The sequence below is a fragment of the Amia ocellicauda genome, chromosome 2 (assembly GCF_036373705.1).
Source record: "Amia ocellicauda isolate fAmiCal2 chromosome 2, fAmiCal2.hap1, whole genome shotgun sequence".
In the NCBI taxonomy this organism is placed as follows: Eukaryota; Metazoa; Chordata; class Actinopteri; order Amiiformes; family Amiidae; genus Amia; species Amia ocellicauda.
The window spans coordinates 23,465,555-23,609,733 of record NC_089851.1 but is presented as its reverse complement, the minus strand read 5'-3'; the positions used below and the strand labels follow the sequence as shown (position 1 = coordinate 23,609,733).

General features: G+C 39.4%; 8 protein-coding genes and 1 non-coding gene across 13 annotated transcripts in view; 4 read left to right on the top strand and 5 right to left on the bottom strand.

Annotated features, from left to right (window-relative positions):
• Positions 1-19,742, bottom strand: part of ankrd33ba (ankyrin repeat domain 33ba) — a 34,671-nt gene extending 14,929 nt beyond the window's left edge. The window contains exon 1 of the mRNA XM_066721508.1: positions 18,721-19,742. Within this exon, the coding sequence (XP_066577605.1) occupies positions 18,721-19,131 (411 nt within the window). The 5' untranslated portion in view covers positions 19,132-19,742. The remainder of the gene's footprint in view (positions 1-18,720) is intronic.
• A 12,828-nt stretch (positions 19,743-32,570) lies between these two features.
• Positions 32,571-44,015, bottom strand: ropn1l (rhophilin associated tail protein 1-like). Of its 2 annotated transcripts, none has more exons than XM_066721496.1 (6): positions 43,886-44,015; positions 42,931-43,070; positions 42,175-42,298; positions 41,665-41,826; positions 39,893-40,068; positions 32,571-33,083 (listed from the first exon to the last, which is right to left on the bottom strand). In XM_066721496.1, the coding sequence occupies exons 2-6, from the start codon at positions 43,059-43,061 to the stop codon at positions 33,014-33,016; spliced, it is 663 nt and encodes a 220-aa protein (XP_066577593.1). In that variant the 5' UTR covers positions 43,062-43,070; positions 43,886-44,015; the 3' UTR covers positions 32,571-33,013. The 2 variants fall into 2 exon arrangements, with proteins under 2 accessions (XP_066577593.1, XP_066577586.1); XM_066721489.1 differs by lacking the exon at positions 32,571-33,083 and adding an exon at positions 38,705-38,928.
• Positions 44,016-44,230: 215 nt separating this feature from the next.
• LOC136767590 (arylamine N-acetyltransferase, pineal gland isozyme NAT-3) lies at positions 44,231-45,933 on the top strand. Its single transcript, XM_066721477.1, has 2 exons — positions 44,231-44,509; positions 44,716-45,933. Exon 2 carries the CDS (start codon positions 44,743-44,745, stop codon positions 45,643-45,645), a length of 903 nt encoding a protein of 300 aa, XP_066577574.1. The 5' UTR covers positions 44,231-44,509; positions 44,716-44,742; the 3' UTR covers positions 45,646-45,933.
• A 619-nt stretch (positions 45,934-46,552) lies between these two features.
• Positions 46,553-72,538, bottom strand: marchf6 (membrane-associated ring finger (C3HC4) 6). Its single transcript, XM_066721465.1, has 26 exons — positions 72,209-72,538; positions 68,824-68,923; positions 64,147-64,220; positions 63,016-63,159; positions 61,762-61,834; positions 61,435-61,603; positions 60,860-61,052; positions 59,707-59,768; positions 58,650-58,682; positions 58,382-58,433; positions 58,063-58,121; positions 57,603-57,683; positions 55,095-55,163; positions 54,783-54,857; positions 54,477-54,611; positions 53,903-54,022; positions 53,694-53,794; positions 53,154-53,291; positions 52,755-52,959; positions 52,285-52,354; positions 51,511-51,692; positions 50,959-51,093; positions 50,677-50,766; positions 50,295-50,427; positions 49,971-50,106; positions 46,553-49,537 (listed from the first exon to the last, which is right to left on the bottom strand). The coding sequence occupies exons 1-26, from the start codon at positions 72,225-72,227 to the stop codon at positions 49,447-49,449; spliced, it is 2,739 nt and encodes a 912-aa protein (XP_066577562.1). The 5' UTR covers positions 72,228-72,538; the 3' UTR covers positions 46,553-49,446.
• Positions 72,539-80,255: 7,717 nt separating this feature from the next.
• On the bottom strand, positions 80,256-87,235 carry LOC136712636 (maestro heat-like repeat-containing protein family member 1). 2 transcript variants are annotated; one of them, XR_010804868.1, is made up of 20 exons: positions 87,193-87,235; positions 86,780-86,928; positions 86,240-86,371; positions 85,914-86,070; positions 85,608-85,712; positions 85,320-85,477; positions 84,849-84,989; positions 84,528-84,620; positions 84,365-84,431; positions 84,107-84,220; positions 83,864-83,997; positions 83,233-83,372; positions 82,929-83,073; positions 82,481-82,662; positions 82,215-82,352; positions 81,785-82,082; positions 81,476-81,685; positions 81,206-81,322; positions 80,602-80,666; positions 80,256-80,475 (listed from the first exon to the last, which is right to left on the bottom strand). XR_010804868.1 is itself a non-coding variant. In XM_066689324.1 (19 exons), exons 1-19 carry the CDS (start codon positions 87,209-87,211, stop codon positions 80,470-80,472), a joined length of 2,505 nt encoding a protein of 834 aa, XP_066545421.1. In that variant the 5' UTR covers positions 87,212-87,235; the 3' UTR covers positions 80,256-80,469. The 2 variants fall into 2 exon arrangements, 1 of the variants encoding a protein (XP_066545421.1); XM_066689324.1 differs by lacking the exon at positions 80,602-80,666.
• Positions 87,236-106,943: 19,708 nt separating this feature from the next.
• On the top strand, positions 106,944-107,017 carry trnat-agu (transfer RNA threonine (anticodon AGU)). Its single transcript has one exon. It is a non-coding gene; the product is annotated as a tRNA-Thr (tRNA).
• A 300-nt stretch (positions 107,018-107,317) lies between these two features.
• cmbl (carboxymethylenebutenolidase homolog (Pseudomonas)) lies at positions 107,318-110,193 on the top strand. Its single transcript, XM_066721453.1, has 6 exons — positions 107,318-107,455; positions 108,052-108,266; positions 108,611-108,718; positions 109,241-109,383; positions 109,466-109,557; positions 109,995-110,193. Exons 1-6 carry the CDS (start codon positions 107,333-107,335, stop codon positions 110,172-110,174), a joined length of 861 nt encoding a protein of 286 aa, XP_066577550.1. The 5' UTR covers positions 107,318-107,332; the 3' UTR covers positions 110,175-110,193.
• A 216-nt stretch (positions 110,194-110,409) lies between these two features.
• Positions 110,410-115,105, bottom strand: cct5 (chaperonin containing TCP1, subunit 5 (epsilon)). The gene is made up of 11 exons (XM_066721441.1): positions 114,872-115,105; positions 114,036-114,096; positions 113,782-113,946; positions 113,379-113,577; positions 113,019-113,211; positions 112,787-112,936; positions 112,308-112,427; positions 111,889-112,074; positions 111,495-111,632; positions 110,980-111,160; positions 110,410-110,704 (listed from the first exon to the last, which is right to left on the bottom strand). Exons 1-11 carry the CDS (start codon positions 114,974-114,976, stop codon positions 110,577-110,579), a joined length of 1,626 nt encoding a protein of 541 aa, XP_066577538.1. The 5' UTR covers positions 114,977-115,105; the 3' UTR covers positions 110,410-110,576.
• On the top strand, positions 114,970-143,946 carry mtrr (5-methyltetrahydrofolate-homocysteine methyltransferase reductase). 3 transcript variants are annotated; one of them, XM_066721410.1, is made up of 16 exons: positions 115,335-115,427; positions 116,194-116,447; positions 117,582-117,735; positions 117,923-118,076; positions 118,296-118,413; positions 120,634-121,009; positions 121,878-121,994; positions 122,411-122,564; positions 122,821-122,909; positions 123,120-123,300; positions 127,359-127,401; positions 128,891-129,074; positions 129,770-129,888; positions 140,266-140,358; positions 141,805-141,984; positions 142,678-143,946. In XM_066721410.1, exons 3-16 carry the CDS (start codon positions 117,592-117,594, stop codon positions 142,820-142,822), a joined length of 2,097 nt encoding a protein of 698 aa, XP_066577507.1. In that variant the 5' UTR covers positions 115,335-115,427; positions 116,194-116,447; positions 117,582-117,591; the 3' UTR covers positions 142,823-143,946. The 3 variants fall into 3 exon arrangements, with proteins under 3 accessions (XP_066577517.1, XP_066577507.1, XP_066577525.1); XM_066721420.1 differs by lacking the exons at positions 115,335-115,427; positions 116,194-116,447 and adding an exon at positions 114,970-115,085; XM_066721428.1 differs by lacking the exon at positions 116,194-116,447 and having other exon boundaries at positions 115,350-115,427.
• Positions 143,947-144,179: the final 233 nt, after the last annotated feature.

The following is a 144,179-nucleotide window of genomic DNA, read 5'->3' as shown; positions in this document are numbered from 1 at the left end:
TACAGAAAATTGCAATCAGGTTTTCCAGCAGTGTGTTTTACCACTTTTCAAATTGATTACATCATCCAGGTTAGAGTGGCACCAGATAAAATCACATTAGCCGTAACTAATCGAAAACCGTATAACTACAGAGACTGAAAAACATCGGCACTTTTCCAGTCAATGCTCTTAGCATTCTATTACACGACTGTTCCAGAGACTTTTTGCTGATTATGTCACAGAAAGTGGGTAAAAAGGACAAAACCCACTTGGCTGGGGGAATCTCTTGACAAATGTCCGTGTCCGTGCTGCTTGGTGAACCATGCTGGCATGCTCCACCTAGTTTGGCCATCGTGATTTCGAGCTGCTCATTTAGTGCTATCACAAGAAACGGGATTTTTGTCTGCAGATTACTACTCATCCGCAATGTGAACAAAAAATCCAGCTAGACCAGCAGATCTTATGCTGGTGTTTATTGACTGCCATGAATCTTTATAAATAGTCAAGGGTGTCAGTAGATCCTGCAGATTTTGTCTGTAAATCATCACTATATTAAAATGGTGTTTACTTTAGCGTTCAACTGCCATTGACCTTTTCTGGGGGTACAAAGCTCAAATAATTATTATACAAAATAGTTGAAGCATTTATTTAATTTGAAAAGTGATCTGGTTTGCAGTTTATGTGCCATGGGATGGTCTATCTCTGCATTGCAGTAGCTAGTGGACATTAAGTGTTTCTCCAGTAAACATTTGTACACAAGTAGCTTTATTTAAAGAGCCTGATAAAGGAATATGTGTAATCATTTTCCATCCACTCCTTAAAGTCCTATTTTCAGTGTCTTCTGACAGTTTGGCAGGTGGACAATTTCTCACTGGAGCAACTGTGCAACAAAAAGGAAAAACAAACGAGAAATATTGAATGATTACACCTTCTTTAATACTGAATTACTATTGCTTTTGTAAAGTTTTAATATAATTAACCAGTCTGCTTAAAACACATATTTTTGTCTTCTGGTATATTGAGAAATGTAAACTGATTGTAAACACTTATCTTAACATTTATATTTTTATGAAACTAAGCAGTTCCCTATGAAAACCATATTTGAATATTCACTCACAAAAAGATAAGTTAAAAATGTGGAGGATAACTGTGAAAGTATGTCTGCAGCAGAGATATTGTTGAGCTGCTCTTGGTCTAACCAATTTCAATTTAAAGATAACGTGAGCCTGTTAATTACCAAAACTGGCTTTCGTATTTTTGTAATCTCATATAATGGTCAGAGACTCCTTACAAATATCAAAATGGCTGCAACTAAAGTACTTATCTGAGTGCACTTTATCTTTGCAAAGCAGACTTGTAAATGTATACAGATTTTAGCAGGTGTAAATGTTCAAGCCAGATGGCTGAGATATGCCAGCTCATTTTGTTCTGCATCATAAAAGACTTCCAGTGAACTTGTCCTCAAAAGTCATGAGCCTGAAATACAAAATAAATATGTAAATCCTACATAAAAGAGTTTAAACGTAAAGGAGATTCTATAAGGCAGTGGAAAATACATGAAAATCCCCATGGCTACCCAAACAACGTTTGCTGACTGTCTACAGTTACTTACCACCTTAAAACTGACCTAACCCAGAAAAAACTAATTACATTCACAACTATTATGGCAGATTTCAGGTTTCATTAGTATTGATGGCATTACTTTATTTATATATTTGTTAATTACATTGAAAACTTGATTAATCCACTGCTATTCCCCACCCCCAATATTGCTACGTGGGCAGGATTGGATTGAGACTATCAAGACAGAACTCTCCAGTAGAATTAAGCAAATTAAGCAATTTTATTCACAAATTAAACAAATACAATCTTGCTCAGTAAGCAAAAATGAAAACAGTCACTTCCAAAATATAAATAATGGCTGTAGCAAAACTCTACATCTCCACTAGCCCAGGTATTACTGCTGCTTCCATCAACTGCTGCCTTCACAGCTCCTAATTCCCTTCATACACTGCAGTTCTGGCCTTCAATGTCCTTTTCAACTGCTCCACAATAACAACTCTACACAGTGCTGAATATCTACGTGTATAGCCTTTTGAACTAGCTTCAGAACACTCCACTCAACTAAGATAATTCTAGCTTTTCCCATACAAGTCAACAGAGCTAAAGCCAAACCCACTTAGAGGACTATGTATGAGTTTGAAAGTAATAGAATACAATCCAGATACAATGCAGAGAACACAACTAAAGAACAATCTAGAACATTGTATTATCAGAAAACAGCTTTTTATCCTAATACAAATGTCTAGAACTTTCTAATATAGCTGTAATAATGCAACCAACTGCACTTTTCCATATTTTGATTGTTAACAATGGAAAGGTTTTAAAGCAAATCTGGTATTATTTAATTCCAAAAACAAATCTGAAAATGCATCTCTCTATCTGTAAATCTACAGTGAGGGAAAAAAGTATTTGATCCCCTGCTGATTTTGTACGTTTGCCCACTGACAAAGAAATGATCAGTCTATAATTTCAATGGTAGGTGTATTTTAACAGTGAGAGACAGAATAACAACAAAAAAATCCAGAAAAACGCATTTCAGAAAAGTTATAAATTGATTTGCGTGTTAATGAGGGAAATAAGTATTTGATCCCCTATCAATCAGCCAGATTTCTGGCTCCCAGGTGTCTTTTATACAGGTAACGAGCTGAGACTCTCTTAAAGGGAGTGCTCCTAATCTCAGCTCGTTACCTGTATAAAAGACACCTGTCCACAGAAGCAATCAATCAATCAGATTCCAAACTCTCCACCATGACCAAGACCAAAGAGCTGTCCAAGGATGTCAGGGACAAGATTGTAGACCTACACAAGGCTGGAATGGGCTACAAGACCATCGCCAAGCAGCTTGGTGAGAAGGTGACAACAGTTGGTGCGATTATTCGCAAATGGAAGAAACACAAAATAACTGTCAGTCTCCCTCGGTCTGGGGCTCCATCCAAGATCTCACCTCGTGGAGTTTCCATGATCATGAGAGCGGTGAGGAATCAGCCCAGAACTACACGGGAGGATCTTGTTAATGATCTCAAGGCAGCTGGGACCATAGTCACCAAGAAAACAATTGGTAACACACTACGCCGTGAAGGACTGAAATCCTGCAGCGCCCAAAAGGTCCCCCTGCTCAAGAAAGCACATGTACAGGCCCGTCTGAAGTTTGCCAACATCTGAATGATTCAGAGGAGAACTGGGTGAAAGTGTTGTGGTCAGATGAGACCAAAATCGAGCTCTTTGGCATCAACTCAACTCGCCGTGTTTGGAGGAGGAGGAATGACCCCAAGAACACCATCCCCACCGTCAAACATGGAGGTGGAAACATTATGCTTTGGGGGTGTTTTTCTGCTAAGGGGACAGGACAACTGCACCGCATCAAAGGGACGATGGACGGGGCCATGTACCGTCAAATCTTGGGTGAGAACCTCCTTCCCTCAGCCAGGGCATTGAAAATGGGTCGTGGATGGGTATTCCAGCATGACAGTGACCCAAAACACACAGCCAAGGCAACAAAGGAGTGGCTCAAGAAGAAGCACATTAAGGTCCTGGAGTGGCCTAGCCAGTCTCCAGACCTTAATCCCATAGAAAATCTGTGGAGGGAGCTGAAGGTTCGAGTTGCCAAACGTCAGCCTCGAAACCTTAATGACTTGGAGAGGATCTGCAAAGAGGAGTGGGACAAAATCCCTCCTGAGATGTGTGCAAACCTGGTGGCCGACTACAAGAAACGTCTGACCTCTGTGATTGCCAACAAGGGTTTTGCCACCAAGTACTAAGTCGAAGGGGTCAAATACTTATTTCCCTCATTAACATGCAAATCAATTTATAACTTTTTTGAAATGCATTTTTCTGGATTTTTTTGTTGTTATTCTGTCTCTCACTGTTAAAATACACCTACCATTAAAATTATAGACTGATAATTTCTTTGCCAGTGGGCAAATGTACAAAATCAGCAGGGGATCAAATACTTTTTTTCCCCACTGTACATATCTGTATATCTACCTGTCTACCCTTATGAAATAGAAGCACTGTAAATCATTTTAGATCCCCCCCAAGGTTTCAGGAGTTTTCATGACACCTTTGTTTAACAGCTTACACATTTTGTAAGTGTTTTCCAGGGTTGCTGTTTCAGTGTTTTTTCCAGCAATTGCAACGTTTTTATCACTACAGTGTGTTAAGAAAATAAAGTCAACGAGTGTGTGTTGTGTGAAAGAAAGAAATGTGTGCACGCAGACAAATGTTTCTGAGAATCGATGATCTAGAGAGTGTGGAACAGCACACAAGGAAAAAGATAAGTATTTCTGACACAAAAGACACTTTTTGTCCAATTGGATTTTTTAATGTACGTTAAATGTACATTTCTTTTAAGATGAACATTGTTAAAAGAAACGGACAACAAAGAAAACAAAAACCTACAAATGAAATGGTTAGGCATGTGGCATCTGAGCAGTAATGTCACTCCCTTAGACTTTCAAGAGTGTACTAATCCCATTTAAATTGCTGTCCAGTCTTTTGGTGTAGTGAGTTTCACACTCATTTGCGGCTTGAATGCTCCGTTTCAATCTGAGGTCCAACTGAATATTATAGCAAACAGATAAATCATTAACATGTCAGCAACCTCTCTAAACCAGTGACACAGTTAATCATATAAAGTATAAAGTAAGTCAATCCAAAATTCTTAATGGACACTTTCAAAGTCATGGCCCTGGAGCTAAGCCAGCTTTGTATTTGTGCTTCTACCAAGACATTTAACAGTTCACACGGCAAAGTAAACCCTTAGCATGAGAAGAGACAATTTCATTCCAAGAAGCCTTTGCCATTTAAAAAAAGTAATTTCTCAGTTCAAGAGCTATTTAGCCTGTGTAACAAAACAAACAGATAATTGCAGTCTGTTGTGATTACAAATAAACTCATTTAGGACACTCTTTTAAGCTTAATTCTTAATTGTTCAGCAGAGAAACAGATCGATTTTTCTCTTGATTGATGTTTTTAACTCCCCACACATCTGAAGACGCTGAGAGAAGGAGCATAGGAACCATGATGAGTATGAATTGGCATAGTTGAAATAATAACGACTACAACAATTTTTTTGTTTGAAAAATAACAGCTCGTATGTTTTTAATTTTCTGGATAGAGTTAGCAGAAACTTAAATGCTATATTTTAGCGGTTAAATATGATTGAATACAAATGCTATTCAGCTCAACTCTAGAACTTTATTATATGCAATTAGCTGTAGGTAACTTCACATATTTCCATTTAACCAAACATTTGGCTAGATCAAGTGAAAATACTTGTATCACTTGTTCCTATTCACAACTTCCAATTTCCCCAACCAAAACAAAGCCTTTTCAGTGAAAGCGGGTGAAGCAACACATCACTTGAAGGAGGCAGGAAAAAGTTTTCACAAATAAACAAATTTTGAAATGTGGTTCTGTTTGTTTGAAGCTGTGTGTGAAACCTCTGATAGTAACGAATCACACCAGGATGTGGATCAAACTAAACAGACCGAGACCACTAGTAATCAGGAAGGGGGTGGGGGGTGTTCGCTTGAAAGCAAACTCAGTATGTTTGTGACACCTGTCCGCCAATTTGTTTGCAAGGTGAAAGTAAACACATTCTGGTTCACTTGGAAACAAACCACTCCACATAGAGAACCAACCTGTGGCAGTGACGTACTCAAAGGCAAGCCCAGCCTTGTCACTTGTCAGCCCTACAAACTACTACAAAAATGTAAAGATTTTCATAATCACCTGGTTGTCTGAGGCTGAAATACAATCCTAAGGTATGGTAAGGCACAACTCTACTAGGCCTAACTATTAATTTCACAAATAATTTGCTTGTTAAATATCTTAAGGATATATAACATGTCTGTTTCTGCCATGTCTTTTTCCCATACTTGTCACTGCTTTTAATACACCCATTTCTGGTATTTCCACTCAAAAAAAACTCTTCAGCAGAAGTTTTCTGGTTGGTGCATAATGGCCCTTGCTCTTGTTCCCTTGGGAAATGGGACAGCTCTTAAGAAGGAGACCAAAAAAGGGAAGATAATGTGGGAGTGGTGGAGCTGCTGCCTTTGTGCGATACAACGTTGTATTAGTGAGATAATGCTGGCAGAGCAAAGACTGCAGAGATTAATTTATTTTATTAACCATTCAAATTAAAACCCAGAACGCGATATAAGAAACACATGTTCGGAACCAAAAATGTAATTTAAATCATTTCCACATTCAGTCATCATTTTTTGGGTCCACCATTATAAAGAATATCCCATACAGTATATTCCAGTTAAATAGCATTAATCATCTCTCTCATTTTCTATTGCCCTCTTTCTCTCTGTATGCATCCCTCTCTCTCTCTGACCCACTAACCTGTAAAGAAAAGTTCTGTTTTCCATTAAAAAGTCAATATTCATTGCTTTTGTACACATCCCTCTTACACAGAAAAGCTCAATGAGCCGAGATTATTTCATTTCAATGTGAGCACTGTGCTATCTTTCACAGGCTTACTCACATTCATGGAAAAGCACAAAGCAGATTTGTGATTACAACAAACCATTTCCATGTAATGGCTTCATGGGACTAGAGTTCTATTCATACTTCTCATTCACACATATTGGTCATATGCCAAATTGAATACAGATTGTTGCCCACAAAATAACATTATAAAATAAGCATACAATATAGGCTCAGGGACACTGTAAATCAGGCACAGATAGTTTCACATTAAATGCCTTCCACTTTTCAGAGGCTTAATGTGTTTGTGCACATCAAAATAAATACTCGTCAGCTCCCCACGGTCGCAGCCTATGGGAATATTCAGTGTATGCTAAACACACTAAAGTAAAGGTGACAGAATCTACCTGCAGCTCTAATCCTGCTAACTTATTCTACACCCATCTTCCTAAAACTCTGTAAAGTAGGCTGCATATTTATAGCTCACATATTTACATTCCACTGAAGCAGAAGCATGCTGATGGAAACCTATTGTCAATTCCCCAGCAGATAGTCTAACATAAACTTTCTGTTAACAATCTGTAGCTCATCAAATAAACAGTCAGGTCTAATTTAGAAAGGAAAATCCATCCAGAATTGATTAATTCTGTAATGATTTCCAAAACAAACCAGCCCCAACAAGACTATTCAAGGCCAGCTCTGTCTGTCTTCACTGTTTTGGAAATTGGACATTTCGACAGCTGCTGGACATAACATGACATTAGAAGAGTGAATGTTATAAGCTTAAAGTATTGTATACAGTATGAGTCATACAAACAACTTAAATAAAAGTAAACAAGTTCAAGTTTACAGAGCTTTTTTTTTACAGTATTATTATTTTAATGATAATGCCATTGCACAGGAGAAAAGGTATTTTGGTTAAAAAAATATATTTTTTATGTCTCAGCATCCATTTCATTTTTCCTATTTTTAGTTCACAATATTGTTTCTATTTTTTGGGAAAATGTATCAGCTGTATACATTATATGTACCTTAAATTATCCCACAGAGAAAAGCATGCAGAAGTATTTCTATCATTTCTAAAAAAAGGAATATAAATAAACCCTGTCTGTTTTACACAGCTTTAGTAGCAGACACATAAAAACATGCACTACATTATTAATTTAATATTCACTGATGCCAATTGTCCTTGTTCCACTTCTGAGACGCTCATTCGCCACATTTGCCACTTTACACGTACTGTGCCTCTAGACACACAGTCTCGATGGGAGGGTTCACCATTCTCCATCCCAATTCAAACCAGGCAATATTCCCTTTTTTTTATATATCTTTTTCTAGCAGAGCCCAAAACATCATAACATCCCTTATCCCTCACTACAAACATTTCTATCTCCTCCCCGCTAATATCACCATGTTTCTTTATCCGTCTTTAAAGCTTAATTTGTCTTCAGAACTAAAAAGGCATATTTTTAAGCTTTGTATGCCCTCTATTTGAACTCATACTAAGAGGAATGCTTATATCTCTACATGATCTGTACATAAAGCGATTATGAAAACAATCTGCATATGACACAAATAATCAACATTTAATCATTTTGCAAAACTGGCATTTATTGATCAATTATCATTGTCAGCAGCTTAGTTTTATTATGTGTTATATATTCACCCTCGGCATCTAGCTGGAGCCAAATAAAAACTAACTCTGTATGACAGCGGGCTACCAGTTATTAAATTACTGTTTTTGGGTTACCATAAAACTGTGTCATGTGAACACCTTATTCCTCATAGTTTATTGCTACGTTTTATTGCAGCTGTTCAAAGCAATATGCGATACTAATCTATTCCCCATTAGACATGGATTCAAGTCTAGTCAAATAAAGTGGTAATGACATCAAAGAATTACCCAGAACATCTGGAATAGGTTAGGAAACAATTAAGAAATATCAAGAAATTATAGGTAATTTCTGTAATCATGTTTGAGGCTTTGTCCCAAGAGGAGCGTGGCATGAATTTCCCTGACATAAGTACTTTATATTTTGAAACCCAAAGCTGAATTTTATTAATGTCTTACGTTAAATGTTGATCATTACAAGTTAACAGGCTCATCTTTCACTAGACAAACGCAAAAGGTTTAAACATTTCCATAACCTAAAAAAAAAACTGTACCTTTGCAGTCTTGTACAAGCAATGAACACAAAATGTTAAAATATTTAAAAGAACACACATGAAAAACAGCAGTACATCCAGATATGTAAGTATGACCATATTTAGTGAGATGATTGCAGCCTTTTCCTGAGGGATTTACTTTACTTTGTTTACTTCGTTTTCTAAAACATCTGCCACATTCCTAGATTCATCCATTCAACAAGTCAGAAAAACAGACTAAATATAGCAAAGCAGTGTGCTATCTGTGTTAGTATTGAAATCATATGCTTTAGTTGAAACTCACACTTCAATCATATTATGTCTCTATAAAAACTAATGCTAATCAAAGACTTTACATGTTGTATGCTGTATATGTATGTAGTCCCAGTACAGTATCTTATTTATTATCTTTCCAAACGTATCAGGTGTGTCTACAATCTGCAGATTACACATAATCTTGTTAGTAAACTACCCACAGTGTTAGTGTTACTCAATATAACCCCTACCTGGAAACTTAGTCACTCACCCAGACAGTTTATAACTTCAACTGTAAAGGCTAAGCAGTCTGACCCTAATAACAATGTATTCTCTCAGGTGGGGGGAGTAATTTAGAAGACGCCACAATTAATGTGGTGTCTGTGAAGCTATGGAGATGTATGATTATTTTGGCATGTGTTTCATAACCCTGACACACTTTGTCAGATACATTTCTGGTTGATGGATTTTAAGTGCACCCTGTTTAGGGAGGAAGGTAGCATGTTTTTGTGAAGGAAAATACAAACTGGAGCACAAAATAAATGTGGAGGTGTTCTTATACTGACATTGGTTTAAAATGAATGGCCACTTTTTCCTGCATTTGCATTTCACACATCAACAAAACACTTAAATGGATCACATATTTGGCTTCAAATAGGTGTTAATAAAATACTTTAAATACAAATTTCTAATTCTTGAAAGGTGGTGTTTTTTGGGTTTGTAATGTTGTCTGTCACTTCAACATTTGAACAGAAACCAATAAATTAAATACCTGCTATTTTCCTACCACATATGGCTTCTATCTTATCTCTTTTTTTTTAACTGAATGATAGGTGCATAAAATAAAATAAACACATGAATATAAAAAAAACAATACAGAACTTACTACTGCAACAGATGGTGTGTTCATTTCCTTCATGTTCATGTTCCTAATACGTGTTTGTCGTATAATTTTTGGAGCATAGCTTACTCTAGCAGATTCAGTAAAGAAATATGTGTGTCCTTATTTCATTGTTGTTCTGTTCGCATTCCCTTTTACAATATACCTCCTGGATCTAAAGACCCTGAATTGTATATTGATATAGTGACCCTGCTGCCCTCATTGTGGTTATATTCATATCCATGAGGCATGTGACGGCTAAACCAGGTAAGTAGGTAACCTGCAAAGCCCTTGCTCTAAAACAGAAGATTATGTCATAGATTCAGAGCACCACGTATCTGTTGGCAAATCCCAAAGCAAAGTTTTTGTTTTTGTTACACTACAGAAAACTGCCTCCTTAAATTCAGCACAATGCTCTTTTGTTCTACTCATCAGAGAGCTGGAATTGATTCTATAATTAATCCCATAAGCAGCAATAAAGATGAAATGTTATACCCTTCAGTGCACAGAGCTATTTGCCTGTAGATAATTGTGTTTTTGTGTGTAAGTGTATAATTCTATTCTTTACACTATTTTTACAGGTATTCCCCCACTAGCTATTTTGGCAGTAATTGTGTTGTACTTAACCTTGATCGAAGTTTATCTTCAATTCACATCTTCCAGAAGATCTCTGACTGGGGGAGGTGGGGCAAGGGACTTATTTGTTTGTTTCTTTTGCATTCATTTTCTCAAATTAAAATATAATGAACACAAAGGAATACTTCAATTCATTTAATTGCTTATTGTGAATTGTGAATCCTCTTCAACTTTGCATCTCATTTTCTATGTTCAACTTGTTTTCTTGGAGAAAGAGGAAGCATGATAATTGTCTCTTCTAGTCTCTTCATTTCCAATCAGAACACATTCTAGTGTTAACTAACATTTTCTATTGAAATACAAATCATACTCTGCTTACTAGACAACATGGGCTACAGATACATGTTTATGCTTTCTGGTGAAAAACAAAACACTCTACACTTTAAAAGTTTGCAACTATTAATCATTTAGAAACATGTGCATAAAGATAAATAAACCTGACTTTCTAGGGGCCAGATTAAATCTAAGAAATGACACCACTGATAACGAAGTACAGCCATTGTGGTGTAATAACTCTGTTTTTAATCTTGGTTTTCAGCATTCAGACTTCAGAACTAATATCTGAATCTATGATACATTATAATTGATTTTATCTTTTAATATTATTTGATCCAACCATCTATTTTTTATGTTGTTTTCACTTGTCAATGTGTTACACAGTAAAGGAATAAGAGAGTGCTGCAAGTTTATTTAGTAAATGTCAACAGACAAAATATAAAGCAATTATATGGGATATTAGCAAGGGCAGAAAGTAATGTAGTAAATAACTGAATATGGTTCTGTCTACAACAGATGGCTCTAAAACCACAATAGCTTTCATTTAAAACAATAAAGTATCTCTCAATATCTCCTGAAAAAGGTATTTTATTGCTTGTTTACAGCACACTGATGAATCTGTCTGTGATTTTATCATTTTCAAATTCAGACATGCTGATTCAGATATCATTACTTGCACAACCATGGTTTTATATTCCATCTTAATACCTCTCATTGATTGCCCTTTGCTTCTCATTAAAAAGCAGATAGGTGGATCTGACCCATGATCTCGGCTCAATGAGTAACAACCTGGACTCTTATTATTAAATTATTAACAATATGATTAATTGCAATCCCTTTTCTTCCACGTGAAAAGTAAAACATACGAAGATCTGTCTGACGTGTCATATTTGATTCTGTATCTAGAACCTTATTTTCACTGTAAGGAATCTCACAGTGCCCCTGGATTTAAAGACACTACACAATGGATATACACTTATTGCTTTTGCTAGATTAGGGAGGCCTCATTCTCCCACATGATCCCAGCACAATGAAACGTTCAGCCCCCTGGGGACCTTGTCCAGCCACATGCAATATTAAACTGAAACAAACACAGGTATGAACACCAAAAGGCATTCTTGTTCACTTCAGTTTCTGAAACACATATACTGACAACTATAAACGTAACAATATAATTGTGAAGACATTTCAGTAGCATGGTGGCGCATCAAATATTCACGAGACTGAGTAAGTGTAGCCACAACCCTGGGCATTTCTCAATCGGTCACCAGCAATAATTCAGATTCACCCTTCATTTCGATACCAGGCTGGGTTTACTGCCAAATCATATCCCTTATCAATAGGTTTTCTGCCACCCAAAAAAATAAAAAATGTTGGTAAATAGTTTGGTAGAGAAGTGAATAAATGAAACATTTTGGGGGGTAATTTTTTCAAATTTTCCAGAGTTGCAACAATATTTAATTCCCTCAAAATTCATTAGCACGCACGAACCAGCAGCAGTAAAATAGCTCAGGTATACCATGTGTGTATTAATTTAATTTAATTTTTCCTTCGGAACAACATTCCGACTACTTGTAGCCAAATGATCTAGTGGGCTTGTAAAGAGACCCCACTGGATCAGCACTCGATGTGCAAATGATAGTCTGTCCTTAATGTATTTACAAAGAAATTGAAAGAATGCTCTCAGCTCATTTTCCTTGCTTAGTCCCAGACTTGACTTTACTTGAGCCCTTTCTCAAAGGGTTCTTCAGCACCTCACAGCTCGTGTTCAATGTGGCTTCTGCATGGGTCTCATGGCACCTTTCTGATATTAGTGGCTTAAAAATAATAAATGCAGCCATTAGGTGTGAGCAGAGTGTTATGATACTTCAGCATCATGCCCCACTTGTGATGTACTGACTGTCTTTTACTTCATTTAAGCTCACTTTCCACTTGTTCCTTGATGTATTTAGTTGCTTTTATCCTGTGAGTGAAATGCATCACTTTTCTTTCAAAATACATTGGATATGGCTAGGGGTTATGCTACTTGAATTCCCTTTGGACTTCCTGAGTTACCATGAATGTGATATTAAAAGCATGTAGAAAGTAGTCTAGTATAAAGTACTAAGCATTAATAATGAAGGTATAAAGAAAGCACATTAGACCACAATCACATATTCAAAATGATTTCCCTTAGTTCAGAGGAAACGGATGAAGCATAACCCTTGCCCTAATGGGATATTTCTTATCAGACATTAAGGGATAAGAAAATTCTATAAACTGCAAACAAGGCCATCTATTATCTGCAATACACAATCAATATACACTCAGAAGTAATTTCAAATCTGATCTTGAGAGAAATGCTCACTTTTCCTTTATGATGTTCTTATAGTCACTTGGTTAAAATGCATATCAATGTTTTATTAACATTTAAATCCATGTGGAATAATTAGGATCTAAATATCTCCTAATGAAAAAGCTAAATTAAGTATGTACGTTTGGAAAATTATACGTTAATTAGACTAATGGGAGTGAAAGAGCAGTTGGATATCAAAACACAAAAACATGAGAAAAAACAACAGAGAGAGAGAGAATACAGAAAGCTACAAAATTAAGCAGGATTAACAACATATTCTCTGTTAAAAATACAGAGTTTAGGTGTTCATTTTTAATATAATTTATACTAAATGCTGATACCATAATTGAGAGGATGTCATCAGTGAAAAATGCCCTAGACTATGACCACAAGAGTTACGGTGAAAGGCCATAGACCAGTATTAAAAAAAAAAAAAATGTAGAAAAAATCATGTAGTATTACTTGACTGTCAGCAGAAAATGAAGAACTGATGTATTTCACCATTAGTACTAATCTGAGAAATGCTGTAATTTTCTTTTGGCATATTTACTGCTGAGTAACACAATATGATTTATTGCCTGTTTTCATAATTAGATATCTTCCAAAAAACACATTCCTATTCTAATGAAATACCATAATACTTAATAAATAAATGCTGCTCTCAATTTTGCTTTATGTTTTTCCCACCCCAAACTTCCTACCCCGAACCCATTCCTTATGGTAACTGGATTAGCATAAATTACACCCCAGGAAAAAAAATTATAATCATTCTCATTAAAATGCAAAGGTGATTTATCACATATTCTAGATTTTTCCAGTGGAAAAAATGTGATGTAATCTTAAGTGCACATTACCTTCATAGTTTTGTTGTTTTGAAAAATATTGTACCTTCTAATTTTGATCACACAGATGTGTTATATTACTGTCCACATGTATTATTAAATGTTTTAATTTCAGCTCGACTGGTGTCACAGTGGCATACAGACATAACTGCACGAATAGTGAGTGCTGTTGTATGAATTAATAGCTAATCCACCTTTGTTTTAACTCCTCTCAGATAGCATAAAAGTTGACATAAGAAGGGTTCCTTTTAAAACCAGTAGTACTTCTAATAGAAGCCAACTTTGAATAAGCACTTACCCTGTGTTTAAAATTATAAAATAAACGCTACGGCATTTATATAAGATGATATGGTAAATTGAACAATGCAGGTCGCCTCTTGAGAAGATTGTTGTAGAATTACAGAGAGGTAGGAGGCTATCTAGGGCAATTCACTTTATTGGACAGGGGATCTATCAAATACACTGATTACAGGTGGGGTAGATCCTTGCATGTATTAATCAAAAGTGTCTTTATTAGGAAAAACACTTACAAGCCAAAACCAACTGATAGAAAAGTCTGGATCTCTTATACACACCAAAATGTAGTGATTTCATGGACCCCAAATTAAATTACTTTCACCAATAGTCGGTCTTTGAAATAAAATAAGCAGGACTAAGTCAGATCTGTGTGTAGATCAATTAATTGGCTTTTACAGTGTTATTGACCCATCAGCTTTAGCTTCCTTGGAAGTAAACTGAAAGGGTGAAAGCAATTGTTCTGTTCATTGGTTCTGTATAGCTCACAAAGCTTTAAGGGACCTGTTTTTTATTGTCCAATACAACACTAATAGGCACCCATTCTAGTATTTTACAAGTATTCAATATTCTATATATTCAACAATGAGACTAATAGTGATGGAAAAAGCAGGTGTCCAACTAATTCTTAAAGTGCAAAAGGACAAATTTATATATAATGTATAGACTGGACAAAGAAAGTTCTGCAATGCAATGTTGTTGACAAATGGCAAGACATAAAATATGCATTAAATAGTCATCCTTGGCCTTTAATTGTACTACTGTCACTGCATCCACCTTCCTAATGAATTGAGGAAAGGAGTTCCACAGACATCTAAGACAGCTGAAAAACAAGACAGCTAACATCTAATAGAACCAATAACAAGGTACAACCAAGAGAGCAGACTTAACGAAGACCCAAACAATTGAATTAAGACAGATATAAACAATCAAGTAAATATCAGGAGGCTAGTGTGAATTCCAACTTCACAAAACTGTCCCTTGTCCCCAAACTTTTTAAATGTCATTGTTTTCAGGTATGGGTCTGCTTTATGGGGGAATTTGCATGTCAGGTTAATCTGAAAAGTGCTTTACAGTGAGGGAAAAAAGTATTTGATCCCCTGCTGATTTTGTACATTTGCCAACTGACAAAGAAATGATCAGTCTATAATTTTAATGGTAGGTGTATTTTAACAGTGAGAGACAGAATAACAACAGAAAAACACCCCCAAAGCATAATGTTTCCACCTCCATGTTTGACGGTGGGGATGGTATTCTTGGGGTCATTCCTCCTCCTCCAGACACGGCGAGTTGAGTTGATGCCAAAGAGCTCGATTTTGGTCTCATCTGACCACAACACTTTCACCCAGTTCTCCTCTGAATCATTCAGATGTTGGCAAACTTCAGACGGGCCTGTACATGTGCTTTCTTGAGCAGGGGGACCTTGCGGGCGCTGCAGGATTTCAGTCCTTCACGGCGTAGTGTGTTACCAATTGTTTTCTTGGTGACTATGGTCCCAGCTGCCTTGCGATCATTAACAAGATCCTCCCGTGTAGTTCTGGTCTGATTCCTCACCGTTCTCATGATCATTGAAGCTCCACGAGGTGAGATCTTGCATGGAGCCCCAGACCGAGGGAGACTGACAGTTATTTTGTGTTTCTTCAATTTGCGAATAATCACACCAACTGTTGTCACCTTCTCACCAAGCTGCTTGGCGATGGTCCTGTAGCCCAATCCAGCCTTGTGTAGGTCTACAATCTTGTCCCTGACATCCTTGGACAGCTCTTTGGTCTTGGCCATGGTGGAGAGTTTGAAATCTGATTGATTGATTGCTTCTGTGGACAGGTGTCTTTTATACAGGTAACGAGCTGAGATTAGGAGCACTCCCTTTAAGAGAGTGCTCCTAATCTCAGTTTGTTACCTGTATAAAAGACACCTGGGAGCCAGAAATCTTGCTGATTGATAGGGGGTCAAATACTTATTTCCCTCATTAACATGCAAATCAATTTATAACTTTTTTGAAATGCGTTTTTCTGGATTTTTTTGTTGTTATTCTGTCTCTCACTGTTAAAATACACCTACCATTAAAATTATAGACTGATCATTTCTTTATCAGTGGGCAAATGTACAAAATCAGCAGGGGATCAAATACTTTTTTCCCTCAATGTACATCGAGTCACCAGAGTATATATGTTGGAAGTTTCAAATCTTACAATCAATAGGTTCTGCCAGCTCTGTATCAACCTAAAGGCTGATCCGTGTTTTCGTTTTCTCACTCAGGAATGTTCTGCAGTATTCTGCTTTTTTCATTAAAATGAGCAACTGGCAGGATACGGTTTTGGCCTTCTCAATATAACATTACACTTCATAATTAGCTGTCAACAATAGCTGCTTGTCAAAAATATCCCATAATTAGTCTCCTTGGATATTTCTTAAGCACTCTGCATTCAGCATTACTCTCTTAAAGCCTGACATTGCCTCGTTTTTTAAAAGGTTGCCTTTGTTGGAAAATCACACAGCTGTCTGTACTGGCATTAATCGGTAAATACTGCAATTCACGGGAAAGTTAAGGACTTCACAGGTAATAACTTTTTTTTGGTAAAGAGAGTGCAATGTTTTCAAATGTTTAATTTTAAACAGGACCACTGTAGAGACCGTAGCATATTATTACTGACTATCCACTAGTGTATCCGATGTACAGCATCTGAGGTTCGATGATACACTCAGGATATGGAGCCCAAAACTCAACTTAAAACTTAAACAGTAGCTTATCAATGGTTGGATGAAAACTGTTTAGATGTAGAATAGTATGGCTTTTCTTAAATCTCATTTTATGTGTAGAGAAAATATGTATATGTACTGTTTATTTTAAAACCTTTGAACAGCAATTGGATTATGTCTCTGATGTCTGCATCTGTGAATGTACTATTTAGTCATACAGAAGGATAGGGATAATAGTTTCAATAGAAAAAGGTCAACCTTTGAAGATTCTGTTCTTTCATGGAGAAAATCAACTCTTCTTACATATTTTAAATCCCAGGGTTATCTATCATGAACACTCTTAAAGGGAAGATAGAGCACTCAATAGAATGATTGGTTTATATATACTACGTATATACGTATCTGTGACTTTTCTGTTCTATTCCATCATTTTAATAACTTTTAAAATGTAAAATAATTACATCTACTACTACTACTGCAACTGTAAATAGCCCAAAGAAGAGCTCTTTTGTTCTTCATGTAGTGACTTTTCAACACTTACAAGATGGCGGAAGGACTGCATCTAAAGAACACAGGATTTGTCTTCCCAAATGTATTGTATTATTAGCATTAAAGAAATAAAGACGACAAATACCACTGATATTAGCCTTTATTAGAGTTATTGAAATGAAACAGGACTCAATATGGCAACACTGTAAATAATTCCTGATAGTCTTTTCCGCTTAAAGTCTACTATAAAATCCCATCCCGTCTCAGTGTCTCAGTGAACAGAGCGCCATACTTTCACACTACCACTGAACACAGCCGCTGCGGGGAAGACAAATCCGGTGCTCTATAGATGTACCCTTTTCTGACATCCAATAAGTGTTGAAACGTCACATCCTGAAAAACAGAAGAGCTCTCCTTTGAGATATTTACAGCAGCTATGATTGTGATGAAAGTAACTCTTTAAAGTTAATAAAATGATGGAATGGAGCAGAAGCATCACGGATACTTTACTTATACACTCCTACTAACACATATAAAACAATTATTTTGGAGGATGTGCTAATTACACATTAAGTGCTAAATAATCTCAATTGATTTACTTTTTTTAGAAGATACTCCAGAGGCTTACAGTGTAACCCTTGCTTAACCCTTAAGTGTGATGTAGGCCCATATGTCAAAAACATTTAACAGGTTTCCATAAAAAAACAAAAAAACAGATCCCAATTTACCAAGCATGTGTGTGTGACATATCAACCTATGTGACTCTGTGTCCCTAAGTGATAAGATAAGAGGTTTATCTGGAGTGGCACGATGACACAGAAAAGACATCTGTGGGCCCAGACTGATGTCACTGAAGTTGACAACTCTGGACAGAAGTCAAAGCCTTCTTATGAAATAACAACAGTGAGAATTTTACAAGATGTCACTTGCTCTTTGCTTTAGCCAACAAACCATCAATGTAATAATGCTACTACTAATAAACCAACTATTATAACAACATCAGCAAAGGGTGATTATTACCTTGAAATACATTTAAATTACAATTGCATACATACATACCTATAAGTTATTCCTACACAAACTTTTTTTGCAATGCAGTGAACTGATTTAATGTGGATTCTGCTAATTCAAATACTCTATATTCTATCTCAATAGCTCCACATGGAATTGGTTCCAAATAATTAAATACAATTCAAAGAAAAAGTGTTGCAAAAACAGTGTGAAAACAAGCCTAGTCATATGACTGAGACGGATTTCAACCAACTTCAAAGTTCAAAGAAGAAAGGCCATGGGCTGGGCTAGGGACCCCTGCCTATACTATGAATATTATTACGCTTATTAGACTGTTATATTGAAGTCTACAGCTGTATGGTCTGTGCACAGTAACTTACCCTGTTGTTCTTATCGGTCTTCCTCACCTCCTCCTCCGTCACCCCCTGTCGGATCATGATCTTCACTATCATGGGGTTGTTGGTGCAGCACGCCTGGAAGAAGGACAGCGGCTCCGGGCTGTCCGGGGTCGGTCCCCGCTCCTCCTCCGACTGGCACAGGTCCCCGGGCGGGTAGAAGGAGTCGTCCGAGGCGATGCTGCGGGTGTCGGGCAGCTGGGAGAAATCATCATACTCCTCATACTCCTCTTCCTCCTCGTCCAGATCCGCCGAGCCCAGGTACTGGTCGCTGTCCGAGTCCGAGGAGGCAGCGGCTGCATCCAGCCCTGCGCCTGCACTTTTACTTTGCTGAACTTGCTTTAGTTTGACAGGAGAGGGTCCTCCTCCATCCCTGTCGTCCGCGATCAGCACCATTTAACCCCTAGTGAAAAGCCCCTGGATAATGAAGTCCGCACTCTGGGGACCTGGAGGCGCACATCCAGGGACGGGGCTTCAAACCGGCGCGCCACTCAAAGCGCTCATCAGCAGCACTACTGCAATAGCTCAGGTCTGCTACTACAGCTCTCCGGCAAAAGTCATGTGTATCCAAAGTATTAATCCTTTCATTATTTAGAATTTGGAAAGCAAAGGATCGAGCACTTTATAATATATTTTTGCTTACAAAGTTTTGGGAGCCAACTTATTCCCAGTTGCCGAGCATCCACGGGGGTCCGTGTTTCAGCAGATTCATTGTAGCTACTAGACTGGCATCGCAAATGCAAGTGTCTTCCTTCTCTGGCAGGAATGAAACATTGCTGGGCTAGACTGAAAACACCTCATTTGAAAAAAAAAAAAAAGCACCTCCTGACAAAACGAAAACCAAACAAAACACGCTTGTTTTCGGCGACATCTTCAGCAAGGAAATCCCTCAGAAGTTTTGTCTCCAGCTGGAGTTTCTCGCAGTTGTCATTTTGGGAAATCAGGCAGCCCTGAAGAGAAAGTAAAACTGCGGCCACGGCACACAGAGAGACATGTACAAAACTGCAGCTCCATAATCCGATTAACCTCTCCCTCCCTCCCTCCCTCCCTCCCTCTGAGAAGATTGAATCTCCAGCTTAAAATGTTGACATCAGGAATGATTTTATAATGGCCTGCTTTAACTGGAGCAACCCGTGGTGTCCATAGGTTTTACAGTAAGTCTTACTGTACTTTGAAAAGCCCCGGAATAAAAAACTGAAACTTGTAAAATAATCATCACAGTGATGGTAATAATACCCGCTGCAGAGGTGGGAGTAGTAAAAACCAGTAGGATGATTTTTATAATCCAGAGGCACAGATCAGATAGGCTGCTCACACTATTTGGCATCTCTTAGCTGTTGCACACATGATGCTGTAGTTGAGTCCAGGCACACACGCCCCTGGGAAAGTCCAAAACTTGATCACACATTCAAAGCCAATGATGAGACCATTTCTCAGAAACTCAGTAAACAAAAACAGACTTTTCTGTTTCTTTTCCATTTGCTCAATACATGATCACCTATTTTCTCTTTCTATGTGCATCTTGTATGGTAAAGGGTACAGTAGCAATTCAATATTATGTCACAGCTATTTTCTTTCTTTCCATTTGTTTGTTTTTGCTTTTCTATATTTTGTCTTCTTTCTCTTTGAGGAATATTTGCTGGAAAAGGTCATTACTGGACCCCAGAACCTTTTCAAAGTCACCTATAACACAGGGGTCCATGGTCAGGGTGATAGACGTCTTAAGGATTGCCGTAATATCCTTCTAAAGTATGCTTTAATTGACCTCAGCCTGCCAGGGAGGGCCGATGATCATTTTGACCTTCTCTGATGTGCTGGTGCTTTAAGAGGTTAGCCTGACTTCCCTGGAAGCCTATTTCCATCATTTCTAATAAATTAATCTTACTGTAACATGAGCAGGATCTGCCACGGCAACCAACCAAAGTTATCTTTCAAGTAAGAAGCCCTGCCCACTTCCACTTCCTGTTTGTATAAAAGGTGGCGTCTGCACAAAGACTTCCTCTTTTTGTCCTTTGCCTTGGTTCGTCAAGACAGGTGAGAGCTTCTGTGTTTGTGAATAAAAAACAGAAATTGCGTTTTTCAGCTGGCTGGTGGTACAAATAGTCTCATCCATCCACCGATTTGCTACAGTTGTGTGTTGCTGTGGTATTTTAATTTAATTTTAATTAGCCACTCTGTTTTGTTCCAATTGCGCCACGGTTCATCTTGGCTTTCACATGACTACTGGTCGTTTAATATTATTATTATTATTATTATTATTATTATTATTATTATTATTATTATTATTATTATTATTATTCAGGCTAGTTCGCTGTGTTGGTTTTTGTCCACAGGGCTTTTTCCTCCACAGCGAGAGTACACGCAGCGGCAGTAATACCCTAGGCTGACTACCCAGCCTAAGCCTTGGTCTGTCGTAAGAGACCTCACCCGCAAGAGGGGCTCCTCCGCCGGCATGTGCTCCTCTTCCTCACCGTCGATCTCATCGCCGCTGAGATGCCAGCACAGGGGTCCGAGCTCCGCAGACAGGGGGAGGGATGTTGCCATCCTGGCTCTCAACACCAGGATGGATCAGATCTGCACACTACTTGCTGCGCAGGCGGCCTACTTTAACATCCCTATTGCGCAGGCACACAGGAAGTTTCTCCGCTTCGCCTTCGAAGGCCAAGTGTTTGAGTTCGCTGCCCTCCCATTCTCCAAGTGCATGGATGCAGTGCTGGTCCCCTTGCGTTGCCAGGGGGTCCGCATCCTCAATTATCTAGATGACTGGCTGGTCTGTTCAAACTCCAGGTAGCAGGTTCAGAGCCACATGAGCCTGATCCTCGACCGCCTCTCCGAGTTGGATCTTCGGGTCAACAGAGAGAAGAGCTGTCTTGTGCCAACTCAGCAGGCATAGTTCCTGTGGTGTCGGAATGGCACCTCCACCTGCTGCTGAATCAGCAGCTTTGGAGCAGCTACGACAGGGCAGAGGTGGACCTCTTCGCTTCGGCAGAGTCCACACATTGTCCCCTTTGGTTCTCCGTTCGGGATCAATCAGGGACCCTGGGGATCGACGCGCTAGCCCACACGTGGCCGTGCTGTATCCTCTACGCATTCCCACCGTTCCCTCTTCTCCCAGTGGTTCTGGAGAAGATCAGGCAAGAACGAGTGACAGGTCAAAGAGCCTTGGCAATTTCCACTGCTGGCGGACTTGCTGTCTCAGGTGCAGGGCACACTGTGGCATCCAAACCCGGGCCTGCTCCAGCTCTGGGCCTGGCCCCTGAGCAGGATTGCCTGATGGCTTGGGGTCTGTCAGAAGCGGGAGTGGCTACTATTCAGTCAGCGAGAGCTCCCTCTACAACGTCGCCGTACTCCTACCGCTGGCGGACTTTTCAAACTTGGTGTCAGCAGAAGTGTCATGACCCAGTTAATTGCCATATAGGTGTCATTCTGCAATTCCTGCAGGAGCTGTTGGATCAGGGCAAGTCCCCATCCACACTCAAGGTTTATTTGGCTGCTATCTCCTCATGTAATGTCAGGATTGATGGCGAGCCTCCGGGCTTTCATTTTTTGGTGGTGCAGTTTCTGAAAGGTGCGCACAGGCTGAGGCCTACCTGCGCTCCTTCTTTGCCCACGTGGCACCTTGATGTGCTGGACACGCTTTCCAAGGCCCTGTTTGAGCCCATGCAGTCAGTTGACCTCAGATAGCGTCACTGAAGATGACATTTTTGTTGGCAATCACGTCGGCAAAACACGTGAGCGAGTTACGCGCCCTGTCCGTTCACCCTGCATGTGTCCGTTTTGCGGGAGATGGTTCCAGGGTTACGCTTCGGCCTAATCCTGCGTTCCTCCCGAAAGTGCTATGTCTTCCATATCAACAAGGCTATTGAGTTGATGGCTTCCATCCTCCTCCCTTCTCTTCGGAGGAGGAGAGTAGGCTACACCTGTTGTGCCCGCTGCGGGCTCTCAGGTGCTATTTGGAGCGCACTAAGAACATTCGGCGCTCGGACCAATTGTTTGTGTCCTATGGAGCGCAGTCGCGGGGCCAGACGCTTTCAAAGCAGCGCCTCTCGCATTGAATTGTGGACACCATTACCACGGCCTACAAATCGGCTGGAGCCCTGGTCCCTGAACACCTGTTGGTGTTGGTTCGACTCGAGGTGTAACCACGTCGTGGGCCCTTTTTCAAGGCGTCCCACTGGCAGACATCTGTGCGGCAGCGAGTTGGGTCTCAGTAGCCTATCAGGCACTGGCTCCTGGCTTTTCTTCCCTGTCTGCCCCTGTTGAGCGGTCTAATTAACCAGCTCGCTGCCTCATCCATTGCGATGGTTTGGTTATACTGTAACCCCTCCCCCTTGGGCAGTGCTTCTAACTCGAAAGATAATGATAGGTTGTGTATGCAACCCCGGATATCTGAGAAAAGAAGCACTGCCCAAGGGTTGCAAGGTCGTGCGGGAGTTCTAGCTCCCAGCAAAAAGAGGAAGTCTTTGTGCAGACGTCACCTTTTATACAAACAGGAAGCGGAAGGGTCCTGTTTGAGTGACGGGCACAAGGGCCAATGGCAGCTTTGATAGACAAATGTCTTCAATATGTTCCAGGGATGCACGCTGAAAACCCCTCACCCTTGGGCAGTGCTTCTTTTCTCAGATAACCACAAGATAGTGACCAAATTAAAATGCAGCACACAGACCTGCCAGATTGTAATCATTTGTATGACCGTCATTGATTCAATTACTTTGACCAGAACAATTTTTTATGATGTTCTGTGATCCTTGTAATGTCTGTTTTAGTAATCTTTTCAGGCTGTCTTTTTAAAAAGTTATTGATTGTCCCTTATTCAAAAGTTGGAGAGTAAATATTTTCACTTTTGATTAAGTCCTTATTAAATCATATGTGATCGGTCATTCAATCAGAAAAAATTAAGGTAGAAAGGCCACAAGTATTCTAAATTCATCTTTACAATTATTAATCTACTGAGAAAATTTGTTATGGCTGACATTTGAACCCTGCAGCATTCCATTTCACCAACCCTATATATTGATTTCACAAAACGTATTTGGCTCCTGACATATGCACATGATGACAACACAGTGCCACCCTACTGATAATTTTGCATTTGGTACAAAGAACTTAAATTGAAAAAGCATGGGATATCGGGATAGGATAAAAGTCCCTATATACACTCACCTAAAGGATTATTAGGAACACCTGTTCAATTTCTCATTAATGCAATAATCTAACCAACCAATCACATGGCAGTTGCTTCAATGCATTTAGGGGTGTGGTCCTGGTCAAGACAATCTCCTGAACTCCAAACTGAATGTCTGAATGGGAAAGAAAGGTGATTTAAGCAATTTTGAGCGTGGCATGGTTGTTGGTGCCAGACGGGCCGGTCTGAGTATTTCACAATCTGCTCAGTTACTGGGATTTTCACGCACAACCATTTCTAGGGTTTACAAAGAATGGTGTGAAAAGGGAAAAACATCCAGTATGGGGCAGTCCTGTGGGCGAAAATGCCTTGTTGATGCTAGAGGTCAGAGGAGAATGGGCCGACTGATTCAAGCTGATAGAAGAGCAACTTTGACTGAAATAACCACTCGTTACAACCGAGGTATGCAGCAAAGCATTTGTGAAGCCACAACACGTACAACCTTGAGGCGGATGGGCTACAACAGCAGAAGACCTCACCGGGTACCACTCATCTCCACTACAAATAGGAAAAAGAGGCTACAATTTGCACAAGCTCACCAAAATTGGACAGTTGAAGACTGGAAAAATGTTGCCTGGTCTGATGAGTCTCGATTTCTGTTGAGACATTCAGATGGTAGAGTCAGAATTTGGCGTAAACAGAATGAGAACATGGATCCATCATGCCTTGTTACCACTGTGCAGGCTGGTGGTGGTGGTGTAATGGTGTGGGGGATGTTTTCTTGGCACACTTTAGGCCCCTTAGTGCCAATTGGGCATCGTTTAAATGCCACGGCCTACCTGAGCATTGTTTCTGACCATGTCCATCCCTTTATGACCACCATGTACCCATCCTCTGATGGCTACTTCCAGCAGGATAATGCACCATGTCACAAAGGTCGAATCATTTCAAATTGGTTTCTTGAACATGACAATGAGTTCACTGTACTAAATTGGCCCCCACAGTCACCAGATCTCAACCCAATAGAGCATCTTTGGGATGTGGTGGAACGGGAGCTTCGTGCCCTGGATGTGCATCCCACAAATCTCCATCAACTGCAAGATGCTATCCTATCAATATGGGCCAACATTTCTAAAGAATGCTTTCAGCACCTTGTTGAATCAATGCCACGTAGAATTAAGGCAGTTCTGAAGGCGAAAGGGGGTCAAACACAGTATTAGTATGGTGTTCCTAATAATCCTTTAGGTGAGTGTATATATATATATATATATATATATATACACACACACATATGAACATATTTTGAAGCTGAAATATATGGAGAGTATGCTACCACACTTACTTGTGGGAATGACCTTAATCTGTCCATGGCACAGCTTGCAGCCTGAACTGTATTAGCAAATGGATAATCGGATCCAACAGAAATTACCTGTACTGTTAAGTAGGTTATTTTCTCATTTTCCTTCTCTTGAAACCGTAAATAACACAGACTATAGTTCACAACATATTTAATTTATTCATGTTCTTTAATCAGATAGATTGTGCTATATGTGACGTGTACAAGGAGGCTTTACTGCCCAGATTGTGATTGTCTGCTGTAAAAGTGAAAGGGCTTGTTCTGTATCTCTAGCTGTAGCAGCACTGAGAACATGCAGGCTAGGCTTAACTGGTTTCCACCTGAACACAGCTAGTGTGACAATGCCACTCGATTCATACTTTTTAATGTTCAATGTACAATAACGGTGGCCACTATTCGATAGAAACTTTGCTCAAGAAGGAATGTTTGTGTTAACTTTAGGAAGATGATTAAAATTAGAGAACTTATTAATGTATGGTCAGAATGTGCCATATAGATCAAAAGCTTGGAGCAGTAAGATATTTAAAAGTGTTTGAAAAGATCACCAAAATCCTGCTGGAGAAAGGACTGCATCGGAGTGCCATGACAAAATAGAGAAACTAAAAATACAGTACAGAAAGGCTAAAGATGCTAACCACAAAAGTGTTAACTGTAGAAGCAGTTTTAGATATTTTGAGGCTACTCTCGCCACTATATCCCAGAATGCCGAATGTCCCAAGCCAAGCAGGGTGTTTTTTGACAAAGCTGAAACTTGCCCTCCTATATATGTATTTCCAGGCAGAAACAGTAAGAAACAGTAAGTACTGAGTAGCTCAGTGATATTAGCTGTGGATTGCTGAACCCTTAAGCTGTTTTCACTCATACTATGATTAACTTACACCTGGGTGGCAGAAAAGAGGTTAAAGTGGACATGTCATCTAGATGTAAGAAATACATGTTTTCAACTAAAAATAGCAGCTCAGTATTGAGACTTGCCTTTAAAAACAGTTCTATCTGTGTTGAAGTCAGTAATCAAAGATAACCCTTTGGAGCAGATAACCAACCTTGGAGATGACAAAACCGTTCCCTGGCTTACACTGGGGTAATATCAGTCATGTGCCCGAATTCATAGGCTCTTAGATATTGCTCAATAACCAAACCTGTCCTCTGCACCCCTTCAAACACCATCACTCTCCCATCACCCAGGCACTCTCAGTCTGTAGGGGCACTGAAAAGGTGTAACAAATGGGTGAAGAGAAAAGCGTTAAGGTCATCATTACCTAATATTTCTTCTCAAATATAGCTTGTGAATGAAGCGTTTTGGATCTATCGCAGGTAATGCTGCCAGTTTAAGAGATTTGGAATTGGGATTTTACCCTGTATGTGCAAGGTAGTATTTTTCTGAAGGCACCTTTTTCACCTATAATGCATTGTCTTTCTATTTCATTTTTGTGCTGTGGAGCTTCGACATTATTAGTTAACACATTTAAGAGAACCAAAGCTTTTCAATTTGAAACATGAAATCCTTCTTTTCCTTTTCTGAGAGGGCGTTTATTCTGTCATACGCCATTGTAGCTTTCCCTTGCTCGTGTCTGAAACAGTTACAGCATACAAATCCTGAGCCAAAAGGAGCTTTAAGGTTTGGGTCAGAAACCAGTTATGGTCATGAATGAAGAAGTGGGACAATCTGTGGGAGAGGCAGCCATTGCTTTGACCAATCCCCTAGAATGGTACAGGAATAGCTTGTGGAGGCAGCGGCTTGGAAGACTACTTCACCTCAGAGCAGTGAACCAGCCAGGCTGTAAAATCCTCTGATTGCGAACCTGGTGACCGGGACAGCAAATCACAAAGAAGTAATCTGGGAACCATCAGAGTCCCGGAGGCCATGGAAAATGAGGGTCTCGTGGCGCAGGGAAATCAATAAGGCAGATGAGTGATTGTAGCTACTGTCAGACAGACACGAGCACTGAATGTTAACCCTGCAGAGAGCTGAAACTGTTAAACATTTAGACCATTTTGATTTTGCCAAGTGTTATTCTTTCCATGGATTTCTAGGGATTATCTATGCAGCTATTGGCCTTTAAAATTTGAATTTATAAAGGTCCGGGGCCTTATGGGTGAAGATGCAGCTGCTTGGAACATTTAGGGAGAAGAAAACCCCCAAATTAGGTCGCACCTCACCAATGGGGTTGCAGCTGTGCTAACTTAAGCTAGTTTTTCTTGATGTTTGAGAACATTGACTGTGAATAGTCACAGAAAAAAACAATGAATACATTCAGTTGAAAACAGGAATTTAGGGCACTTTCACACCTAGTTCAACTTTTGTTTTCTTCTTCAGTTTGGGCTCTGTTCATTTCACACCAGGAAAATTGAATTGAACTTGAAGTTGTTTTAAAGTGAATTCAAATTTCACATGCAGCTTCTTGCGAACCACCATTCTAATGGTTTCATATTGAGCTTTTCCCACACATGCTCTCTTGCAGTTTACTTGAGTGGAAAGTCTGTCTATAATAATAATAATAATAACACATTGAGAATATTTTACATGCTTTGATATTACTCTGCCTTTCCTTTCTTTGGTACTTTTATTGTATAACCGACAGAAGAAACCACACATAGAGAGATTATTGCATAGGCTATTTCAGCAAAGACATTTTGGAAGTACTACATTGTGGGGTAGTAGTTTGTAGCACTTCAATGAAGTGAAAAGGCTGGGCAGACCGTCAGTGTTTGAGTATATATTTTCCACATTTTGATTAGCGGATTGGAGCAGTTAATTTTAAATGTGTTTGCTTTCACATTGCAAAACAATTGGCGGAGCAATGTCACAAATGTACCAAATGTGTGCACTCAAACAAAAAGGTTATAATTTGGGTTGGGGGCTGAACACTAATTAAATGTTGTCAGTTTCACACCAATGTAAAAGTGTAGTACTATACAAGCCTTAATGTAAAATGGTTTTACTTTTACCATTATTAGAATCCATTTTAAAATCTTCACGCATACATTATTGAAAACAAAATGCATATTATCTGTTTTTTGACTGTGCTAGACCATTCATTAGCAACCCAACCCACAGTGACATGAAGTGAGAGATATCAACAACTTTATGATTCATTCGGAGAGCTGCTGGGTCTTCTGTTTCATAGTCAACAAATTAACTAGTCAAAAGTATAATTTATCCCAAGGATTTTTAAAACTCGTAATGCCACAAAACCTTAACGGCTCCCCTGAACCAGGGTTGCAAGGTTTGACAGTCCTGGGATATTGCAACCATGTCAACTGCACATTTAAATAACAACTAATTACTTTCTTATTCATTACCTTTTTAGAATGATGACATTAGCAATTGCTGGCTGACTCATAAAATGCCTATGAGATGGTATATTTCATGCAGATCTTATGCAGAAAATTTTAGTATAATTCTAATGCTACAGTCTTCTGTTTCAAATGGGACTGTATTCAGTCTGTGTACCCATTATAGCGATGCTTTAATTTATTGTGGGATCGTGCAGTTTTCTTATTTCAGTCTTTGTATATCTGTTGACACGATTGGCAGAGCAATTGTCATAATTAGCAGTGCACCCTATTCCAAAGTGCAGACAAACAATAATTCCTGTCTTCTCAAGGCTGCCTCATGTCTTATGAATCTTGTATCCAGTATTAACACAAACAAAATTCCCCTTCTATACAGGATGCTATGAAAATGCAGAAGGAAGGAGGCATTGACCTTTAGAGGTGAGTCAATGGAAACCCAGAGTACAACATATCGAATAGGAAGGGTTCAATAGCTTTTATTCATTTTATTTATTTATTACATGTAATGATCTTAGCATTTTCTCTAGCACCCATTCTTAATCAAAGAATAACATCGGCAAGTGGGTGAAAACTTGAGAGTAATTCATTTAAGAGGGGCCTTGCGTGTTTTTTGCAGTTTTAAACACAAATTTAGCAAAATACCAAATTAAGCAGTCCTATACAGTGTTTATTGTTTAAAATGACTATGATTTTATAAAATATAAAATTGTATGATTATGGGTCCACATTTAAATAAAAGGCCAAATCCATATTTTGTTTTGAAAGTAAGATTGATTTATTTCAGGAATTGTGCTGTTGCAGTTGTAGATAGCACTAGCGGCTGGCAGGACAGAGAGAGCAGAAACAGTAGCTGATCCAAATGTCCATTCGAAGCTCTGGAAACGTGGCTGGTGCCAGTTGGGTAGTTAAATGGGTACAGTTACAGAATTCAATGAAAGGATATGGCTGTTGTTATATTTTATACAAAACCCAAACCCGGAGTCAATACCCACCACCCTTTTAATTTATAGTCCTAGGTTACTCTTTCAATCTAGTTTGTATGGAGCTGCACATTAGAAATCAATAATTAGAAATCAAAACAAACCAATCAGAGAGATAGCAAAAACATTAGGTGTGGCCAAATTAACTATTTGGTACATGGTTTGGTTTTTGGTTTTTCTTCACCAGGGAAAGAGTTATTCTGTCATCCACCACAGTTGTTTCCCGTGGTCTTCTAGGCCTTTTGGTGTTCCTGAGCTCACCAGTGCATTCTTTCTTTTTAAGAATGTACCAAATACTTGATTTGGCCACACCTAATGTTTTTACTATCTCTCTGATTGGTTTGTTTTGATTTCTAATGCAAAACTGAAAGCAAAACGCCCCAAGAACAAGCAGGAACTAAAGACAGCTGCAGTGCAGGCCTGGCAGAGCATCACCAGGGAAGAAACCCAGCATCTGGTGATGTCTATGGGTCCCAGACTTCAGGCAGTCATTGACTGCAAAGGATTTGCAACCAAGTATTGAAACTCACAATTGAATTCATGATTATGTTAGTTTGTTCAATTACTTTTGAACCCCTAAAATTGGGGGGACCACATATAAAAATAGGTGTAATGCCTACACTGTTCACCTAATTTGGATGTAACTACCCTCAAATTAAAGATGAAAGTCTACACTTAAAGCACATCTTGATTGTTTCCTTTCAAATCCATTTTGGTGGTGTACAGAGCCAAAATGAAGACAATTGTGTCACTGTCCAAATATTTATGGATCTAACTGTATATGATGCTTGGGAATACTGGAAGTAATCCAACTGCTAATTTGCCAATTACTTTTCATAATGCATAATGCAATTCAAAAAAAATCATCAAAAAATGTATTATGTATTACAGAAATACCCGTCTTGCTTAATTTTGGTAGACGGTGCAGAGAGCAGGAGGAATGAGAAATACCAGGATACCATTACTTCATCAATGGAATCTGTGACCCATGACTTCCTAATGACTGTCCACTGGCTCCAGAATCTGAGGAACATAGCAATATGTGACCCCTATATATGACATTATTTAGAGAAATATGTTGTATGTGGCAGGGGAATGGACCTGTTGAGTAATTATTCCATTCAGACTAGAGTCTATTTATACACAGTACATCCTAATTATTGTTTGGTAGAAAATGCCAGGATGCCTAAAAGCTTTTGACAATATCCACAGATATAATTAGTAATTTAGTGAGATAGTATTTCAGTTTTTGTTTCATTTGATTTTTTAAACAAAGCATGTGAGAATAGATCACTTACTGCCCTTGGTACAACATAGCCGTGGATTCTCTTTTCAGAAGAAGGGAAGATATTTGAAAGCCCTCATTAGAGGATGCACTATCTGCCCATTTCAAAATATATTTGTGATACATAGCCTTATCACCATATGGTGGAGGCAGCTTGAAGCTGTGATGTTAACCATGGACATTGAGCTTTTGAAGTATTATAAAAGGATTAGATCCAACTGATTTTCTGAAGGATAAACCCAGGGACCCATTACAAATCATACTGCAGTGGGATGGGAATGCAGCTCCATTGTAATGCTCACAAGTACCAAGATACAATGGCCCACAGGGATAGACTAATAATGACACAGAGAAGTGTGGCAGCAGGTATGAGTGGCACTTAAATCATTACTACTTAATTGTACAAGAAGTCACACAATGAACTGTATAAACTCAGGTTCCTTTTACTCAAGCATGGCTGAATTAGATCTAAAGCTACCTGCTATTTCATGTGTGCTGTAATAGACAGGACATGCACATTTTGTTTTCTAACTTAGTAGACGATAGATCACCTAAAACATTCAACAACTTGTGTCTTCTTGGAGATCGCTGAGCCATTTGGCATTAAAGCAAAACTATCTTAATAATAAAAACACAAAACACTCAGCTTGTTTTGAAGAACAGGAACAACATATATGTTTTTTGTTTGTTTTTAGATATTAATGTTGTTATTGGTCATTTCATGCAGAAAAATGCACGTAAGTTCCTTGAGGCTGAACCACTTTAATATGATTTATATTTACCTTGCAAATGCACAATAGGATTGGAATACAAGGGATTCTTGTCAAACAAAGGAGAACTTGATTTGCACTTCAAGGTCACTTTGCTTACACTACAAACCTGAGGGGATGTGTTGGGAATTGGCAGTGGTCAACATTGTGCTTGCTATTACAGCCCTACCTACAGAAGAATTACAGACGTTGAGTATTTTCTGCACATTATTTATGATGACTGCACATTGTAAATGACATACTTTTCTGTAATACATTTGGCAGTCATCTGTTCTATACAGGAAGCCACAAAAAAGATTGAATAGCATTCAAATAAATGGCATTCATCAAAGGCTTTGGGGGAAATAAATGGGGAAGTCATAAAAAAGTTAATTTACTGTATATTAAATCCTCGTAACCCACTATAACTTACATATCACTAATATTTAACAGGCTTCACAAGAAAATATTATCCCAATTTACCAAAGCCTCTGTATGGGATATATGTCATGGTGAGTTCGTAAGGGTTGAAAAATATTTCACAAAATATAATGGAAAATATAATATTCCCAAAGACATTGTCATTGATTTTTGATTGCTTGGTAGGTTAACCTTGCCAAGTCTAAAACACTGAAATCTTTCGATGTTGCTAAAATAAGCATTCCTTCAGTCTTCTCTGTGCCAGTACTGTTCAGTTGGGAGGTGAAGGCAGTTATCTAAGCGGCTTCTAATGCATTGTATGGCATCAGCAGCACAGAATGATGGGATTCAGAAAGCTCATGCTTTACACCAAACATACACTTTTTCATAGCAGGAGCTTTGATATAGAACATCTAATTCTGGTCTTCAAGTTCATTTTTACAATTTAAAATCCTTTATCAAAACTGTCAGTGTTCCAATCATTCGTTCTTTGCATGCTTATTGTATATTATTTTTAAGGAATTACCATTTTATCTATCGGTCTTGTGCAAAGTCTCTCTGCCTGTCGTATTTGTAAAGATCAAAAAGCCTCGCACAAATAAAAAAACTTCCACTCTCAAACTAAATAGAAGTCTTTTATTTGAAATTATAAGTTCAGTTTCATTTAAAAATATATACGTTATATAAATATACATGATAAACATACTTCATGTTTGCTTTTGGATTTTTTTTTTTTCCCTTTACCCATTTTTACCAAAGACCGTTCTTGTTTTTTTATTTATTTTAAATGGCGTTAGTTTTGTACTGTATTCCTGATCCAAAATGCAGTTGTGCATTTCCAAACACTGCTGTTTATCGATACACTTCTGAAGCCTATTATGTGACAAATAATGTCCTCCCGCACAGCTTGTTTCCATTATTCTATGTTGTCACTTATATAATTGTCCACATCAATATCCTCAGCAAAGATCCATATTTGTTTCAGTTTGGTTCACGGGATGTCACATGGAAATGAGAAGCCACAAAACTGGTCGCAACATTGTATCATGTGAAACTGTATTTGCTTCAGTCACTCGTTTCAAGACCGTCCAGATTGGCAAAGTTAGATGGCTGCACCATCCCTTCTTGACGATTCCTGAAAGAAAGAGCAGACAAATAAGGGCGTTTGCACATCCAACTGTGCCCTTTAAAACTGAACAGGGAGATTATAACTACAATTCAAACCCTTTTAAGGATTTATATAAAATTGTTCTGCATACTTTTACAAGAGGCAGATAACGTCACCTCACATTTAACAGGCATGCCTTTACAATAAGTGAAGAATGTTGCTTTTCTGAGCTCACATGGAAAAAAAAATAATCTCAAAGCAGTGATTTTATTACTGTAGAGTTCCATAAGGTTTCCAATTCAGAATCATCAGGGAACTCTGACTGGGGATTTAGTCTGTCAGTTGGTCAACTATTGCACACATGGAACTCATATTTAGAAAAAGGTCAAACATAGGATACTTGTTATTACTGAAATATGAGCTTCAGTGCTAAAAGGTTCAGTGCCTTTATATCGATACGATATTGCTCACTACAAAAATCTTGGTCCCTCCTCCCCACCAAGCTGTACTTCTAAACTTCTACACTCTCCTCTCAATCCCAGGGTGTCTGACCCTCCCCAAACTGGCTTTACTCCGAGGCTTCCTTCTGCAAACGATGGGAATAAATCAAACTCAAGTAACTTCTGATTACAACAGTCTGATTGTATATCATTTGAATGAATTATAGTGTGATAAAATGAGACAGGATTTGTTGTATGGAAATGATCTCATTAACATTTGTAATACAGTACATTTCTGGAAGAGATTTGGAACACACATCTGTACAAAATTGAAAAAAATAAAAATAAAAAAGATAAAATATGTATCTTATTTTGTCAACTTATCCACCAATTTACACTGGAGTGAGTAACAAATATAAAGTGACATATAAACCTCCAGGGTAATTTTTTTATCTTTTAATTTTTCACCTCCATTCTGAAAGCTTTAAAGCTGTCTGAATTACTGTTGGAAAGACAGGGTGGACAGATTGGCAGTTGCTATAATAAATCCATCAAGAAGATGTGTTAACTGAATTCCTAGGCTAGATGTGTCCATTTTAATCAGAATGTTATATTATTGGGTAAGTGGTTGTTTTTCAAATAAAGGTGTGTTTTTGTCACTGAATGAGAACGGGTATACTGATGCTATTGATCCAAAAAACATATGTGAAATGTCACAAACGTTCATAAAATAAAACCGAAAAATATAAAAATAATTTCCGCTCCAATATAATATAGGCCTACAGCAGCAGCTATACCTTTTCAATACATACATGAAAATAACACACTTTGGATTAATAGAATACTAAGTAAGTATTTTCTTGTAATGATTTAAATGTTAATTAAACAAACAGATCCAACCATTTAAAATACATATTGGTTAGTAGCTATATTACAGAAATAAGGAAGGATTTTGGTTTGCTAACGTGTGGTTTATAGAATGTTATACCCTTCTCTCCTGATCTGTGCAGTCAATGTTACTCAAAAGTACATAGTGGAAATTCACTAGTGAGGTTAAAAATTAAAATTGCCAGTAAAGCAATCAATAAATAAAATGATGCGCTTAACACGTTATTCATTTTAATAATTTTATTGATAATTCAATGTTCATGGAAATCAAATTTCTAGCTCGTAATGAACATTTTTTTTAAATATAAATATATCTTGGCAATGAGCCATTAGATTATATTTGCTGTGTACATTGACACAATGACTGTTCAATTATATTTCTTCAGATGCTGAAGACATACTATACCTATGGTGTATTAGTTCTATTTGCAAATAAAAGCGATAATGATTATTTCACTTGATTCAGGTACAGGTCTGAGATCCTGTTTCCATGATGTCGAATTTCCCCTTTGGGCACATGAGTTTCACAGGAACGTTGCCTGGCTGAATACAGCTGACCCTGAGCAGCATAGCCTCGAAGCAGGAAATCCTCAGATCTCATTTCCTGCAAACTCTCCTGACCCAGCACTCACAGGGCATGTCATGGGCATGCACACAACTGGATTAAAAACAAGATAAACTCTTAATGCACATGAAAAGGATACTCATAACAATCTCCTGTGCACACATAATCTAAGTTAAAGCTTCCAGTCGCAGGGTACTTTAGTGTTGTGGTGTTTGGATCATTAGTCTTAAAAGGTTATCAATACAAAATAACTTGAGAGACTGCCTACACACAGGATACAAATACACAGACAAATGATTCTGGCTCTTTCAAGGGTTGTATATCCACAACAGCTGTGAATTACTCAATCAGTAAGTAACCGTCCAGAAATATGACTTTTTTGTTTGATGCATCATGTATTTTTATACCCCAATCAAACAATAAATGTTATAATCATCCGTCTCAGGATATTGCTGACAGGTAATCTGTCAAAAGCCTTCAATGTCTCCACTCACTGTAATTCTTTGAAACCATGCTAAGAGCAGGTACTGTGTTCCAGACAGCAGGTTTGAACGAATGGCAATATAATCTTTCCACCTGATCAGAGGGGAAGAAACATGTTACCCCTGTGTTAGTGCTGGAAACCCCTGCATGGCTACAAATTATACAGTGATTAATTTTTCAAGAATGCAACATGCGGCACCCTGATGACAAGATTTCATGTTTATAGCTATTTCAACTGCTGGAAGTGGATAGAGTTTGAAAACATACATAAACTACATGACGGGAAGTATTGCCCAATCATTTTGAAGGCACACAATGTCCAGTAAATATACCTAATGTGGTATGTCACCATTTCACAACTACAACACTAAAACCATAAACCGGGCCCTTACACAACATTCCAGAATGTAGTGTGAATTATGTCAAAGCTCTGAGTAATTGCAAAATTCCAGCTTTACTTTTCATGAACCACTGACCAAGGGACAAGCCAACAAGATGTATTGCCATGGTGGTAGGACTGGGATTTAAGGTCTCATTCCTGTCTATGCCCATACTGAAAAGCATCTTAGAAAACATCATACTATATCAAACATAGGGAGTATTTTTGATTTGTCTTCATCTGTAATTAGTTTTATTTTTAATTATTATAAATATTGACAAATGCCTTATATTTTAAAAGTGCACAAAGGTGAACTAATGTATGCCTAAAAGAAATGGGACAGTGAGGAGCAATCATCTGTAATGATATACTGTAAAAAAATAAATGAACGGATCGCAGGTTTCATTTGTGATTTGTGGATCTGTGCTACAGAGCTAAAAAAAGGAGACCCATCTTACTGTGGCTGTTCAACAGAGCAAAGACATGAAATGAAGCTCCTGGCTGAAGAGTTCTTTCAGTCATAGGACTCACATTATTCTGCACAACAGAGATTACCTGCCCTCATCCATGTCTTCTATACGAATTGTATATTGTCCTTGGTTTTAAAAATACAATAAAATTAAAAATATATATAATATTCAACTGATCTACATAAATGACATTCCCATTTAGCAATAAGCAGCGCTCAAGACACTTGGCAGAAGCCCAATATTCATCAGCGGGCTCGGCTTGAAACTGATATAGGGGATCTAGGCTGCTTTGCCGCATAACATCCCTAATGCGGAATTATGGAATGTTGACAGCAAAGGGAATCAATTCCTCTGAAAGGTTACATTGGCCTTGCAAAAGTTCCACCACTAGGTATTTATTTTCAGAGAATCCTCAAAACATCCTTTTTTTTTTGGTATCCATGCAGATCTTAAAATAGTTTAATCAGCTGTAATCTTGACCATTTTCTCTAGGGTGAAACGGTGCTCAACAAGCTCTGCAAAGATGTTATGTGATTTATTAGTTAATCTAAACAATATTGTTTTCAAATGAATTATATAAATACGTCCAACTAGAACGGTACATCTGTTGCATTATCTTAAACCTACTGCTGATAAGTACAGTTATTTTGCATAAACTGAATGACTGGCAAATGATAACGGTTTACAATGTAGGCCTGTTTAATAAGGTGTGGGCTCAGGCATGGGCTTAGAGGCTGCTGAAATCTATTTGCTAGACGGCTAGACTAATACAGCACCATTGCCATTCTGACTAGATTAGACTATTCCCGAGGTGTTCTATTGGTTCCGGAACATGAGATATCTGTGGTAATAAAATAGCTTTCCTTGAATCCTTGCATTTGCGACAGGGTGCATTGCTGTACTGGTATATGTACAGGCCTTAAAATGTAGGTATGTGTACATGAACTGTATAGAAGAACAATGACAACTTTTTAAGCCTTATCAAGTGCTGGCAAAGCAGCATTGTGTCTGGGAATATGTAAGGCAGGGCCCTGAGCTATAGAATTGAGCAGTCTGTTAGGCTAGAGCTTATCTCTTTTTATAGTATGGGTGCTCAACACGTTTACAGCTACAAAGACAGTTATCACCACTTGACAGTCCAGAGCCGACAGCCTTTCAGAGATTTTTAAGGACTGAATAAATACTGTAAGTGCTGCAAATGGAGCAGAAGCACTTGCATAACACAATGTATGTGCGGAGGAGACCTGCCTTTTATGGGTCCAGATAGGAGATACAAAAGAAAACAGGTTAAATGCTTCCTAAGATTCATTAGGGGTTTTCCTGCATTTCTATTGTGGCTCATATGAATCTCCAGTTACTTATATATTTATATTCTCTGAGAAACATAAAGCGCTTTTAAAACATTAAAATTAGCCAGAACGTGTAGGGCTAGACATCCTAAAGAATGGCACATGTTTTAAGAGCCGTACATATCGGTGAAATGTCCTGAACAAGCACAATGACTTCTGCATGCTTTAAAGAACTGCTTTGCAGAAATAATTTGTCTTTTTGGATAAAGCGTTGATCATTATTTTTTTTATCCAAAAAAGGTGCAACAATAGGGTGGAGATTGCATTAAATGGAGATGCACTAAAGCAGCCAGCCTTAGTGACACTTACAATCAGCAATCTTTTAAAAGGCAATGTGGGAAAAACATTGTATCCTCACCAAAATCAAAAGAACAAATCAGAAACAGGCAGACTCGCCAGCCACACGATTACTGAGCTACTGGATGATCTAAACATGACCTGGAGCCTGCCACTCAGAGAGGCAATGCTATCCCTGTGGTGGTGATACTCTTATCCTTATCCACCTGCATTTCCCATCCTCCGGGTCTTCCCCAGGGGACCGTTGCAGCAGTTGCTGGCATCTCCCAGTCTGTATTCTCCTGTGCATTACATCTGTGCATAAAACTTTTTGAGATTAATGCATACATTACTATTTTTACCTAAAATAATGCTTTGAGTCTGAAAAATACATTTAATTTGAATTTCAGGTTTCCCCAAAATGTTAGGATCAATAGGCTGTACTCATGTGCCTTTAAAACCTCACGCTTATTCTGAGCAAACTGATACAAATAGAAAACACACCCAGTCCATGAATGTGAATGTTATTTGTGATATTTGTGTCAAACTTAGTCACCATAGCGTAGGAAACGATCCTGGGTCAGTCCACAACTCAACTTATTTTTAAGAACAGTCTAAAATTAAACCAGCTGGAAAAAATGTGGAACTGGCTGGCTATTAGTTGAGTAAACCTGCTTTGATTAGTTAACAAACCAGGAAGAGATGTGACACTCAAAGGGCTAAGTGCTTTATATCTGGAAAATGTGTTTGTGTAGAACATTTTTTCTAACTGTAAATAAGTAAATATACAAACAAAAGTTAATTGAAACATTTGACTTTGAGTTTAATATTGGTTCCTTAGTTCCACTTTCCTTTATAATCTCTTGAGTACTGGGAATTGTGAGCTATGCTCTGAATCTCAACTCGTTTAGCCTTTCTGTACTCATCTGCTTCTTTCTGCGACCTCTTATCTCTCTGTGCTATGATGGCACTTTTTACGACTGTAGAAATCTGCCACCTTGATCATTCCATTCCGTTTTCCCCTGCGAGTCAAATACATTTAAACATTAAAGTATATCCTTACACAATATAAGCTTAAACAATCAACTATTTCTAAAATAATGACATTTAAAAATTAAATTACAATTAGTAATTGTAGTTTTGTCAATGTGTTGAAAGAGTGTCAGATTTGTGAAAATAAATCTTGATTTAAAAAAAGACCTGCATGTTTTTCAAATCTTCTATACAAATAAAAAAAGACTAATACTTGATTTAAAAAAGACCTATTTGGGTAAGATCATTTTGTACTTACTGGTCTCTTACTATACTGTTCATTTTACAGTTTTAAAAGTAATGTATAAGTCCCAATCTAATTTCTATTATTTAGTGTTATAAATTTAAGATTTGCACACCTTGTGGGCTGTTTAATCAGTTGGTATTGCATGGAATTCTTGTAAAACTATCTGCAGAAATGGGAAACTTGTGATTTTATGGACACTTCATATTTCTTGTTACCTGTCCATATACATCATATGCAGCCTTTTTGTTATTGATTTATGTATTTATTCAATATATAGAAAAGCAGTTTAGTTAGTCTATCCATTCACAAGTGTAGCACATCCATCAGTGATACCATGGGAGCCAGTGTTACACTAGGTTACATGTAAGCTACATAAGGCCATTAACTTAGATTAGGAGTTACTTCAAAAGTTGTGTATATTTTTTTCTGAGGAGCAGGTTTATGAAACAAGTCTTTGGCTACTAGAAAAAAACGTTTAACGTCAGCTTAAGTTTAAGGATATTTTTCACATTTTCAACTGACTTGGTAAGCATTTAAAACTTGCTGCATAGTAACTGCTGTAATTTAGGACAGACTGTAACTATATCTTGTTATACTAATATATTCAGTTTGCTTTGCTTTTTACTGCTGTCCCCCGACCAGTAGGTAAAATCCTCCAAACAGTCCTGACCGCAGGCCCTGCTGCAGTGGTGGGGTGGCGTACTCACACAGGCTCCTCCAGGCTGCGCAGGAAGCTGTCAATCTGCGCCTGTGGGATCTCCCCATCTAGCTGCACCAGGTAGGTATAGAGGAACACAAACGTGTCAAAAGGAATACGAGCCGCTCCTCCCTCCGGGTCCTCCGTGAGGATTTCACACGCGTGCTTCATGGCGCTCAGGATGGTCTGCGGCAAAACAGAAAGGTACACACAACAAGTCAGGAAAATAGTCAAAAAATGTAGTTCCGCGGTCATCTGAAAGCTTTAAAAAAAATTGTGAACACTTATTCGTCACTGTTAAAGTCTGATAATATTATATGTGTTTCGAATACAATAAAGGAAAAAGACTAAGGTGGGGAAATACACCTTACTTAAATAAAGCTATGCAGTGCCACTATGTGGAGGCCAGCTGGAACAGCATGCCTGCACATTGCTTAGGAGAATCAGGCTCACTGTAAAGCTCACTGAATAAATTACTTCTCTTAAAAAATAAAAATGCAATTAGGAACAAACAGTTTAAAATGAAATTAAGAGTTTCATTGCATCCAAGGTCTCATTCAGGTAATAAACTAAACCGAATATTTGGTAAATGGATGTATTTAGTTTGGATGCACATATCACTAAGTTTCAGTACCAGTATTGCTTAGAAACATTTATTATATTTACTGTATTTGGTAACACTTTAATAATACATACATAATACATAATAATACAACAATGTTTATTGAGGAAACACTTTACAATCACAGACAGTGTAGCAACATATTGAATTGTGCACTAAAGCAATTAATGCATAACGATGCTCAAACAAATTCAGTTTTATAAATGGGGAAATACTGATGCTGATATTTCTACAAATACTCTTATTTTTATATATTGCTTGCAGTTATTCAGCATGACCACATTGTGTTTAGGTGTAAATATTTTCTGTTTAATAACTAAATACATAATTTTTTCAGTAAGAGTCTGGATACCCTATATTCCCAATTATTTTATTCTACTGGTGCTTCTAACTTTCCTCTTGTTATTGCAGTCAACATCCCTTCCTGCTCTCAGCCTCTCTGTGAGTCTGGCAGCTCCCTACCTGTCAGAGCTACTTTTCTTCCACAGGCTATTCCATAATAAATTTGAACAGACTGGATAATTTTAAAACTCTGTTGTGGCTTTACAAATATTTGAGGACAGAATTCCTCTCGTTAAACCAATGTTGAATCTGTCTGTGATGTATTGTGTTTGTTTGTTTTTAAGACAAATCATGTTGAATATGGACCAGTCATGTTTTTATTCCTGATGCTCAACCTTCCTTAACCCTTGTATATCTTGTGTTAAATGTTTGTCTCTGGTGGCCTGTGATGTAACATTACCTTCAGCAGTGTGTCGCACAACTTTACACACTGGAGCACACTTCAGAGCCCAAAGCAACTGATGTCCTTGATTTGAAGAATGAGCCGTAAACAAGGTAACAACCACATTTATCATGCATATTGATTTCATAAAAGAAAAAAAAAAAAGCAGACAAGAAAACTTAAAAGATCAATGTAAAGACATCAGCAATCTGCAATGTTTTTATGCTACTCAATTTTAAAAAACTGATGGCAATATTTTAACGGTTTGTCCACCTCCAAAAGTATTGTTCTGATTTGCATCAATTATAAATATATAATTAATTGAAAATAAACGGAAATGTCTGCATATTAAATAAAGGAATCAATCAATATCCTACAGTGCCGGTTTTGAAAATGATAAAAGTCTGCACTCCACAAGGTTATCTACAACACTCACCCCACTCAAGGCACTGCAGCTCAAAGCAAAGAATTTCATCCATTCGACGTTCGTTTCAAAGTTCCCGAGTCCCAAAAGGCTGTCCAGCTGCTCCTTTGGCAGACAGAGATCTTTCCATCGCTCCTCTAGCTCTTCCTTTGTCACATTTTCTTTTGGTGCAAGCTGGAGGGGGTTGCATGAAGAAGAAAGGTTACAAATGAGTGGAGGCCGTGCAGTCGGTTCATCTGGCTTTACTCTGGTAGCTAATCAATTCCAGGGCCTTATCAAGACAATACTTTAAAGTCTATGCATAACAAGTCTTGGCAGCTTGTCTCGTTTGTGATTTCCTAGTTGTCTGCCATCACCCCTATCTGTCGGCATGTTAAAAACTCTTTGTGAGGGTCTTCTGTATGACATCCCTCGTTTCCATACTGCAGGATCATTCTTACCGAGTATAGCTTTAGAAACTATAATAACGTAAATGTCTGTAGCCTTTGATCTCTCAACCCAATTTCCTTGAATGCATGTTACCTGTTTATGAAGGATCTTCACAAGGCCAGGAGTAAGCCCTGTGTCTGTCTTCTGTGTTGCTACTGGCATCTCCAGTCTTTCTTTGACAGGGAGAGTATCCCCTCTTGCTAATGCACAAAAATACCTGACAAAAACAGACACTGATGAAAAGTATTTCCATTTAAAGTTCACAGTTAAGCAGCTTCTAATATGAATAGGTTACTGTTTTAATATGTTTTGACCGTTCTGCTGGGTTGTTCATTGTAGTTTGTCATTCTTTATTATTATTATTATTATTATTATTATTATATTTCTTAGCAGACGCCCTTATAGGGGGCGACTTACAATTCATCAAAAAGATTTAAGCGACATACAGTGAATATATTGTTATCATGGCTTCGGAATCCTATAAATACACGTCCAGTGTTTGCCTCAAACAAATGCTGCCTTCAAATTTAGAGAGAGTGACAGTTAGATTAAGTTGGTGGTCTCCTAACCTGATCCTAGAACGCCCCAGGTCCCTCAGGTTTTTTTCTTGTGTTCAATGTGAGGTTAAAGATCCTGTCAATCTGCTGTACTAATTAAGCCTAAATAAATGCTTCAGTTAGGTAAATGAAAGCTTGATTGGCATGAAAACCAGAAAGCCTTGTAAATCTCTAAAACTAGGGTTGGAGACCATAGGCTATAATGAAAAAATGTTTAAACAAAATAAAACGGTAAAAGATTAAACATCAGTGATTCCAGTGTCTCTGACAGGGATCCAATACTGACACTTACGCCGCCGACCACTGGAGCACGTCCTGCGGCTGAGTCCGGATCGCAGCTTTAGTGAACTGCTTCAGGATGTCCGGCAGCTCGGGGGGGATGTTGATCTGCTGGGAACAGAACATAGTGTCCGGAGGGGGCATGGCTCCTGTCTGTGGAACAGCCAAGAAACGAATCAAAGACAGGACATACAGTGAGAGACAAGACATACAATCATACTAACAAATCCAGAAAGGAATAATGAGGTATAGATTTTCTTTATGGTCACAGTGGGTTGATTCTGCCAGACAGGATACACAGAATAGCTTTTCTTCTCTGTGCAAAAAACACAATCACAGTGGTAAAGTCCTAATTGAATTCTGATAAAGTAACTTGCAACCTGCTTTGATGAAAACTGCCTGTTGCAGACACACACCAAAATGGGACCTTGCCTTCTTTCTGGGTTAGAAAAGGCAACAACTGTATCATAAAAGAGTTTTGGATTGAGTCTCCAGTGGATTTTCACTGCCTTAAAAGTCTCCATGCCATTTAAAGATACGGCTTTTCCTGTGAGTAATTACGGCCCACAGAATCAATCAATGAACATACTGATACATAGACAAACTTCACATTTAAATTAATCCACCTCATAAGATGCTGTCCCTCACAATAACAGGTGAAAACCATGATGGATCCTGTCCTTTTTAGTACCAAAACGTTGGTTGCAATTATGCACTTTCGGAGGCCCAACTTTTGTTTGAATAGGAGTGGCAGAGATGGTACAAGTTAGCAAACAAACGTGCACAGTTGCGGAGTTGTTTTTAAAAGCTAATGGTGTTGCTATAAGTGGATTGTCTTGATCCGCAGATTGTACAGGTGAATGTGGATGTTGTTACTCTGGACAGCACAGCGTTGCGTTTGGACGTCCTGCATATGCATATCCACACAGACAGGGCTTAATGTCAATGTAATAAGGTTGTTTTTTTACCTGTGGGTGTCTTCTCCGGTTAAACAGCTGGGCAGGAGATGTAAAAGCGCAGTCAGTAAGTCTGTCTGTCTGTCTGTCTGTCTGTTGAAAAACTGCTGTTACTGCGCGCTGCTAAGCAACCCCGAGCCCGTCTGTCATGTGATCCGCTGAACGCGTGAGCGCGGCTTCTTTGCTGCGCAGATTTCCGCAGATCTACCGAATCCCGCCGATCCCATTGGCGGAGTAGTGCAGATCCGCGCAGAACGGCCAGCATCTGCGCAGCTCGAACGCCACCTTGGCCGCTGGTGATATCACATGACGAGGGATTGCTGATCTGTGTGCGCGCTTGTTGTGAGACGCCAAATACAACACATGAGCTGCCCATGCCCTGTTGTCTGCATAGTTTAGTCATTTAGAAAGCAACATTGTATTGGTTTTAGATACAAACTGTTGATATATATATATATAGAAATGCCAAACTATTAGCGGAGTAGATAGTTCACTGATTCAGTTTAGCGCATTACAACCTTTCATTAGTGCTGTTCTGTTGTTTTGTCACTAGGTGGGGTTTAGAAACGACAGAAAAGTTCAATAGAAAGCTCAAATCCTTAACAAAACGAAAGTAACTATTCTCACTGCTGATCGGTAAGGAAATATGTCCTTGTTTTATTTAAATAGTAATACCTTAGTCTTAAAGTGTTTAACACCTAAGTTAACTTTTGTTCACTATTGTGTATGTATCTAAAAAGTAAAACCCTTCTGTTAGCGCTCTCAATGCAATTCATCTGAAGTTCACAATAAGGGCCTGTGTCTTTCTTGCTCTATCTATTGCCTGTTTTGAACTGTTTCAGGTATTTGCCATTTTCACTCGCTCTAGAATGGATGTAGGCGAGTACTTGAGAAGGATTGATTATACAGGACCAGTGGAGCCCACCCTGGAGGCACTGCAACAAATACATCTTCGCCACTTGTTGTCTGTGCCCTTTGAAAACCTCACCATTCACAGTGGAGGGAAAATCTTGTTGGAAAGGCCATTGATTTATGACAAAGTTGTTAAGCAGCGTCGTGGAGGGTTTTGCTTCGAGATCAATGGGATTTTCTCGTGGTTACTGTCCCAGATGGGGTTTGAAGTCACCCTGCTTTCTGCCCAGGTTCGCAACAGTATTACTGGTTGCTATGGGCCTCCCTTTGACCACCTCATCATCCTGGTGGCCCTAGAGGGGCAGAGATGGCTCTGTGACGTAGGCTTTGGAGAAGGCTTCCAGCTTCCATTGTCACTGGAGACTCACGGGCCTCTGAAGCAGGGAAACGGCGTGTTTCAACTCCGGCATCAGGGAGAAACCATTTTCCTGGAGACTGTTATGAAAGGGCAAGGACAAGAAAATGGGAGGGGACAGAAAACAGAATATGGACACCAAGAGGAGCTGATGAAAGAAGAGCAACAGGTTGGCTGGTTGCAGCTGTATAAATTCACTCTTCAACCACGTCACCTGGAGGAATTCAAGGCAATGTGTCATTACCATCAGACCTCCCCCAGTTCGCTTTTCTACTGCAAGTCACTCTGTTCTCTTCTCATGCCCAATGGGAGGATTACTTATATAGGCCGCAAACTAATAATCACCCGGTATTCATCTGACGGTGGAGGAGACGTGATAAAGACCACCATGGAGCTGTCAGACGAGGAGATCCCAGACACTGTTAAAGAGAAGTTTGGAATAAAATTGCAATCTCCTCTTACTCCAAAAAATGAGGACATCATTCCACCCCCTACCATTTATTAGCATTTGCACACTTACATGCCGAAGTAAAATATGCACAGCATAAATGTTTTTAAAAGTGTACCAATGCTGCATGCCATTTGTGTGCTAAAATGTTTACCTGGTCAGATAAATCAGGGTTTTATGTGGAAAATTAGTTACTGGCTACATAAGCAATCCACAATTCATGCAACAGAAAGACCAAAGCTTAAAAACAAATAACCTTTATTTACTTACTCTCACACAAAAAAATAAACTTAGCAAAATCAGACAAGTATTACACCCAAAAATTGTAATTACTTGTTGCTAATGTCATGATTAATGCATAATTTAACTTCCGTAAAAATAACTTACAGTAACTCACAAGAACAACTTGTAAAGTAATTTAAACCACTCAAAAACTGACACAATTGTATTTGATTTACAGTTAAACAAATGCATTTCTATCAGAATTTCTCAGTTATAAGTAATTTCCTCACCTTTCTTCAGATGGTGCAGTAAAAAAGTATTAAGTGTGTAGGCCTAGTACAGTAGCCAGCTGTTCTTCATCAGCAGGCAAATGCAATTTAAACAAAAATCATAAGATTTGTGTGTGCAGGGTGTGCCACAAGTCTGGAATCATAGAAAACATTATAAAAATGGCAATACAAATGCCTTTATTCACAGAACGTGCTCAGTGTGTCCACCATCAATCCCGATACACAAATTCAAATGAGATGGCCAGTCAGGAATCACACGGTGAATGATGAATACAAGATAAATATTAATTTATTTTCCCCTATGATTCCAGACTTATCGGACACCCTGTAGTTGAAATACAACACTTTGACTGGAAACAGTATAAACTATGAGCAAGTGCCTACAGGAGAGAACTGCACAGTACAGGAATGAAATTCCACTGCCCTACAAAAATGAAAACAGAAAGCACACATCTTATCCATTATTATTTAATACAGGTTATAAATGTAAAAATGTTTTTGTTTTGTTTTGTTTTGTATTATTAACATTTACATCTAAGTGGTCAACGAACCCCCAGCTGTGCAGTTTATACATTCCCAATTAATACTCACACAAACATGCTGGGGGTGGAAATTTACAATTTAAAATAACAATGCTATAATTCTTAAACATTTTTTTTGCTTGTTTAAGATTCAGAACCTGACACTTGTATGTTCAAGTTGATAGTAATTATTTCTCTGCTTTTTCGAGCATGCTTATCAGAGGGAAGACAGCAATGCTAAAGCAATTATTTTGTTCAGAAAAGCAATCCAAGTAAGCAAATTACCAAAAAAGCTGACCACATCATTACATGTCCTGCATTGTGTTAAGACTTTTTTCCATAAAACTTTACAGCCATGCACCTTTCATTATACATATAAAAATAAAAACATTTTGCAGGGAAGGGAGCTAACATTAAAACAAAACCCTAAAAGCAAAAAGTATCACTGCTTCACTGTATTGTACATGTAAGGTCACTTGCATAACCTATGCATTGAAGGAAATCCTTTGATGCTTTAAAACATGAATCATATTAACACAGATCAGCCTTAATTCTAGAATTCCTGAAAATACATATTTACAGCATCCACCATAAGCTTTCAATTTTTTTGTCCTTAGAAATGTGATTGAGAAAATCAAATCATGATCATTGCCATATAATCTAAGACTAGGATGCAGCATGAAACAACATTTATTCATCACATCTGATGCACTCCTATACTGCAATCTATACTTCCATTCCCTTTAATCTAATGGTGTTGATCACTTTGGTTAATGGGAAGGTTTTAAAATTGGCAATTACAATTTAATTATAGAACATCACATGTGACATGGGGGTGTATGTGTGTGAATTATCTATTGAGCATTAGATAGTACCTTTTGGTTTACAAGATGTTTCTAGCTGCAGTAAAGATCATGGACAATAGCACCTACCCAACTTCACTTCACATTTAAAGGCTTTTCAGAGTATTACAGTATCCACATGTATTCCTTTAAAATATTTCAAAACCATACAGGGTTTCTCTCAAAATGTAAAGGAAGGTCAACTTAATTACCAGATCTTTGCTTGTCAACAATGAATTTATATAATACTAATTAAAAAGGCCTATATACCAGTACAATATAGGATATTTAGGAAGTTTTGTAAATGCCATTGTTCCATTTGCTAAAGCAAGGACATGCATTTACATTTCACACAGCAGTAACGCTATAGTTATATGATTATATGTAGTTAATAAAGTCAACCTTAGGTAAACAAGTGACAGCACCTTCATACAATGTAATAATCTTTAATTTGAATAGTTAAATCTAAATTCGGGTTGTTCAGGGACCCCCAGCAGTATAGATCCAGTTAGCAGCTAATGTATTGTTACCCTGCTTACTATCTATTGCTCAAGAGATCTGTTGTGTGCACAAAATTATTTAAACTCACAAAATACCACGTTTCTATTTTCCCCATGAGGTTTTAGGGGTTCCATCAACCAGAACCCATAACTTTTTTTATCTTGTGCAACTAATGGTTATTAATCCATACTGGTCTATGTTAAAGACTGAAGCAAAGTACCATTAAAAACAAATCAAACAAACAAACAAAAACCCCTAAGAATTAATCCATCAATCATTAAAATGGATGGACAATGTAGTTTTTGCTTCCTTAGAATTGTCAGTAATTGATTCATTACACAAACTATGTAAACCATGAATGTCATTAAATAACAGCAAAGGCAAAAGATAGACCATGTTGTAAAACCAGTTTGACACTAAGAATCATGCCGTGATAAGACCATACATACCACAAACGGGATTTTATACACAAACATTTATCATATAGTTGAAGATGCACATCCAAATGGTCTTGCATCATAAATGGACCTAACTTCAAAAATATATATATTTATGTAACACTTTATTTAACTATTGCTACACTATTGCGGATGTTGCCATTATTTCAGATTGCTTTATTATTCAATGCAGGCTAAAAAGAACATCTAAAGATAGGCTTAAAATAAAATAAAAGGATAATTCAAGTGTGCCTTGTGGTATGTCAGTGTTGAAGCGTTTCATATGCATTATAGTGTATTCATTAATATGTTTTGGAGAATGTACCTGCACATAAATAAAGAGGTTCTTTGTATGAAGGATCGGTTCACCGTTAAAAAAATAATAATAATAATAATACTTAATACAGTTAATACTGTTTCATATGCTCCTACACATCGAGACATACCTGTACATTGACTTTGATTGTCTCAGTTGTGACTTAAAAACTTTAATATGAAAAGAAAAAAGAACAGACATTTCCCCTTAAAAATACAAGAACTAAAACTCCCACCCAATCTTTGATAGAAAGGCAGACATATTCACTAGGTATTGGATCTTCTTTTTCATTTAGTACTTCAAAAAGAAAGGAAGGTTCCTTCGATGGTTAAAGACGATCTAAAGAAAGTGTAAAGTCGTGCTTCCTCAGCAATTTCGTTAGTCACACCGTGTCTCTTTCCGAGAGAACAACAGGAGTCCACAAAATAAAGTGACAACTAGATTTAATAAATTAATATACATTTGTTTTAAGATGTACAATGCACATTCTTTAATCCAGGTTTTTTTTTTCCTTTGTTTAAGGGTTATTTTTCATCTATTTACACATGTACAGTTCTCAGGCAGCACTTACAAGCAGGGCAAGATAAGACAAGGAAGGAGGATGCCTGAAACTTGGATGTGAAGCAATAGAAACATCAGCACAGAACAGAAGGAAGCCAACTGAGGACTGTGAATAAGAGTCCAAATGCCAGGAGGTCAGAGTGCAACTGACACCTCACAGAGTTGCCTCTACTCTTGAGGAGAGCTGGTGGGTGGTGCCGAGCTGGCTTTGCCCGCCGCCTTGCGTTCGTAGTTTACAAGTCTCTGGCCAACAAGGTATCTGGATATAAAAAAATAATAATTAGAAACACGAAAATCTACAAACTAAAGCTAAATCTGTTAAATACAGTTATAGGAAATGCACATTAAACTAACTAAACATTTTACTGTTTATACGTTTCTCTGCCTACAATATTGTCTACATTAGAGAGGGGGACACACTTCTAAAATGGTTTCATTCCCAAACTGAAGTAAATCAATTCTGTCCTTTCATACTTGCACACATTGCTTGGAATGAAGGTTTCAAAAAGCACAACATTCAACAAAAGGACTATATCCCAGCTAGGGGGCAGAATTTGCTTTCTTTCTAGCAGAGCTGCAATTCTGGACTCAGGGGGCACATTCTGCAGTGTATTAAATCTATTTCTGTAAAACAGAACTGCGGCAGAGTCGGCTCAGCAAGTGCCAAATAATAAGGAGCGCAGAGGACTTACTTGTCGTTCTTGATGTGTTCATAAAGGCGCTTGAATTGGCGGATCTGGAAGGAGAGGATTCCCATGAGCATCACCACCATCAGGAGAAAAGGATAAATCCGGCGCTGGACCAGGTTCTGCATCTCAGCTGCCACCCCTGTAGAGACAACAGAGCACAGTGATGCTCCACACAACTTCATCATTTATTTAGGTTTCATTTCCAAACCTCCAGTTATTTCCCCTTCTTACATCTAATCTGACATCATCAGTGACTCCACTTTTTCAAACATGTGCGTTCAGTATTGTGAACAATTTAATATGAAGCGTGTATGTTAAAGGACCTACCTATTACAGGTACAATGCCGACAGCTATGACATAGGGCACACAGAGCGAGAGCAGTAAAACTGAAATGACTGGAGCTGCCAGCTTGCGGATTATAAAATGAAGGTCAATGTTGCGGATTCCATTTGCGTACACCTGAAAGACAAAAATAGTTTAAAAGAATTAAAAAACATTTCTTTACATTGTTCATAATTGTTTTTATTTGTTTCAGATTAAAGAAAGTAGACAGCACTATATATATATATATATATATATAAAGTTAAGGTAAAAATACTAACGAATACACATTCCACTCTATCGGTGCATCATAATAGTGGAAAGTGAAGACACACAAGCTTCTTTATATGTATTAATATTCCCTTGAAGAATGAAGGCGACACAAACCTGCTCAATAACGGTCTTCAGCCACCACTGGGGACCCATCAGGGTTATGGCAGCGATGATTTTGGCATGGAGCACTCCAAGAGCCCAGTCCTAGATCGAAGGACAACATTTTAAGGGAGCGCCTTACATCCAAAACCACACACGCATATGTACACACCGATCATCTTTTATTAAGGACCGTCCTTACAATCCAAGGCAATGTTCACCTCTCAGTCAGCAGGGCCTCAGACGATCGTAAACAGCGTTTTTATCGACCGTTTTTTCATAGTTAGAATGACAAACCTGCCACGGGTAGAAGAGAGGCGTCTGGTCCAGAGGGACCCTCAGAGGAGCCACGATGACCAGCTCAAACAAGAGGCCCAGCAGCAAGGGGATCACTCCAGCCAACAGGATGGCCACAATCAGAGTCTTCATGATCTGCAAAACCAACAATCTTGTAACCAATTCTACCTACTGCGCTCCACCTGTAAAAAGTGTCCTGGAAAATCAACACTTGATCAGAAACATCCATTGTGAGTACTGTACTCCACTGCATAGGAAAACTTGCTCTTCTTTTCATGATTAATAAAACAGGAGGAAGACATCAACCTGCACTGATTAAATAAACTACTGAAGAGCACAATGGACGAACAGTGACTTTCGTCTTGTTACTACAACAGTTCAGCTACAAATCCAGCACTGAATGTTCTAACCCCTTCACAGGAAGTCGGACTTGTTTTTGGCACAAGACTGTGGCCATGTTAACAGTGGCTGTTCCTCCCCCTCATGTAATACTATTAGAACAGATGGAGAAGTCACGGTGCTGTTGGGAGATTTGGTGAATCGTAATATTACCATGAGAGACCACTCCTGGACTTTGAGCAGAATAACCCGCCGACCCTGGGGCATCCAGGCCAGGAGCACAGTGATGGCTCGAATGGACAGCCAACACACGTACAGGCCACAGGCTGCGGTGTACAGCTCGTGGATCTTGGCACTCCCGGTCCAAAAGGACATTAACCAGCGGCCAGTGAATACTGTGGAAGTGGAAAATAAGTCCATTAATAACCAAAGAAAAAATAGGAAATCCAATACCTGCTCTACATGCAACACAAAAGGATCTGACCCAACTCACAAACTGAATTACAGAAGTACAACTAACCTGTCATATACATCCTCCAGCACTTTAAGAAACAAGTGTTTCTAGTGATTGATGGTACATACAAACAAGCACACAGATTTAGTTTCTGCCCAGGACTAGGTAATATCAAAGCCTCTGCTACTAAAAGAACGGTTTTATTTTCTCTTCACTTCATATTATCATTTGAAGCTCATGCCACAAGTAAATGATTAAGATCATTAAACTCTGGGTTAACAAAGCAATAACAGTTCATGCAAATAGGTATAAAATGTGAGCATACAAGCCTACACAGTATGAATGGAAATAAAACATTTCAATGTTCAATTGTGAAGGCATTACATTTTATCGTAATGATGACTTTAATGGTCGCCAATTAATGTAATATACGGGAAACACCAAGAGCATGTGTTATTAGTGTAATAATTATTGCTAACATTAATACAAGGATACTTTTATGTGATTGGTAAAACTTAGTAATAATCACTTACCTGGTAATGTGAGGCAAATAAGACTGGCTACCAGCAATGTTGCACACATGAACACTATTAGCAGCACAATCTGAAAAACAAGAACCAAATATGCAATTTTCACAGGAAAGGAAACGGGAATCAGAATTGGACAGTTTGATCACTCTCAGAATTCATACTTTTGTCAAGTTATATACAGCAATTTCACAAAGATGTTTCCCTCTCGATGAAAGCCCGTCAGGCATATTTCACAGGGTGCCAAAAAGACATTTAGTACAAATGCTGACAAATCAGGGAAAAAAAAGCAAGTGCAGCTTACGGATATAGTCTTTAGCAGGACACGTACACTAGAAACAGAATAATTCAATCTTTAAATTCAGAAGGACAGGTTTCATGATAACGAATGCACGTTCCCGCACAGGAAGCCGTGACAGGACGTTCGTTTGCTTGGACCCCCGTGGCCCTGTGCAGACAGTGATGTCTGTGCTTACCCTGAAGGGGAACCTAAGAGGCCTGTGGTATGGCTGGAAGCCCACCGGTCCTCCCTGCTGCAGTATGGCCTGGTGCGCAGCGTGCAGCCCCTCCCCCACCACAGGGATGGCGTTGTTATTGCGAGCTTGCTGGTTGTTGTTGGCCTGCTGGTTGGCATTGTTGTCATTTTCCTCCTGGTCCCCCAGCAGGTAAGAGTGAAGGTCTCTGTTGGAAGAGGTGACAGGTCACACATGGACAAACAAAACTAAACATGAAATTACATTAAAAAGAAATAACTCTGCAGCTCAGAAGAGAAAGAGTTGGAAATGTTGGTTAGGATAGAAAACTAAATGAATAACCTGGGTTTCTTCTCTGTATGGCTTATCAATGAATGTTAAAGAGAAGACTGAGCTACTCACAGCAGATAGCCAGCCGTGACAGTCCAGGCCCGGACCAGTCCTTTCAACCACTGCCTGGTGTGTCCTTGTTCCAGGAGAGCAGGCAGCACCACCTGTAATAGCAGCAGCTCCAGAGACAGCTCACTCACAGGGGCGTCACTGCAGGAAAGACAGGGCAAACGTCAGGGAAATACACAGAGCACGACAAACGCACAACAGCAGTGTGGATACAATTGAAATCTTGATTGTTGTACATTACCATTATATATAAACCACAGCACATCATTACCTGTAGTTCTTAAATGATGAATAAAGCTGAAGATTCCTGAAGCATATTTATTCTCACACACACTCACAAATCACTATATATAGTGGGATTTCTTTTTAAGTGAGCCTCATATCTAATAATCACACAAAGTACTGTAGAATAGGTTATATAAACAAGAAAAGATGCAATTACTGTTACAACTGATCAGATCAAAAACTTGTTGTTGAAACTTCAGTATATTGAGGAATCCCACAAAAAAAGAGTCAGCTCTGACAATAAGAAAAGGGAATTACCTGTACAGCATTACATTATAGGGAAGGAAATATGGTAAAATGTGTTTGATTATCCTGATGGGAAGCCAAAGCATTAGAAGGACAATGGACCCAAATACGACCTGCACAAAGAAAACCAAACAAGAAAACCATCAGTTCTTTGTAGCATTGCCTACAGTGAACAAATTATTAAAATTATATAAAAGCTATAAAAATATTATAAAACATACCACTGATAAAATAAATCTTCTGAGATGTCTGTATATAGGCAGATGAATCATTTCTTGGACAGGATTAAAATCGGGATCATTCAGGTTTCTCAGAAACCACAAGACACCAGGTCTCAGAACCTGTAATGTAAATATGAGCTTGTTATGCATACTGACAGATTCTGAAAAATACGTTTTTGGCCTTTCCAATTTGAACCTGGAGTTCAGGACCCCTTTCTAAAAAAATTAACATCAACATGTTAATAATATACATATTGCATCATAACATGACTTAATATTAAAAGAAGATACAAATGTATCCGTTTCCTGAGGGTTGACATTTTTTATGGATTAATAAATAATTGATAATGGACTGCAGGAGAAAAAAAACAGAGGATGTTTGAATTGTTTAGGGATTGAACATATTAACAATTATTAAAAGCCATTCAGGATTAAATACAACAGTAGTTCTAACAAAGAGCCTTTTATCTTTATTTTCTATAGGTCTTGGTATAAGTGAGAATAGAGGTGTACTTTAATTGACAGAAGATTAAACAATAGGAAATTAAGTGAGCAATGGAAACATATGCCTTACCTCTCGCAGCAAGAGAATAAAAGATGCAAAGTAGAAGACGTACACCATGCCCACGAGCCAGTGAAGAAACATCGTCGTGCCCGGGGCCGACTGAAAACTCAGTTCCCGGTCTTTCAGAGAAGCATCAAACATTTCCTGTGGGGGCAGACAAAAACACTTTGAGTATGTGGCTGTTATCTATGGAAAGCAATTAACATTTGTACATTTTTAAACATATTACTGCACAAGAGATCATTAGCATAGCAAACCGACCAAAATAAAACTATCGCTGCCCCTCACTGTAGTAAGTTTAAAAGGTTTACTCACCAGCGAGCAAATGTCAAGCCACCAACCACAAATAAGTGGAAACACACCAATCTCCACAACCACCAACAAAGAAACCTGAAATATACAGATTTGATGGTTATTTAGTATTACTTACTTAAAAGAATGTTGGTGTTAATTTTACTACAAATATATATACAAATATATTTTATTTTTAAATGTAATCAACTGTACATAACAAATATTAAATTGTTATTGAACAAACATTTTAGGAAAAAATAAAACTGAAATTAATTACAGGTTGATTTTTAATGGTGAAATTGAGTTTAAAAAATACAAAATTAATGAAGTTACCTTTACAACAATATAGCACACCCCTAACAAGCGGCGGGATCTTTGGAATTTCACCAGGGCTGCCAGCCCCTGAGGAATGTAGTTAAGGAGCAGTGACTGAGTTGGGGAAATACAATTCTGAAGACATGAACATATCAAATTCAGAACTGTCCCTGATGCTCGGTGCAGCATGAAAAATACATTTCTGAACAATAAAAAGCTCAGGAGGAGAAATCACACATGAATGTCACATTGTGTCGCTGTTAGGAGGGAGAAAATATAAAAACAAAACAGAAAGCAGTACAGCAAACAGTTCTTACAATGTCAGGCCTATAACTGGCTTGGCCACTGTGCCACTATATTGTTATAATGATGTGCAAACGATGCTGCATAACATGACATGGTTCTCTGTAATCATGGCTCATTTTAAACATCCTTTTCACTCTTCCAGAAGTCCTATTTTCTACTTATTAATGTCTCAGGATCTTAAAATTGCTAAAACACAGTCTAATTTAGAAGATGACAGTTATCTTTAAAGTCTGTGTACTATTTATAATATATATATATATATATATATATATATATATATATATATATATATATATATATATATATATATATATATATCACACACACACACACACACACATATATATATATACACTCACCTAAAGGATTTTTAGGAACACCATACTAATACTGTGTTTGACCCCCTTTCGCCTTCAGAACTGCCTTAATTCTACGTGGCATTGATTCAACAAGGTGCTGAAAGCATTCTTTAGAAATGTTGGCCCATATTGATAGGATAGCATCTTGCAGTTGATGGAGATTTGTGGGATGCACATCCAGGGCACGAAGCTCCCGTTCCACCACATCCCAAAGATGCTCTATTGGGTTGAGATCTGGTGACTGTGGGGGCCAGTTTAGTGCAGTGAACTCATTGTCATGTTCAAGAAACCAATTTGAAATGATTCGACCTTTGTGACATGGTGCATTATCCTGCTGGAAGTAGCCATCAGAGGATGGGTACATGGCGGTCATAAAGGGATGGACATGGTCAGAAACAATGCTCAGGTAGGCCGTGGCATTTAAACGATGCCCAATTGGCACTAAGGGGCCTAAAGTGTGCCAAGAAAACATCCCCCACACCATTACACCACCACCACCAGCCTGCACAGTGGTAACAAGGCATGATGGATCCATGTTCTCATTCTGTTTACGCCAAATTCTGACTCTACCATCTGAATGTCTCAACAGAAATCGAGACTCATCAGACCAGGCAACATTTTTCCAGTCTTCAACTGTCCAATTTTGGTGAGCTTGTGCAAATTGTAGCCTCTTTTTCCTATTTGTAGTGGAGATGAGTGGTACCCGGTGGGGTCTTCTGCTGTTGTAGCCCATCCGCCTCAAGGTTGTACGTGTTGTGGCTTCACAAATGCTTTGCTGCATACCTCGGTTGTAACGAGTGGTTATTTCAGTCAAAGTTGCTCTTCTATCAGCTTGAATCAGTCGGCCCATTCTCCTCTGACCTCTAGCATCAACAAGGCATTTTCGCCCACAGGACTGCCGCATACTGGATGTTTTTCCCTTTTCACACCATTCTTTGTAAACCCTAGAAATGGTTGTGCGTGAAATTCCCAGTAACTGAGCAGATTGTGAAATACTCAGACCGGCCCGTCTGGCACCAACAACCATGCCACGCTCAAAATTGCTTAAATCACCTTTCTTTCCCATTCAGACATTCAGTTTGGAGTTCAGGAGATTGTCTTGACCAGGACCACACCCCTAAATGCATTGAAGCAACTGCCATGTGATTGGTTGGTTAGATAATTGCATTAATGAGAAATTGAACAGGTGTTCCTAATAATCCTTTAGGTGAGTGTATATATATATATATATATATTCCTTATTTCTACATGCCACATATATAAAATAAGCCATCTTGGGAAATGAGCATCCATACAACTGCCTTTCCAATGTTAAGCATTAAAGAGTCAGTCAGTTTTAGGATAGCAATGCAATACTTTAGTTGGTTGGAGTGCGGAAGAGAATTATATTTATCATAGCCACACATAAGCAAAGAGTTTGAGAAGGCAAGTCACAGACAGTATCACACTCTTAGGCAGTAAGGGCAATGGTAAATAGTAAATGAGTTTCAGATGCATTACAGGCCTCACCCTAGCCCCGCTACAGTGTTACAGGTTCTAATGATCAAAAATAAATAAATTAGTATATTGAGCTCAGTGCAGACGAAGCAAGCAGTGGCCAAGCTAATCACTGGGGATGTACTGAGATATACCAGCCCAGTGTTTCAATAAAGACAGAAACAGGTTACTGCCTCATTGTAGGATTAGTTGTTTGAACTCCTTCATTCTTGGCTATTTATCACTTTCGGCTGAAATGAGATAAAAATACTCCACTTGCACCAGATACAGGAAGTGAACAATTCAGATAACTCTGCCCATCTGTGATGAGCCCAGCACCTCATTCTAAACAGTCAGAGGATGCGGTTTCAGGGTGAAAGGATACATGACACACGATTAATGTAACGGCCAACAGGACGTAGCCAACGATTGTTGTGATCAATCCTTCAAAGTGTGACGCTTGAACCTAATGGGGGAGACAAGAAAATCTTAACATCCTTTTTTTCCCCTTACAAAATATCATTTTCCGAAGAGCTGAAACCTGCCAATGTAAAACACCTCTAGGTAGATAAAGCATTTCTCTAAAGCAAGTCAAACATCTGTGTTAAATTTCCAACTTGTATATGAGTTCTACAGACCTCTAGGGTAAGGACTATTTTATTAACTGAGACATTTAGTTTCAGAATAAAAGGTTAATTACAAGAGCAATCAAGACATTATATATATATATATATATATATATATATATATATATATATATATATATATATATATATATATATATATATTTTATATATTAGTCAGTATTTGAAAATCTACCAAAGCAGCTACTTCCAACAACTTACATAATCTTCAAAGCCAAGCCCAACAACAGAAAAGTGACCGATGTGGTAGGGACAAAAAGCTGAAACAATAGAAGAAGCATGTTATTATTATTATTATTTTTTTTTTATTATTTTTTATTTATTTATTAGCAGACACCCTTGTCCAGGGAGACTTAAAAAATATTACCCAGTGCACATTTTGTACATTATTTCATGTAAAATAACATTAATCAGATTTACTTTGTCAACTTGCAACAATTTAAAAATAATAATGTGGCAGTCATCAGACACAATTGACCAGAATTACATTTATAATATAACTAAAAGCTCAAATACATACCAAATACAAGGATGAAGAGTGTATTCAGAGAAACTACCCAAAAAACATGCTCCTGAAAAGGGGGAAAACATTGTTTACAATTAAAACCATGTCACTCCTATCAAATTGTACTTGATTTCAAAATTCTGTTGTCACAATGTTACTTCTGTCTAAACAGTAAGGCAGCTGATTTACAGCATTTACAGATTCCAGATGTTTGACAAGAGCATCAAAAATCTACAAACTGGCTTTTTATTACTTGTATGAATGTTTAAAATGATCGGTGTACCAGGAAAACCAAGGAGCCGTCAAGTCCAAGCATCTGAAAGATACCAACACAGTACATGTATTTAACATCAGAATTAGTTTTTAGCATTCTGCAGTGTTATGATGGCAGGTTTGATGGATGAAAAAGAAAAAAACTGTAAGTACATAAAAAAAAATCTGTGAACTAAGAACTGCAGTAGAAATATTATTAAAATAAATCTTTACACGTTTGAGTATGAACTCATTCCATTGGCTGTTGACTTGACTGTATAAAATTGAATTGGTTTGTTTGAAAGACACCTTGGATACAATTTGTATACACAGTGGACAACAAAAAGGATAAGATGACTATGGAAAGAAAATAAATAATATGCAGTTTCAATTAAGCAGACATCTAAGACCCATAAAATAGCCATTTGTTAGTTTACGTCTGTTCTTTACCACACAATTAGGTAATAAATGCTAGAATATCAGCTGCAAGTATCAGCAAGAATACTGTAGAGCGATGCAATGGCAAACTCTGCTTATTGTACAAGAAAGAAGAACAACGCCACATATCTCTGACACTTTTTCATTTCTGACTTTCTTCCACATTTGCAGAGAGTAGAAATGTGAATTGTCTACACACACACATACACACACACACAAGACTAGACATTGAAACATTTACATTTTCAAACTGTAGTTCTAAAATCTAGAGGATTTATTAACATAATTGCAAAACCTGTACAAAATTACAAAGGGGAAATACAGTATTGCTTGTAATTAATGTTTTCCCCATTGGCACTATATTTAAGAAATGTTAAAAACAAAACTAAAAAGAAATTTGGACATCGTCACAGTTGTAAAAATATGAATAGTTTGTATATGGATGGGCCACACATTGTTTAAATCTCATTTCTTGGAAGAAATGAGGGAGAAGGAAAAAAAAAAAAAAAAACCTGGGTCTGTTTTTTATTTTTATTTTGTATAATGCATTCAGTTAGTCACTCAAACTGTTAAACTTCTAGTGTTTAACATTCTAATTCTTTTTAATCCTTAAAAAGTAAAAAACACACACAAGGGGCACGGAGACTTACACGCTCCCATGTTAGCTCCTCTGCTGCGCGGTCCCATTCCAGAGCATTCCAGTTCATGTCATCTAAAAGACAAATTCAATTAATGACTTTCACTGCTATAGGATTTTCCTTTATTTTTGCATCACTCTCTCATCATTGCCTTATACATGTAGCAAATGGAAAGATACAGTCCTAGTCAGCAGGGAACAATAGGCAACACGACCTTCACTTCAAATCCACAGCAGAAAATTAAATGCCTGATGCTGGGGCTTGTACACTTACATGGAGGGACTTCTCTACTTTGGTATCTGTATTACACTGCAGCTTATATGGATCCAAGTTAAGTACAGGTAGTTCTCCACTAGTTCTCTGTATGTACAGAGAAACACTACTGGTTAAGTTTAGGTACTGAGGTGTCTTAGCAGAAAACACTTAAATCCTGCCATGCAAATGCCCAAAGGAGAAATATTGGCATTAATACAAATGCAGTGGCAGCATGTAAACTCATTATGAGTAGTATTCCTAATAAGTACATGGGATGCTGTTCTAAAATCAAATTTAGAGTAGTAGGTGCAGTCAAGCACTAAGTGAACAAAATTAATGGAGAGTAAAATATAAATGTTCATATGAAGTGATTTCTCTGAAAACATGGGGTGAAATTTAGTTCAAAGGAGCTGTACCTTGTCAACTATCTCCATTTAAACCTTTTAATGAAACATTCAACAATGTGAGTTTGAAAAATAAAGGAAAAGCATTTTCGCAACACACGAGTCGTGCTTTTCTCTCAGGCTTTTCATTTATAATATTATAAAAGGAACTTAATAGAGAGAGTAAGACTTTGATGTCAAAATTGAGGTGAGGCGATTACTCAAATGTGGGCAGAAAATAGCTGTAACCCTTGGAAATTCAGCAATAACTTGTTGGTAATGAGCAAAATAGATTTTTGCCTTAGGCCTAGCTGAGTCTAATTCTATAAGGATGGTAAAGGGGAAAAGGCACATTAAGGGTTGTTTGATTAGATTGGAAAGTCTAACAATAGTCAAAAGTTGTGCATGCTACCACCCTCACCCCGTCAAACCTCCCTTTTTAGTATATATGTTTAATTGTCTGTTCGTAAATGTAAAAATAAATAAATTCATTAAACTCCGTCAGTTGCATCGGGGTTTGTCAGTACCTGGTGCTCCATTATTGGCATCTGCAGCGTCTTCAGCAGCGGCATCCTCCTCATCGTCATTGTCCACTTCCATCTCCTCGGCTGGGTCCACCTGGATGTCGGGTATCTCTGCCACCACAGCATTCTCAGCAGGAGGGTTGGCTGGCACTGGCGCCGGCACGTTCTCAGCAGCCCCATTCCCAGCACCCGCAGCCTGGACACGCACAGCAAGGGACAACATACTTACACATCCTCTCTTACGACAGCAGACTCTTCGCAGCACGTGACTGATCACATATTTGGAATACAAGAAAATTCTGAATAATAACGCGTTATTAGTGTGCATGTAAACCTGCTGAAACTTAATGTATAAATTAAGGAAAACTATGGCTCAGATGGCTAATACCCTTTGCCTGAGTTCTGCCCACTCAAAACTTGGGAAGAATGAAAGGTATTTTAACGGAGTCTGAACAAATGGACAAAGGAAGAGCAATAGAATCTATGTCCACTGCTTTCCTCTATTTCCAGATCATAAATGAACAGGTTTTTCTGTGTTTCAGTCATCTGATTGGCAGCTGCAGTCCTCTGCTTTGTACCTCATTGGGCTGTCCTGCTCCGTTGGGTGGCTGCTGCTGATTTTGCTCCAGCCACTGGGGAGCGCCACCATGAACAATCTGCTCTCGCAGCCAGACCAGACTGATGAACGCACAAAGCGTACATGTCACCACAAAACACCCCTGCAAGCAGTCTGCCAGCAAGTTTTCCCTGAAATAAAGAGCAAGTAATACATTGCCCAGTTAGTGCTGTTATTACTATAATATATTTCAGAAATGTTAGTGATTTTTAAGAAACATTTTTTTTGTAACTTAATATTTATATACTTCAACTGTAGCAGAAACACTCCCTCTTATGGAGACACTTACGTGGATAGCATATCTAATGGCAGCGTCAGAAGCGAGCTCACAGAGCCAGTAAACAGACACTTGTAGATGCGACCTGTCAGAAAAGCATAAGAGATTAATACCTTACAGTTTTAGAGAAAAAAGGAAAACAGGATTTTTCTGCTTCCACAGTCACAATACAGTTTAATTTGAAGTAGTTCACAATATAATAATTTATCTGACAGCTCAGTGTGTGATTGTCAGCAAAGACACCATTAATGTGCATCTGGACACATTGCACATTTAAGGATAAACATTAAGTTCGTTTTAGGGTTAGAATTAAGCTACGGTAGAGTAAGGGATAGGATTAGTTAACATGCAACTGCAGCTGTAGATCACGTGAAAGCACATGATATGATATACTACAATCTCGGCAGCACAGGCTATTCAGAAGGACTTAGATTCAGTTGAGGGCCAACACCTGGCAGATGAAATTCAATGAGGACAAGTGCAAGGTAATACATGCAGGTAACAAAAATGTCCACTATAATTACACTATGGGAGGAATAGAAAATGGTTAAGTAATGCATGAGAAAGACCTAGGAGTCTACGTGGACTCCTCACTTTCTCCATCCAAACAGTGTGGGGAAGCAATAAAAAAGGCAAACAGAATGCTAGGGTATATTGTCAAAAGTGTAGAATTGAGAACAAGGGCAGTAATGTTCAGACTGTACAATGCACTAGTTAGAGCTCATCTGGATACTGTGTGCAGTTCTGGGCTCCACACTTCAAGAAAGATATCGCTGCTAGAGGCAGTTCAGAGGAGAGCAACCAGACTTATTCCAGGTCTGAAGGGAATGTCCTACTGAGAGACTGAGGAACTGAACCTTTTCACCCTGGAACAGAGGAGACTACGTGGGGACTTGATCCAAGTCTTCAAAATCATGAAAGGCATCGACCACATCAAACCAGAGGAGCTTTTCCAGATCAGCAGGGACACACGGACCCAGGGACACAATTGGAAATTGGGCTTCAAGGCATTCATGACAGAAAACAGGAGACACTTCTTCACACAGAGAGTCGTCACAATCTGAACAAACTCCCCAGCGATGTGGTTGAAGCTGAAAATTTGGGAACATTTAGAAAGAGACTGGATAGGATCCTTGTATCACTTAGTTATTAATGGTCACTAAACGAGCATGAAGGGGCGAATGGCCTCCTCTCGTTTGTAAACTTTCTTATGTTCGTATTATGAGGGTTAGGTTAAACCCAGACAAACAAAACTGTATTACTTACATGCTGTGAGGGGAACAACTCCCAACCAGGCAAAGGCCACAAGTGTGTAATGAAACCAGTATCGTATTGCTGTGCCAATACTCGTCACTAGTCCTGCAAATATATCCTGAATGGGGAGCCTTGAAGGCATATCTGGAGAATAAACTGAAAAAAAGGGGGGAGGAGGGATTAGCAATTTAAACTTTTTTTTGCATCTCAGTTTAATACATTCAAATATTGAACTGCACATTGAAGATATTAAGTGTTTTGCTTTTTGGAGTATAGCTGCCTTGATTCATAAATATGTTCAATATTGTAGTTAATAAACCCCTCAAAAGAAATAACTGGAAACAAAAAACAACAAGAATTACATATTCTGGTTTTGGAAAAAATTTCAAATGCGAGTTATTTTTTATTGTATAAATATAAAGTATATTTCTTTCTATAGAGAAAAGCTATATGAGCTATAAATAACTTATAAAAACGTATATCAATATTTGTATGTGGTTCTTTGTCTGTCTGTATTATTCAGTTCTTTTTTTTTTTGCTTTTAAAAAGAATCTTATTTACAAAGAATCTCCCAGTGATTTAAAGCAGTAAAAACTGCCAGACACAACTTTCCTTTAGCTTTAGCACAAGGAATTCAAGACAATATTATCTGAATATTTAGCACCTTGAACATACTTTATTACTAAGCCATATATTTTAATTTCCACTTGAGACTAAGTAGTCTTCCAAGTTCAACTTTAAGCCCTACTTACAATACTGAATACCGCGATAAAATCTCTTTATAATCACCTCTGTTCTAGTCTAAATAGGTAGGTAAGGCTTTGATACCAGGGATTAATCTATTTAGGATTTAATTAACACTGTTAAAGAATTAAGGAAAAAAAAAAAATGAAAATCTTATCTATCGATATATAAATAGGGAGAGACAGATACATGTGTGTGTGTGTGTGTGTGTGTGTATATATACATATATATATATATATATATATATATATATATATATATATATATACACACACACACACACACACATAGTTCCCACAGCAAATGTCAGTCTGAAAATCTAAGTTCATGTAAAGAGGTATATACAACACAGTAACATCTGCATATACCCTAAGACCATAATGAGATCAGGTTACTTACTTGGCGTGAAAGCAAACCTATGCTTGCATAATTCGCAGTACTCTTTCCTGCTGTGTTTTAGCCATTGAACCAAGCTGTAAAACAAAGAAGCCACGAAGAGTGAGAGTCAGGCAAGGAAGAAGACACTGCGTTGATCCCACTCAGGAGTCCTTATTCACACCAGTATAGGAGAGTACCTGACCAGACAGTCTCTCCAGACAAACAATATGTTTTAGAAGCAAAAGATAGGTGTGTGCTTTCTAAGATTCACCAATCAGGAGGTTACACAAACTCAATATTATCTTAATGAAGTGATACAAAACAGCATCTGCACACTACGCTTCAGTTCGGCACTGTAGTTACTCATGGTAACTCTGGAATCAGAATTGGGGGTCAATTCCAGTTCAATATTGGAATTGACCCCCAATTCTGATTCCAGAGTTACCATGAGTAACTACAGTGCCTATAGGAAGTATTCACCCCCTAGGACTTGTTCACATTTTGTTGTGTTACAACGTGAATTTGTTATGCTTGTAAATGATTTGTATTCTTCTGATTTAAGACATTGATGCTCTCCTGCATAGTAACATTAGTCTGCGAACACAAAAGGAAATAAGGAAGCATTATTTCACTGCACTTTTCCATACAAGACATAGGTTATCAAGTCTAGAAATATGAAATACAAATACCACAAGTCTTATACAAAGCTCTGCTAATATTGCCACCCAGAAGCAAGGTTCTGACTTGCTGGTGGATAAGTGTGTTCAAGGCATTCAAATACATCAGAACCCCCTGCTTGGTCTCTTTCAACAGTATGCATAGAACATGAAGTAGTGCAGAGATGCACTTTTCATGCAGGCCTTTGACCTGACAAGTCTTTTATTACACATTTTCCATTTCGCATTGAGTTACTCTTCCCTGTAATCAATTTTTAAAAGCTCCAAACACTGCACAAAAGCTCTCAATTGCGACTTCATTTCAGGAGTACCGGATGAATTATTAGAGCAGGAGAACTTCAAAGGTTAACATAAGCAGAAACATAAATAAAACTATTGAAAATACAAACACATACACCACGTACAAGCGCTGGCATAACGGGAAGTGTATAAACTGTGTGGTGATGTTAAGATCTCAAAGAATTACAAACATTAATGGATCATTATATTCTGTATGTTGCATTTGCTGCAATGCATTAACGATGAATTTGAAATAAATATGTTATGTCATTACTGTATCCTTGCATCTAAAAGCAAATTACTTCCAATCTTTTGCCAATATTAAACTGTCTACCAGTGTAGCTAATAATGTGAGAGAGAAAAAAGATGAGTCTCTCTTTATTCAAGCTGTGCCCTAAATAAGAAACTGACTAGGAAACAATTGTGAAAAGGACAGATGGAGTCGTGATATTGAAGCATGACCCAAACTCCCTGAAACGTGACCTACACTGTAAGCATGTACAGATGTGGTTATTCAGCTTCCCCATTCCTAAACATCCAAAAATGTGGATGCCATTGCTTTTTCTTTGTTTTTCATTCTCCACACATCTCTGCTCCTTCTGCCTTGGGGCACCGGATATTGCAACCAACGATCTAATACTTCATCATTTCACAACGATCACTGCCTGGGTATGAACCAAGGCATGTGGGAAGCAGCAAATGCCTCTGCTGTCAATCACAGCCAATCCCATCATTATTGAATTTCCACTCTATGTAAACACATATGGGCAAAAAGCATAAACTAACATTTTCGACAATGCAGAATAATGCAAAACCTTTGGCCATAGTAATCAGGTGGAGTAGACTTCTTTTATCAGATGCCCTGTATCACACCCACTTGTACAGATTAAGACCTCTTTCTAACAGGGATTTCATATTTTGATTGACCACCTATGACATTTTTAACTTATCTTACAGTCAATGCCAATACTATCACTCATATGAACTGTTAAATCCAATCCAATGTCTTTTCTATTTGTAAATGCAGCAAAGATGCAATGAAAATAAAATACAAAAACCTGACTAGTAAATCTCACACACTTTAATATTAAAAGTTGCACGAGCAGAAAAAACAGATAATATGGCACTTCCCTCCCATTCAAATAATGTATTTGAATTTGTGTGGCATAGACCACTTATTTGCATACTGACAGACTGACTCCATGCACAGTTAAGTAGCAAATTTAATGGAATTTAAATAGTTTTCACTGCTCTAGAGGCAGTTCAGAGGAGAGCAACCAGACTTATTCCAGGTCTGAAGGGAATGTCCTACTGAGAGACTGAGGAACTGAACCTTTTCACCCTGGAACAGAGAAGACTACGTGGGGACTTGATCCAAGTCTTCAAAATCATGAAAGGCATCGACCACATCAAACCAGAGGAGCTTTTCCAGATCAGCAGGGACACACGCACCCGGGGACACAAATTAAAATTGGGTTCAAGGCATTCAAGACAGAAAACAGGAGACACTTCTTCACACAGAGAATCATCACAATCTGGAACAAACTCCCCAGCCATGTGGTTGAAGCTGAAAATTTGGGAACATTTAAAAATAGACTGGATAGGATCCTTGGATCTATTAGTTATTAATGGACACCAAATGAGCACGATGTGTCAATTAGCCTCCTCTCGTTTGTAAACTTTCTAATGTTCTTAAAAAAGTAAATACGTAACCATATACTTATGCTTTTACCATACCAACAAGTGTCACTCTTCAACTCTTTGTTTTGTAGTGGGAACTTTTGCTTGAGTTCAAGCTAAAACGTGCATATGATAGGCGCTAAAGACACCGGCCATTGCAAAACTCAAAGGCATAGAGCTGCATATCTGCTGTATTCATGGAGTAATCCTTAAAAAGTAAGCTTTGAAATTGGGAAATTGTCAGCTGATCTATGCTGTTGGTAAAGTCACACAAAATCGAAGGCCTCTCTATTTTTAAATACGGTACCAAACATCTTGTTAAAGTAATGAATTAGAGGGACAGCAGTTACACGTATTGTGACTGAAATAATTCTGTAGAACTTATCCAGATCTAATCTTTTCTGACACCCAGTTGAAACCAGTCTCGATCTGTAATTCTGTGGCTCAAGTAGGACAAGGGTCACAGGTCCATGATCCTCAAAGAAAATGAAAACAAGGACTGGAGCTGCTCACTTGTGCTACCAGAACCGTACTTATCAACACAAAGAAGGACATGTTAGAAATAAATACAGAAATAATCAAAGAAAAAAAGATTTGCAAAAAATTGTACTTGCCATGAATCCAGTAAAGCTCAGAATACTTTATAACACAATGTTCTTCACTTTGTTTACCAAGAGTTTGTGAGCAGATGTTTCAATGCTCAATGAGACCATAACTGGTTGTGCAACTTTGTGTGCAAATTTGAAGGTAGGAAGGGTCAATTGCTTATGCTAATGTCTTGTTGGCATTGCCATTCCCTGTAAAGTAAAGAGGGACGGTCTGACTAAGATATTTTAGCTTGAGAGCATTTCCATTGCAGCTCACCTAGGCTATATCTTAACTACACGTCACCTACACAGTCTTCATCTCCACTGGGCCACACAAGCCTATCTGTAAGCATCTTCTTTTTTTCCTGTATATCGGCATTTTTAAATAAGCCAAGCTATGCTACAGATAATTAATAATTACTTGTATTTACTATAGATTATTTCTCACCCTTTTGTCCCGATTTGGAATCACACAACTCAGCTCTCCACTAGAACTTTTTGGCAGCTTCAGGAAGGATGAGACAAAGCACTTGTCCTTCAATACACACATTGCAAAGCCAACACATGATATTTGCACCACAAGCCCTCAGTGCCTAGATTTTTTAAGTCACCATTTGAAGGATCTGTTGCAGAAGGAACAACTAACACCATGAACTTGATCTGACAATTGCATAGACTGGATCCGAAACATTAAACTGTCTGTTGGTAGCTTATAAAACTTCAAATAGGATGTCTTATTAAAAAAATTATAATAATAAAAAATAAAAATAAAAAACTGACACCAGGGTATTTATTTCTAAGTGTCAGGATATACAGAACATAACTATGGTGGTGAAACCAAACTGCGCTTTCTTAAAACATCACACATGAAGACTAAGAGCACACATTATCATATCTGAAATCGGGTAAAAGGTCTGACAACTTACTGTAAGTGTAGACAACACAAGAGCAGTCACATCATAAAAGCATTAGACAAAGCAACAAATTAGCCTACATTTAATAAAACAGCTTGCCAGCAAATAAGATAAATATTTTCTAAAAGTCTAGATGGTTGTCTTGATGTTATCTATAGGCTGTCAAGACTTATAGATTGAGGTTAGAAATGCGGTACAGGCTGACATACAGTATATATATATATATATATATATATATATATTTTAGGGTATACCAGTGTAAGGTACAAATCACACTTGTATTGTTTAATCATATGCACTTGCAGTTAACTTATTATTTTAAAAGTAACTGATTCTAAAAAATGGTCTCAGCACCACAAACCATTAAAATGCATCAGTGACAGTTTGTAACAACTGCAAGAATCCACCAATTATGTGGACATTCCCTTAAAATATTCAATTATGTGGACAACGTATAATAGTATTTAGATTTATGTGTTTTTGTATGCAATTCTAACACTACAATAATCTAAAATAAACAACCCCCCAGAAGCATAATTAACGGAAACCAAAAACACATACCATTCCTGGTGGATGAATTTAATACTGCCAGTGCAAACACAGGGGTGATAGAGCGGCTTGTCTGGAGTTCCTTCTGACCGGCACACCCTGCAGATATCAGCTGCAAAAGACAGGTAGAAAATGTATTCAGTTATTACATTGGGCTCTGTAAATATAGGATGATGATAATGATTATTGTTATTACTACTATTATTAATGTTATTAATGTTGTTAATGATTCCACAGTGATGTTACAGGGAGCTGTAAATGCAACTTCACAGTGAGGTTCATCAAAACGTACATACAGCTAAACGGTGTTTAAGTTATTCAGTTAAATAAACAGAGACAAAAGTAAGCAGCAGCAACTTCACTAAAAGATGTAAAAAAATATTAAAGAAAAGAAACTGAATGAGATAGGATACAGTGCTGGCAAAGTTATAGCTGAGCTGCAGTGGAGAGAGACTATAGCTGCAGGTTAGCATGGCCACAAAATTAAGCAATACCTGGGAACAGTTATGGACACTAGACTGTAAACACTATTGAGAAATCTGTATAATGAATATAAATGAAAACAAAAATAAAAAAACAAACACAGCTGTAGGCCTACATCTAACTTGAGTGTTCTTTGGGAGCACTTGGCCAATGGAGAGAGAGAGAGAGAGAGAGAGAGTAATTTTGAATTACTGTGATTCTGTGACTTAGGTGAATGCGCTAAGCAAAGAGAGTAAAATAATACTAATATCAGTAATAAACTAGTGAAGAAGTGCTGTTCAGGAAACACTGAGTGATGCCCTCTGAATATAAAACAGATAAGCCATCAACTTTTAAAGAGAAGACAAAAACAAATCCAGAAATCTGTAAGGATCTGGCCAGCTACCCTTCCGGGGAAAATACTACACATATAAGTAGGGATGCAATCAAGAGGTCAAAGTCAATTCGTCCTGTTGTCTAGGATTTGGAATTCGTATTTAACCTCTGAACATCTGTCAACAAACAGGGAATGAGTGAATGTCTACTGCACAGTGCTGTATGCTTTTGTAATCCCAGATCCATGCTGTATACAGTGCTCAAGTGCACACTTCATTTGTTGCAACTTCCTTCTCAGATGTCCTTAGCCCACTGCAAGTGTGCTAATATAAAGTAAAATCTGGTGCTATGAGAGAGAACCATACAATTCTGTACAGATTTGATTCCACATTAACTTTTTACTAATTGATGGATGGATGGAAAATTGAAATACGGCATTTCTGTTGTAGAAATTGCAGTTATTGCATGTGGCTTAAGAAGACCTTTTAGTGCATTATTCATTGAGCTCCTGATCCAGACACTCTTACAGAGTACAATGGAGATATCAACTGAAGCTCTTCTGATAGGAATCATCCAAAAGACCATTAATCACCTTCTTGCGCGTTTATTACTTACACTTTATTGTTAAAACTGAAGACTTACAACTGATATCAAACAGCTAATAAGATAAATTTTCCCCACCACCATGTATGGACCCAGAGTTAAATAAGATCTTAATTAAGTTTCTTAGAATGTGTTCCACAAATAATCCTGCAATCATTTTCACCAATCTATAACATTTCAGGAAACTAGCAAACAGAAAATAAGTACTGCACAGAGAGAAGTAAACTTTTCTTAAAACAAAATACTGGAATTTTACCTGCAGTTCAAATTGCACTACAGCAAATGGGACTGAAGGGACTACCTCACACCAATTTTAAAATGTGTTCATGGCACAGGAGCAGTCTGCTGCAGCATCTCTCACTATGAATGAATACTTAATGTTGTTTTTGGCAGTCAACACAGTCTTGCTCAGCAAATGCAACCTGATGTTTTAGACCTTATACCAACAATTAAAGTCCTCAAGCAAGCAATTATATATTTTAGAGACTGTAGCATAACTGATCATTTTAATTTACAACAGTTAGCTGAACCAATACAAAAAAAAATAATAAAAACAAATGTGCCAATGGATTATTGGTGATGTGTAGGCTAAGTGTAAGTTAGATACTTTGGGGTTTTTTTTGGAACACAACAGTTTAAGAATATGTTGAAAAAGCGATCAAAAACAAAGACTTCATCCAGCTGTCTCCTGGCACTGACATTCACACTTGAGTGAAACCATGTCATATTGTTTTCCTCAGAATAACAGTATCAGTATCAATAAAGCATTAAACCAAATTTAAAGCAGTACAATACAAAATAAACATGGACTCAAATCAAACAAAGTTTTAGTATATTTATAAAACAATAGTGGATTATCATGCTGTGCCTCCCATTCTAAGTTATTAGCCTAAAAACGTGTAACTTGCAATTAACACATCTTGACAACTACGCAGGATGTCACAGATGTTTTTAAACTTCCTGAGTGTCTCCATAAAAGTTTTACTTAAAACACATAATCAACAAAGGCCATCTTCTCCTCAGTGCTCTTACACATTCTTACTGCAGGATTTTACCATGATTGTAAAATGTGCAAGGCAAAGTGATATGCAAATTGTCCACTAAAGCAAAGGCAAATATGTTCCCTCACTATATTCAATTCTAAAGCCTTTAACTAGTCATAGGGGGATCTGGGTTTCAGATGCAGCTGTGATGAACAGAAACACCACCATCACAACAAGAGTATCCCAGTATCCTGAAACAAAGCACAAGGCACTTCATTCTCAGTACTGAAATAATTGCGATTTGATGTATAGTACTTATTGAATATGCTTTTCCAGCATAATAATGCACTGGGTGGCTCCTCACCACACATATAAAGACACAATGAAAGAGTTAATAGCGTGCAAACAGGACTGTTCTGAACTGCCATTCAAGTGATTATTATTAAATCCACAATATTATGATCGTCGTTAAAGTAATATATGATTTATCGGTCACATTTTCACAACAAAAATCGTTCGGACCTTAACAAGGCCTGCTATTAATTCAACGACAAACATATCACTCAGAAGCTCTAGAACAATTAAAAATGAGAATAAAAGGGGAAAACGCGTGACGTGACAGTAAGGTAGATCGTGTTTCCATGCATTACAAACTGAAGCAAACAGGAAAGGTACATACAATGCACTCCAGCCGTGTTACAACAGTTACATAATCGTGCACATTATTCCGCATGATACACTCACCATGATGCACGGCTGTAAAAGACAAACTGGATTGTGTAACATTAACAGACGTGTTTCACAAGTGTGCATTTTGCAGGGTGTACAGTAGCCCACCTCATTGTTTCGGTGGGCTGCGCTGCATTACCTGCGTGATCAAGTGTGTCAGTTAAAAACAGCGAATGTGTCGAGCTAGCCGAGCTCTGCGTGTCGTCGGCTTGGACGCTTTTCGAGTCCACGGTTCATTAATAACACAATATTTTCACATAAATGGTTGGATGGTGTTATACTACCTTCCTCGGCGGTGTCCATCTTGTATGCTGACGCACTGCCCTCGCTTACACTTTACAGTCAACACATCAACACACCGTCAGGGAGCCTGGATATCAAAACAGCTTCAGAAGAAAATGCACATTTAAGCTCGGATTTGCGCACGGTTGGCACCCCACTACTTTCTTTCAGCTCTTGTTGGAGGCGCTCTGATCCTGTTTCTGTGCGATTCCCCCCGTGAGTGGGGCAAAATCCTGTTTATTCAACACGAAACATTTTGAACTGTAACCATTCCCCCCTCCAGAAAGATCATAAAAAAAAATCCGCACCACGACACTTGCAGGAGTCTTTACGACACGGCATGACGAGTTACGCAGGCGTCCTATTTTTACGACAGTGGTTCCTAGTTTACGACTATTAGCGCTTACTATGGTGAAGTGGGACGTTGTCGCCTCTCATTATAATAATAATAAATACGTTTTAAGCCGGAATAAAAACACATGTTTGAGCCGTGACAAAGCCGAAAAAATACAAGGCCTTTTCCAGTTAGGCCTTTAGAGGGCCCTTCCTCGTCCAATACGCAATATGTACAAACTTCACTGTTTATGTGCAGGCCTGATACTTGTGTATGGACACAGATATAAATACATATGTATAAAAAGGTATTGAAAAGTATCTATTTTAGTGCAATGCAACATTTTTTTAATTTTAACAATTTTCCATCAATATTGCCAGAATACATGCAATGGATTAGTCAAATGAAATAATGACACCTGTATGGACATCATATTGAACAGCCACAAATAGGCGATGCCCTACACAGGAGAGGAGAGAGTACGGATATCAACACAGTGCAGCTGTCATCATATTAGTATGTATTATTAGGCTTTTTATTAGTAGTATGTTAGTTTAGTATAATCATTGTCTTGGGTTCATAAGACAATTAAAATAATAAAATAATGTACAGCTGTGAACACATCACTATACAAACGTGCTCTATCAATAGGACAGCACTCATGAGTCGGAGTCGGACTCAGGGACATGTGGATGTGGAACCAGAGGGTCCAGCAGTGGTCAGGAGGGAACTGCCAAGAGAAATGCAAGTGCTACATCTTTATAGACTGTAGGAGATACACAATCCCCTGCCCTCTGTGTATAATCATTGTACATAGTTGTGTGATAAATAAAACTGACAATAATTGTAATATTATTGTTTTATTCATGGAACAAAGCATGCAAAATGAAACACTGTTGCCATCCATTGGTTTCTATGAGAGTTTCCAGCGTCTTGGTCCTTCTTGCAGACTGCTCTGCCTGTGCAGTCACAAACGCCCCTGCTGTATTTGCAACAGGTGGCTTGTCTTCTTTGTGGGATGATGGGGTCAGTCCCGCCATTGATGGCAGGGGTTGGGAAGAGACTTTTGAAGGGGCAGATTGTGGCACAGACACATCTGGGAACTGGTTTGTTGCCACAATGGGGGTAAAGCCCTGTGTCTTGCAGAGCAGACTATCCATTGCCCAGGAGGAGAATAGGTCACACAATTGAAATTGTCTTTCGGGCAATTGTTATACTTACGTTATACATTATGATTTTGTCCAAATAAGAGAGACAATATTTTATAAATGATACTAAGATTTGGTAATGGTTTATTTCAAAACAATTACTTTCTTGTATATTTTGATCTCCCTCTTGCCTCTCAAAAAAAGAGGAGGAGCAACCTCCTCTGCCTCTATGGACCAGCCTTCTCTACTATACACACACTCACTATACAATGCATCAGTAAAATTACAGTATCACACTACAGTGACAAATATTGTAGAGAACAGTTGCATGGTCTGCCAGTAATGTAATCGTATTGTATTTTAGTGTCATATTCTCCATACAATGTGTGACATAACTTTGTACTTCTAATCAATTATAAAATAACCATCATAGCAATCAACTTCTTCCCTTCCTTAACCAATGCCAAGATAAACAGATAACATTACTGTTATTAATAATTTAGTGACTTAATGAGAAATACATTATTACTTCAAATCCATTTTACACGTTTTACATTTGTGTGGATTATCAGTCTATACAGAGTCAGACTGGTGTAATTCATTGACATTAGCTTTTATGATTTTATGTGGATTTAAACATCTGTGTGCAGAAGTGGTGTTTATTAACAGGGCAGATGGGCTGCAGTCAGCAGGGCAGTGTTCCTTGGTCACTGTCAGGGGATTGATGCATAACTTTAACCACAGCTTTGTGCAGAAGAACAGCTGTATATTGAACATGCTTTTATAATATGAGAACTCAGGGAGACTGTCCATAAGAAGCTAAACCTGTCCATTATTAGTTATTATTATTAGTTAGAACACACACTTGGATAAAAACACGCAGGAAAAAATGAATTTGCATTTCCACAACACATGCTCCTACAACTTGCTTTCTCATGTTTTTAAGTCTTGTGTAAATTCTACCCATCCAAAGAAGTGCTGTAACAGCTTCACGTGGACACACAGAGGGACGTAGGGGCTGCGGTTTCTGTATCTCATACACACCACTTTCGCAAAGATGTCATGTAAATGTGCACAATACAATTCTACAATTCCGACATGGCGTGAGGGTGTTTGTCGTGTGTCTGCCTGTGGGGAAGACTAATGCCAACACATGCCAAAGCATGCATTTCTTTATTCTCAAATTTATTAAAGATACACACACGATAAAAACATTTTACAGGTAGTGCCAAAGTATTTACAGGCCCCACTGTTGTTGATAAGGAACAATACACAACCATCCACATGGAACCATACACGTACACTGCAAAACCGTGACAATGCCACACCACCGCACCGGGCAGCACCCATTGACCATGCCTCTTCTCCAAATAGGCAGTATTGTTTTTATTTCTCCCCGTGTACAAACAAATTCATAAATTGACTCGTGAATTACAAAACCAGTGGGGTTTATTATCGCATCGCCTGTGTGTTTTCATGTGTCCTTGCTGGGACCTTTAAGAAGTGAGTGTTGGGTTTAATGCAAACATTGTTAGCAGTCCCCAATTAGAAGACGGTGTCTGAAATTCTGAAATTCAGAAGGTCTATCCTTTCCCACCTGAACAACCCATTCAAGTGGAGGAGGTGGTCATTCGGCACGTCAAGATGGAGTATGTTGGCCCTCTTCGACTCAGTGGCAGATTTTAAATGGAAAGGAAGAGGCGACGCTGGGCCCCATACAGCCTTTCTAGTACCAGATATTTCTGCTAGGAACCAGAAGATGATCACTAAGCAGCAGTATGAAGTGAAAGGGGTTTTAATTTCAAATAGAGAGATGCTCTATGAATAGAATGCTGTTTATCTTCAGCTATAGACTTATAACACTGGATATTATATTGTTACAGTTTTGGTACTGCTAAAACCCTTCCGGGTCCAACACAAGGAGTCAGACACCAGTATGTAGTAGACTGTTCTTTATTTCTACACCTTTACAAAGGCAGCACTAGCAGTGGAAAAGCTATGAACTTAAAGCAACAGAAAGGCTGGGGATATTCAGAGCCCAAATATCTGAACACAGGGGGGGAAATCCAAACAGAAAACAAACATGTAGAACAGGGAAGAAATAACAACACAATTGCCAAACAATACAGAACTTAATGAACTTACAACAATTATTCATTATTAGCTAATTTAACAGAGTCTTGGGACCACCTCCCAGCAGCCCTTGCGGAGATGCCTGCATATTAATCAAGCGGGGTGGCGCTGCCTTCCCATCTCCATTAATATGGAAGCAGACTGAAGAACAGTCAGAAACAGGGCTGTGAGATTTCAACAAGCATTTTAAATGGACAGGTTACTATTATTATTATTTATTTTTGGCAGACACCCTTATCCAGGGTGACTTACAAAACATAAGCGCAATACCAAGTGCAAAAATACAGTTCAGGCATCAAACATTACAAATTCAGATTGACATAATACAAAGCAATTCAAAGCATAATACATTTTACAAATTCCAATTTACACAAGTGAATACAATAAATTTGGTCTTACATCCTGGATAGTAAAAGCTAAGTGTGGACAAGATGTTAGGTACGGGAAAGGGAGCAAAGGGGAAATCAAAATAATATGAGTACAAGTAGTGCAAGAAGCATGTTAAAACCTTGTTAAGTGCTATCCTACAGGATAGTAAAGGACTAAAACTACAAGTATTGTCTGAGAAGATGTGTCTTGAGTAAGTGCCGGAAGGAGGACAAGGACTCTGCTGTTTTGACTTCAGTGGGAACGTCGTTCCACTGTTCCGCCAGGGATGAGAAGGAGCGGCTCTGGAGGAAGGAGAGTGGAGGGGAAGCAGAGTTAGTCTTCTGGCGCTGGAAGACTGCAGCGGTCTGAAGGGGATGTATGGAGAGATGAGGGACTGAAGGTAGCTCAGTGCAGTCTGGTTGAGTCAGCAGTCGGTGAGGGATTGGGAGCCAGTGGAGGGAGCGGAGCAGTGGAGTAGCGTTTGTGAATCAGGGCAGAGAGAACACCAGACGAGCCGCAGAGTTCTGGATGAGCTGGAGCGGCGGGTAGTAGTTGCAGGCAGGCCGGCCAGGAGGGAGTTGCAGTAGTCCAGGCTGGAGAGGACCAGTGACTGGACGAGTAGCTGAGTCGAGTAGTCGGTGAGGAGGAGGTGGTTGCCAGGAATTTCATCTTTCTATCAGATCTTTGTGTGCGATTGACTTAGGAGAGAAGTTTTGTTAATAAAACTTTCTTCAACAATTTTGAATTTAAGAGGAAGTCCCCTAGTGTGCACTGGTTATAATGACCAACTTACCTCTGCATCAGTGCTATGATTAGTGACCCAATATTGAGAGACCATGAGCACTGAGAGACTTCATTACTCTTTCCACCTCTGGGTACAAAAGTCCTACTCAAGTAGAAGTACTGTTACTTTGATGAAATTTTACTCAAGTAGAAGTAAAAGTACTGGTATAAAAAACTACTCAAGTAAAAGTAAAAAGTAGCTCATTTAAAAAATACTTGGAGTACAAGTTACTTAGTTACTTTTATCAAAGCCTTGTCACATGATCTCCAAGCAAACACTTAACTCTAAATATATATATATATATATATATATACACACACACACACACACACAGACGGGTGACAAATTAAAGGAAAAACGAACAAAGTGTCTCAGTAAGGTGTTGGGCACCACGAGCCTCCAGAACAGCTTCAATGCTCTTGGCACAGATTTTACGAGTCTGAACTCTACTGGAGGGATGAACACCATTCTTCCAAAAGATATTCCCTCATTTGGGGTTTTGATCTGCAACAGTGGTGGCAATGTGGAGTAGTGGGTAGGGCTATGGATGTGGGAGTGGAGGGGCGCTGCTGTTGTACCCTTGAGCAAGGTGCTTTACCTCGATTGCTCCAGTAAAGGCCCAGCTGTATAAATGGGTACAAATGTAAAAATAATGTGAGATGTTGTAACAATTGTAAGTCACCCTGGATAAGGGTGCCTGCTAAGAAATCAGAAAATAATATGTGTAGCTGTTTCCCATGACTTCAGATTGTTTGGTCATTTTCCATGACCGTGGGAAACCTGTCCTTCACTTTTTTCTTTCCAAGTTCACTTTTAGCTGGAAAGTCGTTGTCATACTTCTTGTGAAGTTTTAAAAGGCTTGAATGGCAGATCAGACACACATATTGAATTTGTAGTGGTGAATAACTAATCTTCATCCCACTCACTGTGAAAGTGGTAGGTTTTCGGTTTCTTGCAATTGTTTGACACTGATCGAGGTCTTGGGCACCACTGGACTATTGTTGCTTTCACAGACCGCAATTAGCAGGACTCATGGGTTACTCAATACATGTGTGAGCTTTTAACTTCTAAAAACGATCTATGAATCTAAACTAAAACTACCCAAACTATTATACTGATGTTTCACATAAAACCAAGCCCATCAAATGTAAGGGCGCCAGAGATTATATTATTAGTAAGTTTGGGGGCGCTGACAAGTGACAACATTGAAAACCGACAAAACAAAATGATTACTAATACATTCATAATTATTTATTATGACTACATTTTTCTTCCCCCTGTAGCTTGACCTGTATGCAGTTAGTTCACTGTTAAAAGTAGCGAGCACAAAAATGCAACTTGCACGTGCAAAACTACACTTACGTTTTTTATTTTACGCTTACAATTCAATTCTGCGCTCGTTCAATATCGTTTACATATTTGCAGTTCTCACTGTGCGCTCACGCTTCTTGCTGAGCATTTGCAGTTCTCTCTACACGCTCGCAGTTCTTTCTGACAGTGTTTTCACACTGACTTTCAAAAAACAACGCGTAGATCAGGCATCCTAGATGATCATCGCACTGTCGAGCTCCATTCTCATCAAACATGGCTGACCACACGGCAGCAGAGGGAGAGTCTAAAAAAGCTTAACGTGGCTTAATGCGCTTTAAACATAACCATTACTTTGCAAAGTCTGTCCGTTTATAGTTAGGCACGTCCTACTATGAATAAAGGATGGACATGTTTTTTACTAACATAAACAATATGACTACGACCTTAAGCTCAGCATATAATAATAATAGTATAATCTCTAAATAATCTCTAAATGACAAGACTGACACTTTCCAAACTGTAGATTAAAAATTATAACAGTTTGGAAAGTGTCAGTCTTGTCATTTAGAGATTGGATGTAAACGGCTGTGTTTTAAGTACAGTAAGTCACATTGAGCGTTTTCTGCATTAAGTGATACTCAACTTGAATTCATTATTATTATATTATTATTATTATATGCTGAGCTTAAGGTCGTATTCATATTGTTTATGTTAGTAAAAAACACGTCCATTCATAGTAGGAAGTGCCTAACTATAAACGGACAGACTTTGCAAAGTAATGTTTATGTTTAAAGCGCATTAAGCCACATTAAGCTTTTTTTAGACTCTCCCTCTGCTGCCGTGTGGTCAGCCATGTTTGATGAGAATGGAGCTCGACAGTACGATGATCATCTAGGATGCCTGATGTAGCTGATGCGGGTCGGAGCTCCCCGCCCGGGATTTGAACCGCGCACCACCAGCGCTCCGCACCGCAGCGGCTCCAGCGCAGTACAGTGTTAAGCCCTCTACGCTAAAAGGCTGGGCCTCCTACCATGGGAGGCTTAACACTGTACTACTTTTACCGAGGGGTTGCGTCACTTTGTAACAGGCTCATTATGGCACGAATGAGCCCCGTTACACTCTACCCCTCTGAACTCCTCCCAGCGACTGATAGGCATCAGTCTTATTATCTGGGTCACGGCATCATTGTAGCCGATGCGGGTCGGAGCTGCCCGCCTGGGATTCGAACTGCGCACCACCGGCACCCCTCTGAGCGCTCCGCAGCGGCTCCAGCGCAGTACAGTGTTAAGCCTCCCGTGGTAGGAGGCCCAGCCTTTTAGCATATAACACTGTAACACTGTACTGCGCTGGAGCCACTGCAGTGTGGAGCGCTCGGAGGGGTGCCGGTGGTGCGCGGTTCGAATCCCAGGCGGGGAGCTCTGACCCGCATCGGCTACAATGATGCCGTGACCCAGATAATAAGACTGATGCCTATCAGTCACTGGGAGGAGTTCAGAGGGGGAGAGTGTAACGGGGCTCATTCGTGCCATAATGAGCCTGTTACAAAGTGACGCAACCCCTCAGTAAAAGTAGTACAGTGTTAAGCCTCCCGTGGTAGGAGGCCCAGCCTTTTAGCGTAGAGGGCTTAACACTGTACTGCGCTGGAGCCACTGCGGTGTGGAGCGCTCGGAGGGGCCACCGGTGATGCGCGGTTTGAATCCCGGGCGGGGAGCTCCGACCCGCATCGGCTACACTCATCTACACGTTGTTTTTTGAAAGTCAGTGTGAAAACACAAAAGAACTGTGAGCGTGTAGATAGAACTGCAAATGCGCAGCAAGAAGCGTGAGCACACGTGTAAACTGCAAACGTGTAAACAAAACTGCAAATATGTAAACGATATTGAACGAAAGCAGAATGAATTGTAAGCATAAAATAAAAACCGTAAGTGAAGTTTTGCACCATGAGTCCGTAAGTTGTATTTCTGTGCTCGCTAATTTTGATAGTGAACTCACGCCATACAGGGCCTCTACAGCCATGCCCTAGTTAGCCAGCAGGAGTCTGAACATCTACTCGTGAGTGGCAGCAAGGGCTCCACTTCCACCACTTCTTCTCTTTTCTCTTTTCCTGGGAGTCGCTCCAGTAGCTCATGGCCTCGACGGTGCAGCTCTCCGCCTCGGCGTCGGTCTCCACTCGCAGGGCACGCATCAGACCTGCAGACACAGGGAGAGGACAGGCTGAACGGGCAGCGCCGGCTGTGCCTGAGGGGCCGAGAGAGCGCAGCAGCAGGCTGACGCACTCTGCTCAAGGACCAGATACTCGCTTATGTGCTCCCTTACCTCTGAGAATCTCATCTATCTGTCTACAGGATGCAGGGTCTCTGGGGTGCTTCTAATCAGGAACCCTAAAGATCAGAGGGAGCAACACTAAACAGCAATTCAACACGGAGCTATTGAACACAAGGACATGTCATCCTGGCTGCCCCAATAGTTCCAATTGAAACAAATCAGTTAGAACTCATTGCAGATTCTTGGTTCTCATACCACTCCATTCTGCCATCCCCAAAATGACGACTGTGAACAGATCCATAGCGATATTGATGGATCTGGACATTGTGAACCCAATGATTGAGGTTTCAAATCAATCGCTCACTGTACAGAATCCTGATCCACGCCACAATGTCCCCTGTGAGCGCTATTATGGGCCCATATCCTGCCCGGGTTGTTCTCATCTCCTCACCTATCAAGATGGCGGCGCTGGATCTGACTCCCGGAAACTGGCTGCTCCAGATCATGATCACAGACAGTAATAGACCATCCAGAGCAGCACATCTCAAATTCTACATTTTGTACATTTTCTTATATTCTTAATTATAGTCCCTCTGGGGTTTGCCCAGCCCCAGTGGGGGGTACAGAATGGCCAGGGCCACTGATGCACCCTTACCTCGGTCACCTCTGGGCTGGGGTCCTGCAGCTCCCGCATCATGAGGGCCCTCACTGCCTGGCAGCGGCACATCACCCCCAGTGCGGTGGCACCAGCACAGCGCAGCTCAGCGTCGGCCTGGAAACAAGCGGGGGGGTTGGTCAGGCACAGAGCGTCACACTGAGCACAACAGCACAGAGACTGGACACTCCAGACTGGACTAAACTGTATATAACGCCAGGACAGGGGTCTCCACTGCAGGGGAGTCAGTAAGAGCAGAGCAAAACTTACGCTTTCTAAGAGCAGAGTGACCCTCCGACAGATGTCTGCAATGACATTCTGGTTGATACTGTCCTGCCTCAGGTGGGGCAGGACCTGCAAGAGAGCAGACAGAGCTCCCAGGACCGCTTCTGACTGCTTTCTGTCCACTATTTCAGCGACGTCCGTGCCCTTCAGGCCTGCGTGGAGGATTGCAAGCAGCTCCCGGCCGTGGTCTTCCACCTAGACACAGACACCCAAAACAACCCGTCAGCACAGAGACTCCCAAAGCACAAGTGTTCGTGTCGTGTCTCATGGCAGGTGGTCCTGTGCTGTCCTTACCTGGGCGGCAGTGGCACTTCCCAGGCCCTGGAACAGTGGCAGCCTCACACGCACCGAGCGGTCCTGGGCTCGGCTTATCAGGCTTTTCACAAGCAGGGCTCTCAGTGGCTGCCGCGAGCAGCCCAGCAGCCTGTTGATGGGAGAGTGAGGCGCCATCAGAGGAGAACTCAGCCACATACCTACCTCTGAGAAGAAGACCATCGCCGTCACTCTGTGCTGCTCCCGGTCAGCGCTGAGGAGAGGGACAAGGGCCTCCACAATGCCAACGAGCATCGTGCCGCCGTGCCGAGCCATGGCCCTGGAGAACGAGGGGACAGTCGGTAAGGAGACAATAAATCCTGAATGATCACAAGATAGGAGTGAAATGGTGTGAATATGTTCCTGTAATCGCTGTCCGTAATGAGGGCCCAGCTCTGAGAGAAACCCGTACCTGGCCAGGAGACGGATGCCCTCATAGTGGCTCTCAGGGCTCTGCAGTTTCCTCCAGGCGGCCTCCTCCTCCAGCTGCTCGGTCACCGCCCCCAGCTGGGTCTGGACCAGAAGGTACTGCAGTGCCAGTACGGTGTCTCTGAGGGGAGAGGAGAGGACAGTGCTCGGCCTGGGTCTGCTGCAACTTCAGTACCAACACTCAGTAGAATAAACTGCTTCTCACACTGTGGAGCTTCATGTCCATTCTTGCTTGCTTGGGTCACTCACCTGCAGACACTCAGCGCTCCAGACAGGTCCTGGTTGTGGATGCCGACCATCCGTGAGAAGCGCAGACTCTCCTCACTGCAGTCCATCTGGAGCAGGAGGGCCTTAAAGAGCTGGGGAAAGACCTTCTCAAAGGCCCCTGCTCTCTCTGGGTTGGCCAGCAGTTCCCGCACGGCACAGGTCACCTGACACGGGGAGGAGCACACAGGGTCACACTCGCCATGAGAGAAGGCACACTATTTAGAGGAATACATTTCTGAAAGTGTCACAAAGACATCTTCTCCCAGGGACTGTATATATCCATAGTTGCTTCAGACCTGGGCTGTACGGGTTTCATTTATAATATTAACATAAAAAGCCCCGCTATGTTCTTGGTGTGGTTTAAACTGTGAGCAAGTGCACAGAAGCCCATGAAGATGTGGAGAATTGTCAGCTCTCTCTGGATACTCACAGCCACGGTCTGGCGTGCAGCCGACACACAGTCCTGGGCCATGTCCCCGGGCAGTGAGGGGTTCAGCTTTTGCATGAGGATGCCCAGCAGCCTGCGGGACAGCTTGTCCTTAGTGCCCATGGCCCTCCACAGCGTGCGGCCGGATCTGGGAAAGACAGGGCGGCTACAGTGAGACAGAGACACACAGGAGCTCCTCGCTGTTGCACACTGAGACGAGACACATGAGCCCTTTGGCACAACAGCCATTTGAAGACTTAACAGTAGTGGATCATTGTAAAAGACGGCGCTCCTGTGTATGGCTCACCTGTCCGGCGGCAGGGCCCAGCTCAGCAGCGTCTCCGCGGCCTGCTCCGGGTTCTGCGCGGCCAGGCGGACGACCACTCTCAGCTGTGACCCCGTCAGGATGTGTAGGCAGGGCTGCAGACACCCGAGGATCTCAGAGACCTGAAGGACAGAAGAGACAGGCGCTCAGTCTGCATGATACATAAGAACATAAAGTTTCCAAACAAGAGGAGGCCATTCAACCCAATCATGCTTGTTTGGTGTCCAAGGATCCTATCCAGTCTATTTTTGAATGTTGCCAAATTCGCTGGGGAGTCTGTTCCAGATTGTGACGACTCTCTGTCTCCTGTTTTCTGACTACACTCCATCCCAAGATCACGATATACAGAAGAAAAGGTGCGTATTGAAAAGTGTAGCATCCACAGCACCGTATCTTTCTCCTAGAAGATTAAATCTATATTATTAACCACCAAACACAATGGAAAACTATACAGCACCAAAGCATTGAAGAATTCAGCTACAATTTGGGAGCATCATTTGCCTCATTAAACTGCCACTGCTGCCACCTAAAGTGAGAGTATGAAGGGAGTCAAATGCACAGACTGGTTGTCGCTGCCCAACCCTTTCCTGCAGTCTGGCCCTGTGGCCCTTACCTGCTCCTTCAATTCAGATCTTTGGGCCTCCAGGACACTGCAGAAGATGGCGCTGGAGCCCTGCAAGAAGGAGAGCTTGCAGTTCAGAGGATCACCATCACTGCATTCAGCTGCTCCCAAGGACTCGGCCTTCCCTGCAATCGGAATCGGGGGAAGGACAGGGAAACAATTCAATCACAGAGATCAGGAGAAACAATGTGGCTCCCAGTTGAGAATGTCTGCGTACTGACAGAGGACGGCTACCTGCAGCGATGAGGAGATATCCCAGTATCGCCCCGGATGCGGCCCGGCCCGTCCTGCTGCTGCTCTTCAGCTGTTCGATCTCAAATGTGGCCACCTTCTTCGGAAAGGTGTTTGCTGTTGGGAAAAAGCAGGCACCACAGAACACTGAGGTCACTACACCGGCCAACGGAACCACAAAACCCTGCGAGAGTGACTGCACCGGCCAATGGATCAACAACAGGACTCTCCCCGAGTGTTCGGTGCTGATGTGAGACGTACCGATGAGCATCAGAGACTTCAGGACCTCGCTGTGCTCGTCCAAGGAGCTCTCCTGACGGGCGCTGATCTGCAGGAGAAAGACACGGTCACTGTGTACCGAGGAGGAAAGCATCTCTACGCTGCTCAAACACCTTGTGTCACGAACGCTCCATAGAGGACCTACCTCCTGGTGCAGTGCGCCCAGCAGGCTGTAGCTGGAGCGCTTCAGCCAAATGCGGTCCGCAGCCAAGCCCGCCACCACAATGTTGCGCACATTCTATAAGATACAGAAAAACAGCCGCTGATACATGATGCACTATGGTTACTTTCACAGACCCCAATTAGCATGACTCATGGGTTACTCAATATATGTTTGAGCTTTCAACTAAAAATTATCTATGAAACTAAACTAAAAAGACCTAAACCCTTATACTGATGTTAAACATAAAACCAAGTCCTTAATCGTTAGCCTGTCTCACATCTATCCAAGCCAGCAAAGCCATACCTGGCCAAGGGTGTCACCACTGCAGCCGTCCTTGTGCAGCACCAATGTAGCTTCCATCAGCCAGGTCAGATTGGCCCGGACAGTCTCAACGGGCAGCAGGGTGGCCATGGCAGTCAAGGAACCGACCACCGTCTCCTGCAGCTTCAGCACCGACACAGAGACAGAGGCAACCGTTCAGTGTGCAGAACGTCAAAAGGGGAAAAGTGCAACTACAGGAGTCACAACTCAGAACATGTGTTACTAGATGACGCTCTCAGTCACCCCAGCAGCGCCAGCATATGAGAACGATCACTATAAAGGGTGAGAATTACTATTATTGATACCATGGCAATCCTCTGCCTATAGATAAATCACCTCAGCCTCATAAAAATAACAAGCTGGCAGAGGATCAGGGGGCCATGAAGCCTGACTGGTCACGTATGGAGCTGGATGTTGTACCCCCTCCTCCCGACACTTCCTGGAGGACCGTACCTGCAGACTACTGGTGTAGGGTGAATACCACCACTTTAAAACCGTCATGAATGCCAACTTCATGACGGGAGCAAAGTCCTCCTTGCTCACTGTGGGGTCCGGACTCCCTCCAGGACCAGACGTGTACTCCCCGACACTCTGGCTGATGTTTCTGAGAGCTGGGAGAAGACAAACAGATGCAGGGATCACTCTCCGGGATATACTCACGGCTCAGCTCCACTGAACTCCACATTAAACAAAAATGGGGAATATCTGTCACTACAGGAATCAGCTGCGACCCTCACTCACCTGAGCAGACTGCCAGTTTAATCTCAACGCTAGTGCTGGTGGCCTCAAATAGCACGGGCATCAGGTGTTCAAGAATGGCCCTGAGGCGGGGCCCAATGCCGGACACTGCAAACAAATACAACAGGCAGTTACAACTTCAACTTATACAAAAACAGGCCACCTATCAGTTCACGTATAGTGTACAGACGCTATGCAAGGAGAGGGTGACAGATGAGGATCCCACAACAGCCATCAAATCTCCACTGCGAGAAAATCCCTTTCACAAAGCACAGTGGCTTCAGGGATCGAAGGAGAAGACAGACTTACCATCGCCTTGTGATAACCTGCCCAGTGTGGTTAAACACATTGGGTTTGGTTGGTTTTCCAGCACAAACTTCAGGCTGTCTATCACCTCCCCTGGAAATCTGCGTCCCATGGCCACCAGGACATCGCTGGCTGCCTGCTGCACATCAGGAGACACGTTCTGGGTCCGGGGAAGACAAGAGGAGTAGGGTGAGGTTGAGAAGGCTTTCTGGAGAGAGCAGTGTTTCTGGCACATCTGAGTGAGAAGGACGGACCATTATACAAACAAACAGGAAGGTCTTTTTTGAATGCATGCGTTTCATAGTGTCTGACAGGAGGAAATGGCTCACCGCATCGAAGACCATCTTTTCAACAGCCACTGAGATGATTTTACTGGCTGTGTCGGGGCTGACGGCCTCTACTGGGTTTTGCAGAACCTTCTCCATGGCCTGCAGGAAGGTGATTTGATGGTGATCGGCCATCTGACCAGAGGAACACAGGAGAACAAGCTCATGAGTGATGTTTTTACCTTATTGATGACTGAATTATTGAATTGATTACCTTAGACTTAAAACGTTCAAGAACTCATCAAGGTGCGACAATGAAAAGAAAATAACAGACAGTATAGCATTCAGAAACCCACCACTGGTTTGTAAAATTAAGTGAAGAAAGAAGAATGATGAAAAACAGTACATCATACAATGTTCACATTTCATAAGCTTTCAGATCAATTCCAGAAAATAAACCTGGAAGAAGAAACAGCTCAGAAGAAAAGCTACAAACAGTTAAACACTGTCCAAACCACAGGTTCATTTGCACTCTTTCGGGAGCCTGGCGTTCTTGGCATTATTCTTGCTGACAAACAGACGCTGAGTGGTCTCCAGTCTCACCTCCGGGTACCTCTCAATATATCCCAGACACTTCACACTAAAGCGGTCTGGGTTCACGATGTGGGAGCGAGCCACTATGCTCTCCTGGACGTGCACCTTTCGCACCTGCTTGCCGGTGTCAAGGGCATGCATGACATCGAACACATGTACTGAGGGGGAAATACAAACAAATATTGTCAAAACAGTCGATATCAAGTCCAGCACATCCTTATCAAACAACAGCAACAAGATTAGATTAGAGCAGAGCCACACTATTGTAACAGTCCCCTCTTCCCACAATGCACTCCTGCCCAGGTACCATTACTGCCAAAAGGCAACAGGTTGGTAACGCATAGAGACTAAAGATTGTATTATTAATTCTTATTTCTCATCATTACTATAGTCAGTAAAAAGTACTCAACACAGATACTCACCAATGCACTCGGACACCATCTAGCAAATGTATTCATATAAAAATAAGAACAGAGGAATTCTGGGTTACATTTCATGTTATGTGATTGATTGTATTATTTTGTGTGTATCAACATAGTATACGTCTGACAATTGGTGCATTATACTGAAGAACATCAAGTCTAAGAATTATAAAGTTTAAACATTACAGCATTTAAAATAGAATATTACAGTAAGGCAGTGTAATATAGTTTAGTGTGGGCAATTCAAATATGAATCCCAATCTTCAAAGCAGGCATTTTCCATTGCAAGGGAAGATATGCATGCATACTCACAATGTTTTAAACGATGCAAGCAAGCAAGCAGGCAATCACAACAGGTACTAAAAGTATAGCACAAGTTTTTTGTTGACTGGAATAACGTGATTTGTTATGGATACTGTACAATTGTTAATCTACAATATATATGATTATACTTATTATTATGATTACGGTTATTATATTATGTTTTCTACTCATACAATTACACTAGTTTCAGATCAAAATTAGAAGTGTAGTTTAACACTATTGTCCAGTATCGCCTACAAGGACTAACATTTAAACAAGGAGATTCATAACGTTAACGATTAACATTGCATCTTAACAGAAAAGCCATTACAAATTTTCATTCGGTGAAATCAAACTCACAGCTGCTTTCTCGTCGTTTTCCACAAGCAACTAAAGCTGATACGTTTCTTTCTGTAAAGTTACTGAAACGTCATAGTATAATTAAGCCATCAGTATGCTAACGAGTAACTAACAATTACGTCACAGTGTCATGAAACTCACGCCTGGACCGGACAGGCCACGCCCACACCGGATTCGAAGCGTTGGCATTGGTCGTTGGCGTTACGTCAATCATCTTCACTGCAGCCAATCAGAGGAAAGACATGGCAATCATTCTCTTTACACAGCCAATCACCTGCTGAGGACCACGTGTCAGCAGAGTCGCGTCAGCGTTGGCGTCCTTACTGATACAAATAGTTTTATATTAGGACATGAAGTGTAAAATCGAGAGGAGGCCTTTCGCCCCATCGTGCTCCTTTGGTGTCCATTAATAACTAAGTGATCCAAGGATCCTATCCAGTCTATTTCTGAATGTTCCCAAATTGTCTCTTCAGCCACATCGCTGGGGAGTTTGTTCAGATTGTGAGACTCTCTGTGTGAAGAAGTGTCTCCTGTTTTCTGTCCTGAATGCCTTGAAGTCCAATTTCCATGTGTGTCCCCGGGTCTGTGTGTCCCTGCTGATCTGGACAAGCTCCTCTGGTTTGATGTGCTCGATGCCTTTCATGATTTTGAAGACTTGGATCAAGTCCCCACGTAGTCTCCTCTGTTCCAGGGTGAAAAGGTTCAGGTCCCTCAGTCTCTCCTTAATAGAAAAATAAATAGTATTGCACAGTTAATTAACATATAGCGCGTTATATTAACCACTACATTCCTTCCTGTTGCAGTTTATGTGAGGTGATAATTACGGTGAAATAAATACATCATAACTCGCAGCTGCAAAATGTGAGTGGGGAACGAGCTCAACAGAGACTGGAAACGCATGAACACAAACAAAGCCGCCGAGTTTGCGCAGTTCATCAGCCGCACTGAGACAGACAGCGCAGACACGGCCACGACGCTGCGCGAAGAAACGTGTCCATCTGTGCGTATTTCATTACAGGCCCAGCAATAAAGAAAACACAGTCATCTACACACAGTCTGCTCTAAACTGTTACAGTTCAAACCGTAAGGACGAAGCACAGCAGGGATCGCTGCGCACTGAGCAACACCTCCTGCATGGGGTTCAGTGCTACGGAGGCTGTTGAGGTACAAAATAAACCAACACTGTACAATCAAACGAAATATTGCAATTTGCAACTTCACATGACTAAGAGCACTTCATTTACATTAACTGAGATAACCTTCAAATATGAACGCAGAAATTAAAATGGGGACATACACTCACCTAAAGGATTATTAGGAACACCTGTTCAATTTCTCATTAATGCAATTATCTAACCAACCAATCACATGGCAGTTGCTTCAATGCATTTAGGGGTGTGGTCCTGGTCAAGACAATCTCCTGAACTCCAAACTGAATGTTTGAATGGGAAAGAAAGGTCATTTAAGCAATTTTGAGCGTGGCATGGTTGTTGGTGCCAGACGGGCCGGTCTGAGTATTTCACAATCTGCTCAGTTACTGGGATTTTCACGCACAACCATTTCTAGGGTTTACAAAGAATGGTGTGAAAAGGGAAAAACATCCAGTATGCGGCAGTCCTGTGGGCGAAAATGCCTTGTTGATGCTAGAGGTCAGAGGAGAATGGGCCGACTGATTCAAGCTGATAGAAGAGCAACTTTGACTGAAATAACCACTCGTTACAACCGAGGTATGCAGCAAAGCATTTGTGAAGCCACAATACGTACAACCTTGAGGCGGATGGGCTACAACAGCAGAAGACCCCACCGGGTACCACTCATCTCCACTACAAATAGGAAAAAGAGGCTACAATTTGCACAAGCTCACCAAAATTGGACAGTTGAAGACTGGAAAAATGTTGCCTGGTCTGATGAGTCTCGATTTCTGTTGAGACATTCAGATGGTAGAGTCAGAATTTGGCGTAAACAGAATGAGAACATGGATCCATCATGCCTTGTTACCACTGTGCAGGCTGGTGGTGGTGGTGTAATGGTGTGGGGGATGTTTTCTTGGCACACTTTAGGCCCCTTAGTGCCAATTGGGCATCGTTTAAATGCCACGGCCTACCTGAGCATTGTTTCTGACCATGTCCATCCCTTTATGACCACCATGTACCCATCCTCTGATGGCTACTTCCAGCAGGATAATGCACCATGTCACAAAGGTCGAATCATTTCAAATTGGTTTCTTGAACATGACAATGAGTTCACTGTACTAAACTGGCCCCCACAGTCACCAGATCTCAACCCAATAGAGCATCTTTGGGATGTGGTGGAACGGGAGCTTCGTGCCCTGGATGTGCATCCGACAAATCTCCATCAACTGCAAGATGCTATCCTATCAATATGGGCCAACATTTCTAAAGAATGCTTTCAGCACCTTGTTGAATCAATGCCACGTAGAATTAAAGCAGTTCTGAAGGCGAAAGGGGGTCAAACACAGTATTAGTATGGTGTTCCTAATAATCCTTTAGGTGAGTATATATAACTCGTCCATATCAGGAAACGTCTAATGTTCACTGTTGTCTGTATTAAACTAGATGAAAATACACTGTGACATTAATTCATGTCAATACTAGTCCTTGCATGCCTTCAGTAATGAATATTATTTTTAAATGCATTTTATTTAAGACTTAATCAATCTAATTTTGATTGGAAACCTGCTTGTTACTTTGTTCCCAGGCCCCTCATTAAATAAACCTATATTGCAATTACTCCCATATGCCCTGTCACCGCAGTGCAGCCTTTTCAGAATAAAACAGGTATTTGGCACAACTCCCTTGTTCACACAGAGAGTCGTCACAATCTGAAACAAACCTCCCAGCGATGTGGTTGACGCTGAAAATGTGGGAACATTTAAAATCAGACTGGATAGGATCCTTGGATCACTTAGTTATTAATGGACACCAAAAGAGCATGATAGGTCGAATGGCCTCCTCTCGTTTGTAAACTTTCTTATGTTCTGGCATAAATAAGCTATGACTGGGTATTTCTGTGCAGTAAACAAAGAGTGAGATTCAGGTGGAATATGCAACTGAATATTTATACTTTCAGCACGGTTCCCATCAGTTTCCAACCCACACACACACAAACGTACACAAGTCTGCTGCACGTCATATTACCAAACACATTTTAAACACATAACCCTATACTGCTGTCTGACCATAATATATGGATTAAAAAAACATATATATTTGAATCCTCAACACAGGTGTTTGATTAGTCAAAAAGGTACTTTGTCTTTTGCATATTTATATATTATTTTTATATTTTGATTCATATGCAAGTGGATCATGTTCTGTGTGATTGTCTGCTGTTGCTTCTTCTCAGGTTATAGGTCAGGATAATGGTTATAAAATTAAAGCAGGCGAAAATGGGATTGAGCTACATATGGTTACATCCCTGGTAACTTTCCAAGCACTATAATTCTCCTTCTAAAGCTATTTCTGCTGAAACAGTTTGTCAAGAGCACAAATACACGATGGCGTTCGTCTGAAATGTGTAAGTTTATCAACACATTCCACTTAACAACATATGATTTGTTAGGGGCTTCGTTGGAACTGATTGATACTGGTGTGTGTTTGCAATAGACCCCTCTCTGTCAGTTCAACATCAACTCCATTGCCTCCTGAATACATCAGCCTTTAAACCTTTCAAACTGTTCTCTTTTTACTCCACCTCTACTGATTGTTGTACTGATGTTTTTATTTCTGTCATTTCTCTGATTACACTGGAAGAATGTGTTTTAAATTTTTTTATACCTACCTGCCATCACTACAGCACTACAGTTAGTATCTATCCATCACTACAGCTTTAAAAAAAAGAAAAACATGCATTACATTCATATCTGTGTGTGCAGGTGTATATACTTATATATTGCATATGATATGATATACTTAGATTTTCAAGAAGCTTTTGATAAGGTTCCACACCAAAGACTGATCCTCAAATTGGAAGCTGTAGGCATTCAGGGTCATGTAAGTAGATGGATTATGAACTGGTTGATGTATAGGAAACAGAGGGTGTCGATTAGAGGAGTCGCTTCTAACTGGAGTGAGGTTGTTAGTGCAGTTCCACAGGGATCAGTACTAGGGCCTTTGCTTTTTCTAATCTATATTAATGATCTGGACTCTGGGATAGTTAGCAAACTTGTCAAATTTTCAGATGATACAATCTCTGCAGCACAGGTTATTCATGGGACTTAGATAATATTCAGTTGTGGGTCGACACCTGGCAGATGAAATTCAATGTGGAAAAGTGCAAAGTATTACATGCAGGTAACAAAAATGTCCACAATAATTACACTCTGGAAGGAATATAACTAGAAGAAGTAATGAATGAGAAAGATCTAGGAATTGTGGAAGAACAATCAGCCTTCAATCAGGTTGGAACGTTCATTGCAATGTCTTTATTACACGCAGCGTGGAGAGGAACAGTGAATCAAGAAGATCCCAAAGTCGCTCTGCCTTCATTTTAACAGTCAGAGCTTTTATACACAGAAATCAAAGAGCTGGTTATAATCAGAAAGTCATTATTATGTTATCTTAAAAGTTAGCTATCATTATAGGACAGAGTTCACAGATCAACACATGGATTAGGGAGCAGGCACTTAAATCATACTGTTTGACATTGCCTCCAAGATTCTCATCGTAAATAACAAACCAAAATCAAGCTTCCTTCTGGCCTGACCTTCTAGCTTGACCTTATCTTTCTTAAGTATACAAGACAGAAAAACAGGTATTAGAAAATAATTTCTAACTTTCCTTCCACAGAGTCTACGTGGACTCCTCACTTTCTCCATCCAAACAATGTGGGGAAGCAATAAAAAAGGCAAACAGAATGCTAGGGTATATTGTCAAAAGTGTAGAATTGAGAACAAGGGCAGTGATGTTCAGACTGTACAATGCACTAGTTAGACCTTGTTGAACCCAGCCTGGAAGGTCCTGACATGGAAACTCTCCACCTGAGCGGAGTCTCTGTGAACAGCAAAAGTTAACAGCTTTTATAGGAAGCATGACATGTGGTTCTGTGGGCAGGGTCAGTCACATGCTTCCAAGAAGTGCTGCCTCGAGGTCAGGTCTCTGGCCCTTGTAATGTTTGTGGTTGTCTTCCTGGGAGAAGGTGTGGGATGCGGAAACCAGATGGCTTCCTTTGATATACTGGGAGAGGTCCGGTCCCATGGTCATCTGTAACAACTGTTAATCAATAACCATAATGTAACCTCTCCAGCCTTAAGATAAGCCACAGAAAACCTTGAAACAAATGCTGGGAGTGACTTCTGCAGGGACAGCACTCATAAAAACAGCCATGCTAACATTTGCTTGCTTGACAATTAATACAATTGGCTCTATTGACATATTAGTATTTCAAACATTAATATAAAACATTATACAGTTTATACAAAGCATTAATACTGGCTCTTCACACAGCATGCACTGAACTACATCACACAATGCTGCACAAAGAGTGTCCAGTGGGACACCCTATACCCTATACCCGAGAAGGAGTTCCTCGCTCTCACCGAGACATGGATCTCCCCGGACAACTCTACCAGCCCTGCTGCCTTATCCTCTCTGTTCGTCCTGTCCCACTCCCCTCGTCTCACCGGGCGGGGAGGAGGAACAGGGCTCCTGCTCTCCCCTTCTCTCCTCTTCTCTGCCCCCCCTCTCTCTCCGCTATCACGACCCACAGCTTTGAATTCCATGCAGTGGAAATCACCTCTCCCTCTCACCTCTTCCTTCTAGTTCTCTACCGTCCACCTGGTCCACTCACCTCCTTCCTGGATGAACTCGACTTTCTTCTCTCCTCCCTCCCCTCGCTGTTCTCACCTACCATCCTCCTGGGAGACTTCAACATCCACCTCTCCAACCCTTCCCACTGTACCGGACTTCTTCCTCTCCTTCACTCCTTTAACTTCTCTCTCTCCCCATCTCCCCCCACTCACAGGGCAGGCCGCCAGCTTGACCTCATCTTCTCTAGAGGCTGCTCCCCTTCAACACTCTCCGTGACACCCATGGACAACTCGGACCACCACTTCATTTCCTTCTCCCTTTCCCTCCTGTCCCTCCCCACTCCACCCACTCCTTCTGTCACCTTGTGCTGTAATCTCCGCACTGTCTCCCCCTCCACCCTTGCCTCCACTGCCCTCACTCTCTTACCTTCCATTGACTGTTTTTCCCATCTGTCAACTGTGCTACCTCCTCTTTGTTCTCCTCCCTTGACTCTCTCTGTCCTCTCACATCTCGTCCTGCCCGTCCCTCCCCTCCTCAGCCTTGGCTCTCTGCTGTTCTCCGCTCAACCCGAATTGGTCTGCGTGCTGCCGAACAGAAGTGGAAAAGGACCAAATGTCCCTGCTGCCCTCGAAGTCTACCGCTCTCTACTGTCTACATTCTCCTCCTCACTCACCTCAGCCAAGAAGTCTTACTTCCAATCACTCTTTGAATCCACTGTCATCAACCCCCACAAACTCTTCTCCACCTTCTCCTCCCTCCTTGCCCCCCCTCCCCCTCCCCCTCCTCCTCCCCCATCTCTCACTGCTGATGATTTCGCCTCCTTCTTCTCCTTGAAGATTGCAGACATCCGCAGGCTCTTCAATACTCCACCCTCATCTCCCATCACACCGAAACCTCCCACCGATCAAGCTTCCTTTTCTTCGTTCTCACCTCTCTCAGATGCTGAAGTTTCTGCTCTCCTCCTACGTCACAAACCTACAACGTGTGCCCTGGACCCTCTCCCTTCTCGCCTCTTCCAAGCGACCGCTCCTGATCTTCTCCCCTTCATCTCCTCCCTCCTCAACTCCTCACTCCTCTCTGGCTGTTTCCCCTCTGCATTTAAACAAGCTGCTGTCATCCCACTGCTCAAGAAACCAACCTTTGATGCCACCTGTCCTCAGAACTACTGCCCTGTCTCCCTACTCCCCTTCCTCTCAAAGACTCTCGAACGGGCGGTCCACCATCAGCTCTCTGACTTTCTGTCCCAACACTTACTCCTTGATCCTCTGCAATCCGGCTTCCGCACAGCTCACTCCACTGAGACGGCTCTCCTGGCGGTCACTGACTCCCTCAGCTGTGCTCAGGCGGCCTCCCTCTCCTCAGTCCTCATCCTCCTTGACCTCTCCGCAGCATTTGACACCGTTGATCACTCCATCCTCTTCTCCTGCCTCACTGACCTTGGGATCTCTGGGACTGCTCTCACCTGGTTCTCCTCCTACCTCAGTGACTGGTCCTATCAAGTGACATGGCGAGGCTCCTCATCCACCCCCCAACCTCTCCTCACAGGCGTTCCCCAAGGCTCCGTCCTGGGCCCGCTCCTGTTCTCTCTCTACACTCGCTCCCTGGGCCCCCTCATCGCATCCTATGGTTTCTCCTACCACTTCTACGCTGATGATGCCCAGATCTTCCTGACTTTTCCCTCTTCGGACCCTCTCATCCCCTCTCGCATCTCTTCCTGCTTGCCTGCTATTTCCGCATGGATGCACTCACACCACCTCAAGCTCAACCTCTCCAAATCGGATCTCCTCTTTTTCCCCCACTCTTCCTCACCTTCTGCTGACCTCCCCATCTCAATCCCCTTGGAATGCAACACACTCTCTCCTTGTTCTTCCGCTAAAAATCTAGGAGTCACCCTCGATCCAGCGCTCTCCTACACCCAGCACATCACCACGGTGACACGCACCTGCAGATTCTTCCTGAGCAACATACGCCGGATCCGTCCCTTCCTCACCAACTACTCGACTCAGCTGCTTGTCCAGTCACTGGTCCTCTCTCGCCTGGACTACTGCAACTCCCTCCTGGCCGGCCTGCCTGCAACTACTACCCGCCGCTCCAGCTCATCCAGAACTCTGCGGCTCGTCTGGTGTCTCTCTGCCACGATTCGCACATGCTACTCCACTGCTCCGCTCCCTACACTGGCTCTCGATACCGGCACGCATTCAGGTCAAGACATTGACCCTCACCTATCGATGTCTCGACCACACTGCACCAAGTTACCTTCAGTCACTCGTCTCTCCATACATCCCCTCCAGACCACTGCGTTCCTCCAGTGCCAGAAGACTAACTCTGCCTCCTCTCCACTCTCCTTCCTCCAGAGCCGCTCCTTCTCATCTCAGGCCCCTAAATGGTGGAATGACCTGCCCACCGAAGTCAAAACAGCAGAGTCCTTGACCTCATTCCGGCGCTTATTCAAGACGCATCTTTTCAGACGGTACTTGTAATATTAGTCCTCTATCCCTGCTAGATAGCACTTCACAGTTTTTATTATGCTTCTCGCGTTCTTGATTGTATTCCTCCTTGCTCCTTTTCCCATAGCCCTTGTCTGTGACCCTACATCTTAACAGCACTTAGCTTTCACCGTCCAGGATGTAGGACCTCACTTACTGTACTTGTGTAAATTGTAAATTGGAATTTGTAAAATGTATTATTTTGAATTGCTATGTTTTAGCTAAATTGAATATGTAATGATTGATGCCTTGTACTTAACTGTATGTTTGCACTTATGTTGTAAGTCGCCCTGGATAAGGACGTCTGCCAAGAAATAATAAAAAAATAAAATAATAATAATAATAATAATAATAATAATAATAATAATAATAATAATAATTGTCTTGTTGCTGGCAGTACAGCCATATTTATTCATAATGATAATTTAACACCTGTTAATTCTTACCCCCAAACAAAGATGGCGGAGTTGGTTGTTATGCAAGACGTCACTAAATGCCCAGATTGTCTAGACATGTTTCAATACAAGACACATGCATTCATTAATAAAGCATGATACAGAAATACTATTTACCTCAGAACAAAAATAAAAGGTTAAAAAGATTTTTTAAATATGGTTCTGGCAGTGCTATGAATGATGGGTATGAGTGACACCTAGTGGATGCCTGGGTTTGATTAAGTGATTCAATGAATTTACTTGTATTGAGGTGTTGGTATTGATATGGTATCTTATTTTACATGTATTTGGTAGTTGACATGCCTTCTGCTGTATTATATATTTAAATGAAGTTTTACCCATGAGCAGGGCCAGATGGAATCAAAGGGTGTGGATTTTTAACGACAAAGCGTGGAATCCAGTCAAGCCTGTGGAAAATGCATAAAAATAAAAGTTAAAACATGATGAGCGAAGTTAAAGTATTACTTATTGTAATATAAGAACATCCCCCAAATAACAACATATCATGCAACACATGCGCTGTAAAATAGTCTCTCATCTGCATTTTGACCAGTGCGCTCTGGGGCAGCGTGAAATCTGACACCGGAGTTCCAGGGTTTTCAGAGGGTCTTTGGATTGGCTAGTTACATTTAAGCCCAAAATAAATAGGCCTGTTGGACAAAACAAAATGAAATCAGTTTTGTCTTAAATTTAAGTCATTTTTTAAGCCTACCCTACACCAGGCTTAAATGGGGAAAATGTATGTCTTGCTATAGAAACTGACATGAAGCCAACATGGCAGAACATATGCCAGGTAATTTTGAATGATTAAATTAAAGGGTATTTCATCAAGTGAGGACAGGCAAAAGCCTTCTCATATAAATAATTCAGAAATAACACAGGAAAATGCAAAAGCTCTAATGTTTCAATACTTAATTACATACAAAGTAATGGACGTTTGACTAATAATAGTTGCAACTAATTTGACACTTAAATGTTTAATTTAATTAATAAAAACTTACATTTAGGTGAACTATTTACAATACAAATTCAAATCTATTACGTAGTATCTAATATACATAATGACAAATGTATTAACAACCAACAACTCTTAATGACTACAATAATATTTTTCTCCTTCCCTTTTAACTCGAATTGCCATTTTTAACTTTTATATTTTGATCTGGAGTTCCAATACTTCAGCGTAAATTTCCTCTCTTTGAACCTAGTTTTTCTTTTCATAGTTTGAATGGGGCCGACATCTTCATAATCTGCAAATAAATAAGTACATTTCCTGTTGGTAAGACAGCTGTAAAATAAGCAATATACACTCACCTAAAGGATTATTAGGAACACCATACTAATACTGTGTTTGACCCCCTTTCGCCTTCAGAACTGCCTTAACTCTACGTGGCATTGATTCAACAAGGTGCTGAAAGCATTCTTTAGAAATGTTGGCCCATATTGATAGGATAGCATCTTGCAGTTGATGGAGATTTGTGGGATGCACATCCAGGGCACGAAGCTCCCGTTCCACCACATCCCAAAGATGCTCTATTGGGTTGAGATCTGGTGACTGTGGGGGCCAGTTTAGTACAGTGAACTCATTGTCATGTTCAAGAAACCAATTTGAAATGATTCGACCTTTGTGACATGCTGGAAGTAGCCATCAGAGGATGGGTACATGGTGGTCATAAAGGGATGGACATGGTCAGAAACAATGCTCAGGTAGGCCGTGGCATTTAAACGATGCCCAGTTGGCACTAAGGGGCCTAATGTGTGCCAAGAAAACATCCCCCACACCATTACACCACCACCACCAGCCTGCACAGTGGTAACAAGGCATGATGGATCCATGTTCTCATTCTGTTTACGCCAAATTCTGACTCTACCATCTGAATGTCTCAACAGAAATCGAGACTCATCAGACCAGGAAACATTTTTCCAGTCTTCAACTGTCCAATTTTGGTGAGCTTGTGCAAATTGTAGCCTCTTTTTCCTATTTGTAGTGGAGATGAGTGGTACCCGGTGGGGTCTTCTGCTGTTGTAGCCTATCCGCCTCAAGGTTGTACGTGTTGTGGCTTCACAAATGCTTTGCTGCATACCTCGGTTGTAACGAGTGGTTATTTCAGTCAAAGTTGCTCTTCTATCAGCTTGAATCAGTCGGCCCATTCTCCTCTGACCTCTAGCATCAACAAGGCATTTTCGCCCACAGGACTGCCGCATACTGGATGTTTTTCCCTTTTCACACCATTCTTTGTAAACCCTAGAAATGGTTGTGCGTGAAAATCCCAGTAACTGAGCAGATTGTGAAATACTCAGAGCGGCCCGTCTGGCACCAACAACCATGCCACGCTCAAAATTGCTTAAATCACCTTTCTTTCCCATTCAGACATTCAGTTTGGAGTTCAGGAGATTGTCTTGACCAGGACCACACCCCTAAATGCATTGAAGCAACTGCCATGTGATTGGTTGGTTAGATAATTGCATTAATGAGAAATTGAACAGGTGTTCCTAATAATCCTTTAGGTGAGTGTATATTAATAATTTTAAATATACAAATAGGCCTACGTTAAAATTTGTATTTGTAGCACTGTTCAACGTATCAGTATGGAATTCTACAATATTCACTCTGGATATCATTTAACATTAGCAGTATCATTTAGCCTATGTGCTGTATGTGATATAATTGTTATTCACTTCTATTTACACTGCAGGCTACACAGACAGGGATTTGAATCTGTTTTTGGATGAGGCAAGGTCACAGCCTCTCACTGTATGCTTCTCTGTTAACATTTCAACTGTTTGTATACCTGCAAAACAAACACCAGCTTTACAAGTTCAGCCATTTCCTTGTTTATATTTCATATTTTTGAGCTCCGAACACTGGAATGCTTCTTGGTTGGAAGTCTGAAATATCAAGTAGGAACATCCCACATCCGATTTTGTCTGGAACGCAGACATTTTTAGTGCAACCTGCCCATGGTCTGTGATTGGGTAAAAAATATAAGATTTCTATGCTGATGACCTATACATAATAATGTCCTTTCCATTGGCCAATACTATGCCTATGATCTGCATAAGAACATAAAAAAGTTTACAAACGAGAGGAGGCCATTCGACCCATCGTGCTCGTTTGGTGTCCATTAATAACTAAGTGATCCAAGGATCCTATCCAGTCTGTTTTTAAATGTTCCCAAATTTTCAGCTTCTACCACATCGCTGGGGAGTTTGTTCAGATTGTGACGACTCTCTGTGTGAAGAAGTGTCTCCTGTTTTCCGTCTTGAATGCCCTGAAGCCCAATTTCCATTTGTGTCCCCGGGTGCATGTGTCCCTGCTGATCTGGAAAAGCTCCTCTGGTTTGATGTGGTCGATGCCTTTCATGATTTTGAAGACTTGAATCAAGTCCCCATGTAGTCTCCTCTGTTCCAGGGTGAAAAGGTTCAGTTCCCTCAGTCTCTCAGTAGGACATTCCCTTCAGTCCTGGAATAAGTCTGGTTGCTCTCCTCTGAACTGCCTCTAGAGCAGCGATATCTTTCTTGAAGTGTGGAGCCCAGAACTGCACACAGTATCCAGATGAGCTCTAACTAGTGCATTGTACAGTCTGAACATCACTGCCCTTGTTCTCAATTCTACACTTTTGACAATATACCCTAGCATTCTGTTTGCCTTTTTTATTGCTTCCCCACACTGTTTGGATGGAGAAAGTGAGGAGTCCACGTAGACTCCTAGGTGTTTCTCATCCATTACTTCATCTAGTTCTATTCCTCCCATAGTGTAATTATAGTGGACTTGTCCACATTGAATTTCATCTGCCAGGTGTCAGCCCACAACTGAATATTATCTAAGTCCCTTTGAATAGCCTGTGCTGCCGAGATTGTATCTGCTGAGCCACCTATTTTAGGATCATCTGCAAATTTGACAAGTTTGCTAACTATCCCAGAGTCCAGATCATTAATATAGATTAGAAAAAGCAAAGGCCCTAGTACTGATCCCTGTGGAACTCCACTAACAACCTCACTCCAGTTAGAAGCAACTCCTCTAATCGACACCCTCTGTTTCCTAGACATCAACCAGTTCATAATCCATCTACTTACATGACCCTGAATGCCTACAGCTTCCAATGTGAGGATCAGTCTTTGGTGTGGAACCTTATCAAAAGCTTTTTGAAAATCTAAGTATATCATATCATATGCTTTCATGTGATCTACAGCTGCAGTTGCATGTTCTAATAAATTAGTAAGACATGATCTGCCTCATCTAAACCCATGTTGACTATCTCCAAGAATATGGTTTTCATTAAGATGCTCCTCTATTTTCTTTCTAATCATTTTTTCCAACATTTTACAAGTAATGCAGGTGAGACTGTTTGGTCTGTAATTTCCTGGCTCAGTTTTGTCCCCTTTCTTGTGGATTGATATGACATTTGTTGTCTTCCAGTCAGTTGGCACATCCCCTGTTCTAAGTGTCATTTGGAATATTTGAGTTAGCGGCCTATAAATAATTTCCCTCATTTCTTTAAGTACTGTTGGAAATATACCATCTGGCCCAGGTGATTTGTTTGTTTTTAATTTTGCTAGTCCCTTTAGTACCTCCTCCTCATTTATCCTGATCTCTCTTAGGGTTTCACTGGACTGATTGTTAACCTGTGGCATGTTATCTGTCTCTTCTTTTGTAAAAACCTCTGTGAAATACTCATTTAGAACATTTGCCACATCTTCTTCATTTTCCAAGATACTTCAATTTTTGCCCTTTATCTGTTTCACTTCCTCCTTTATTGACCTCTTGCTGTTGTAATATTGAAAAAAGCTCTTTGCTTTAGTTTTAGCTCCAAGAGCTGTTTCTTTCTATTTCCCTTTTTGCTTTCCTGATCTCTCTTAAGATTTCTTTTCAGCTCAACATATTCTTTGTATTTTGTTTAGTCTCCATCGCTTTTGTATGTGCTATACAACATTTTATTTTTTTGCATACTTCTATTAAACCATTTTGGCCACTGTTTTTGGGTCCTCAGTTTGCTAAGTTTTGGTATAAATTTCTCCTGAGCCTCAAATTAAATTCTTAAAATATACCCATCCACTTTCAGCTGAATCTGTATCCAGTGTGCTCTAGTCTAACTCTTCTAAATGCCGCCTCATACCTTCAAGGTTTGCTTTTCTAAAATTGTAAACCATTGTTTTAGACTTGGTCCTTGTTTTCTGAAAGTATGCCTCAAAGCTAACTAGTGTCCCTCTGACTCTATCTTGGTCATTTGAAAAGATCATGTAAATGTCACTCTCTCTGGTTGGTTCCCTGACAAATTGCGGTAGAAAGCAGTCATTTACCATCTCAACCGGCGCAAACGCCAGCAAAGACGCAAAGGAAACAAAGCGCACATGGTTCTTTTCAGCAGAATCTCAACTAAGCAACTACAAACGCATGTCTCTATCCCAAATTCATACTTTGTAATTGATGAATATGCATCTAACACAACAACTTTGCAAAATATGTTAAAATACCTTCCTATCAGAAGACGAGTGGAAATAATGACATCAGCAATGAAAGCAGACCCGTTAGCTCTCACGCATCTTGTGTCCGACGCTCATATTGTTTATTGTCACAATTTGAAATTAACTATAAAGGCTGTGATTGTTTGTTTTTGAATGAATATTTTGCAATTATAGCTGTAACTGACCGACCAATATGTTTTTATTTTTCAAATTGTATTAGTACAAAATGTATTCAATTGCCTAATAGTTTAGCAATGGCAATGTTTTCCGGATTGTTATCCATAAGCAACGACTTTGTGCCATCCCCACTCATGGGCCGAACCATATTGTCATTTTTGGGTTCGACTTGCCTTGATTTGGGGAAACATATAATATGCTGTATCCACACAGTACTTTGCAGTAGTTTTAGGCAGGTGTGAAAAAATGCTGTAAATTAAGAATGTTATCAATTAACTAAATGCAAAGTGAGTGAACAGAAGAAACATCTACATCAAATCCTTATTTGGTGTGACCACCCTTTGCCTTCAAACAACATCAATTCTTCTAGGTACACTTGCACAGTCTGAGATGTTGTAGGCATATAGTCAGGTATAACAATTATACCAAACAGGTGCTAATGATCATCAATTCAATATGTAGGTTGAAACACAATCATTAACTGAAACAGAAACAGCTGTGTTGGAGGAATAAAACTGGGTGAGGATCAGCCAAACTCAGCTAACAAGGTGAGGCTGCTGAAGACAGTTTACTGTCAAAAGTCCTACACCATGGCAAGACTGAGCACAGCAACAAGACACACGGTATATACTGCATCAGCAAGGTCTCTCCCAGGCAGACATTTCAAGGCAGACAGGGGTTTCCAGATCTTTTGAAGAAGCACAAAGAAACGGGCAACATTGATGACCGTAGACGCAGTGATCGGCCAAGGAAACGTACTGCAACAGATGAAAGACACATCATGCTTACTTCCCTTCTCAATCGGAAGATGTCCAGCAGTGCCATCAGCTCAGAATTGGCAGAAAACAGTGGGACCCTGGTACACCCATCTACTGTCTGGAGACGTCTGGTCAGAAGTGGCCTTCATGGAACACTTGTGGCCAAAAAGCCATACCTCCAACGTGGCAACAAGACAAACAACTCAACTATGCATGAAAACACAGGAACTGGGGTGCAGACAACTGGCAGCAGGTGCTCTGGACTGATGAGTCAAAGTGTGAAATATTTGGCTGTAGCAGAAGGCAGTTTGTTGGATGAAGGGCTGGAGAGCGGTACACGAATGAGTGTCTGCAGGCAACAGTGAATCATGGTGGCAGTTCCTTGCAAGTTTGGGGCTGCATTTCTGCAAATGGAGATGGGGATTTGGTCAGAATTAGTGGTCTCCTCAATGCTGAGAAGTACAGGCAGATACTTATCCATCATGCAATACCATCAGGGAGGCATCTGATTGGCACCAAACTTACTCTGCAGCATGACAAGACCCCAAACATACAGCGAAAGTCATTAAGATCTATCTTCAGCGTAAAGAAGAACAAGGAGTCCTGGAAGTGGAATGTAATGGCCCCCACAGAGCCCTGATCTCAACATCATCGAGTCTGTCGGGGATTACATGAGGAAAGAGAAGCAACTGAGGCTGCCTAAATCCACAGAACTGTGGTTAGTTCTCCAAGATGTTTGGGCCGACCTACCTGCTGAGTTCCTTCAGAAACTGTGTGCAAGTGTACCTAGAAGAATTGATGCTGTTTTGAAGGCAAATGGTGGTCTCACCAAATATTGATTTGATGTAGATTTTTCTTCTGTTCACTCACTTTGCATTTAGTTAATTAATCAATATAATCTGTTAACATGTCTTACTTTAGAGCATTTTTTCACACCTGTCTAAACCTTTTGCACAGTACTATACACTCACCTAAAGGATTATTAGGAACACCTGTTCAATTTCTAATTAATGCAATTATCTAACCAACCAATCACATGGCAGTTGCTTCAATGCATTTAGGGGTGTGGTCCTGGTCAAGACAATCTCCTGAACTCCAAACTGAATGTCTGAATGGGAAAGAAAGGTGATTTAAGCAATTTTGAGCGTGGCATGGTTGTTGGTGCCAGACGGGCCGGTCTGAGTATTTCACAATCTGCTCAGTTACTGGGATTTTCACGCACAACCATTTCTAGGGTTTACAAAGAATGGTGTGAAAAGGGAAAAACATCCAGTATGCGGCAGTCCTGTGGGCCAAAATGCCTTGTTGATGCTAGAGGTCAGAGGAGAATGGGCCGACTGATTCAAGCTGATAGAAGAGCAACTTTGACTGAAATAACCACTCGTTACAACCGAGGTATGCAGCAAAGCATTTGTGAAGCCACAACACGTACAACCTTGAGGCGGATGGGCTACAACAGCAGAAGACCCCACCGGGTACCACTCATCTCCACTACAAATAGGAAAAAGAGGCTACAATTTGCACAAGCTCACCAAAATTGGACAGTTGAAGACTGGAAAAATGTTGCCTGGTCTGATGAGTCTCGATTTCTGTTGAGACATTCAGATGGTAGAGTCAGAATTTGGCGTAAACAGAATGAGAACATGGATCCATCATGCCTTGTTACCACTGTGCAGGCTGGTGGTGGTGGTGTAATGGTGTGGGGGATGTTTTCTTGGCACACTTTAGGCCCCTTAGTGCCAATTGGGCATCGTTTAAATGCCACGGCCTACCTGAGCATTGTTTCTGACCATGTCCATTCCTTTATGACCACCATGTACCCATCCTCTGATGGCTACTTCCAGCAGGATAATGCACCATGTCACAAAGGTCCAATCATTTCAAATTGGTTTCTTGAACATGACAATGAGTTCACTGTACTAAACTGGCCCCCACAATCACCAGATCTCAACCCAATAGAGCATCTTTGGGATGTGGTGGAACGGGAGCTTCGTGCCCTGGATGTGCATCCCACAAATCTCCATCAACTGCAAGATGCTATCCTATCAATATGGGCCAACATTTCTAAAGAATGCTTTCAGCACCTTGTTCAATGCCACGTAGAATTAAGGCAGTTCTGAAGGCGAAAGGGGGTCAAACACAGTATTAGTATGGTGTTCCTAATAATCCTTTAGGTGAGTGTATATACAGCTCTGGAAAAAATTAAGAGATCATTGCAAAATTATCAGTTTCTCTGGTTTAACTATTTATAGGTATTTGTTTGGGTAAAATCAACATTTTTCTTTTCTTCTATAAACTACTGACAACATTTCTCCCAAATTCCAAATAAAAATAGTAATTTAGAGCATTTATTTGCAGAAAATGACAACTGGTCAAAATTACAGAAAAGATGCAGTGTTGTCAGACTTCGAATAATCCAAAGAAAATAAGTCCATATTCATTTTTAAACAATACCAATGTTTTAACTTGGGAAGAGTTCAGAAATCAATATTTGGTGGATTAACTCTGATTTTCAATCACAGCTTTCATGCGTCTTGGCATGCTCTCCACCAGTCTTTCACATTGATGTTGGGTGACTTCATGCCACTCCTGGTGCACAAATTCATGCAGCTCAGCTTTGTTTGATGGCTTGTGACCATCCATCTTCCTCTTGATCAAATTCCAGAGGCTTTCAATGGGGTTCAGGTCTGGAGATTGGGCTGGCAATGACAGGGTCTTGATCTGGTGGTCCCCCATCCACAACTTGATTGACCTGGCTGTGTGACATGGAGCATTGTCCTGCTGGAAAAAACAATCCTCAGAGTTGGGGAACATTGTCAGAGCAGAAGGAAGCAAGTTTTCTTCCAGGACAACCTTGTACGTGGCTTGATTCATGCGTCCTTCACAAAGACAAATCTGCCGGTTTCCAGCCTTGCTGAAGCACCCCCAGATCATCATTGGTCTTCCACCCAATTTCACAGTGGGTGCAAGACACTGTGGCTTGTAGGCCTCTCCATGTCTCCGTCTAACCATTAGACGACCAGGTGTTGGGCAAAGCTGAAAATTAGACTCAGAGAAGATGACCTTACTCCAGTCCTCTACGGTCCAATCCTTGTGGTCTTTTGCAAACCTCAGCCTGGCTCTTCATTGCTTCTCATTGATGGATGAGCTTTGCACGACTTCAGCCCTGCCCCTACGAGCCTGTTTCGAACCGTCCTCGCCGTGCACTTTACCCCTGCTGCCGTTTGCCATTCTTTTTGTAGGTCACTTGATGTCATCCTACGGTTGTTGAGTGACATTCGAATGAGTTGGCGGTCATCCCGGTCAGTGGAGTGTCCTTTTTGCCCTCTGCCGGTCTGTAGCTTTGTTGTCCCCAATGTCTGCTGCTTGACCTTGTTCTTATGAACCACCGTCTTTGAAACTGGAAGGAGGAAGCAACCCAACGCTCACTGTATCCCTCTGCCAGTAAAGCCAGAATTGATCCCTTCTTTTCCTCTCTAAAAACTTTCCTTTTCAACTCTTTTGGTATGGTCAACAGTTATTTTTTGATTCCAATTACTTTTGAGGTACTACTAGCACTGTTCTTGCCATCCAGCTGGTCCTATTGCAAGAGGATAGTGATGACCACAGCAGTGGTTTTTATACTTTTCCTTGTTTAATAAGATTTGGTTCAGGTGATGACCTAATCAGTAGCTCATTCAGTAGAAGGAGCTGTGCCTGTGTTGCAATTCAACAGACACTGGAATGGAATGGCTGCCATACATGTAGAGATGCTGATTTAAGAAAAATGTGCAGTTTAAAACAGCGTTTAAAAATAATACAGGTCGAATAATTTCCAATGTTGAAACAAATCTTAAATGGAACAAAGGGAGGGGTAATTATTTACAAAGCGTCCAACAGAACGTCAAAATGTTACGAATCAATGTATCCGCTAACAAAAAACAAATTCAATTGTAATCCCTGACTTTAGGGCTAGCAGTCAATGCTGGCACCCAGCACGGCGCCGTGGCTTAGTTGGTTAAAGCGCCTGTCTAGTAAACAGGAGATCCTGGGTTCGAATCCCAGCGGTGCCTTTTGTACATCGTTTCCCTTTTTTTCGATCAAGGATCCACACTTTCAATAGCAGGTGTATCACTGAAAAGCAATACGATTTAATAATTAATTAATTTAATTTAATAAAAAATTAATAATTTAATGGAAATCATGTGTCTGTCTTTATATTTTGAAATTGTAAAATGCGAAAACATGGCATCGTCATTGTGTAGCTTTGAAATCCACAGCTGCGTCGCGCTGCGCAGCGCATAGGGCGCGTTCTTGTGGCGCATATTGTCGTGCAGATCAGTGCAGACCTGCTGACTCTCAGCGATCCCATTGGCGAAGCAGCGCAGATGTGCGCGAATGCGCCGGTTTCATTGGCGGAGCCGCGCAGAGCCGCGCAGAGGTGTGGAAACGTGCGCTGCGGCCGAGCCAGCGAGCCGCGCAGGACGGACAGCGGAGAGACTGAGGCCAAGGTGAGCGAGTGTGCATGTGTTGTGTGCAAGTTGTATTTCGTGTGCATGATATATTCGCCATCATCCTGCCGTTTTCAGTTAGATCTTCCAAATCAATACGACTGCGGTGTGCAAAGCTTAACGTGTTATTTAAATACCTAAGTACAACCATGTGGCTGCTCATTGTATATAATTTGTAATAAGTGCATCGTCATGACTAAGTGTTGCGTAACAGAAAAGTTTCCTTGCGCCCTGAGCACAGTGCCAGGCTGGGGGTGTCCTGATCAAATATCATAGCTGTGCAGATTTCTACACCTAAAACATGTAGATTATAGGTTTCCTTACTTTTTATTTCAGAACTCACTGAACTTTTTAAATGGTTACTGATGAGTGTTTCAATCCCTTTTAAATGCCCGACTGTGGAAGTCCGTGTATTTGTACATGTATTGAGGTTCCAGTAAAAATGCAGTTATTTGACACCATGTGACCCACACTTGTATATATTCTTTATTCAACATTTTAATTAGTTAACTTAAAACACTGCTAGACTGCATGGACGGGGATCTATACACGAATGCAGAACATGCTTACATTGATGGCTGTGCTTCATTTTCAAGATGGCAAACGAGGCTAAACCTTGCCCCTGCGACATTGGGGACAAGATGGACTACAGGGGTCTGGGAGAAGAGGTGCAGATTGAGCACATCCAAGCATATGTGACCAAGCCAACATCTGGCACAGACAAGGCCGTCATAGTCATTCAGGACATTTATGGGTGGCAGCTTCCCAACACCAGATATATGGCAGATCTGCTTGCATCTCATGGATATATGTCAGTATCTTCCTTTTGTTTTCAGAATGTGTGACTATTATAATCATGATTACGTTTACAAATTAGAAGTTACCTACCAGGACAGAAACTTGTGCCTTGGTGTTGGTTGGATTTATTGCATTATAATTTAACCTTACCTCTCCAAAAAAGTAGAATAAACTACCATTTCTTTAACAGTGATTTGTATTTGTATTCTAATCATAGTTTTATTTATTTTCATATTAAAACACCATGTTCTTGTACAGCTGTTAAATAAAACTATATATAGTCTAAGTTTCTAATCTAATGCTTCACCATGCTTCCTAGTTACACTGGTTTGTTACTGTTCTCCTGCCTATTCCCAGAGCAATCTGCCCAGATTTCTATGTTGGCAAAGAACCTTGGAGACCTACTGATGATTGGTCAACATTTCAAGAGTGGCTTCAAGACAGGAAGCCAACCAACATAAATAGGTTCAGTACAATTTTGTAAAAATCATATTACATACATTTGCATTCTAAAAAATAAGTAAATCAAAGTAGTGTCTGGATGTGTTTAATCAGTAATTACGTATTTTTAGAAGCCCAGTCATGACTAGATTAACCCGTCATTAATAATATATATGAAACCTGTATACCATGGCAAGAGACATTCAGATACATTAAACACACTGATTAAAAGGAGTCAGTCCACCATTGTTGCAGATAATGGCTTATGTCTAACTGAAGAGTTCACAGTAAGACCTAAGCTATGCATTGTTAATTATACTGAAGGCCAGCAATATGCTTAATCTTATGTAATGTGCTCTGCAACTATGGAGCAGGCTCCATTAAACATACAATTCAGATGTTGTAAATAAATCTGATCTTATTCTTTAGAAACTCCTCGTTATATATAGTTTCCTAGGAGCTTGAAGTCCAAGGAATTTTGCTATTCTTTGTTTTGAATAGAATCATTAGAAGAAATTATTCTCACCCAATTCATTGTTGTTTCAGAGAGGCCGATGCAGTTCTTAAGTATCTGAAGGGAAGCTGTGGTGCGAAGAGGATAGCAGTTGTAGGGTTTTGCTGGGGTGGAGTTGCCACACACCACTTGATCCTGAATTACCCTGAGCTCAAAGCTGGTGTTTCTGTTTATGGTGAGGTGTGAAATCAAGTGGATGGTTTAATTTGATTTTACTTAATTTAATCTGTAATTGAGGTTTTTGGTTTTGCTTATAGGAATAGTCCGAGAGACAGAAGACCGGTATAAATTACACAGCCCCACATTTTTCATTTTTGCAGAAAATGACCACGTTATTCCACTTGACCAGGTAAGTAAAGATTTAAAAAAATGAATGAATAGCATGTATACACACTCCCACCTTAAGACTTAACAGAATTTAAGGAGCTCTTAACCAAACGTAAGAATCTCTTCTAGTCACAAATTACTTTAATTTTAAGAATTTTAAAAGTGCTGTAGGTTTGGATAAAAAACTGGTATAACTTTAATACATTAAGCAGACTTCATAAAACATTAACTTGGTTCAGTAGGTTGTTAAACTTTTCTGGAACTTAACTTTTGTTGGCCCAAACTACAAAAGGTCAGTTTACTGTGTACATCTGTGAAATGGACATTGACTATGAGGAAAATACAAGGAGGAACTCAAATTGGGGTGAAAAGGAAGCTGGAATGATGCCAGTCGGCCTCCCCCCAACATGTCTATATGTAAACACACATCTATACATTTTATCTTTTTTCAATACAAAGGTGGCCACCCTGGAGAAGAAACTTCAAGAGCACTGTACAGTGGATTTTAAAGTCAAGATTTTCCCCAGCCAAACCCATGGATTTGTACACCGCAAGAGGGGAGATATAAATCCGAAAGACAAACCCATCATTGAAGAGGCCAGAAAGGACATGATTAATTGGTTGAACAAATACATTTAATTAAAAAAAAAAAAAAATTGACACTCATCATTAATGCTATTAACCCATTTAATTCCATTCAAGTTAACTAACATACTAATATTGGGGGAGTGAAAGGGTATTAAACATTTCACTAGTTTCTATTTCATACGTGTAAGAATGTATTCACAAATTTGTAAATTCTGACTGAAGGGTTAATTCGGATCAACAACAGTTTGAAGATTTTCCATTCAATAAAAAAAAAAGTCAGAAAAAATATTGTGACAGACCTTTTTATTAATGAAGTCAGTACAATTACAGTTCTTCGCAAGGACATTGTAGCATCAAATAATAAATAACTGTACTAAACGTCTGGACATTTTCTTCTGAAGTGCTTTGAGACCAAGATGTCTCCAGACAAGCCTCACAGCTGTCGTATCCACATCAGTCCTCCGATTCCCCAGGGCTTCGGATATCGTCGATCTTCAGGATCATTTTTACCACTTGAGTAGCCAGAGAGATCTGCTGCTTCTTGCCAATAAGCGTTTCAATCACATGTTGCACTTTCATATCTAGTGAAAACAGAAGGATGGGTAGGATTATACAAATATTAAAAATGAAAACCAGTGTTTTATATCTGAAAAGGCATTTCATTTGATTTCTAATTTTAATGGGTACAACAAATTTAAATCTTATGAACACGCCAAGCTAGATTTTGAAAAACTATTAGTGCATTACATTAAAATCAAGAGATGATTATCAATTATTTTGGGTTTTTGGGTTTGTTGGGTTTTAAAGCAGTGGATTCCATTACATATACTAAATAGAGGAATAGCAGAAAACATACCGTGTGTGCCCTGATTCAGACAGTCGATTCCAAGTGCAGGGTTGTTGTCTTTCACTTGCTTGGCTCGAACCTCAGTCATTGTTTGGATAGGATTCAAGCCACTGTTCTCTGCTAGCGACATGGGAATAACTTCTAAAGCATCAGCAAAGGATCTCATCGCATACTGCTCCAAAGAAGGACACTAAAGGGGAGAAAAAAGAAAAAGGTTGGGTCGGTATACCATGAAACAAGCAGATTTCACAATACATTAATAAAAAAAAAAGCCTTTTGTTTCTCCTTATGCCAGGTTGTCCCATCAGGATATATTAAACTGCATGTGAACAACAATACTTTAACTTTACCACCTGGCTTTACTACACAAACACTGCATCTTCCTGGATCACATTTTTGTGGATTAATTTTAACACCCTTTAAAAGAAACTAGATAAGAATGAAACTTTATTTACTGTCAAAGGTTTCTAAAATAATACATTCAAATGGCCCACAAATGCACGTATTAAAGTTGTGCCGCTTACCTTGTCTGCTGCCTCGTTCACAGCTAAAGCACAAGCAATCTCTGAAGCGCCTCCTCCATAAACAATGCGGTTATCACGGACCAAGTTGCGAATCACGCACAGGGCGTCGTGGAGAGCGCGCTTTGCTTCTTCGATAATCTGAGGGGGGGAAAATAATGGCATCGTCAAAAGTCATTTCAAAGACAAAATAGTTCGGTCTAAAAAATAAAGACCTTGAGGTTTTATTTTGAAGTATGTGATGAGTCTAAACCTTAAAATGTAGTCCAGCCTTTACAGCACTATCCACTTAAATATCTAATTTAAACCAAGGTATTCTGCAGCACGAGAAAACTCATACATCAGGTAATATTTTATATCGGACATAAGTGAATGAATGTCAGTTTTGTTTTCCTACCATTTTGTTTCCTCCCCTGATGAAGACAGTCACGGCCCTGGAGTTCTTGCACTCCTCAATAACAAGCATTCTGTCCTTGGTCGTGCCAAAAGAGATCTCCTTCACAATCCCAGCAGAGCCGAGCTTCTCAGGCGTGAGTTCACAGAATCTGGGCACAATGCGTCCTCCGGTTGCAATTGCAATCAGCTAAGGTGAAGAGAAATGTTGTTACAGCCTACTAGAAACTAAATTAATATTATGCATATGGATTAAGAGTGCCTGTATAAAATACAAGACTCATACTATTGTATTTGCAAATACGAAGTGCATCTCAAGGATGATAAAAATAGATTTAAATGTGCCGTTAACTGGTCAAAATGTGTTGTGATGACATAAGAACAGGCCTCAATTTTTGTAGGCTAGCAGGCAGTTCCCCTTACCTCAATTTCAGGACCACCAACCCAACGGACAGCTGGCAACTCATTCTGGAGTAGCAAATGGTTTGCTTCGTCATCAAATCCCCACTGACAGATTGCCAGGTTAGCTCCATTATCTTTGATCTGGAGGAAAGGATTCCAGTTAAGAAAACTCAGTATATCGTAAAGCACATTGTCTCATCTATTTTAGAAATGCAGAGCTTAATTTAACAGCTATGAGTCGAATGTATTAAGACAAAAACAACATTTTAAACGTTGGAAACACTGATCCGCTGGCATTAGCATTATGACCATTTAAAGAGCTAGGTAAATGCACTAGTATTTGAATGTTTTACTCCTTGATAAATTACATATAGAGCTGGTTGTACTAAAACCCTGTCAAGGACTGTATTGGAAAGCAGTGTTGAGGAATCATTGTGCCTGACCAGCAACCCTAATTAAATGAATGTCTGAAAACCATGGTTTTGTCACACAATACTAACCTGGCGAATCATTTCTTCAAACTTGTCCTTCTCATATTTCTGCAGGGCTTTGTAATCTTCCACAGAAGTCACATCCAGCTTATGCTTAGTCTTAGGTTTGGGTGGCTCAAATGGGCAGGTAAGGATAGCAATTTTTGTGTTTTTTAAAACCTAAAAAGAGACTACAGTTAGTATTCATTCAGATATACATATACTATTAATTTTTAAATAATGCAAAGCCATATTAACTAACTTTAGGCATCTGGGGATGGCTGAACTCTTTGTCCACAATCACTCCCTTAATAAGCTGAGTGTCCTCCAGTTTTCCACCAACTTTCCCCTCCATCTTGATCAGCTCAAAGTCAACATCTTTGCGATCCATGTCTGCAACTGTCAGGATGGCATTCACAGCAATCTCTGCCATCTGCCTATGGCAACGATTGATACTGAAAGAAAGAACGGAAAAAAAAAAAAAAAAAAACTCAAAACCCAATAAGAAAATGGTGACGTTACAGGCACAGGAATGAACAGTGCCATCTCTCACCTGTAATGTACAGTACATGCAATATAGTCAATGACAGAGCGAATGTTTCCAATATCTAAGGATACCTACACTTTAGATCCCAGCGTTGTCATGGCAGTCTGAATAAGGGGCTCTGTATTTTTTGGATCAACTGGGAAGCTGTCACTTATTTTGTCAAGCTGGTCAATAGCAATACGAGCAGCCTGATCATAACCATCAGCTATTCTAATGGGGTGGATGCCACGGTCCAGCAACTGCTCCGCTTGTTCCAGAAGGGCACCAGCAAGGACTAATGATGAAGGAGAAGAAAAAAAAAAACATTTAAATTGCAGAATATAATCAAAATGAAAGGTTATATTAATCAACTTGCACACTGGTAAAAGGACATCATTCTCAGGAGGCTACTTTTAAACCAAAAACATTATTATTACATTTCACGCGTACATAAAAAAAGGCTCCCTTGGTTCTATGCAGAATGGCTAAAGGGTCTTACCTACTACCCCAGTGGTTCCATCACCAATCTCATCATCCTGAGACTTGGACAGCTCCACCATGAGTTTGGCAATCTGGTGCTCCACATCCATCATGCCCAGGATAGTGGCACCGTCATTGGTCACAGTCACCTCTCCATCCCTGTCCACCATCATCTTATCAAGGCCTGGGCGAGTACATTTAATCATGTCAGAAACTCTCAAACTCCAAAACACGAAATTAATAAAGTAATAAACAATAACCGCCACGGCTCACCATTTGGGCCTAGAGATGTCTTGAGTGTATTTGCAACTGCTTTAGCTGCCATGATGTGCGACTAAAGGGAACATAAACAAATGCATAATTAGAAAAGCATTGCAACAGACGGGTCAATTATAATGAAAAGTACAGTTTCCCAAATTAAACGTCACACCTTCACTCTAATCAATATAACTGGACATAGGCACCAATATCCATTAGCAATCAGATTGTGTACATTGCATCTATGAATGTACTGATTTTTTGGGATTTATAAATATGAAAAACAAATTGCAATTCTTTAGCTAAATTATCCCAATATGTAGTGCGTCATAAGATCATTAAATAAGATGACATTAAACATCCTTAGATCAAATGGAAGACATGTTGGGTACAATGTGCCATCCAAGGCAACGATGGAGCAGCGCAGTGTGGGGCACAATGCAGGCCTGCGCCGCCTCCCCGCACAGCCCGCTGGAGCACATGCGCTCCGCCAGAGCAGCGCAGACGCACAATCCCATATTTGGACAACAATGATTATTTCCTTCTCTTTCCTTACAGAGGGGGTTACACGAATGTAAACCTTTTACAATCTGGTCAAAATTAACCTGTCCAGACCTCAGATTTTTTTTTTCAATCCTTAAAAGGGGTGTGGGGGGTCGTCTGAAATGGAAACACGGATTCTTTGTGTCGGATTCTCGATTAAACAATGAGCGTCTGGAACGACGGCTGACTTCTAAGAAAAAGAACTGAACAGACATACATTTATATAAACCTGGTGATTAACGATCAACAGTCACACATGCAGACGAGGCAGGATTCATTCATAACGGAAAACTACAATCTCATGGTACCTTCAGCGCATCAAGGCCCGAAAGCCGAGACTTCTTATCTTGGTCCTTGATGATAATGAAGGGTCGGCCATATTCATCAAAAGCGAGGGTCCCCAAGGCGGACATGCTGTAAGCGGAGGTTTGCTGCCTTTTTCCCGCAGAACCTCGATGAAAGTGCGCTTTAAGGCGGACAAACAGTAGCCTCTCCTCGGGACCTCGGCGTGCGCAACTGCCGGTAAGTTCTGGAAGAGTCCAGGGGTGGAGAGGCGATACCACTTATAGCTGAAAGGAATCACGTACGTTTTATTTTAATTATTGTATCGAACACTGTCAGATAAAATTGTATTACATGTAGTACATATTTAAGTTGAATGTTTAATTCTATAACAAATAATGAATGGTAAAAAAGAGACCTTATTCTGCGAAGTAGTTTATTGAAAATGGTATGCCCCGCTCTCGCGAGTGCAGCAGGCTGTGCGGCGCTGTAGCAACACGGAACAACACAGAGCAGTGCTGCCCACGACACTGCTGCACGGTATCTACATGTGTATAACACATGTGATCATTTGAATCACAAGTAAGAAAATACTGAATTACATTGATTTAGCAAAGCACCTGATCATGCCAGACCTGTTGCCCTTGCCAGCAGCAGTTTGATGCAGGGCTTATTTTTAGAATACAGATGTATTCAATACTAGTATTTTACAAAATACTATTGTTACTGTGGGGTTAAAAGTAGTTATGGACACAGTCAATGAAGTTGTCATGTACAATAGCGTGTGTCAGACGAGTTGCATGTAAACATTGTTTTATGAACCCCTTAACTGAAATGTAAATGTTCCGTCCTAGTATTTTAACACTAGCATTGCTTGTACCTACAAAACCCAGCCATTTGAACAACTTTAAATGCGTCCTACCAAATCAAGTATATGCTACACTACACCTGCAATATGTACAAGCTGTGGTAACACTTAATTGTGCTTTAAACAAAGTGAACAATATTAATTACAATATTTGACTTATGCAAGTTTTTAGCCTAGAATACAAAAAGGGGCTGTTTATTAATCCGCAACATGTGGATTTGTATCTATTATTTCACATCTTTTCAGACAGTACTTGTAATATTAGTCCTTTTAATCCCAGTTAGATAGAACTTCACAGTTTTAGTATGCTTCTTGCGTTTTTTGATTTCCTCCTTGCTCCAGGATGTAGGACCTCACTGTACTTGCCTGTGTAAATTGGAAGTTGTAAAATGTATTATATTTTGAATTGCTCTGTTGAATGTAAATTTGCAGGTGTAATGTTTGATGCCCTGTACTGAACTGTATTCTTGCACTTTGTAGTGCACTTATGCTGGAACTTCTGACGGCACTTTCTGACGCAATTTCTGCGAATCCCGGTGACGCCGCCGCAGCGCGCGCTATCTGAGCCCCGGTGCCGCGCGCCGATAACGCCTCGCACGAGGCCGGTGCGTCAGCGCGCGAGCAGCCAATGGGCGCGCGGGGCGGGGGCTCGGGGGTCAAAGCGCTCCGTAGTGCTGCGCGCAGGGTGGGGAGCGGCGTCCTGTTGCCTTTTTGGGAGCTTTTGTTTTCTCTGGGTACGTAGTTGACTGATTATCATTAACAATACAGAATGGCGAGAGTGTGGCCGGGAAACTGACATTGCAAGTCGATAACTGCGCTAGAGAAGCCAAGTCCCTCTCGCTAAAAACACTGAGCCTGGACGAGGACGCGCTTCGCATTCACTTACACAGGGACAGACGCCTTGAATGTGCATGTGTTACTGGTACCGCTGGTGGTTTACTTTAGAAAACAGCATACATATACACAAAGTTGAGTGTCTAATTTAAATTAAGCATGCCACCGATTCTGGTTGTGGGGGAAATCTCAAATATGTATTATTGTGTTAACAAGTAAGCTGGTGCTTTAGAAATGCTAAATAACCAATTAGCCTTACTATTATTGTACATCCAAATACATGGATTCATATATTACTGTGAAGACATATATTCCATTTAAACAAAAGGAAGGTTATGATGTGGTTCACGTTTTAGTGGACAGAAGAGTAAATATTTTGATTTAATTAAAATAAACCATTATAACATAGGGATGCAACATCTGGAACAATTGTGTGGTGTGGGGGCAATACATTGAACTACATTTCCCAGTAAGAAAAAACAAGAACCGTCACAATGAAGAGCAGATCATTAAGCCCATTTTGTATGTTTTATTTTTTTAAAGAACCTAATCAATCCCCAATTGTCTTCAACCACCAATACCTAGTTTATTCCATTACTGGTCTTCTATAGTGGTGCCTCCTTACTTTAGGAAGATTTATCACACAACTGTCTGCCCGATATTAAAGAAACCTCTAGTTTTAGATGATCAACAACATCAGTTTTCTACTCTGAGCCCACCAAGAGAAAACACTCTTCAACAAGTGGATTCAAGTTGTTTTAATGCCATTGAAATTAATCATTCTAATGCCTAATTGTCTAGAAGGCAGTTACTGGATATTTATCAATGACTGGCTAAACACAGAAGGATTTTTATGAGTGTAGGGAAATGTCAGAGCTGGTTAAATATAGTTCATTTCAATTCTTTTTTGTTGTTCTTTACTACTTGGTTTGGATGAATGAATGAAGTGTTTGCCATAGAGAGAGTGATTGGATTTGGTCAAACATGTCTAAAGAGACCCTTTCATTGAGCTGGTATTTGTGTCTGTCGTCTAGTTTCTCGGTCATGCCATGTGAAGTGAAAACTCGTTTCTTGCTGCTCTACGGTTCCCAGAGTGGACAGGCTAAAGCAATTGCTGAAGAAATCTGTCAACAGGCCGATGAGCACGGGTTTAAAGGTGATATTTGCTGTATGAGCGAATCAGCAAAGGTAATAAAGCAGTCAGTCTTTTGAACTGTACGTTTTGAAAAGCATGTGTTTACATTTACAACAATCCCATACTTGCACCTTGTATTATATTATTGTATTAATGCTATATAATGGTTAAAAGCAGTGTTTATCGCCAACACATGCCCTCATTCTTTTGCATTTGTTCTATGATTGTTTTTCTGGCTAGTATAACCTGGAAACGGAGACGGACCCAGTTGTTATTGTTGTTTCGACTACTGGGGATGGAGAACCTCCAGAAAAAGCTCTTCAGTTTGTAAAGGGCATTAGGACAAAGACTTTACCTCCCGATCACTATGCACATCTGTGCTATGCCCTTCTAGGTAAGAAACCACTCTTTCCCATAGATAAACAAAACCTTGGTTTCTGGATGTGTTTTTGTGACTATGACGATTGTATTATGAGAATATGAATAGAATTGTGGATTTGTTTAGATTTTACATTACGGGAAAATGTGTAATTCTGTAACAAGTGTAACTGCAGTTATCAGTCCTACATGTTTTTGTCATAAATAACCTACTTCTTCTTATGCCCACTCAAAGCTTTAGGTGATTCTAACTATGCAGAGTTCTGCAAATGTGGGAAAACTATTGACAAGCGTCTTCAGGAACTTGGCGCAAAACATTTCTATGCGACAGGACATGCCGATGACGGTGTGGGGTAAGTGTCAAATGCATACAGTGAGGCGGAAAAAAGTATTTGATCCCCTGCTGATTTTGTACGTTTGCCCACTGACAAAGAAATGATCAGTCTATAATTTTAATGGTAGGTGTATTTTAACAGTGAGAGACAGAATAACAGCAAAGAAATCCAGAAAAACGCATTTCAAAAAAGTTATGAATTGATTTGCATGTTAATGAGGGAAATAAGTATTTGATCCCCTATCAATCAGCAAGATTTCTGGCTCCCAGGTGTCTTTTATACAGGTAATGAGCTGAGATTAGGAGCACTCTCTTTAAGGGAGAGCTCCTAATCTCAGCTCGTTACCTGTATAAAACACACCTGTCCACAGAAGCAATCAATCAATCAGATTCCAAACTCTCCACCATGGCCAAGACCAAAGAGCTGTCCAAGGATGTCAGGGACAAGATTGTAGACCTACACAAGGCTGGAATGGGCTACAAGACCATCGCCAAGCAGCTTGGTGAGAAGGTGACAACAGTTGGTGCGATTATTCGCAAATGGAAGAAACACAAAATAACTGTCAGTCTCCCTCGGTCTGGGGCTCCATGCAAGATCTCACCTCGTGGAGTTTCAATGATCATGAGAACGGTGAGGAATCATCCCAGAACTACACGGGAGGATCTTGTTAATGATCTCAAGGCAGCTGGGACCATAGTCACCAAGAAAACAATTGGTAACGCACTACGCCGTGAAGGACTGAAATCCTGCAGCGCCCGCAAGGTCCCCCTGCTCAAGAAAGCACATGTACAGGCCCGTCTGAAGTTTGCCAACATCTGAATGATTCAGAGGAGAACTGGGTGAAAGTGTTGTGGTCAGATGAGACCAAAATCAAGCTCTTTGGCATCAACTCAACTCGCTGTGTTTGGAGGAGGAGGAATGACCCCAAGAACACCATCCCCACCATCCCCATCACCACGTCAAATCTTGGGTGAGAACCTCCTTCCCTCAGCCAGGGCATTGAAAATGGGTCGTGGATGGGTATTCCAGCATGACATTGACCCAAAACACACAGCCAAGGCAACAAAGGAGTGGCTCAAGAAGAAGCACATTAAGGTCCTGGAGTGGCCTAGCCAGTCTCCAGACCTTAATCCCATAGAAAATCTGTGGAGGGAGCTGAAGGTTCGAGTTGCCAAACGTCAGCCTCGAAACCTTAATGACTTGGAGAAGATCTGCAGAGAGGAGTGGGACAAAATCCCTCCTGAGATGTGTGCAAACCTGGTGGCCAACTACAAGAAACGTCTGACCTCTGTGATTGCCAACAAGGGTTTTGCCACCAAGTACTAAGTCGAAGGGGTCAAATACTTATTTCCCTCATTAACATGCAAATCAATTTATAACTTTTTTGAAATGCGTTTTTCTGGATTTGTTTGTTAAAATACACCTACCATTAAAATTATAGACTGATCATTTCTTTGTTAGTGGGCAAACGTACAAAATCAGCAGGGGATCAAATACTTTTTTCCCCCACTGTAGTTCCTACCAAAGTAATGCGTACACAAAACCTGATGCATATAACAGAACATACAGAACATGTGTCCTACCATGAACCTTAATAAACAAGATGAGAGCTTTGAGCTAACTCCACTTTACTTTGAATTTGTGTATAAAAGGAGTTTTATTTTATTTATCTCGTATGCTAAAGGATTTTTCCCCGTGTCTTGTAAAGACATAACGATTTCCGAGTTGTATAATTCTCACTACCTTCAGGTAAAACATCCTTCTGTGCTCCACTATAAGAAAACTCAAAGAAAAGTTTAGTTTCTTTCATGTATTCGTTTTTGTGCTAACTTCTGGGAAATGCAGTCATTTTTCAGTATTATTGAATATTTGGTTCAAGTGATGGATGGGGTATTCCAGCTTAATAATCCCTTAAAACGTTATTGAAAAGGGGGCATCTTTTCTTTCATTGTGTCTCGTTGAGCGATGTCACTTCTCACAATGTTTGTCCAGTTGCAGAGTGTTAGACTAAAAGCTTATGACACTTGTTGTTTTTGAACTTTGTGTGCTGATGTATACAGTGGTTCTGTAGTTTTGACATTTTTAAAAGTGTATTTGTTCATGCACAGCAAAATAAATTCTAAATCTTGAGGTGGTCTCATGGCAAAGTACTGCATGAATGTTCATACTGACGTTTTGATCAGTATGCAATTTCTATTGTATATTGTTGTAATATATCCTCTTTTCCATTCCACATAGGTTAGAGCTGGTAGTCGATCCGTGGATTGAGGGACTGTGGGAGGCAATAAGAAAAGCCTATTCAAATATGTCTGATCCAAACCAAGAGCGTAATGACCGTGCCAGGACAGGTCAGAATGGGGAGCCTGCTGAAAGTGCTGATAACAAACAAGTTGCTGACTTGAAAATCCAGCTCCTGAGGATAAATGACTCAAACGATTTGAGTCCAGATCTTCCTGAGCCGAGCCTTGATAAAGGAAAGTCAGGCACTGAGACCACACCCTTGGGGGCCTCTCTGACGACATCCATTTCACCCCTGTCAGAATCCACACTTAATATTCCTGCTCTGCCGCCTCAGTACATACACGTAGAATTAATGAACACGACGACCAAAGAGGTAATATTCATATAAGTTTAATTTTATTTTGGAGAGTGTTCCAAGTAGTGTTGATATACGCAACTATGTGTGCGGAACCACTAAAGGAGCAGTATGCACAGGCAAAAGCAAACCAAGCAAAATAATAAATAAGCAACCAAGATAGATAACCCTGTAATGGTAGGTAACAGTTTTGCAGGACAACAATGCAGCATGGGAAAGTGAACCAATACAAGTTGCAAATGTAATGACACAGCTGCTCTTTAACTGTGCTTCCCATTTTCACATGGCACATGGCAAATGGAAAATAACAAATGGGATCATGGTCTCAACAAACAACCCTTTTATTTCAATACTCCACACATTGTCACTTGTGATTTCAGTGTTCAACCCATCGCTCCATACTGCTATTGAACTCCATTATAACTTCACAAGTCCATTCTCTTCAGTGGAGTTGTCAGGGAACAGGAACAGATTAAACCTTGTGCCTGGGTTTCATCTGATCAGATGTTTTCAACCATCACAACATTTGGAGTATACACTAAAATCCATAGGAAGCCCTATTAACAATGCAGGTAGAATAGTTTAAAGGTTAGAATTGAAGAGCTTTGAAGAAGATGACACAATTTTAGAGGAGCTTAACACATTGTAGCTAATTGAAACGATGACTCAGCAATTCTGAGATAGAAAATCGAATATTTGAAACAAATGTCCACATCATTTACAGCAATGATGTGGACAATTATTTACAAAAAACTAACAATTTTCTTCTATCTTGACTGGTCTATTAAATAGTATATTGCACGAATATACTATAGACCAGTCAAGATAGAAGAAAACTGATTATTTTTTGTAATGTGTAGTTTCTAAATAAACTATTTTTCTGTAGGAAAATTTTATTCCACCCGATCAAGAAGCTGAACACCAAGTGCCGGTTACCAGAGCCGTACAGCTGTCTCGAGAGGATGCAGTGAAAACCGCCTTGCTGCTTGAACTGGATATTTCAGTGTGTGATTATTTCTGTCTTATTTTTGTATCCCTATATATTCCTGAATGTGTTTTGTCATGAGACAATCAGGCTGTACGAATGAACATAAATTAAGTATAATGACACCCTAATTACATGACAAATGTTAAATGCTCTGTATTTGTTAATTCTTCCTGTTATGGATTAAAATGGTATTTCCAGTGTGGTTTGACTTAATTATAAAAATATTATAATCCTAATGGCAAGAAGTTTCCATACTTTTATTTAGTTATTTATGTTTAACCCGGGCAAATACATTCTATGATTTAAACCTATTTTCTTGAAATCTTAGCATTTGTAATAATTGCTAAATATCCTAAAGGCTGAATTGGAATCATCACATTCATGAAGTTTGTAGTGACAGCCTGCCTGAAGAGGAGAATTTCTGTTTGCAGGGAACGCACATCTCTTACCAGCCCGGAGACTCCTTAAATGTTTTCTGCCCCAACAACAGCGGTGAAGTGGAGGAGCTCATTCAGCGGCTGGGCCTGGCAGAGATGAGGGAGCACTGTGTTCACCTGCAGCTGCGCACCGACACCAAGAAGAAGGGTAGGACGATCAGCATTGGGCGCGTTTACACTGCTATTTCTGATCCGTGCAGGGTGCAAGTGCATATATATATTTGTATAACAAATATAACACAGAGATTGCTTTTGGTTTTAAGTGAATATAAAATGCATTACCAATCAATTCAAAGTTGGACAATCATGTAAGAAACGCCTACCTCTTACTACACTTGAAGCCTAAACCCAGTTCAGTATGAACTTTTAAACAAATTTATTTTTTCTCCTTTGTGTCTCAACAGCTGCACAGTTACCCTCTTACGTTCCAGAGAAGAGCACGCTGAAGTATCTTCTGACCTGGTGTCTGGAAATAAGAAGTATCCCTAAAAAGGTGCACCGTTCATTTAATCTTGTGAAACCGAACTAAAAGCTGTTTTTTGATTTTGAGATCTGATTTATAAGTTTCAAGGCAAGAGACATTTTTAAACCTAAATGCAATGCACACATTAAATATTGTACTTTGAACAAAACACAAGTTTCACAATTTCCAATAGTGTTAAATAGACTAACTGAAATTGTGATTTATGATGTTCATTTATAGGCCTTTCTCCGTGCCTTGGTAGACTACACAACCAATGCTGCCGAGAAGCGACGCTTGCAAGAACTGTGTAGCAAACAGGGCTCCTCGGATTACAACCACTTAGTCCGAGATCCAAACCTCAGTGTGCTGGAGCTGCTGCTCGCTTTCCCGTCTTGTTCACCGCCTCTCAGCCTCCTCATAGGTTAGTGCCAATGCTCATTTTCACTAAACAGTAAGCTGAGTTATTATAGACTAACAGTATGAAGTTTAATAATAGCTCAGAACAGCACAAAGATTATGAATTTACTTCAGGATTTCACAGGATCAAGATCCAAAATAAGAAACAAATGGCATTACTGATTCCCGGATCCTACATTTTACTTCTTTGTTGCTTTTCACATCCAGTTCCACTGCTGCTACGTCAGAGGTCAGGGAATGCCCTTTAAATTAAAATTAGCACTGTCACCGGAGAACAGTCCCCTCACACACACACCTGCTTGCCTGTTTATAGACATCTGCACTTCTGCCTCCCATGACACTGTCGTTCAAAACTGAAAACAAGTTATAATCTTTAAGCTGATGTGGTACTTCATGGAATAGTACATACCAGTTACCTAATGTATTTTTTTTTTCTTCAAAACCTATATTCGATATATTACACTGCCTGAAAAACTATGTATTATTGAACAATGCTTCCCCTTCTGAATAATATGAATATTTAGGCAACTGTAAAATGTCACCTTGTGTGTTGTCAGTTCTGTGGGAGTGGCTATAATTCTAATAAGTGTGAAATGTGGCAATTCTATTGTATATACAAAAAGCATGTGGTAAATATTATGCATCATGGTAAAATATAAATTAAAAGTGCACTTTTTGAATGTAGTCTTAATCTAAAGACGCATTACAATTATAAGTACAATGATTAAGTTTATTAACCCGGCAAAGTGAAGTGCTGAAACAAACAAACAAACAAATTTAGGACAGATTAAAACAAATGATCCAAATTATATATATAAAACTTCTCATTTGATGCAGTGTTCTCAAATGATCTACAATGGAGTCAAAGGGTAATTTTAGAAAATTGCAAAATGTGATACCTGTGTTAAAAATGTCACATGAAGTACTTACATATATCTTTATTTTTATGCCTACATTCAGGCACATTATTATTATTATTATTAAAGTTATTTTCTGAATTGCATGACCGTGCAACAGGATTGGGAAATGCGCTTAAATGTTTTACAAAAACAATCCAGCAGAGGGTGGCAGACTCATAACAAAGTCTTCCCAATACTGATAAGCAAGGTATATAATACCGGATTCTTTTCTTTAGCTTCTGATTACCTGTCATCTGTCTACTTTATCTGGGTTTATCTAAGTTATGCTCGTCTTCAATGACTTAATAATGTACATTAACAACAATGAACTAAAAGTTTTGCCTAAATGTAATAAAAATGTATTAGTCACAAGAATTTCACAGGCCTTGAAATTATTATAAATTTGGTAATACTTTTAAAGTACAGGCAAATCCTGTTTATTTTTAGAAGTGTATTCTTCTCTCATAGCACTTTCCTCTTCAAGGGTAATATTTCGTTTTTTTTCCTGTATATCCAGCAGATGAGCATTGCTCACTAATTTGCCTCACAGTTGGCATGATTTAGCAAAATTAAAAAAAGATGTTGAACAAAATGTAAAGATCTCTGCAGAACAAATGTTAGAAGGCATTTTCCTATTCTATTACACTTAAATAATGATAGTTAAAGAAAATCTAGTGTTTAATTCAATTGTTTCAGTACATTGAATCTTTACCACTTTCATAAAGTGAGAGGAAAACTATAAATTCTCTGTTCCTGGTTGTGCTGATCATGAAGCAGATGTCTGAGCAATTTTGAAGGACTGTTTGCGGTATCACAATATCCAGACATATGCCATGAATAAGATTCCAAGTTGAGATTCGAAACCCATTGAGAGACCTTTAGCCGTTTGAGCACCCTATAAAGAAGAGCATAGTGGTTATTGTAAACTAATCTATTTAATGCTTTGGTGAACACAGACCGATATAATGGATTGTGGTTTCTGTGTACCATTTTGCACTTTTATGGATTCATTAACTAAAGAAATAAGTGGTTGATTTACTACAGCTGCTTGGGGTTGCTGGATGTTTATAATTTAATGAGATAAATATGTTATTATATCCCCTGCCAGTAAAGCTTGTGTGTTCAAAAATAAAGCACTTCACATCGCATTGTTTTTGAAACTGGTTAAGCAACCAGAATTGTGAGTTATTAACAAAAAAACTAAACAAATTAATACATTAGTTTGCAACATTGTTAAATCTAGAATTGCTATTCCTCCACACATTTCAAATTGAGTGATATCCAGCATAATATGTACATGTGCTACAGCATTATATACTGCATATAAAGATAAGACAAAAAAAAAAACTAAGCAAAAACTGAATGTGTGACAAGTATTAATCAGCTGAACATTTATGAATGTCTCAGAATATATTGAAAAGATGAGATTTTTATCTGAATGATGGTCAAATAGGATTCTTAAAAAATAAAAACAAAAATAACAATGCTAATGTGAGGAGCACAACACCTGTATGCATGGTCATCTTTCAGCTTTTTGCACAAAAGTGTTACAAGAAAGATTAGGGAATATTAATATTGCTGTAAATCTTACTTGTTCAGAATGTTGTGCTACATTTTTTGTCAGTGCTGACCATATATCCCTTTGACCTGTGATAGTTCACACTATACCTTATATCTTGTGCAAAAGTATGTATGAAGGTATTCCAAATGCCATCTCTTAATTTAACCCACACACATGTGAATATGGGTACAGTATGCTATTTAGTTCATTTCAATATTTCTGTGTGGATAAATGTGAAAGAACAAATCAAGAGTAATAATTCAAATTTTAACAATTTTAAATAAAATGTTAAAGATATTTGGAAAATATATATAAAAAAATCTTCTGAAATAAAAATACAAACTACTAAAACTATATAATTTAAGTGAGTTGTTTTTCAACTCAAAATAATTTCCTCTTTATATATGAAAAAAAACTAATTACAGAATTTAGTTTCCAACAGCTACTTAAATAGCAACTATGTTTATAAATGCAGCTTATTTCCTTTTGTTTTCTCATTGGCCTGTTAATTGCTAGAAACTATGGTGGCCTGAAATCTTTTGAAGTGTGTTAAGTCAAGCATTTAAAAAGTTTGGCTAATAATGAAATAACCTCTTAGCCTGTAATCTTTTCAAGTGTTTAACTCCATGATATTAATTAGCTTTATTCTATTTTTAAAAAGAAATATGCTTTATACTGGTGTGTGTTGAACCACGATCAGTAATGCCAAGTATTTACTTATATATATGACGTAAGCTATATAATCATTAATGTGTAAACAATTCCCAGATATAATTCATATGAAGTCTGCCTCTCTTTTTAATTAGATACACTAGGGAACAATTCATTTTTACATTGCAATAAGTAGTGTTAAGTAACCAAAATGTAATTAAGGCCTACACCAAATCAAAACTTTGACCCACCCACAAATTGCAAATTACAAACTAGTGCTCTATTGTGGTTTTATTTGTCAGAAGCTACTTAATTCTTCTTATAATTAAAAATATGATGGTTTACAAGTTTGTAATTTGAGATTTGTGGGTGGGTAAAAGTTTTGATTTGCTCTAAGCTGAAGTCTAACTATTTTGTAAAATTATAATAATTGCAACAGTTCTTTTAGTATTTTGTCTTTTTATAAATCAGCTGTTGAACCTTTACTGTAATACATTTTCACTCCATGTAAGCCATTTTAATACAAAACAAACTAACAAATACAGACAGCTTGATGCACATACTTCTTATATTTATTGCCAGCAGAATTGGTTCAAAAGTTGTTTAGTTTTTTCTTAATGATCTGTTAAATGTAGTTTTGTTTCCCAAATTCTGCCTTTGTGCTGTTGCCAAAATAGGATTCTGCTGGTATGTTCACACAATCAAAGTGAAGTGGTGTAAGTATACTTTTTTTTTTTACTATGCTTTTTTGTGGCATAGTACATTTGAGGTCAGAGGTCAATTTTGTCAAGAAAATGTATATGCAGTTTCTACTACCTGAACATGTGTCACATCTGGTTCACACTCTGGCAGCAGAGGTTAATACTAATACCTGAAGTTACAATTTAGATAAAATAATTCAATGTTTTAATCTACTTGTTTACTTACATACTTTTCTTTCTCTCTCGTAAGAACAACTGCCTAAACTGCGACCAAGATCGTATTCAGCAGCAAGGTGAGTTTCCTCTTTTAATTTATATTTTAAGTGATTGTACCTTGTGTGAATTTTGAATTGATCCGCAATTATACACTATTAACATTGGGATTTTAAAAATAAAGAAGTTCATATTCACTAAAAATATATAAATCTAAGACTTAAAAACTTTCAGAACAATCTGAATATAAATGTTAAATTTAAAGTTATCAAATGCAGGCTTTAATTTTTTCTACACTCTGTTCTACATTGATTGCATTGGTCCTTTCAGTTTTAAATATTCACATGCAATATAGATGATGGACTGATTTTGTAAAGCTGAAATGAAAAATGTATGCTAACCATTGAAAGGTAAAATGTGTTTATTTTTAATGTCTTTTAATATGGCTTATCAGTGTTCTATTCAGTAATCACAATGATGAAATCAATATAATTTAACATATTAGAAAACCAATGCGATTTTCAACATCAACTTAGCATTCATTTATATGTCAATGGTGAGGACAGCTGGCACAGCTATGAAAGCATTTAGTGCAGTTTGTATATTCTCAATCATACAAGTTGGCTAGTGTCCGAGACACAAAATGTTCAGCAATTCTACCTTTGTTGATTTGCTGGTTTTTAATTGCTTTTATTTTTACTTTTTAGCTTAGAAGAGTTATAATTTTGTATAGGTGTTTGTATTATTTTAATACATAATATAAAATTAAATATTGTAAATTACAAGAATTACATATTCAACTGTTCTTTCAAATAGGACTTTTCTAAACAAAATCACATCAATTTACTAGATTCAATCATTTGTTTTAAGATAATGACTCATTGGCTCAGAAAGGAGCTTTGAAACCCAGTTGCGATTCATTCAATCTTAAGTATTTCCTTTGAACACCTTGGACGTATTGGAATCCTACATTACGTACTGATTTTTCTGAAATCTGAAATTCCTTCAGCTATACAATGGTTTACATGCCAAATGTCAGTAAATCTTCATATAACAAGTGTGTATTTTGCAAAGAATAATGTCATGCACAGAGAATATATAACAGAGTATAAAAGTGACATGTATTTTATGTAGGAAAGGTTTCTTTAAAATCAAGCAATATTATTTAAGGTCTTGGGAGATGCAGACCTTTAAAAATGTATATTTGGTTGCAATGCCCATGAATCGAATTGGAGTGATTACCCCTTTGGAGAATGGAGCATATACTCCTTGGAGTATACAGGGATGGGGCATGGAGAAGTCTCTGTTTTAGAAAGCATGGTTTTGAAAGTGGAGCTGAAAGCCTTTTAGCTGTGGTTTAATAGAAGCTGTAAGAGCATTAGGGTGTTCAATTATGAATAGTTTGGTCGGCAGGGGTCTCTAGAGGCCCTGTAATAAAGCAAGCATGTGGAAGGGAATTCATTAGAAAAGGGACCAGAGTCGGCTGTGGTGAAAGATAGCAAGAGCGCGGATTCGTATGGGGAGATCTGCAGTGCTCTGATTTTTGTTCTCTTTTGTTTTCCCTTGCAGTTCAAGTCTCTATCATCCTGGGAAGCTGCACTTTGTGTTCAATATCGTGGAGTTTCCACAATGCTCTGGACGTGCCGTCCCGAGAAGGGGCGTTTGCACAGGGTGGCTGTCGGAGCTCATTTCCCCGATCCTCCAGCAGCATGGGAGACCATCGCGAGACCCCGACAGTGCTCTCGTCCCAAAGGTGAAACGTGTTCAGGACAAAAGCAAAGTATCAAAGAGATTATATCACACAAACACAATCATAAAGAATGTAAACAGATTGAAGGCTTGCCCTGTGGGAAGACCTTTCAAATTGTATTCTAGGTTCAGTCACAGCTACTTATCTGTATTTATTATGATTATTATTACTACTAATTAGTTATAGTAATAGTATGTACAGTGAGTAATTAGTATCTGTAATAAAATGTTATTTTTTTAAGAATAACCTACTTTTTGTTGTCTGATAGTGTCTGATGTAGGTTTTTTTTAAACATTTGAGAATTTAAGATTTGAATGCATCAGTTTTGTTCCTGTATTAGTTTTGTTTCTTACTTTTAATTATGTTCTCTATCAAATTAGCAATAATAGGTTCAGGGAGGGCCTTGAAACATATGCTAGTAAGCTGAATTTGGCATCCTTTAGCACATATTGTGTAGAACAGAATCCTTTAAAATCTAAAACAACAGTATTGTAACTGGTGAACTTTGGCATCAGTCTATAGATGCTATTTATATAACAAACCTGAGCAGGTTCTGAAACACATGTATGCTTCCCTATTTTGTTTTTCCCGTGATCTGAAAAATAGATTTCATAATATTGTCAGTTGGCCTTGATGGCAGCTACACTTTCTTTCAGTATACCTTTGCAAGCTGATCTCACATGTGTGTATAATTACAGGTATCTATTGGTCTTCGCCCAAGCACTGCTTTCCATCTGCCCTCCGACCCAGCAGTGCCCTTCATCATGGTGGGGCCAGGTACAGGAGTCGCCCCCTTCATTGGGTTTCTCCAGCACAGGTACGTAACTGACCCCTTGAGATCTTACAATCACATGCAACGCTGTAGTCCTGCAGGCAAACTGCCCAGTCCATACTAAGTTAATTTGCCCAAAGGGAAAATTGGTGTGGGCAAAGCATAAAATGTAGGAGATCTCACTGTATTTTTAACAACTGAGTTAACTCAAGGAACCAGTATTACCAAGAGATGTTAAAAAAAATATATAAACATTGAAGCTTTCAGCAAAGGATTAGCTAATAAGTACTTATGATAAGTACTTTTTTTCAGAAAGTAGAGTGGTATTCTAAAAATATCAGCTAATTTTGCCTTGATTAAATCCATACAGAACAAGAACAACAACAGGTCAAGACGCTTCATTAGTTTGAAGGAATTTATTTCAGTATCAAGCTTAATTTATATAATAGCAGTAGATGCCTTCAGAAGTTAGTTAACTAGCTGGTCTCATGGAATAGGAATCTGTCTCTCTTGGACTTGTTTTGATATACTAAGAAGTTACCTCTGAGTGAGTAAAATTCATAGTCAAGTTAAAGGCTTCGTTTAAAGTTTGAAAGTAAAGCTGGTGTAATACATAATAGTTGTATATGTCTCTGCACATTAAAGGCTAATTCCAATTTTTCATCACTGCGGGGATTAATATGTCCATCACTGGCTGAAGCAAACATTTAAAGCATTTTGAAAGTCTTTTATCAGTAGAACAGTAAAGAACAATTACGGGTCAAATGACAAGAAGACGGGATTATTGATCCTGAAGCAAAATGTATAAAAATGTGCAAGAGACTATCAGTATGTCATAAATATAAATCAAAGCCTATAAATACAGGTGAAGTGTGAATGTAATATTGAACTGTTTCTATGATCAGCAGACTTTAAACTGGGACTGTGTCCAAGGCCTGACTTTCAATTTCAATTTTTCATTTAAACATTTTATTCAAGACTGTTTGGTTTAAGAAACATTCCTGTAAAAATAAAACATTCTAAACATAATGAATCTATTCAAAGAAGTTGGTTTGGAATAAATAGCAGCTAATTACTTTGTAGCTCTGTCTATGACCCGTCTCAGCTACGTTATTGACTGTATTTAACAGACTGCACGAAAAGTTTAATTCCAAACATAGGCAATATTATAATACATGTTCCTATACATTAAAACATTTACTCTGTGTAAAATATTAAAGGAAGATTTGAGGTATAAGAATTTACTTCTGTTGTAATTACTTTAGCAACTCGTTAACTGACATGATGTTCAAAAATAAAATAAATGTAGCTTAAAGGTTCCACAAAATACCAGTTCAAATGGATATGGTGACATATCGATTCACTCAATTAGTACAACATTTGTCATGCTGGCAGATACCCAGCTATTACAGTGAAATCAAATAATTAATCTGTTGAACAAACCAAAGATTTATATATAGTCTATAGCAGGGGTAGACATTTCCAGTCTCGGTGGCCAAAGGGGTTTCTGACTCATTCCAACTCGAGTATTAAGGGCTTAATTTAAGTAATTATAAGGACAAGAAGTGAATTCACCTGTTTATGCTTGGTATTAATCGTTTGCTAATTGAAATTCTGCATTAAACTGAAAATAGCATGAAATCTGCAGGGACCCTAACTTTGAGGACAGGAATTACCTATCCCTGGTTTATCGAACCAGCTCACTTTTTCAGGAGGGTATATTTAAGATGAATGTAAGTGTGCATTGTCAGTGTTTCACAATGTCAACACTACTTACCAACATTTGTGAACTGAGCTTGTACTGATGTAGAGAGTTGAGTAGGTAGCTATGTATGTAAGTCAAATCAAACCTACTTAACTTATGCCACTTTTATTCTGTCTAGAAGTGATTTAATTTAAATGTATCTTTTATTTTTTTTATCATGCGTGACTTAAACAATTCTGAGGCACGAATACATGCCTCGAGGCTCATTGGTTGGGGATCACTGTTGTATAGGATTACCTACTGGTGTTACCTTGCATAGCTCCAAGCACTGAGATCAATATGTCTGTGTGCTGACTGTACTACACAACTTTTCACATCTTCTTGCAAGGAGAGTTTTAGTAGGATAGTGAAGTCTTAAAATAGGGTGGCTTGCTTGCAAATTAACAGCTCTAAAAAGGTAACGATCCAACGCTATTTTACAGTCATGGCTGAGAAACTGTAAGAGCACTGTCTTATACTTGCACACAGCATATTGACTGAAGCCTCCAAGGTCACTGCTAAGATCAGATGCAGGGCTTTACATATCACACACATCCTACAGCCATTGAAAGTAAGCCTGTTTTCCCGTCATTCTGTACGTACTGCAAAAATGTAAGAAGTTATTTTTATTTGATGCAGGGGCAGCATTAACAACACACTGTATGGGGGAATTCTTACTTATTTGGAGGTTAACATTATTTTCAGTTATTTTCTATAAAATAGTGGGAGATTTGAATGAAATTGCCAGGTTGATGTCACTGGGAGAATTGGAATACAAATCAGGGTGATTTAAATGCTTTTTTTTTTATTTTTTATTTTTATATAAAACCTTAACTCTGTACTAAACAATGGTAGTCTGTTTTGTTGGCAATTATGTTCTCTATGGACAGCTGACAGTTTCCCCCTGGCCCAGCAGCCACAGTCCACTAGCACAGAGTTAATCAATTCATGGTGCGATTCTAGTGAAGTTAATCTAGTTTTAAATGAGCTTTTAATAAAGGAGAAGTGTATGTTCAAAAAGATATACCTTTGTTTGACTTATTGTGGTGCTATTCTTCTAAAACCTTATTTAAAAGTAGGTTGAATATAAATACATTCAGAAATTAAACTTATTATGGTCTTGACTTATCTAATCATTGAATTTGATTTCATTATTATGCAGCTCTTCATTTGTACTAAACCAGAGATCAGAAAATTCATAAACCTGGTTTTAAAGCCACCACCTATAGAGTAGGGCTAGGTGTATGCTTATAGTTTAATATGGGATGCTCCCTTCAGTGATGTACGAGGTAATACATGTGCAGTGAAAACAGTCCTTTAAGGCCACTTCTCATTTAAAACGCACCACTGTTTTCAGAGTATTGTCTGACCAGGTATTCAATAAGAACCACAACAAAGTAAATGGTTATCAGTAAACTCACTGTCTCACTTGGTCCCTTGTCACCAAGCATTGTGAGAGAAAGATATCTTACTAAGTGGATTTACACAGAGATTTTAACTTAAGATTCTTAACAGCACAACTGCCTCCGATTCCTGTCTTTGATAAAAGATAACGGTCCCCATTTTATCAGCTGGAGGCTGAATTGGACACGGGGCTAAAGGCTTCCCTCTCAGTGCAGAACAGCAGGGTCCCCTTCGATTCCTTCCCCTGCCGATCGATGGCGATCAGTATTTCTAAGTGCTTTTTGCTGTCTGCTCTGTTTCAGTGACATTCGGTATTCTGTCACAACTTTGAGTTGGTAACCTGAGATGCAGGTAAAGGTTAAACCCAGCTGACAATGTACATTTTCTTTTTTTACAGAGCCAGGTTATTACTCCTATGGAATAATAAGCGCCTGTGGCCAACTTAAAATAACAGATTATGGAGAAAAGCTAATGCAGGAGATCTCTCTTATCACTGGTCTGCAGACTTGTGGCTGCTGGAATAGGCCAAAATGTTTGAACTTGAAGTGACTAAAAAATGAAGATGCCCTGCTATAATTATCAAGGTCTTTGTATCCATCCACGGTTTGCCCCACATTTAGGTGGAAAGAGTAAGAGTAATGTATCAGAAAAACCCTTTCAGGAGACATCCTGGATGTGCCTTTGACAGATCCAGCATCGCACACTTTAGTTCACTGATACAGATTGCTGGCTTCTCTTCAACATTATAAATTAATTTCATTGTTGATTAATTGGGTCTACCTGGGACGCAGCTTAAGAAAAAAAAAAAAAAAGATGGTGGAGGCTGCAGTTACACCTGTGGAAAGCTTTGTAGTTCTTCTAAAGTATAGGAGCACTTTTCTGCAACATGTGCAAAGCTGAACTCGCACGGCAAGGGAGCACATGAAGAGAAAACACATTGGAGCCATAATGACAGAGGATGAAAATGCTCAGCACAGTACAAGCCATTGCACACTGGGTTCGACATGTCATTTGTAGTCTGTCAAAGACATGGCACATTGGATCTGTTAAAACTGCACTAAGTACACACCCTTTCCCATTTCTTGAACTGGTGTGCGTCTCGCAAGCTATGCCCATTTCTTTACCTCCTCAACTAAATTATATTAATAATACATTGTTTATAACATGCTCTTATTATACCCACAAGCTACAAGTCAAGCAAGAGTCAAAACAGTAAAAAGATACAATACATTAGTACAGTACATAAAAACAAAAAGTCAGCAAGAAAACAATTAGGTTAGCCAATAAAGGGGAGCAAGCAATGAAAAAGGCTACGAGGATTTAAAAACTTGCAACTAACAAATTTCTTTCAACTATCAAGTGTAGTGCTTCTCCAAGCGTGGCACATTGCTACAGAAGACTCGGACTATAGGATCAAATTAGTGCCATAAATATTGAATTCAATATACGTATCATAAATGAATAATTGAAAACGTGCGTTTCATTTTGAGTTTGCAACAGGGCTGCTGGAGAAATAAGGAGCTTTTACATAATTTACAAAATTGTGCGTATCACGCACAAACTACACCTCACCATAAAGATGCAAAAGCATAGTGCATGGTTCAACATTAAACTGTTTATTTGAAAGTGTAAATAATGTCACATTTTTGTTGATTTTCTATGCTTAACCACTTTCAGTTTCGGCTACATCAGTAGGTACCATTCATGCCCATCTATATACTGTCAGTCTGTTTTTATTTGCTCTGTTGTATAGTTATTTGTGGTTAGACATGCAGATAAGCTTTTCCAACAATCCACGTCTTCCTCTCACGTTTCATTGTTCAATGTCATTTGTAACGCACGTAAAATTGTATCGAATCTAACTTGTTTCACAGTCAATGTGCAAGGTGGGAAAGGGAATATGCACACACTCACGTAAAAATCGGATGCATCATCGAATACAGTGTGCATGTAAATGTAAATATTGTGCTACTATGTATATAGGTATACTCACAAACATTCTACCGCTATAGTCCAGTATTGGACTGATGTTGAAGCTATTTGTGGAAAAGCCTGTAGACACTGAATCGAATGTTTTCTTTATTTTTCATTTATCAAAGCAGTTTAGCAGCTTTGTGTTTTAAGAACAATGTTAACACCTGTTGCTATAGTTGCATTATAAAACCCTTTATTTTTTGCATGTATGCTTTCTATTGGTTTTATAACTGCCATCGAGTTGTTTTAAAGAGAGAATTGAGGAAAGATGAGGAAAAACTCAAACCTTTCATTTTTTTAATACAACACTTGCATTTAATGCTGGATTTTGTTTTTGTTTTTTATCAGATTAAACGATTATCAAAATAGTCGTTTGTTCAAGCCCTACGTCACACACAACTGGATCAATATCGCCTTACTGTAAAGACAGCTGGTCAAACAAACAAACTTTATTTTTTAAGCTTGAACTGGTAGCACACAGAGTAGCCAACAAGCTTTTCCATTTGCACACAGTATGCCCTTCACAGAGCTAGACAAGTGTATGTTTCAACAATTGTTTTATAGCCTGTGTAAACTGGGAAGATTCACTCATGTCTTCAATGCCTTTTTTATTTAGTAAAATGCCCTTCGCCACCGAGCGCTTCACACATCTATAGATACATTTTTTCGGTGTGCTTCTACAGATGTATTCGTTCCTAAGCCCTTAGTTTGATTCCTTTACCTTACATCTGACAGCACACAGACAGGGCCTTCTTGAAATGGAGCATGCCCATAGGTACCTCACTGCAAAGTTAAACCCTTATTTGTTGCTATGTACTAGCAAGAGATGGTGGAAGGATCTAAGTATCTGCCCTAGGTGACTGTGGACTGTTTACGGTCTGAGTCAGTTGTCACCATTGCAGATTGCGCTGAAGTCTTCCACAATAATTATGTTGTTTCTAAACCCATGTACAGAGGACCTGGCTTTCTTTTATTTGTATTGATGATGGTGCCAGGTTAGCTTGCCTTGTGTTACAGGATGAAATCCAACTTTTGTACTGGTATTGCCCCCTGGGGGCAGCATAAAAAAGCACTAACCCGGTTTTATATGAGCCCATCTCCAGATTGAAAGCTGAGCTCCCAGATGCTAATAGTGGTGATTTCAGCAGCTACTTTTTCCAACAGTAATTTAAACAGGAAATTAGTTTGACTGTGCTGAGACTGTGTTCTCATGAATGTGTTAAAGATAAAGATTAGCTATCTGTTCCATTTAATGTATTCTTGGTTTGAGGAAATATGATATTATAATTGTCCACCATAGTTCCTATATTACCTAATTCTGATTAATGACATCCTAATGTTGTTTCCTATAGGCCTGTGAATTCAGGTACACATAACAATAGTGTAATATAAGGTTTTATATGCTAAAGATTAGATGTAGTTAAAATGTGATATTTGATCAAACTTTGAATGAGATTATAACAATTAAAAATATTTTAGATGGAAGCAATATTGAGCCATTCATCTGCATTGATGACAACATATATAAAATAGGTCACTGAAACATACAAATAGCTTCAATATATACTAGTGATGGTTAACTAGAGGGATGGTATTTCTGTGTTCATGACATTGCTCTGTTTTAGAGAAAACTGCAGAGATACCTTCCCCTTAATCAGTAAGATAACCTAGGTTTGATTAAACAATTGGTATTGACAATTTTGTTTCTCCTGTGTGAATTTGTGTGAATTTTAAGGTAAAAAATTACAACAACATGAACACAATTAAGACAAAGTCTACAGGCACTAAAAGATTAAGTTAACAAGTTAAAAAGATTCTCAGTCAAAAGGGAGTCCCTCCCTTTTACAAGCTTTCCATCTGGAAACAGGAGGGGATTTGTAAAAATTGTGAACATTTTGCACCCAGAATGTCATTTGAATTTTGTGTGGTTAGAAATCAGAAGACGCCTGCCTTATCTTTAGGAAGCTGTCACCGGGCAGCAGGTGTACTGCAGAGATAATGCAGAATGTGCTGCCATTGTGACACATTAGTGCTTGCGATTCTGGGACTGCTGCCAGACCCACTCCAGCATGGGATAACTAGAACAGTCGTGGTCCATGCACAGTGCTCTGCTTGTACCCTCCACACACATTAATGAGATCTGATTTAACTTTTCTTAAGTAATAAAGTAGTTAGTCTGTACATGTTTTAGACGTATGGTCTCAACTTAAAAGGGTCAATAATGTTTATTTAACAGAACTTGTCAATTGTTAGGTAACATGTCTATAAAATTGTACCTGAGTGTTAAATAATTCATCACTGATGGTTATTCATGAGCAGGGATTGATGAAGGTTTCGGTTTCTACAGAATGCAAAACAAAGTGTAGGATGTGAGAAACAGGCCTTCGAATATGTTCTCATCATATGTTAAATAGACACACAGCTTATATAACAAATTTAACCCGTAACGGTTTAATTTCTTATTTTTTCCACTGCATGTGCAACAATGTGTTCTAAATAGTTCTAATATACAGATGGGTGACAAACTAAAGGAAAAACCTAAATAAATGAGTGGAGGAACATAATGAATGCAGATGCAAAGAGCTGTACTGCATGATACAATTATGGAGTCATTATTGGGGCACGAATGGCAGGAGCTTCAGTCACAAAGACGCTCAACTGGCTCGTGTTCTGGACAAGTGGGCGAGTGCTTGTGTGGCGACATCAAGAGAACAGTACAGGCCTGACTGCTGGACCCCTACAGTGAGGGAGTCTGGAGGCTCTGTTATGCTGTGGGGGGCATTTTCCTGTCATGCTTTGGGTCCACTTGTCCCCTTAGAGGGAAGGGTCACTGCAAATCATTACAAAGTTATTCTGAGTGATCACCTTTATCCTGTGGTGAAACATCTCTATCTTGATGGGAGTGGTCTCTTCCAGGATGACAATGCCCCCATCCACAGGGCACGAGGGTCACTGAATGGTTTGATGGGTATGAAAATGATGTGAATCATGTGCTATGGCCTTCGCAGTCACCAGATCTCCCAATTGTACACCTATGGGAGATTTTGGACCGACGTGTTAGACAGCGCTCTCCACCACCATCATCAAAACACCACATGAGGGAATATCTTTTGGAAGAATGGTGTTCATCCCTCCAGTAGAGTCCAGAGACTCGTAGAATCTGTGCCAAGAACATTGAAGCTGTTCTGGTGGCTCGTGGTGGCCCGTGGTGGCCCAACACCTTACTGAGACACTTTATGTTGGTTTTTCCTTTAATTTGTCAATCGTCTGTATGAACACCCATTATACAGATCAGCATTCAATACAAACCATCTATATCAATATTCAAAATAAGTGACCTTTCATTATATATTGGTAATCTTAGATGAAAATGAGCTGATCTTGTTGAAGTGATATTTTCTACAGGTTGGTAGATCAGTAGATTTTCTAATCTATATTAATGATCTGGACTCTGGGATAGTTAGCAAACTTGTCAAATTTGTAGATTATACTTAAATAGGTCACTCAGCAGATACAATCTCAGGAGCACAGGTTATTGAAAGGGACTTCGATAATATTCAATGTGGACAAGTGCAAGGTATTACATGCAGGTAGCAAAAATGTCCACTATAATTACACTATGGGAGGAATAGAACTAGATGAAGTAACACATGAGAGAGAGCTAGAAGTCTATGTGGACTCCTCACTTTCCCCATCCAAACAATGTGGGGAAGCAATAAAAAAGGCAAACAGGATGTTAGGGTATATTGTCAAAAGTGTAGAATTGAGAACAAGGGCAGTGATGTTCAGACTGTACAATGCACTAGTTAGAGCTCATCTGGATACTGTGGACAGTTCTGGGCTCCACACTTCAAGAAAGATATCGCTGCTCTAGAGGCAGTTCAGAGGAGAGCAACCAGACTTATTCCAGGTCTGAAGGGAATGTCCTACTGAGAGACTGAGGGAACTGAACCTTTTCACCCTGGAACAGAGGAGACTATGTGGGGACTTGATTCAAGTCTTCAAAATCATGAAGGGCATCGACCACATCAAACCAGATGAGCTTTTCCAGATCAGCAGGGACACACGCACCCGGGGACACAAATTAAAATTGGGATTCAAGGCATTGAAGATGGAAAACAGGAGACACTTCTTCACACTCAGAGTTGTCACAATCTGAACAAACTCCCCAGCGATGTGGTAGAAGCTCAAAGTTTGGGAACATTTAGAAATAGACTGGATAGGATCCTTGCATCACTTAGTTATTAATGGACACCAAATTACCACGATGGGTCGAATGGCCTCCTCTTGTTTGTAAACTTTCTTATGTTCTTACTGTGTGCATGTATAGATCTTTGAATGGGCAAACATGTACATTGTTTTCCATAAGTGTAACCACACAGATCTGATTTTGTTGCGTGAAGTTATTCTCACAGCTTGATTTTGTCAGTTTGGAAAACAGATACAGAATAACAAAATTTACACTAAAGTAATGAGAGAACTGTGGAAATAGTAATTGTAATTAAATCAGTTTATGAGGTTTGAAGGCTACTAAACAGACATCTTATTACTGTAATTGTGTTAGTGACAGAAAGACAGGTGATCCTGCTCTGGGCAGCCCAGTAGTTTCTCCCATGGCGCAGACAGTCTGCAGCAAGGAAGGGAGATGGACAGTTGGCAGTGGATACTGTTGTCATCGCACAGCTATTCATAACCTGGACATCTATCTTAGTCTCTCGTTTCGGTTGACATTTTTGGATCATATTCAGAGGTGATTGTGTCCTGCACACCTTCGAGGGTAATGGTGATCTTGTTTGTGTATCTAGAATTAGCATGTAGTAACGCTATCATCACAGCAGTCCTGTGCTTCCAGCCTTATCACCAAGTGTTAAACGCCTCTGTGATACACCTTGAGAAGGATTTTTTTTTAATGTAATTAGCTAATGCACAATCCCAGGTGCTCCTGTTGGGTGTGAAATAGAACATGCCAAGCATTCCTGCAGACAGTATAGTGGACAATGGGGCTAGGGTTGTACTACCCAATAAATGGTATCGGTTTCTGGTCAGAAAACGTTTTGAATGATCTTGGCAAAAACAAGTCCGTGACTAATAACAGTATTTTTCCAGACCTGGTTTGATTAATTGTAAGCAATTGTAGTCATGTCTGATACATTAATAGATTATCACCCTCTAAAACCTATGGTGCATTACTAAATTCTAACTGCCTCTATTTTTATAAATGGTAGAGGTACCTGTCAGTATTTTGTACATGCGTGTTATTCAAAGACATTTAACTTAAACTATATCAAATTTCTTCTTAGAGCAAAGCAAAGACAAGAAAACCCTGACACTGAGTTTGGAGAGACCTGGTTATTTTTTGGCTGCCGTCATAAAGATCGAGAGTTCCTCTTCAGGTAAGTGAATTTCATTGAATAATGGTATTACCATGTATCTCTCTCTCATTCTCTGTCATACATACACAGACCCACACACACATATATCTTAGCAGCTATTTAAACTATGCTTAGTGATAAATCTCCTGTTTGAGAGTCATAGGCACAGTGTCTAGGTTCCCTAGAACATATCAGCCAAAATTTACTGTTTATGAATGTAGTGAGCAACTGCAATGAAATTAACTGCTCCCTTGAAGAATACTACACATAGGAAACTAGACTTTATATAACACTAAAACATTCTCAGGCCCAGATGTATAACTCTGTGGATCTTGGCTGACATGGACTAAGGTACAGTGTTCAGATCCCACGGGCTTATATCTGAGAGTGGTAAGAATAAGTTCAAAGATTTTCAGGAATCGGCAGGAATGTGCTGTATATGATCTACATGACAGCAAATGGTTTATTTAAGAGTTTTACTTACTACAATACAATCCTGAAGTGTATCATAAAATGAACCCATGCTTTTGTTAAGTCTCTATAAGGGAATACAAATCCGGTTGAAATTGAAATCTTTCTTCCATGCATATATGCACACACAACAGGTGTAAAAACACTATACAAAATGTTTCAACCAAATGTTTGAAAAGCTTGATATTATTTTTTCAAAAACCTGACACCTTAGGTTTACATGATTACTTGTTTTTTTTTTTAGAACTGAATTTGCTATGCTTAAATGTGCACAAATAAAGGCGAGTTTCAGTGTGTGATTCTCTAGCAAGATGTTTGGGTAGTCTCATGGTGGATTTTGGTACCTGTTATGTTAGCTGAGGCCAAGGGAAAGCACATGAGATTTGATGCACAAACATAAAATCCTTTGGAGGTTAAAAGCTTAAATCGCAATCGTGTGCGTTTTGAAGTCCAAGAGGATGGAATTTCGGGGTAGTGTAAAGAATAATCCTGTCTAGGAAGACCAAACAAACTCAACATGTCATTTGTGAAAATAAATGTAATCAATATGGCCCATATGCTAAATTACTTGAGGAATAAAGTGCAGGTATCCTGCTGTTTTTTAGAGTTGGTTTTAGAATCGGTTTCAGACAGCAAGGCAGGCAGGTCACTAAGACCTCGTTAAAAGTCAGCTTTCGCTACAAAAGTGTCAAGTGTCATGGTTTTCTGTACAAATATTTTTGCTTTCCCATCTGGTTTTAAAATAGGTTAACATAGAAATGCCGGTGTAGATGCTGGGCTCTAAATACTGAGTGTGGAATGTTAATACTTCTGATGTGAACACAAAGGATGACATCTATACCTGTTTTGACTTTTGCATGAATCCATTAGTGACAGTTAATAAATATTTTCTACACTGTAAGATGTATTTTCTTGTATATATTGCCAGCAATGCAGACAGGAAGTGATTATTGAACATTTTCAAACTCGTTTATGGATTGTGCTCTTATGTTGCAGGGATGAACTGGAACACTTTGTAGAAAATGGCACCCTAACACACCTGAAAGTCTGCTTCTCTCGGGATGCCCCAAAGGGCCCAGAACCTGCGCCAAAGTATGTGCAACACAATCTGTGCCTTCATGCTCAGGATGTCGCCAGAATTTTACTTCAACAAAATGGATGCATTTATGTTTGTGGGTAAGTGGAACAGTTTGCAAATACAATTTGGTTTAACAGAAGTACTTCAGAATTATACAAACCTATCGACCTAAAATACAGAAGAAAACAACTAGAAACTAAAGCAAATTGGACAAGTATAGTAAAAGTTATCATTATAAGGTGATGATAGTATAAGGTAACATAGCAAGTGTACCATATGGGACATCATTAAGCGCCAGTCAAATGATTCTGCTTACTGCTATTGACGTCAGACCAGTGCAGCTGTGTTATAGGCAGCTGTTCTTAGACATTTCTCAGAAGAAGGGCTTTGCGTTTTTATAAAGAAGAATGCTTTTTAGCACTTGATGCCCATTGTTTCAATGTGGTCTTTTTGGATTATAAAGTTAATCTTGGTTTTGTGATGTGTTTTTCTTCAAAATGGCAGCATACAAATGGTACTGTCTTTTCTGATTCCTGTGTTGGTTGCATTTCCTGCTAATCATGGATCTTTTGAAGGGGAAGAAAAATAAATGATGAAATGCCAGTAGAATACACTGAACTCATTCCCGTCAATAATCCATTTACTTTTTACAGTTATTAGGATATAAAAAACAATGTGTGCATCTCATTTTTTAATAGACATCATTTAAGGTAATTATTTATAATTATACTATTTTTGTCCATATCATGTGTGCTAACCATTTTTTTTTTTTTTTTTTTTTTTTTTTTTAGTGATGCCAAGAACATGGCAAAAGATGTAAACGAAACCCTGATTGAAATTGTAGGTAAAGAACTGACGGTGGATAAGCTGGAGGCTATGAAAGTTGTAGCAGAACTGCGAGATAAAAAATGCTACATGCAGGATGTGTGGGCTTAAAATGTATGCAAAACTTAGCAATGAGTTTTCTGTGCATTTTCTGGCATGGCAGAAATGCAGATCTTTATACTCATTGAGATTTTATTTGGATGGATTTAAATCTTATATTTGGCAGTGGTAAAACATCTTTTGAGAATATCTATATATTTTTGAGGCTTCCAGTTTTACCTTCTGTAGTTTTTATTTTTATTTTTAATAACTTAAGCTGACTCAAAGCAGATACCCCTTCAGAGACAGTCTGGACTTGAAAGACAAGGGACGGATGGTAATGGAATCTCAACAATCCTGTCAGTCCCTTGTTGAATGGTCTCCTCGGGACTGGGACTCATTGCTCGAACAATGGGGGTGACATTGCTGCGTCTGATTCCTGGACATTTCAGCTTAAAATGCAATGCATCTTTCTTAAGCACTGTGGCACCTAATTGTATAGATAAATACATACCTGATAAGTATAACAAGATTACTATACTTATTGGTTTAAAACCACAATCTGTGGATACACATTTGAAGTTCTCATTTGTTTGTAATACACATTTATTCTGCACTGTCCTTTTTATTTAATAATTCAAATAACTTTGTGGGGAGTTTAAAATATATTTTAGGTCACATTTTCTCATCTCGGTTCAAGACTATGCAACTTGAACCAAAATTAGCTTCAGGTATTGCAATGCAGCTCAATGTTTTTCAGATGAATATGCCAGTGATTTGTATACTGCAGTTTTCATATCAGTTTTATTGTCCTCATTGCAATGTTGTTGCAGGTCAAACTCATTTTCAAATATTCCAAAGACCTTGTGCCACCACATACTTTCCCGTTGAAGCCGTCCTACACAACACCTAGCTCTTCTGTTTGCACTGTGGGGCTGCTGGTGTGAGGTAGATGGTTTAACAGTGGGAATGCCAGAGGACACGCATGTTCTCTTCAACTCAAAACAACATTTCTTCATACAATATGAAAAAAAACTTTAAACTATAAGGACATGAGTGGATATTATAACATTTTTTATGTTACATATCTTCAGTACATAGGTACATTTATTTTTCATTACAGATTGATGATTATTACTGAAAGATTGAAGTGTTTGGATGTATGTGTGTATATGAATAAAACTAATAATAATATGCATCTACTAATTTCCTGTTACCTAAGGTGAGAATACAAGAGCCATCACAACATGAAAAGATTCAATTGTACCTTGAGAGCTCTATTTGACAATTCTCAAACTTTCAGCAGCAAACTAGAAATTAAAATGGTGATACTTTTATACCCCATATTAAAAAGATAATGAAAGAACATTGAACTACACATAAGACTCTTCTTTATTGCAGTAGGCATGAAGGCAAAAGGTTATATGTT

Excerpts from the sequence above, each read along its gene's own strand:
- ropn1l (XM_066721489.1), bottom strand. The coding sequence starts at position 43,061 with ATGCCCCCTCCGGACACTATGTTCTGTTCCCAGCAGATCAACATCCCC. Across the intron at positions 41,827-42,174 it reads TGAAGATCCTTCATAAACAG|CTTGCACCAAAAGAAAATGT; the intron begins GTAACATGCATT and ends AACCCCCTCCAG. Across the intron at positions 38,929-39,892 it reads CGCAGCCTGGAGGAGCCTGT|GGGAAAACGGAATGGAATGA; the intron begins GTGAGTACGCCA and ends TTTGACTCGCAG.
- LOC136767590 (XM_066721477.1), top strand. The coding sequence starts at position 44,743 with ATGGATGTAGGCGAGTACTTGAGAAGGATTGATTATACAGGACCAGTG.
- marchf6 (XM_066721465.1), bottom strand. Across the intron at positions 59,769-60,859 it reads TGCCAATAATGGAGCACCAG|ATGACATGAACTGGAATGCT; the intron begins GTACTGACAAAC and ends TTTGTCTTTTAG. Across the intron at positions 52,960-53,153 it reads GTCACGGCTGGCTATCTGCT|AGACCTTCACTCTTACCTGC; the intron begins GTGAGTAGCTCA and ends CTCTTCCAACAG.
- LOC136712636 (XM_066689324.1), bottom strand. Across the intron at positions 86,071-86,239 it reads AAAAGATGGTCTTCGATGCG|AACGTGTCTCCTGATGTGCA; the intron begins GTGAGCCATTTC and ends CCCCGGACCCAG. Across the intron at positions 83,373-83,863 it reads GATCTGAATTGAAGGAGCAG|GTCTCTGAGATCCTCGGGTG; the intron begins GTAAGGGCCACA and ends TCTGTCCTTCAG.
- cmbl (XM_066721453.1), top strand. The coding sequence starts at position 107,333 with ATGTGCGCGAATGCGCCGGTTTCATTGGCGGAGCCGCGCAGAGCCGCG. Across the intron at positions 108,267-108,610 it reads CTTGCATCTCATGGATATAT|AGCAATCTGCCCAGATTTCT; the intron begins GTCAGTATCTTC and ends GCCTATTCCCAG. Across the intron at positions 108,719-109,240 it reads AAGCCAACCAACATAAATAG|AGAGGCCGATGCAGTTCTTA; the intron begins GTTCAGTACAAT and ends TTGTTGTTTCAG.
- cct5 (XM_066721441.1), bottom strand. The coding sequence starts at position 114,976 with ATGTCCGCCTTGGGGACCCTCGCTTTTGATGAATATGGCCGACCCTTC. Across the intron at positions 113,947-114,035 it reads GACATCTCTAGGCCCAAATG|GCCTTGATAAGATGATGGTG; the intron begins GTGAGCCGTGGC and ends GTACTCGCCCAG. Across the intron at positions 111,633-111,888 it reads TCAGGGGAGGAAACAAAATG|ATTATCGAAGAAGCAAAGCG; the intron begins GTAGGAAAACAA and ends TCCCCCCCTCAG.
- mtrr (XM_066721420.1), top strand. The coding sequence starts at position 117,592 with ATGCCATGTGAAGTGAAAACTCGTTTCTTGCTGCTCTACGGTTCCCAG. Across the intron at positions 121,010-121,877 it reads TGAACACGACGACCAAAGAG|GAAAATTTTATTCCACCCGA; the intron begins GTAATATTCATA and ends ATTTTTCTGTAG. Across the intron at positions 122,565-122,820 it reads CACCGACACCAAGAAGAAGG|CTGCACAGTTACCCTCTTAC; the intron begins GTAGGACGATCA and ends GTGTCTCAACAG.